Genomic DNA, 144,179 nt, shown 5'->3' with positions numbered 1-144,179 from the left:
TACGAACTGTTCATGCAGGGGGCTGGAAAGGGATTTGCCTGGTCCTGTGGGTGTGTGTGATATAACGTATAATATAGGTTTTATATGTACAGGATGCACCCTAAGGTCAGATGATCTACTGAGCAAGTTCCTGCAACCTTTGTCTATCTCATGGAAGTAGTCTCTTCCAGTGGGATGAAGGAAGAACAGGAAGTAGTCTGTTTTTCATACCTAAGGTCATGCAGGGTAAATAGTGGACTCTGAACACACGCACAGTTCACTATTTATTACTTAGGAAAATTACTTACTTTTTTTGGGTTAAAGTTAACAATGCAATAGAGAAAAGAAAGCTAAAGACTTGGGTTTTTAAAGGTCAAGCAAATGTGAAGAAATGATGTACATCCCAATATTCCTATTGGGATGCTGCCCCCCTCAAGGTACCTACTTCTGTGGGTTCAAGTGTCTCTGCCATTTGAGGCCCTTGGCTTGTTCAGGAAGCTCTGGCATGATTGACAATATTGTTGGCTGTCAAAGAATGTCTACCAGAAGAGGAAAAATTAGGCAGTGTGGGCCAGAGAAAGGGCTGGAAGTAACCTTCTATGTTCCCTGGAGTGATGGCTGTGTCAGGTGATCGTAGCTCAACAATTAAGCATTGATGTTATAACTTTTGGAGAATTGTCTATGTTCTACCTTCTTGCTCTCCAGGAGACTTCTGTGGTCTTTTGGTCAGCATGCTGCTTTCCTGCCCTGACAGCATCTGATCTTAGCAGGTGCATTTCTTGCTGTAAATTAATAGCCCTCCATTGCAGCAAGAATTGGGCAGCAAACACACAGAGGCCATTTGGTGATGTCTGGAGACATTTTTGATTGTCCTGACTGGAGCTGAGGCCTCCAATGGGGAGAGACCACGAAGAGGACGACACACCTTGCAATGCATAATTGCATAGACTCTTCTTTCTCCATGCCTACCAAGGAATTATCCAGTCCCCAATGTCCACTCATAGTGTGAAGGTGGAAGAACTCTGCTGAAGTGACAAACTGATATGCAGCTTGCCCACCAGTCTCCTGTGAGTTGAATTAGTATGAATTTGCTGCTGAGAGACTAAAGTACTCCTGGATAGAATACAGTCAGTTGAGGTGAAGACCAATACCTTGTCTGCTTGACGTGAAAATTCTTCCAATTTTTTGTATTGCAATTTTTCCTTATTTTTTTTTGTTCACCTTAAAAAGTTCAATAAGTGAAACATGAAAATATCCAGTAAATTTCTAGATCACAAAGGATAGGCAACTCTCTATGACTCTGTATTATACACTTGCATTCATATAACACACATAGTCTGTCTTTGTGATACTTGAATCAATAGACCAAGGCAAAGCAAAAAGTTCTGCTTCGTTCTCGGAAACTGCTGAATACTGTATTTCCTAGCATATATGGGTAGTTGATTTCGTCATTTTTTATTGATGGGTTCATTCTTTTTTTAAAATTTTATTTTCTTCTAAAGATGTAAACATAGGGGTTACAGTTACATCAGTAGGGTTGCTTATGATTTTTTTGCTATTGAAAATGACTAGAAGCATCTTGGTCTGCAAGTCCTTGTGCACATGTGTAGCTTGTACTTACAAGAACGAGTTGTGGGCTGAAAGGCCTGCATTTGAACTTCTTGTACATGTTTCCAATAGCTTTACCAAGAGGATAAGCCAATTTATACTCCAACCAACACTGGATTTTCTTCATCTTTAGCAAGTATTGCCAATCTGATGAGTAAAAATTGGAAGTACTAGTACCAGCTACTCAGAAGGCTGAAATCTGATCTGAGGATGAAGTTTCAAAGCCAGCCTGGGAAGGAAAAGTCCATGAAACTCTTATCTCCAAGTAAGCACCAAAAAGAAAAAAAAGCCAGAAATGGGGCTGTGGTTCAAGTGCTAGAACCTAAGCCTTAAGCAATAAAGCTCAGGATCATTGCTCAGGCCCTGAGGTCAAGCCCTAGCTAGGACCATCACCAAAAAAAAAAAAAAAGAGAGAGAGAGAGAGAGAGAGAGAGAGAGAGAGAGAGAGAGAGAGAGAGAAAAGAAGAGGAAGCCTCAGATTGATGTTTTACTGGTTTTAGAGAGATTTCTTTTCTTACTTTTTTTTTTTTTTTTTAGTCCGTTATGGGGCTTGAATTCTGGGCCTGGGCACTGTCCCTCAGCTTTTCAGCTCAAGGCTAGTGCTCTACCACTTGAGCCACAGAGCCATTTCAGGTTTTCTGAGTGGTTTATTGGAGATAAGAGCCTCACGGACTTTCCTGCCTGAGCTGGCTTTGAACCATGATCTTCAGATCTCAGCCTCCTGAGTAGCTAAGATTACAGGTGTGAGCCACCTGAGCCTGGCTGTTAGAGAGATTTTTTACAACTTCTTATAAACAAAGGGCCATTTGTGTGGCATTCTTGTTTTCAAAAGCCATTATTTAATGAAAAAAAAAAATAGGATTCAGCTCAGACTAGAGGGATTTTCTAGAGAGTTCTAGAGTCTAGAAAGACCAGCACTGCTCTCCAGTCCTCTGGCCCCTCAGATAATCCAGCAAGCAAATGCAGGCCCAGAATTTCTCCTTGTGTTTGGCCCCTGGATTCTGCTCTGCTTTGCCTCAATCTGAAAGATGAGGAGCAGCCACCCGGAAGCTTTTGGGTCTCCACTTTTTGGATTCTGTACTTTCAGAGCATTGCTTCTGCCCTCTGCCCTGAGGAAGAGACCACAGCTCACAGCTTACAGCGCTCTTTCTTGAAATAACTGCCCTTTATTTTCATTTTGGCATCTGTATTGAAACGTATCATCATTTCCATTTTGTCCTCATCTTAACCATGGAGTCCATGCATCCTTCACACTGTGTCTCTAGTGCTACTAGCTGTTCAATAAATGTTGGTGTAAGGGAGCATTTGCACTACAGTGGAAGGATCTTTGACTAAAAGTCCCCAGAGTCACTTCTTTCTGGTTACCATCTTCACCATGACCAGGCTTAGGTCAATCCGTAGAAAGCAGATTAAGATGAATTTCTGGTAGCTCAGGTCATTAGATTGAAATTTCCCATTTTCCATCCCTGAACAAATGACAGAAGGACTATATTTTTGGTTTTGATTCACTTTGCTTCCACTCTAGAATATTATCTAACCCTCCCCCCGCCCAAACCTTCTTTACCAAGCTGTTGCATAAAATTCTACCAATAGGCACATATGCTCTTGGCTTAAATAAAATTTCTTTTCATTGAAATAATATAATTTATTTTTGTTGTTCCTGTTCTTGGACTTGGACTCAGGGTTTTCCACTCTCACTTGCTTTTTTTGCTCAAGGCTGGTCATCTACCACTTGAGCCTCACCTTCCCTTCTGGCTTTATGTTTAATTGGAGATAAGAGTTTCTCAGACTTTCCTACCTGGGCCAGCTTTGAAACCTAATCCTTAGATCTCAGCTTCCCGAGTAGCTACAATTTTAGGCATGAGCCACTGGCACCCAATAAAATAATAAACTTTTCTTGACTTAGTTCCTAGAAAGGATTCTGCTCTAATTTCCTCTAGATGGGCTTTTATTGCTTTGTTTAAAAATAAACATTATGAAGGAAAGGGATTATTGATATTTCAAAGACTTTCTAAAAATGTATGATAATGATTAAGTATTGCTTTAGACAATAAGACAGACATTCAAGTTGGAAAACAAGAATAGTGTAGTCCGGTATGAGAAAGGGATACATTTCAGAGAAATTAACATAACTCAACATAATCTCAAGATAATGAGAGTAGAACAGTAATGTGTGTTGAGGGCTGGGGAGAGCAACCTCTCTATGGTCATATAGCTGGAGCTATGAGCTCAAGCAGCATATAGAGTGAAGGGCATATGCCAGAGGCTTTGAGCCAAGCTACCTAGGTTCAAGTCCAGCTCTATGGTTGGTTATTAGCTGTGTGACATTGGCAGGGTATTTATTTAGCTTCTCTGTATCTTCTGCAATTGTGAATATTAAAGGAAACATGAGTTGAGTATAGTGCTTGGCACACAATGAACCATTACTGTTATAAATTGTATTGAGGCAATTAATATCAACCAGCTCTTCTGTACAGCTCAGAACCAGCTGGAGCAGAACTGAGGATTAGTTGAGCTTGGCTTGAGAATCGTTCAGTGACAAGGGTAGTTAAATTACTGACATGAGATTTGTTCTAACGTTTATTATGTTGTTGCAAGAAGGAACTAGGACTAATAAAAAAAAAGGTTGCATTATTTATGGAATAAAAGAGCAACTCTATATTTGGTCAGAAATGGTGCTAATTTGGTGGCAGGATTCACATACTTGAGTTTTTATGTTCCATGTGCTAAAATGTTGGGCCTGTTCACAGATACACCTGTGGCATCTACTCAGGGCTCAGACTGAGTCTGGATGGAATGGGAGAGTCTTGGTAAACCATGGGTTGTCATCTCAGATTCTTTAAGTGGTAAGTGATCTAAACTCATCCATCCTATTCCAGAATTATATGAATGAGTGTCCTATCCATTCAAAGGACAGGTCTAGCTGAGAGAATAGCTCCTTGGAAGAAGCATCACTTATGGATCAAGTGTGAGCAATCCAGACTAGGAGTCTGTGAAGAGAGAGTGGTGAACTTGAGATAAGAGAAAGGGACTAAAGCTATGGAAGAAGGGGGGAATGAATACCTGAGACCAAGAGGAAGCAGAACCTTCCATTCTAGGAGGAGGAAGGTGAAACAAAAGCAATTGGGGAAGAAAGGAGACTGACTTATCCTTGGACGCAGCCAAGAGGTTTGTGAATTCAAACCCAGACATGGCAGTTTCTATGCATACCAGTTTTGGTGATCTAATTTTTTTTTCTTCTTTTTTTTTTTTTTTTGTCGGTCATGGGGCCTGAACTCTGGGCCTGGGCGCTGTCCCTCAGCTCTTCAGCTCAAGGCTAGCGCTCTACCACTTGAGCCACAGCACCACTTCCGGCTTTTTTCTTTTTGTTTATGTGGTGCTGAGGAATCGAACCCAGGGCCTCATGCATGCAAGGCAAGCACTCTACCACTGAGCCACCTTCCCAGCCCTGGTGATCTAATTTTAAGGGCTTGAACTCAGAGCCTGGGTGCTGGCCATGAGCTTTTTTTGCTCAAGACTAGCACTCTACCACTTCAGCCACTGTGCCACTTCTGGCTTTTATTGTGATTAATTGGGAGATAAGACTCACATGGACTTTTCCTGCTCAGGCTGGCTTTGAACTGTGATCCTTAGATCTCAGCCTCCTGAGTAGCTAGGATTACAGGCGTGAGGCACCAGCACCTGGACTAACTTTAGGGTTTTTCCCTCCCTCTCACATTTTTATCATGTTTCCTTTTTGTTGGTCAACAAAGGAATACTGACTCAGTGAAGAAAACTACAGAAAAGTTACACAGGAGAAAATTAAATCCCATAATCTCATCAGGAAGAGCCTCTGTGACAACTTTGTCTGTTTCTTTTCAGCCTTTGTTTTACTATAGGCATTTTAATTTACTTGTTTGAGCTCAGTCTCTATGCAGGTCATTTGTCTTTACTAGGTAGCATGTCACCACATTTTGCTTATAGTTTTTCTGTGAACATTACAGTCACAGAACTTACTCATAAAAGGACAGTGGTGTTTTTCAGTGTTGATGGTATGATGGAGAATCTGGTTTGGTCTACAGCCACGAGAGCCAGACTTCAGTGAAGCACCCATGGACCTCTCCTTGAGCAGCCTGTTGGTTATAACTCATTGCTGGCACCATCTACTAGTTTAGCCACTACCATGCCTGAAGTTTGAATAAGCTCAGAATGAACCTTCCTCTGGCCTTTCTTGCCTTCCTGTTTTAAGGTCTGGATGGAAGCTGTGATTGGGTGGAGTCAGATCATGTGATCATGACTGCAAGGGAGGGTATTTCCAGTTATCTTGGCTACTATAGGAGGAACAAGAGGCCCTAACATTCACAATGCTCACTTACTGGAGGATTTTCCCCAAATAAGAAGGTGGTAATCAAGCTGGTGCTGGTGGCACACGCCTGTAATCCTAGCTACTCAGGAGGCTGAGATTTGAGGATAATGGTTTGAAGCCAGCCTGGGAAGGAAAGTCTGTGAGACTTTTATCTCCAATTAACCAGCAAAACCCAGAAGTGAAGATGTGGCTCAAGTAGCTCAAGTGGTAAGAGAATGAGCCTTGAGGAAAAAAAACTAAGGGAGAGTACCTAGCTCCTAAGTTCAAGCCCCAGGACTGGCAAAAATAAAATAAAAAAAAAGTGGGACTTCCCAATCCCCATAAACATGGGTAAATGTCAACATCTCAGGTCTCTGCCCTGCAGTGACTCATTGTTTAGCTGGAGAAACAGAAAGGTTGCCATCGTTCTTGGATCAGGTGACTCTGATATAAGAATCATGTTTTTTTTCTCATTCCAGGCGAGACAAAGACCACTGGGTGGTAAGAGGCACAAAGAGCAAGAGTTTGAGGACTCCTGGAACAAGGGAGGTGAAGAAGGACAAAGGCTCGGGAGATGGCAGCAAGATTTCAGGCTTGTTTCTCACAAGCTGTGCTGCAGGTGTTAGAGACACACAGAGGGCAAGAGGTGACCTCCCTCCCCTCTTCATGGGGAGACAGCAGGAGAGCTGCTAGCCATGGCTGTCTAGGCTGGGCTCATCCACATGGGGTGCTATCTGGAGGGAGCAGAGGGTTGGAACCTAGGACAGAAGGCTTAAGGAACCAGGAAAGCCAGCAAAGGAGGCTGAGGATGTGTTAGCATATTTTATCTGTGGCCTCTGGAACCTGTTCTGAGATCTGCTTCAGGGGGCGGTAAAGAAGAGCCATATCGCATTTCCTAGGGGATTTAGGGGCCAACGGGTGCAAAGCATGCTTTTCCAATGTGATGTGGGATCTTCCCTGTCTTGCCTCTTTCTCCATCTTCCCCAACACCGGGCCTTCGTCTCTTCTGCAGTAGCTGTTGTTTGGCTCTGAGGAGCAATAGCTCATCACTCATGCCTCAAACCCACCCCTGTCTGTCCTTCGGATAACAGCATTGTCCTGTGTCGAGGAGCTGAGGAAGGCCGGGCAGACCACGGCAAACTGGGTGGAATGCGAAGCTGTCTTCACAACCTCCTATTTTGGATTTCCTCTTGGCTTTGCTCATGCCAGTTTATCTCTCTTCATACAGTCAACAGTACTTGGTGTACCAGTCCTGGAACTGCTGGTATTTATTGCTGTGCTAAAGAGACCCGTTGCACAAGTTCTCCTGAAAGAGGACATTGTCCTGAACATTTTAACATCTCTATGCAAAGAAGCTGTAAGCTGAGGATGAGCCTCACCTCTGCCTCTACTGCCAGCCTCTCCCTGCATCTCAGAACTAGAAAGAATTATGGGAGATTCTCAGGGTTCTCCAGAGAAACAAAACTAAACAGGACTTGTGGGTGTGTACACACACACACACACACACACACACACACACACACACACACACACACACACACACACACACACCCTTTCAGAAGTTGAATCATGTGATTGTGATTCCCATCTGCAGAGTGGGAAATCAGGCTGGAGACTCAAAGAACTGACATTCAAGTTTAACCAGAGATCATCTGCTACAGAGTTCCTTCTTGCTCAGAAAGGTGACGTTTTGGCCCTATTCAGGCCTTCCTCTGATTGGATGAGCCCACATTATACAGGGCCATCTGCTTTACTTTCAATTCACCAATTTCCCTACAAATCTCATTCACAACAGAAACATCCAGAATATTAATTTGACTACATGTCTGGGCATCATGGCCCAGCCTAGTTGACACATAAAGTTAATTATCAGGGGCTATTATGGCCAGACCCCTAGCCCCTTCACTTGTCAGATAAAGGGGGTCCAGAGAGACCCACTGACCCATGTGAAGCTGAGCAGTAATTCAGTAGAGTAAAGGGTAGATGAACATGGAGATCTTTGGCTGCAGCCCTGGACTTTCAGCATGGTACCACTTACTGGGTTGCTCCCATTGGCAGAAATGGAACCCCAGAAGGTGTGCTACCATAGAGTCTTCCGTGGTACTGGATTGGTTTGTTAGCACAGCCACAAGGGCAATTCTATTGCAAGGCATTAAAAAATACTTTCTCCCGGATCAGATGCCTCTCCCGGGATCACAAGGCCCCTGCACAGTGCATATCCCATTGTTTCTTCTGTTTTTCAGGGGAATTTTTCAGGATGGATTGAGCACTTGCCACATACCTCAGTAAATACTTATTAGGTGATGAATAGTATATAAAATTCATCTTGATTTTCAGCTCAGGCTGGGAAGACAGGCTGTGATGCTTTGCCATGACTCACATCCTCAACTGCCGCTTCTTTATGTGACCTGTTCGCTTACCAGAACCCAGTCAGGGAACAATCCAAGTCTGGATTTCTGCTAGTACTGAGGCTTGAACTCAAGGCCTGGACTCTGGCCCTTAGCTAATTTTTTCCTTAAGGCTGGAACTCTATGACTTGAGCCACAGCTCTATTTGTGGTTTTTTGGTGGTTAATTGAGGAAAGAGCTTGATGGGCTTTTCTACCTGGGCTGGCTATGAACTGTGATCCTCAGATTTCAGCCTCTGAGTAGCTAGAATTAGGGGTGTTTGCCACTGATACCCAGCTTCTTTTTCTTTTCTTTTTTTAAAGACAGGCTCTCTTTATGTAGCTTAGGCTGCCTCCTCCTGCCTGAGCCTCCCAAGTCCTAGGATTAAAGGCATGTACTATCATACTTTGCGGGATAATTTTGATGTTACTTCCTGAGTCATGGAGGATATAGGGGCTCAGAAGTACAGGCCTCTCTGTCCCTTTGTAGAGCAGCTGAATTTAGAATGGACAGTAATCTTGTTATATAATGACAATCACCAGGATTGTGAACTTTTTTTTTTTTAACTGAGAAACCAGTAGGTAGCAGCGTCTGTGCTAAGCATTTCCTATGCATTTTCTCTGTCTTCAGACCCCTCCTCTGTCTTCAAGTGCAAGGGTGAACCAGCTTCTCAGAGCAAAGTTTTTCATGAAATCAGGACACAATGCCCAGGACACATTCAGAAAGATGTTAACACAACATATGAAATGTAGGTTGGCCAGGAAGGCTGCAAATATGATATAGAGCTAGAAGCATTTCTGAACAACATTTTTGTGGACCACATGCTGGTTATCCGCTGGAGTCTTTTGTACAGAAAGTAGCAGAGGAGCTCGAGTTTACTATAGGGCTTCAAAGTAATGCCTCTCCAAGACTCCTTCAATTCTCAGTGGTGTTTCTTTGTCATGCATGATAACAGATGATATTAATGAATCTGGGAGTCAGAAGATCTGGTTGATACAGGCTTAACTATTCTGTCATTTATTACTCTACTTAAGAACTCTGAAGTAGGCATTTTGAGGTCAGTTTAGAAGCTTCAGTATACAGGATGGTTCTTCATTTCTGTTTCTCTCTCTTTAGCTTTTGATTATTGCTTTCCTACTTGTCACTTCATGGGTACCAGATGGTTAGGACAGCTCAAGGGAGTGTGTCTTAATTCAAGGAAGCAAGATGAGCAAAAGATCATTCATGTGTGAGCTTGTTGTGGGTGTGCACTATTCATTCCTGTCCCCTTTATAGGAAAGTCTACCAGGTGACTGCAGGTAAACATTTGTTGGCCAGAACAAGGTCAGATAGGCATTCCTAGATGTGAGGGAAGCAGGAAAGTAATGTACAGAGAGGAAGAAGATTGTCATGACCCAAATGAGATCAACATTTTCTCAGATAAGATTTGGGTTCTGATGACAAGGAAGAAGGGTTGCCAGAGCAATGGTTGCTGCTTACTTTTGCATTTCTCAGGCTGGTCCTCACCTGTTATTACCATCTCTGCTTCATCCTGAGGAAGCCAAGAGTTAAGATGGAGACATGACTTGCCGAATGTCGTGACTCTATGGTTGTCCTGATGGGTTGTCCTGTGTACTTAAGAGCTTGACCTCACACGTCCTTTGCAATGTTCTTCGTGCCAATGTACCTTAGCAGCTCCTCACTAAACACTTACTGGTCGAAAAGTAGAATGATGGCATAGCCACTGAAGTCCATGTATCAGGATACTATGCCAGGACTGTGGGATCAATAGGTTTTTCTGGGTAGAGGAATGTTTCCATGGACCTTGTGGAAATGGGAATAACTCTTGATAAATGACCCCTCTTGGTATGGGTTTTCTCATATTTAGAAGATCTGAGAATTGCATAGTGGATTTTGAGGCCATTCAGCATTTGTCTGCCACCACCTTTCCCCACAGTCCCAAATAGGGGAAGGAACTACCTCTCATTCTGATCCTCAGTCCTGGGGAGATTACCAGGAAGCTGTCATGTTTGGCAGTAGTTGACTTCTGTGGGGTCCTCCTGAGACCAGGACTAGAAGAGATGACTAGCTGGATCAGGAAGAAAAGCAGTTCATTGCAAAATCAGCACCAGGAAATGGGTACATGCAGAAAGATGTGGTTTCAAATGCTGTTGTGAAGATTAAGTAAAACAAGACATATCAGGTGTCTACAACAATACCAAGAACACAACTACTTCCAGTTCTGAATCAAGTGAAGATCGTCCAGTTAGTCTAGAGAGCCAAGGAGATTGACCCTCCTTATCACTGAGGTATTCAACCACTTCACACTTTACCAAAGGTGAAATATTGCAATAGCAACACTACCATCAACCACTAAAGAAGGCCAACACCTTTTAAGTACTTACTCAAAGCAACTAGTTATTTGTATTGAGGATTAAGTGGCAGGCACTTTGCTTGAGTGCATATTCTCATTGAATCCTTATGGCCATTCTAGGAGATGGATGTTACTGTTATCTCTTCTGTGAAGATGGGAAGTCTGAGGTTGAAAGGCTGAGAATCTGGTTCTGTGATGATGGAGATGGAGATGCAGGTGGAGGCCACATCTATGTCTTCTTCTCAGCCCATTTTGGGAATCAGCAGAGCTCATCATTTTTCTGAAATGTCCCTTACTTGGGTGAAGTTGCCCAAGACAGTGTTCTCAGGCACTTCGGTATCGTATCAGTTGTCCTATCAAGAAACAGTGGGCTCATTAGGACACTGTTCCCAAGGACTCTCATGCCTTTATGGGCATTAAAATTTTAATTGTAAAAGCAGATAAAATATTAAATCTTTTTGGAGTAAAAAATTTCCTGCTGTAGCTTTAAAATACAAAGTAAAGGAAGAATTACATTTGAGATGAAGATGGTTCACATTGTAGTGAATGAGGAGAAACGCTGTACTTTATTTGATTGTACGCCGCTGCGTTTTCCAAAGTGTCAGAATAAAGGAAATTTGCATAAACAGAGTGAAAGGTACCTTGGGAAGTGCTTTCCTTCTATTAGTTCATAACAGTTTAAGAGTAAGTACTGTTACCATTCCCATTTTGAAGATATGCCAACTGAGTCACAGAGACTAGTGTTAAAAAATCTAGCTTTCGGGCTGGGAAGATGGCTCAGTGGTAGAGCGCTTGCCTCGCATGCCTGAGGCCCTGGGTTCGATTCCCCAGCACCACATAAGCAAAAAGAAAAAAAAGCTGAAAGTGGTGCTATGGCTCAAGTGGTAGAGGACTAGCCTTGGCTGAAGAGCTGAAGGACAGCGCCCCGGCCCAGAGTTCAGGCCCCACAACCGGACCCCCCAAAAAAGAAAATCTAGCTTTTGAAGGGGCTAGAAGTGTGGCTCAGTGGTAGAGTGCTTGCCTAGCAAGCACTAAGCCCTGATTTTGAATTCCACTACTGTCGAGAGAAAGAAAGAAAGAAAGAAATCCAAGCTTTCCAGCTCTAAAATCTGTGCTCCTTGCTACAGTTTTCTGTCTTTCTAATCCTGTGGTGATATCACATATTAGCACTGCTGTGGGATGATGTACAAATGCTGTACCAGGGAGAGATGTGCAGAACGTCCACTCCAAAGAACAAAACACATTTCTCCGAAGCATCCAGGAGATAAACACGGAGACATTTAAAAGCGCACATACAGGGTTCCAGGTGACTCTTCAGTCTCGTAGCTGCAGAAGTTAAAAGCTTAACTGAGAGTAATAGAGATGGTTGGAACTAGACTACTGAAATGGGCACGTAGTGTGAAGGACGGAGTCGCAGTGGTGAGTAGGGGAAACCCCGGGCCTTTCAGGCTGCCCTTGAACATCTCAGGGCAGTCCTTTTAGTCCTTTTGTTAGATTGGCTCTGGCTGATTAAGAATCATTTTTTTATGTCAAAATTTACCAGCTCTATGCCCTTGCCCTCCCAGCCATGCTGTGTGTGTGTGTGTGTGTGTGTGTGTGTGTGTGTGTGTGTGTGTGTGTGTGTGTCCTAAGAGATGCATTTGCTCATTCAATTATTGCTTATGAAATTTAACAGGTATCTGTTATGATGCAGGTACTGTCTGAGCTGCTACAATTGTAAGAATGGATGAGAGGCAGACCCTAGCCACAATGACAAACATGTCATTAGACACTGGTGTGGTAAATGCCACAGCAGAGGTATGCACACAGCATTCTTTGGCTGGAGAAGAAGAGACCAGCAAAGGTTTTCCAAAGGATCTGAAGAGATCTGAAGAGATGATGAGGGTATACTAAAGCAGAAGTGGTGGAAGAGGCAGGCAGGTAGTGAGTGCAAAGGGCAGTCAAGAGTTTATGATCCAAGAAAAGAAATAACCAACCCTTTAGAGGTTGGTGGCATGGCTCAGTTGGTAGTGGGCTAGCCAGTGAGTGAAAGCAGAAGGTACTGAGTTCGAGTCCTGGTCTCAGACCTAAAAAAAAAAAAAAGAAAAGAGTTTAGAACGTGCAGAAACATACTGGTGTGGCTAGATCACTCAAGGCAGACTGCCAAGGCAAGGGATGAAGCTGGGGTGGCAGGAAGAGGACAGATGCCAGCAGGCCTGGCCAATTGGATTAAGAGTCTGGTAGATTGCATGGTAGATTGCAGCTGGCAGGTCATATGCACTAATGAAGCTGTTGGGTATCTGGACCACTGGCTATCTGCTTTGTCTTATTCTTCAGCCCTAATTTACAGGGAATGAGTTGTCCATCCCTAACTTACAGGCCAGACTTGCCCATTCCTCCAGTACTGAAGGAAGCTGGAAAGCCCATGCTTTTGTGAAGTTTCCGTTTTTCATGTTGGCAACAGTTTTTTGTTTTCTGTTTTTGTGGGTTGTTGGGCTTGAACTCTAGGCCTGGGCGCTGTCCCTGAGCTCTTCAGCTCAAGACAAGTGCTCTACCATTTAAGCCACAATACCACTTCCAGGTTTTGAGTGGTTAATTGGAGATAAGTCTCATGGGGACTTGCCTGTCTGGGCTGGCTTTGAACCACAATCCTCAGATCTCAACCTCCTGAGTAGCTAGAATTACAGGTGTGAGCCACCGGCTCCCAGCTAACAGTTTTTGTTTTTTGGGTTTTTTTTTTGATGCATCCCATGTAGGCCAAACATAATACATCTTCTGTCTAGATAAAACCCAAGGTCTTCTTTGCAGTTGGCTAGAGGAAGAAAATCTATGAAGCAGACAGAGATGCCGTGTTTACACAGTAGATGGGGAAGTAGGAGGTTTTAACGTCATGATGGTGGAGGAGCAGAGTTCTTAGAAGGAGAGGATGAACAAGGGTCCAATTTGGGAGAGAGACTTAGTGAAGAATGGCCAGCAAACCTTAAATGTAGGGGGCTGTTGGGGATTGTGGGTAGGGAAGGTTTATTGGTATTTGGCACATTTAGAATACAGATTACAGTTGTATTTGGGGATAAAGAAATGTCAAGTTAGCCATCAAAGTTCTGTACCATCTGGGCATCTGTAATCCTAACTATTGAGGAGGCTGTGACCTGAGGATCATAGTTTGAAGCTAGCCTGGGCAAGATAGTCTGTAAGACTTTTGTTTCCAATTAACCACCAAAAAGCCAGAAGTGGAGCTGTGTCCCAAGTGACAGAGTGCTAGCTTTGAGCACAAAAGCTCAGAGGCAGTGCTCAGGACCTGAGTTCAAGCCTAAGGGCTGACACACGACTGAAAAAAGTTCTGCATTAGGACTCATTTTGGTTATAAATAATGGAAAACTCAATTTAAATGCCTTAAAACGGAGGAAACTTATAACAAAAAGTCCTGACTTTTCTATGTTGGTGAATTCTGTGGCGCTACAATGTCATCATGGATGTGGGGTTTCTTAGAGCTCTGGGTTCTGCCCCCATTAGTGTATCCAGGCCACAAAATGGACACAGGGTTCAGCAGACACATGCATTTACATCCATGTTAGAGGCAGAAAGAGTTTCTTCCTTGTGTTTTTTCCAGAACTAAGAATATTTTCTCTAATGCATTCCATCCTATCAGTCTTCCCACTATTGGCTAGGATGGCATCGTTAGCTCATGCGAAGCCAATATTGGCAAGGAAGTGAGACCCTTAGGAACTACACAGACAAGGCACGACTCTTAATTTCAGAGCTGAGATTGGGTCTGTCCCCCTTTAGTATCAAGATGAGGACCCCTGGGAAGAGAGGAAAGGGAGGGGATATGGCTATTGTGTGGACAGGTCCTCTCAAGAAGAGTGAATGTCATTTTCTAAGGGAGAGATTTTTCTATCTCATTCTAAGCTGGAGGAAAGGTCATTTTGAAGTGGTGTGGTTCGATGGGGGTGGCCTCTTCCATCTTTTCATTTGGTGAATTCAGGGAGCCAAGAGTAAGCACAGAGTCTCATTTCATAAAGAACTGACTTTGAAAGTCCATGCTCACATGTGTTTTCTCTCCTTGGATTGTCTGGATGGTGGTGGTCTGATTACAGTGCTCTTCCTGGTGACTCATCTTGGGTGGGGGGCACGGCCTGTCTACCGCAGAGAAGGTGGGGTCCAGCCAAGTAAGGTTTGTTTGTTCTTTCCAAACTCACAAAGCAAAATGAAAGAGAACAATTATTTTGGGAAATTTAGCCTTTGAATCCTAGTGTAGAAAAGAAAGCTTTTTTGAAAGTTTTTTTTTAAGGGATGGATGGGTCCCAGGTGTTTTTCTAATAGGCGAAGCTCCCTGAAGACTTTGTCACTGACAGAGCTGTGCAGTTGACTTAATAGATTTGCAACTGATCTCTAGTAGGACAGCATTTTCCTTTGTTCTCTTATTGGTAGCAGTTGGTCTCAGCTCATGCTTGCGCACCCAGATCACTGCACTCTGGGTCCACTTTCTGCTTACACAGGAAGTTGAGAAGAATCTCAGGATCAAGTTCTGCTGCAGCTCTTGGCCTTTGTGAATGTTCCTCTCCCTGAAATGTCTTTGCCCTTCTGTGGAAAGCTTAAACACCCATCCTTCCTTCTCCTCCTTATTTCTCAAGGCATTTGTATTTTCTACCCTCTGTCAAGGCGCCAGGTAGAGAGCAAGGAGGGCTGGAATCTAGCCTGTGTATCTCTCACTAAGCCTAGACTGTCCCCAAAGCAGGAACCTTTAGCCATTATTTCCCAAAGGCATCCTTTAGACTAACTGTAGTGCTGTGAGTCTACCCCAATGTGGTTAGCTCCAGTGAGCCTTCTTGGATCTCAGTGAGTGATGACCCTTCCCTTCCATGCTTCTTTTGTGCCCCTGGCTCATTCTTCAGTCCCAGCCTGTGTCTGCTGCCCCATCCATGCTGGCATTTCCAGCTCCTAAAATGTGGTCCAGACAATACAGCATTTGATATCACTAATGCTGGTGTGGACTGAAGTGCTGACTCCCCAAATTTCTCTCTTTTGCTTTTTCCTGACCACAACTCCCTACCTCCGCCTTAGCTCTGTTCAGTTCCAATGAGATTCTAATTGTTGCGAAACTGACATTCACTGAGGACTCAAGCACTCACTCAGACCAGTCCCCTGGCCTCCAGGCATTGAGGATGGAAGGTAGACTTGAGACAGGAAATTCTCACATAGACAAATGACATCAGAGGCTTTCCCTGCATCCTCTCCCCTCTCATCGCTAATGCCCTAATGGATCAGATGCTTCTGGGTTCCAAAGCAGTTGTGTTTGTTACCCCACCAGGCAGGCCACTTGAATGATCCTCTTCTGTATATGAATCTAAGACTGGTGGACACCAGTGGTCCAAAGATAAAAGCATAGCAGGTCACTGCAGTAGAAATCATCTTCCTCCTCAGCACACGATTTCTAAAAGTGATGGGAGAACATACTAGAGTAGTGAGCCAGAACCTTCAGCTTCTCCAGCCTTGAGGATGAAAATTATGCAGCTCTTTCAGGGCAGACGGGAAGGCTGTGAGCAGGGTGATATTAGGGAAGAGGAAACAAGGTCTCTGAGATGAAGCTACCTCAAGGAAATGGGAGTCTAGGTTGGCCTTGGACTCCACACAAGGATCTTAGCATGGAGGGGGGAGGGGCCAGGCTAGCCCCAAACGTTGTTAATGTGGAAAGTGTCTCCAAATGAAGCAACCTAGGTCCAGGACTTAGTCTTTAGAGATTAGTGGGTTAGCAGAAGGGTGGACCCAACAAAGAGATGCCCAATCAGGGCGCAGATAGGTAGTTGGGATCTGGACCCACAAGCTCCAGACCATGTGGACCTCAGGGTCCATAGTGACACTCAGAATAGAAGGGAGGATAAGAACTCCAGCTCTTCTCTGCCTGTGTATGGAAGGAGGATGGCTCTGCCAGCCAGGCCTGGCCCTACTCACACCCCCCTGGTTCAAGTTACCAGAGTTATAATCTAAGGGAGGCAGTGATACATGAAGAAGCAGATTTGGTGATATATAGCTATACCTATATTGTATCTATCTATCTATCTATCTATCTATTTAGTGATCTATATATATATCACACACACACACATATATATATATATATATGGATATACATATGTATATATTATACGTGTGTGTGTGTGTGTGTGTGTGTGTGTGTGTGTGTGTGTGTGAGCAACTAGTGCCCGGCTAATTTTTGTTTGTATTATATTGAGCTGGAAACTGTGAGAAGCTATGGGTCTTCCACAGGGTAAGAAGAGATACATGCTCTCTAAAACGCATGATGATGATTTATAGGGAAGAAGCTTTAATGTCTTAAATGGCATGGATGGGAATTTCATTCTGTGGCCCTGTGTGTGTATGTGTGAATGTGTAAGTGTGTGTGTGTATGTGTGTGAATGTGTGAGTGTGTGTGTGTGTGTGTGTGTGTATAATGGGGAAAGGTGTGAGAAGAGAAGGAATTGCTTAGAGGAGAAGGTAGGGAAGGTGATAAGCTATTGAGCCTGGCTCAGAAGAGATGAGGAACTCAATGTCCTGGCTGGCTAGGGAAATCAGAGAATTCTCAGTGGAGATCATATTCAAAGGCAAGATCTCAGCATGCTAGTCTGTGTGGGGAGCCTTAAAAAGATGCCAATGCCTGGGCCCTATGTAATGACGTTGGTTTGTTTGGGCCAGGCTGAAGATTGGAGAGAGGTGAGTAGCCTGCTCTGCCCCTCCCCCACAGTGATTCTTGGGAGTATTCAGACCAACACTCTCACAGGTGCAAGGACTCTTCCTCTCTGTGGCCTCCCCTGCTCTGAATGCTAGCCACAGATCTTTCAACAGGCTTCTTGGTGCTGGGTCTTCTTGTTCTCTCTTTCGTGTGACCCAAAGGCCAGATGACCACGGCTATGCTTGCTTCCAGAGGCCACCACCTGTTGCTGTAAATCTGCTGCCGTTTCATCATTTCTTTGCCCCAAGTACTTTCAGTGTCTTGGAACTATGTCTGGATGGATGCTCTGTTGTGTTCTGCACGGTAGCAGCGTGCCCATTCAGTCACAGGGGACCTTGTGTGGCACCCCTGGGGTTTGTGCTGGGTAATTCAGGTGGGATGAGTGTCTTAATAGGAAATTTCAATGATCACCTTCTGTGGTTTTCACAGGGTTCATCTTTCTAGTTTGGTGTTGGAAAAGACTTACACAAACCACTTTTGGTAAGCCTAAGTGGATCCTAATGACTTTGGGTCAATTGCCATTATATGGGGGTCTTGGTGAAATCAAATCTGGGAGGAGGAAGAAACAGGAATGTCCCTAAAGCCATCAGAAAGATGGGAAATCTGGAAGCAAAGAGCTTCAGCAAAACAAAACACCAGGAGGGGTAGGGTCAAGGGGAAAGAAAGAGATGAGAGAAGAGAAGAGGGGGAAAATGCAGGTGAGAATCCGATGTATATTCTACAACATTAAGAAGGGGAGGGGAGGGATGGGTGAAAATGTTTAAAGGAGTGACATTGTTCCATATATTGTATCCATAAACTGCTTTGTTAAATGGCAACTCCTTTGTACAACTACTTAAAGATAATAATAATAAAAAGAAAAAAGCCCTGAAAAACAAAAAAAAGACAAAAACACATACACGAAAAAAAAATCCCAGTAACTCCCAGCATGTACCTTGAAACAACTAGATAAATGTCTAGGGCAAAGGAGCCAGCATGGATCGTTTGTGAAGCTTCTCAGATGATGATCCCAATGTCCAGCCAAGGCTAAGAAGTGCTGCATTAAGGGATAAGAGAGGCTTAAAAATAAGAGGACACCCCAATATGTTGCAAGGAAGAAAGGAGAGTGGAGAGGCAAGGTTAGGGAATAGTCACAGACAACAGCTTTGGAAGGTGATGGTGAAGTCCAGCCAGTTCCAAGAACTCAAGCTTAACCTTAAGAAACTGATGGCTGGCTTCTGAACATCCTTGCAGTCTCCAGTCCACGAGTCAGTTGCATCACAAAGTCTGGGGTCCATGTGAGGGCTGCTAATGAGAAAGGCACCTGATGTCTCTGTACCCCTAAGCCCAGGGAGAGAGGAAGAGGGGCTCCAAGATTCATTGTATGGTCGCCAGTCCAAATGGATAACTGCCCCAAAGGATCAGCATGCTGTGGGGGTGGGGAGGGTAGGAGTCATCCTCTGAGAGGCTGAGAGAACACTAGTTCCTGCATGGTGGTTCTTCTGCAAGGCAAGCAGACAGATACAGTCATGCAGACAAGAGAGCCACTTAGTCTTAGGTGAACAGGATGTGAACAATCAAGCTAGGGACACTTGGAAAAAGCCTTTCCATTTTGAAATAATTTCACACTTACAGAAGTATTGCAGGAAGAGCATGAAGACGTCTCATATCATTCATTCAGGTTCATTATTTCCTTGTTCCCACATTTGTTTCTCTCTGTCTCTGTCTCTCTGTCTCTTTGTCTGTCTGTCTGTTTGTCTGTCTCTCTGTCTCTCTCTCTCACACACACACACCTACACACAGACATTCCTTCATCATTTGAGGATGCAGGGCAGACCCTTTCACTTCAGCATATAAGGCCATTCTCTATTCTCTTATATAACTATGATTCTGCCGAAATAAAGGAAGATCCATCAAATGGAAAAGCAAAGGCTATTTATTCTGAGCTGCTACAGCCAGGGAGTCATTTTCACAGAGACTGAGGAAGTCAGGGGAGCAGCAATGTTTCATAGTGGGGAAAGAGAAGGCCTAGATGTTGTCTGAGTGGAAGGCATTGGTGGCCTAGGGAAGCTGTGGGTGGTTACCTAAGAGGCTGGGTATGGGTATCTTAAGGGATTGGTAAGGTGCACATCTGGCCTTCTCTGGTTAGTCCTAAGTTGGAGTCGGGGATAACAATTAGGGAAGTTCTCAGTTATTAATCAAGTCTTGCTCACTTGAGACTTACTATTATAGAAGTTAGTGTTTCATTTTCTGGATTGTCATGAGAGATGCTGATGACTCCTTCCTATGAACTTGTTCCTATGAGTTGGAATTACAACAGGCTGATTTCCAGGGGTAGCTAACAATTCTAATGGGTTGGTTTTCTGGGCAGGTGGTTGCAGGTTATTCCATGTATTTTCTACATTCAGTCTCTTAAGGATCAAATTCTGATTTAATTTTGGTTTAGCATTGTTTTCCACTCTATAGTCCATATTCAAATTTTGCCAGTTACTGTAATTATATTCTACATGGCAATTCTCCTTCCCCATTCTTCAGTCCCAAGTGCACAGTGTCATCATGCCTTGCCATTTGGAGGCCATGGCTCTTCCATCTCCTTTTATCAGCTTCTCAGCCTCTGTCTTGTACATGCACCCCACCCCCTCTCTGTATGCCACAACTGGGGCTTGAACTCATGGCCGCACATTTTTACTTGACTTTTTGTTGTTGTTATTGTTGGCCATGGGGCTTGAACTCAAGGCCTGGATGCTGTCCCTGAGCCTTTCTGCTCAAGGCTATCACTCTACCACAGCTTGACTTCTAGTTGTCTAGTGGTTAATTAGAGATAAGAATCTCACAAACTTTCCTGCCTGAGTTGGCTTTGAACCATGGTTCTCAAATCTTAGCCTCCTGAGTCTCTAGGATTATAGGCGTGAACCACCAGTGCCCAGCTCACTTGGCATTTTTACTCAAGGTTAAGCATTCTACACTTGAGTCACACCTCTACTTCTGGCTTTGTGTGTGTGTGTGTGTGTGTGTGTGTGTGTGTGTGGTTAACTAGAAATAAAAATCTCATAGACTTTTCTGTCCAGGTTGGCTTGGAACTTCAATCCTCAGATCTCAGCCTCTTGAGTAGCTAGGATTATGGGCATGAGCCACCAGTGCCTAGCTCTCACATGAATATTTTTGAAGTTTATAGTTTAGTTGTTTGTGGTGAGGCCATCCCAGCACACACACACACACACACACACACACACACACACACACACATCTGAGTATATTATCTTCTGTGATTATGTATCCAACTGCAGTCTCTACTCCTTAAGTCTTGTCTTAAAGACTCTCAGAACTGTTTGGGTTTATGCAGCCCAGGTAACTGGATAATCAGTTCTCACGGAGGACACAGAAAGTCACGTCTACATGCAGGGCAGAGGGCAAGCTTGTAAACAGAGAGTGGTACCCACAGTCACGCCCCTTAGCAGCTAATCCTTCAGAAGGCCAAGCTAGTTGGTGAAATATGTTTTGGTTCCAGTTTTGGAAATATACTCTTTCATGAGCTTGGCCTCTGTCTGCATTTTTTTAATATACACAGCACTAGGTTTTGCTCCTCTTCTTGCTACCACTTCGTGCTCCACTTTCTGAGCTCTGCAAAGATGCCAGGGACATTTTAGGGCCAGGGTTTTGTTCCTGCAGGGCAGGGTACTGTGACAACCGTGTGTCATGGGACGATTGCAAGAGATGCATGTGAAGAATATTGGAGACTCAGAGAAGGTTTTGATGCAATGATCGGCCAAGTGCAATCCACGATTATCAATTGTGTTTGGGCCAGGGAAGGAAATTAACATGAAGAAAGAAAGTCATTTTGGACATCTGCCTGCTCCTCTAAAAACTTACTCCTCAGCAGGCTCAAGCAGCTGTTAAAGAGCCATTTCTGGGTCTGTCAACAGACAGAGGATTGTAGCTAAAATCTCCTCTATCCTCCTATCCTCCTCTGTCTTAATACACTGAGCAATAACAAGTTTTTATTTATGGACGATTGAACTAAAATAAGTTTGCTGTGTACAGTGGTTGAAGTTCTGGTGTTGGGTGTCAGATTGTCTGGTGTAGGTCTCTGCTACCTTGCCCTGTGTCCCTGGGTGAATTATATAACCTCAGGTTCCTCTGCAGACAATAATAGCTGTTTATGAGGCTGGAGTGAGGATTAAATGTCATGTTAAGTGACAGCATGTTACCCAGTGGTTGATAAATCATAAGCCACCATTGAATGTTAACTGTGATTGTTGCTTTGTTTATCACCAAAATGAAAAGCTAAAACTTAGTTATAGTGGTCATTATAAGAAGAGTACGTGTTTGGTGTCCCTCAGATGTAGATTCAGTCCATCCCTGCAGGGTGACCATGGACAAGTAAACCTTATCAGAGACTTAGTGTTTGCATTGTAAAATGGGAATGACCAAAACCTTGGCAAATTTGTCTTAAGAAGACACAAGGACAGCTGTACAGTGTGCCTAGCACAGTGTCTACCACAGAGTAGATATTGAATAAAATCACTTTCCTTATTAATTTCTTTTTTTTTCTCTCTCTCTCTGCTCTTCCAGAAATCAGTAACTTAAAAAAAAAAAAACAAAACTAAACAGGTTTCGGGGATTAGAATTTCTTAATATTGTATTGATAGCTACTTACCATTTAGCAAATATCTATAAAGATCTAAAAAGCTCCAATTATGACAGACTCTTCCTTGTTAGGGCCCTGACAAGTAAAAAATGTGAATTGGGAGAGACTAGCTTTCTGGGCCTTGTCTACATCTCTTTCCTCATGGTCCCTTGTGCTTTCTCTGGTCTAGCTTGATCTCCTACCAGATTCCTCTTCTCCCCTGGGATACTCTACTCCAGATCTTTCTCTCCTTGTTATTCTGTTCAAATAGCTCATAGCTGATGAGAAGATGGGCAAGCAAAACTAGGAGACTCTTGAGCTATGTTGTAATGAGTGAGAGTTGATTAGCATATCACTCCTTTCAGGGAATTTATTTTATATTTCAGACAGGGCATTTCGCCCCTGGAATCTTAGCTATTTTAGGGTGAAGAGAATTTCCAAATTTGTGCTCCTTATTTTCCTGTTATGGCCAAGACACTCATAGTTAGCAGCAGAACATGAGTTACAGGTGAGTCTTCTGATGGCCAGTCTAGGTGTCAAGTAAGGTGAGTTTGGAAACCAGCTTGGCAGGTAGACTGGCTGAGTGCCGCCTTTTCCTTTAATATGAGCCAATACCCAGGGCTCTAAGATGCCTCGAATGCAAACTTCCCTCAAACTCAAATGTGCCATACTGGAAACAGCTTGAGAAGAAGAGCACCAAGTTGCATTTTTGATTTAAGTTTATGGGTGGTTCTATCAGATTAAAAAAATACGTTAATTTGCTCAGGGGAAAATAAATAGATATTGAATTAAAGGAAGGCCATTCTCATCCAACCTTATCAATTATACTTGCATTAAGAATGAACTCTATCCAGGCAGTGGTGGCTCATATATGTAATCCTAGCTACTTAGGAGACTGAGATTTGAGGATCACAGTTTAAAGCCAGCCAGAGCAAGAAATTCCATGAAATTCTTACCCCCAGTTCACCAGCAGAGTGCCAGAAGTGGAAGTGTGGCTCAAGTGGTAGTGCACAGCCTTCATCAAAAAAAGCTAAGGGCAGCCAGGTACCAGTGGCTCACGCCTGTAATCCCAGCTACTCAGGAGGCTGAGATCTGAAGATCGAGGTTCAAAGCCAGTCCTGGGAAGGAATGTCCGTGAATCTCTTATCTCCAATTAATCACCAGAAAACTGGAAGTGGAGCTGTGGTCAAGTGGTAGAGCATTCACCTTAAGCTGAAGAGCACAGGGACAGTGCCCAGGCCCAGAGTTCAAGCCCCATAACTGACAAAAAAAAGAAATAAAGAAAGGAAGGAAGGAAGGAAGGAAGGAAGGAAGGAAGGAAGGAAGGAAGGAAGAAAAGCTAAGGGTGAGTGCATTAACCTTGAGTTCAAGCCTAGTATCAGCACAAATATACACGCCCATATCACACACAAACACACACACATGTGTACACACACACACAACATGCATACACACACAATGAACTCTTATTTCCTCAGTACATGAATTCTTTGGTACCCCTAGTGGACCTGGAATTCCTCTGGTCCTCTAAGTGTGCCTGCTAAAGAGAGGGGGAGCTGGCTTCCCATCCCAACCTCGCAGCCAGTGTGAATGATGCTTCTACTGTTGCTGACCCCTAGACATCACCTTGAAATTGGCGCTGTGAGATCAGTGCTATGGAAAGGATAAGTCACTCAATGGCTGAGGGGTGGTAGAAGGGCCCAGAAGATATCAACTGGTAAAGGAGAGGGTTGAAGGAAGAAAGGGTGAAGGAAGAGGAGAAAGGGTTTCCAAAACATCTCCCTGAAGAAGCCACAAGCCTGTAATCCTAGCTACTGAAGAGGATGAGATCTGAGGATTATTGTTAAAAAAAACAAAAACAAAAACAGCCCAGGCAGGTGGGATTTTTTTTAAATCTCCAATGAATCAGAAGTGAAGCTGTGGCTCAAGTGGCAGAGTGCTACCCTTGGCCAAAAAGCTCAAGGATAGCGCCCAGGCTCAGAGTTAAAGGCTCAGGATGGGCCCAAAACAAAACAAAAAACAAATACGATGACCATTTGCAGGGAGGGGGATGGAGTAGTGTATGGTTGAAGATAATTCTATATATATATGAAAATACCACAGGAGAACCCACTGTTTTGTACAATTACTATATGAGAATATTAAAAATGTAATAATGTAAAATAAAAACCTGTAGGCTTGTCACTTGAGAGCCATCAAATGCCTCCCGTGGTAATATGGGCCTCTTTGGGCTGACTGTGGGAAGAGGTGAAAAACCCACAAATTAATTCTCAGCCCCTCCTCCCCACTCCTTTTTTCTTGTTCCTAAATAAACATTTCATCAGGAAAGAACACACAGACCTTACCAGATTCATGTCTAGCTAAAGCAAGAAGTGTGGAAGTCCAGGATCTATAAATCAGATTTCTTGCCTGAACTCCTCAAAGAAAACCTTCCCCCAAGGCAATCAGTCCTAGCCAAAGTTCACACACATGGAACAGCCCTTTGAAATTCTGTCTGTAGATAACGGCAAGAGTACCAGCCCACTCTTGTTCCTAGGACAATCATCTTGTCTATGACAGAACCCAGAAGAATCCCCCAGGTGTCTGGTGAGATTTGCCTTCTGGAAAAAAAAATTATGGTGAAGACTAGAACCCATTCCACAGAGAACTTTCATCTTGTCATCCTGGGTATTTTAGGATTCTAATATGAGGAAGATGATAAAATCTTTCCGTTCAACTTAGATTGAACAATGGGTTAATGGAGATTCAGGCTCCACCAACTCCTTGGCTGAGTTTGTATTTATACAGGCTTTCTTAACCCCAAGGTCAAACAGATTTGAGGTTACAAATAGCCAAGAGTGGATTTTTCAGGAGCTCACGTCAAGACCAATTTTAGGATACAGGGTGAGAGAAAGTCTGAGTGTAAGTGTACGTTGGTTCTCTATGCTGAATACAAAATCAGAGTTTTAGTTCATGATTTCAGAATCATATGAGTACTTGTTTAAATTGTGTGCTTAAAATACTGTTGGGCTCTATTTCAATCCTACCGATCAGAGATTTGGGTGGGAGGCAGTCTAGACCTTGACATCTTGTCCTATTTCTTTTAGTTTCTAATGTACAGGAAACAGTTGTTTTTTTTAATGAGTCTCAACAACTGCAATGTCTAAAATCTGTGTGCCTTCAACTAAAAGTCGGAGATTTTTGGGGAGAAAAAGATGAATTGACTTCATGGTTTTATTTTCTATCATTGAATAACAAATGATTCCAAAACTTAGTGGCTTGAAACAATTTTATTTTGTGATTTATGAATTGTACGTTTGGCTCAAATTAGATCCAGGCATTACCGTGGGGTTGCTGATTGTGACTGAAGGACTCACTTCCAAGATGGTGAATTGATATGTCTGGCAGGTTGATGCCCGGCATCAGCTGGGGGCTCAACCTGAGCATCATTGAGAAGACTTCCGTTGTTCCCCATACGGGTCTCTCCATGGGCCTGTTTGGGCTTTCTCATAGTAGAGGAGCTGGCATGAATGTTTTCAGAGACAAAGATCGAAGTGGAAAGGCATTCATTTCCCTTCTTTATAGGAGCACTAGCATATGCAGAGAAGGAGCAAAAGAACTGATGGACATCTTTGACAACTTTGTGTAGTATCCTTCTTGGATTGGATGTATACACGTAGATGAGAACCATCGAGTAGATTTAATACTGCAGACTCATTGGCATACTGAAATGAGCTCTTGTAGATGGGTGAATGTTACTCATCTTGCAGCTACCCAAGAACTGTCTGATGATTTACATAATCTTATAGGACATCTAGGTAGAGCTCTCACTTAAATTAGGAACTGCCCCTTGGGGTATTGTTGATCTCTCCTTTGTGGGAACTTTTCTGACCTTTTCTATAAATTCTATAAATTAGCTGTTGTATTTCTAGAAAATGTGCTGTTGAAATTTGATTCTGGTTCTTTGTGACCCTCAGTCACCAGAGTAAGTCTCAACAATAAGTTGTTTTTCTCCAGACTCTTTTAAGCTCTTAAAGGCTTAAACTATTTAAAGTTCGTAGGGCTTAAGCTCCTGAAGGTGTGTGTGTGTGTGTGTGTGTGTGTGTGTGTGTGTGTGTGTGTGTGTGTGTGTGTGTGTGCCAGTACTGGGACTTGAACTCAAGGCCTTGTACTCTTGGTTGGCCTTTTCATTCAAGGCTGGCACTCTACCACTTGATCAACATTTCCACTTTTGGCTTTTTGCTGATTAATTTGGAAATCACAATGTCTTGAATTGTCTGTCCAGGCTGGTTTCAATCTGAGATCCTCAGATCTCAGCCTGCTGAGTAGCTAGGATGACAGGCATGAGCCACCAGTGCCCAGTGGCCTGTGTGTTTTATGTGGTCAGCATAAGCAAATGGGTGTTGGTTGTTCTTGAAGGAACAAGCACTTTTACTTTGCCTCATCTGCTTGGATGGTGAGGTTGACTTTGATGTAGATATTGAGTACTTATCAAGTAGTTCATTATTGCCATTTTACTGTCCTTAAGACAGAATCACCTGTTAAGACCAATGAACAAGAGGTGGCAGTTGAAGGTAAATCCTTTGAAATCACAGGAGAAATGTCAGCATTTTGGAGCCAGGATTGAAATAATCATAAACAGAAGCATGATGCATTCAGGTATTGTGTTTTGGTTTAAACCACATGAGTAAACAACTGGTCTTTCAAATCCTGCAGGCCAACTGACTTTCTAGATAAAGTTTTATTGGATCTTAACCATGTACTTCCTTATGGCTACTTTTGTCCTGCAGCTGCAGAGGTGAGTAGTTGTATCAGAAGTGAAGTGTCCCTGAAAAGCTTAAGATACCTACTATCTGGCCTTTTAGAGAAAAAGATGGCCAGCTCCTGAGAAAGCACTTAATCTCTTACCTTAGTGAACCCTTTGTTCTTGGTTATTAATGAATTTGAAGTACTCTTATCTACATATTTCTACATTTCAGGACTTTTATCTCAACCACAGAGGGTTCTTCCTCAGCTCCTGGGTGGTAGAAACACCAATCATGCTAACCTTTTTAGGAAAAAAACACAACAAAATAAGCATCTTTTACAATGAACTAGCAGAAAGAAGTAGAGATTTTTTTTTTTGGTCGGTTGTGGGGCCTGAACTCTGAGCCTGGGTGCCATTCCTCAGCTCTTCAGCTCAAGGATAGCACCCTACCACTTGAGCCACAACACCATTTCCATCTTTTTCTGCTTATGTGGTACTGAGGAATTGAACCCAAAGCCTCATGCATGTAAGGCAAGCACTCTACCACTGAGCCACCTTCCCAGCCCCAGAAGGAGAGATTTTTAACTGAACAAAGACAGCATACAAGTTTTGGAACCATGGGTTAAGCCTTGTAATAGACATTTATTTTTCTTGAGCTGTCTAGGACCCATTCCTCCTTTTTGTGCGAATAGTAGTTCATTTACGCGTCCCTCACTAAGTGCTGTCTTGGTTGAAACAAGGCGCTTGCTCTGCCCTGCCCAAATTTAGACGTGTGTTAAAATTGATTCATGCCAGTGATGGCCATCTTTCAGACATTATCCATCACTTCCTGGTGCCTGTAGCCCTAGAGATGCTCTGGTTCAAGCCCATTTTTAAGCCAGATTTTTCAGCCTTCACTTCTATGGATTACCTGATATTATTTCAAAATTTCCTTTGACTGATTCAAATGAATTAATTGGATGACTTCAGACTAGGATGTTTCTTCACAGCAAAGGGAACAATCTATAGAATTAAGAGACTGTACAGAGTTTTGCAAATTATTCATCTGCCAAAGAGTTAATATCCAGGATAAATAAGGAACTAAAAATCCTCAACAACAATAATGAAATAATGCAATGAAAAGGTGGCTTAAGGATCTGAATAGGCATTTCTCAACAGAAGACATAAAAATCCCAGTGTTGCTGATAATTAGGGAAATTCAAGTCAACATCACAATGAGCTATCACCTCACTCCAATTAGAACAGCTATTATGGAAAAGAAAAATCAAAGCTGTTGAGGATGCAGAGAAAAGGGAGCTCAGCACTGTTGGTGGGAGTGTAAATTAGAATAGCCTGTAAGGAAAACAGCATGGAGTCCTTCAAAACAATGGAAAATAAGGGTGCTGTATGATCCAGCAATTCCCCTACTGAGTTTGTGAATGAAATCATTATGCTAAAGAGATCTCTATGCTCATTCATGATAACCAACATATAAAATCAACCAAGGTGTCCATTGATGTGCATAAGTGGGTAAGAAAATATTAAATGTTATATATATATACACAAATATTATTCATATTCATATCCTGTCATCTCCTGCAAAATGGAAGGAGATCAAATCATTATGTTAAGTGAATACTATATGTTTTCACTCATATAGTAGAAATGAAATGTAGAAATGAAATGTAGCTCTCATGGGAGGATGGAATGGAATAGTCGTCACTAAAGATGGGGAAGGGTAGGGAAAAGGGGGGACTAACAGTTCAGATAAGGGACACCAAAATACTATTTAGGAGGAGGAATTAGTTCTGGTTTTCTGTAGCACAATAAGATAACTATTGTCTATTACAGTCCAGGCTACATTTTTAAATAACTAGAAAAGAGCATGAAAGTTCTCGAGTCAGAAATGATAAATGTCTGAGGAGATATCAGTGCTTATTACCCTGATTCAGTCAATATATACTATGGAAATGTATCATTTATCACATTGTACCCACAAGCATGTAAAAACATGTCTCAATACAAAGAGAAAAATGAGTTGCTTCCTCTTGCTTATATCCTAAGACCTGAAATGATATAAATAAATAATGATGACAAGCACATGAAGAAATAGTCCAAGAAAAGCAAATCAAAACAAATATTTCAACCTATAAAAATTGAGAAGAGATTTAAATAATGATGCTACTCATTTGTGTTAAAGATGTAGTGAGACAGACATCTATACAAACTCTAAGCTATTGATATTTTCCTTCTCAAATTATTTTTTTTACAATGTGTGTCAAAACATTAGAAAAGCTAGCTGGTGCTGGTGGCTCATACCTGTAATCCTAGAACTCAGGAGGCTGAGACCTGAGGATTTCCAGGAAAGTCTGTGAGATGCTCATCTCCAATTAGCCATCAAAAAGCAAAAAGTGGAGTTGTAGTTTAAGTAGAGCAAAAGGAGCTCAGAGACAGTACTCAGGCTCTTGAGTTCAAGCTCCAAGGCTGTCCCCCGCCACCCCCCATAAAAAAGAAACATAAGAAAAGTTTGCCAGGCGTTTGTTCTAAGGCAATAGCAGGAGATAGGGATATAGATTTATGTAGAAAATGTTCGCTTCCTATTTATAGTAATAGGAAGGAAGGGAGAAGGCAGGCAGAAAAGAAGGCAGGCAGGGAAGAAGGAAGGAAGGAAGGAAGGAAGGAAGGAAGGAAGGAAGAAAGGAAGGAAGGAAGGGAAGGAAGGAAGGAAAACTCTGTTTAAAAATAATCAGGGCAAAACAGGTTATTTGGAATTGTTGCTCAGCAATAGGACCTTAACCAAGCAAATTTGAGGCCCTGAGTTCAAATTGCAGTACTGTACTTAAAAAAAGAAAAAAAGAAAGAAGAAATAGAAACAAGTACTTGGGAAAAATAATTAGATGCATGAAAATATGGTAGAAAGCCAGAATCAGGAAGGAAGAGCGGGAGGAAGAAGCGTATCATTTAGCAGTGGGCTGGGTGTGCTTTACACGACATCTTGTTCATGTTTCCAGTGAGTCTGAAATGCAGGGATTTTTTTAGGTGCTATGTCCTATTTTAAGTACTTCATATGCATGTGGAAATATTTTAAATTACTTTCTCTGTCTATTTAACCTATTGAATGCACTCGTGTGTGTGTGTGTGTGTGTGTGTGTGTGTGTGTGTGTGTGTATAATCTCTGTATACTTACTTCCCCATTGAGAAAGAGTAGAGGCATAGGAGTCCTAATCATGATGGTATTTCAGCTTCTTCATGGTGCACTGTTGTGTTCATTCTTCTCTGACTCTCATTGGTCCTTAGTCTTGGAGTAATTCCTTTCTAGATGCAGTTTCCAGATAGAATGAGCATCAGTTGGCTTTACTGGGAACATTGACCTTGTCTTGTCTCAGAGAAAATGGGACCTCCAAGTTTGCTAGTAGCAGCAGATCTCTTTCCTAAAGCAGAACTTAGAGGTTCTGTTAAATAAAAGGCAGGGACATAGATAACTAACAGGGAAAAATGGATGTCTCACATATCTAGGTTCTAATTCTAGTTTTTTTTTAAGTTTTGGTGGTGGTATTTGTATTTTGGTGGGATCTTGTACTTACTAGGCTGGTACATTAGTATTTGAGCCATAACTCCAGCCCTGATTTCTGCTAGTTATTTTTAAGCTATGGTTTTGCAACCTTTTCTGTTCAGGCTGGTCTCAAACTGAGATCCTTATACTCTCAGACTCCAGATTAGTTATCATCACAATCACGAGCCACCAGCACCTGCCTGTTGCTCCAGTTTTGGTACTAATTTCTTGTATGAACTTTTCTAAATTCAATTTGCTCATTTTCTAAGTAGTGAACAATGGTGCCTTGCCCTAAAATTTTTTTGCGAAGTTCAAGTTTTGGCAAAGCTCAAGTTTCTTTATCTGAAATCTTAGAAGCAAGGTTTATATTCTAATATTAAGATTTTGTTCCATTTTCATAAAGGTTATGAAACATACAATGTGTTGTCTGGTATGTAACACCCCCTTGGGGCTTGATTCTGATATGATAATCAAAATAACATTTATATATCAAAATGTATATGCATATGAGCTCAAAGAGAGATAAAGATTAGGCTAAATTTAAGCTTTGTTGGTAAGTGCATTTTCTACAAATATACAAAGGAAACATACAAACCCACAACTTGTTTTGTAGTGTTCTTTTTAGATTTCAGGACTGGGATAAAGGATTGTGGATGTATGTCATTCCAGGCTGATTTCTCCCCACACATTACATTCCTTTCTTTCCTAGTTGATTTCTGGTTGTCTTCTCGCTCTTATTTAGATTCATGAGGAAAGGACCAACAGGGCTTCCATGACTCTTTGGAAACCAGCAGTGTAACAGGTTGAGCCATTGGGAAGGCCAGAGTTTGAGTTAAAGGATCTCTCCCTCTCTGAATTTAGTTCTCATTTCTGGGTCAGCACCTGATAGTCATGACCCCAGAGGAATCAGTGAATCATGCAGTCATGGGGTTTGGAAATGATTCAATGAGACCAAAGTGGTGTCAGGAGTGCTTTTGGCTGGCATTCTCTAAGGTACTGATTACATGTCCATTTATGCCACTGGGCCTGAGGCCTGTATTGTGCTACCATCTGATTCGCACCCAAACTAAGCATGTGAGACCAAGCTCTCACCTGGCACAGCATGATTGCTTGGTAGATCTCAGGTTCTTGGAGCCCAGGGAAATATTCCTGCCAAGATGGCTGTCTTTGCTCTCTTCGGGGAATGGCAAGCAGACTGCATGTGAACTACCTTGTCTTGTATTTACTTCCTCACTGTCACCCTCTTCCTCTGAAACAAGGTCAGGCATGATCTGGGGACCCCAAGACAACTCCATTTCCTATCCTTTTGATGTGTTGAGGGGCAACTTCTGAACACCCAGCCTTCAGTCGTTAGAAATGCATTTGTATGGAATGGAATAAGGCTTGTCTTCTGTTCTTGCAGGCAGTGTTGTGTACTAGGATCAAAAATCAGGAGCTGATGTTCAGATTCCTCCTCTGAGGCTGTCCATGAACGGGACCAGGTCACTTTATCTTCCTGAGCATCCTTCTCCTGAGTTAGGAGCACAGCAAAGAGGTCTCTGATAGGCTCATATTCTACAGACATCTTTTCTGTCAATTCATTTATCCAATCAAAAATTGGGTGCACCATTTCAGGCATTGAAAACATATGACCTCTGCTTTATATCATACATTTTTGTATGATAAGTCAGAAAACCAATCTTTTTTTGGAGTACTGGGATTTGAATTTAGGGTCTTACTTGCTAGGAAGACACTATACCACTTGAGTGATTCAGTCATCCTGTTTTTTCTTCTAGTTATTCTTCAGGTAGTAGTATCCCATGTTGTTTTTGCCTAGGGCCAGCCTCATCCATGATCCTCCTATCTACAGCCTCCCATGTAGCTGGAATGACAGACATGAATCACTCTGCCCAGCTTGTTGGTTTAGATGAAGTCTCACATTTTGCTCAGACTACCCTCAAACAGTGAGCTTATTCATCTATATCTCTCAAGTAGCTAGGATTATAGGCATGAGATATCATACCTGTCCAGAAAACAAATTTATGAAAGGAAATAGGAGATCATGGTAGGTGCTCTGAAGTGCTGCCATGGCTGCATGGCTATATCAGTACAGAATATTGAGAGAAGAAAATTCAGGGCAGAGGAAGCAGTAGATTAAAAATACTTAGGAGGGAATGACTTTGCTTATTTGAACACCTGAAAGGAGATCAAATCTGACATATTTCAGCAATATCGTTTTGCAATCTTTCTTATTCACCAGAATGATTAAATTAAAAAGAGATAACACCAAGAGTGGTGAAAAGTATGGAGCCACTGGAACTCTCCCACCTGACTGAGTGTCTGGAAAGCTATATGTATGTCCCAGAGCTTTCATTCCCAGTCATCTGCTCAGAAAATCTGCACATCTATGTTCATCAAAGTTCTGCACAAGAGTGTCCACAAGTTATACTCACAAGTGTGTATAACTCCAAGTTATACTCATAGTTACACTCACTAAAAGTTGAGATGCATCTGTTGGGGTAGTGTAGTTGCATGGCTCAATACTATCAACAGCAAGACTCCATATACTCTAAGCACATAAAACAACACGGGTGAATTTTATAACTTAACATTGCACAAAAAGATGTCAAGCTAAGGCATTCAGACTTCCCAATTCCATGCATATGAGGTTCAAAACCAGTCACAACTCTAAAGGACTGAAAATCAGGACAGGGATTGCTCTTGGAGAGTCTAGTCGCTGAAAAGTAGACAGAAAAACTATAATGTCTGATTTTTTTTTGTTCTAGATGTTGGTTATAAGATGGCGTTGTTTCCAGGGATGGCTTTCTACTAACCATCCCACCCCAAAAGATAGACTGGAGAATACTTAACTCTGGCGAATGCTGCACCCTCTGGGATTAGCATTAGGCAGATGAAATTTACCCACAAAAAAAGGTATCACAGCTTAGGAATCTGCTCAAAGGCCCATCCACGGCCAGGCATCAAATCAAATATAGAGTATCCTAGGATACCCTACCAAGACACACGAGTGTTCCCATTTCTCCACACTGCCTCAGTAGACTGGAACAAGTGGTCTCTCAGACATCCATCTGGTTCCAAGACTCAGAAATGCTACATTTACATTTGAGAATTTCTCTTGAAACGAATCCAAGAACCTATAGTGTTTGGGTCCTTATCTCTTATTTATACAGCCTTATCTTTAATGACGTTAAAAAAACAATGTTTTTGACTAAGGGGACAAAAATGTTATAAGTTAAAACAAAGCCAGGTTGAAAGCCCGTTAGGTTCTGGTGGGGAGAAATGATGGGCTTTTGGTTGAGTTCTCATGGACATATGGAATTGTGTGTGACACATTTTTGCTATAACCACAAAATTTCATGAATCTCCAGTCACTGAATAATGAAATAAATCATCATTCCAGACAAAAATCAAGGAGTGATTTTGAGGGCAAAAGCATGTCCTTGAGAACTTATTGAGAAACAAAGGCCTTGGCCACATCCAGTCTCTGTTTCTGTGGATAGCTGTAGCGAGTAGCTAAGCTTTGTTTGTTAATAGACCAACGAAGGAGTTCTTTTTTTGCTTAGTGAAGAGAGGAGGGACTATAGGACAGCAGGGAAACTGTCAGCCCTCTGCTGCCATTTTCTTTGGAATCAAATCAAGTGGAGCCTTTCTTTTTCTTCTTCCACACATAAAGGAACATGAGAGCCAGGATCTTGAGGTGGGAAACCATGTTGGGGATCTAAATAAGGAAGAGATCTTTAGAAAAGTAAGTAGAAGTGTTGCCTTCCCATCTTCACTAGATTGCTCATCCAATGCTGCTGGCAGGGGAAGGAAATGAGCAGAGGATGGGCAAGGGATGAGAGTCAGCTAAATTCTGTGGGTGAGTGATGGTCCCAGAACTCTCTTTCCCGTTTTTCCTTCCTTCCTTCCTTCCTTCCTTCCTTCCTTCCTTCCTTCCTTCCTTCCTTCCTTCCTTCCTTCCTTCCTTCCTTCCTTCCTTCCTTCCTTCCTCCCTCCCTCCCTGCCTCCCTCCCTCCCTCCCTCTATGCTTGAACCCACCAGGGCCTTCTGTATGCTAAGGCAAGTATTTTACCACTGAGCTACATTCCCAGCATGCCCCCAATTCTTTCTTGATGGGCATTTCATGAATGTTGCTCACCTTGGAGTTTGGGGAAGCTGCTCAGGAGCTATGACTTTTTGTTGTGAATCCATTTAAAAAAATTGCTGTAGCCAGGTACTAGTGGCTCTTGACTGTAATCCTAGATACTCAGGAGTATCTAGGAGTATCTAATCCTAGATCTCAGGAGGCTGAGATCTGAGGATGCTGGTTCAAAGCCAGCCTGGGAAGGGAAGTCTGTGAGCCTTTCATCTCCAGTTAACCAGCAAAAAACCAGAAGTGGAATTGTGACTTCAGTGATAGAGCACTGGCCTTGAGCAAAAGCGTAAAAGGACAGTGCCCAGGCCCAGTACCAGTGTGTGCCCCAGAGCGTAATTGTATAGTTCACATTAAGGAATATTTGCTGAGTACCTCTCTGATGCCATCTCTGAATAGACATCTAGAGATGGAAGACATGGAAGACATCTCCTGATGGATGGGGAGGGATCATCCTGGGGTTCCCGTAGAGACTGAATAGGACAAAGGCCCCATCAGGAAGCCTTTCTTGGAACACAGTGTCTTTAGTGGGGTGAATTATGCCTTCCTCCAAATTCATGTCCACTCAGAAACTCAGAGTGTGGCTTTATTTGGAAGTGAAGTCCTTACAGATGTAATTAAGATAAGGATCCAGATGTGGGGACATGGCTTAGGGTGGGTTTTAATCCAACAACGACAAAGGCTGAGGCTGGAGTGGGGGAGCTGCCACTATCAAGCCCAACTTCTCGGGGAATCTTTTCAGGAGGCTGCAGAGGAAGCAAGCCCTGCTCACACCTCAGTTTCAGAGTGTTTTCTTCTGGGACCATGAGGGAATGCACTGTTGCCATTCTAAGCCGCTCAGTGGTACTCCGCAACAGCAATGTCTTTGTACTTACATGGGTGGAGCGCAGGGCCTTGCACATGCTAGGCAAGCTGTACCTCCTAGCTACAGTATGAGCTGGGATTTGGGTTTTAAGAGATGGACAGGTGGATATTTAAGACTTTGTGTTGTTCACTAGAGAGAATGATGGAGAAGAAGGCAAAGCAGGAGCCTAACTATCAGGAGGGGGAGCCAAGGTTCCAGGATGAGTGGGGCGATCACCTTTGGCATCACCATGGCGTATAGGTCATATGGGGGTAGGCCCAGGCAGGATTCCTGCTGATTTTTATTGTACTGCATACACATCACTCTGTCTGGTGACTGCCCCACGTAGCATCTGGCTGTGTCCTGGCCAGTGAGTGGCCTCATGGTGGCCTAAGGCAGGCAGGCCCTTGTTCCACCGGGAGTCAGGGCTGCGGTGGCATTGCCCAGCGCCAGAGATAGCCACACCTCTGATCCTTTCCCAGGGACCATTGCTCCTTCCTAGGTTTCTTCTCTCCAGTGCTCTGTCCTGGCTGCCTCCTCCTCCCCTTTATGCCCACTGTTTCTGGGTGGGAAGGGGCACTTGATCCTTCATCCCTCCCATCCCCCCTCCCCCCCCCCACATTCCCCTGTTGCTGGTTTTCATGATTAGACAGTTTGAGATTTTTTTTCCTTTTCACTTCAAATGTTTCAGTTTAACTGCTGCTGGCTAAATATATTTTGACCTCCGTTATGGACTATGACTTGGTACTCAGCCAGGGAGGCCGAGGCAGGCTCGTGCCAAAAACGGTCCCTCTTTCAATTTGGATGGAGATTATCCTGCATCAACGGGAAAGGGTCTCTGTGGGCTAAAGCTTGTTTTTAGCGTGAGCTTGGAGTTGGGGTTTAGCCACTGTGTGTTTAGGTGTGTGGACCTACCCTGCCAGAGCTGGCCTGTGGAATTTTTCTTTTGGCTTCTCAGAAGGCAGTGCGCATCATTTTTCTGTCCCACAGGGAGACGTGGAGAGCTCTGAGTAGCCACAAACTCTGGCATTTTATTAACTATCAGACTGGGAGGAAATGAGGCGCTAGCCAGTCTCCCACAGAAGTTTGGGAGGTCACGGAGGGAGTTTACAGATAGCAGGATTCTGGCTTCTCATGCCAGGCATATAAAGCCCTTTGGTAAAGGCCTTCAGCCTCTAGGCTTGGCCTGGACAGACAACCAAATTATACCCCACCCAGACCAACTCAGGCACAGGGCCGAGAACGATAGAATGGTTCTTAGCAGAGGACCTGAAACACTAAAATGGGTGCTTTTATAGGCTTCCTTCAGAGTTTGGGATGAAAAATTTCGGAGACAAGATAGATTTGGCCTCTGTACTTATTTGTCTATCTTTTTTGTTTGTTTGAGACAGGTCCTGGTATTTAGCCCAGGCTGGCCTCAAACTTGGGATCTTCCTGACTCTGTCTCCAAAGTACCTTGATTATAGACATTTGAAAGCAGGCTCAGCCCTTAGTAATTCTTTAATTCCTTCATCACTTGTTTGTCAAGGCTCTATAGTATATGTGGCACCAGAGCTGGCTAGGCAGAGAACAAAGCAGATAGAACCAGTTTGAAGGGAAGATAGTGGTCAAGTTACTATAAAAAGGATAAGCATTTCCTGGGGAAGGGGGGTAATTGTAGCATTTTAATAAGAGAGCTGATCCAAACCAGGGTGGTGGCAGGGAAGATACATGGAAGGCTGCTATTTATCTATCTACCTACCTACGTATGTATGTATGTATGTATATATGTATATATGTGTGTATGTATTTACTTGTTGAGACAGCCTGGGTGCTGTCTCTGAGCTTTGTTGTTGTTGTTGTTGAAGCTGGTATTCTACTAGTTGAGCCACAGCTCTACTTCTGGCTTAACTGGGAATAAGAGTCTTAGGAACTTTCATGTCTGGACTGGCTTTGAACCAAGATCCTCAGATCTCAGCCTCCTAAGCAGCTAGGATGATAGCCCTTAGCCACTGGAGCCTAAAGGAATGTCTCTTTAATGCAGTGCATTTTATTTTATATATAGGGTGAAGGCTGACATGTTAGATGAAGAGTCAGGATGGAGGGTTCTAGCTGGTAGTGGCGATTCTATGTGCTGGTGTAGGGTGCAAATGAGAGGAGGGAATGGGGTAGCAAAACTGAGAGGTGGGTGCTGGATGGTTGAAAGCCCCAGACACTGAAGTTAGCTAAAGGCCTGGGGACGTTACGCTAAGGTCTCTGGGGAACTGTGAAATGTGTGAAGTAATATGGTCAGATATTTTATTAAAAATAGCCATAAAGAAGAATGAACTTGTTGCTGAAAATTGGATGATACTGAGATCATGATGTTAAGCAAAATATGCCAAGATTGAGAAAGACAAATATCACGCTTTTCTCTCATGTGTTTAACCTAGTACTTAAAATGTAAAATATGAGCTGTGTGTTGGTGACTCATACCTGTATTCCTAGTTGAAATCTGAGGACCATGGTTCAAAGCCATCATAGTTAAGAAAGTCTGTGAGACTTTTATTGCCAATTAACTAGCAAAAAGCTAGAAGTAGAGCTGTGGCTCAAGTGGTAAAGCACTAGCCTTGAGCAAAAAAAAAAAACAACAAAACACCCCTCAGCGATGCTCTGGCCCTGAGTTCAAGCCCCAGAATGGGCACTAACAAAACAAAACACAAAACAAGTTCTACTGGGAGGTGGGGGCTTAGATTGGGAGGATTTGGGCCAGGGAGAATGGATGAGGAGGGTGAAGTACTTTATGTAATATATGGAAATAAAACAATAAAACTTGTTGAATTTTTTTAAATTGTCTTTTCTGGGGCTTGAACTCAGGGCCTTGCAATCTTGGCTAGTGTTCCACCACTTGAGCCATGTCTCCATTTTTCAGCTTTTTGCTAAATATTTGGAGATCATAGTCTCATGGATTGTCTGCCCAGGCAGAATGGAGGTCCTCTTATGAACCACCTACAAACAGCCAGCCTTACTGAAACTGTTAGAAGAAGGAGGAAGGTAGGATAGAGGAGATGGATTTGCTCAGAGTACAGTGTATGCTGGTATGAAACTATCATAATAAAACTACTTGGCATGCCATTCACACTTCATATATACTAGTAACTCTGAAAAAAAGATTAGATTGAAATTGGAGTTAATGGAGGAAAAGAGATTGTCCTGACTATTGTTCAAGGAAAGATTGGAGGGGTAGTAAGGAAGGCCCAGGCTCTTCAGGAGGCTGGAGAAAGGCAGGTGGCCTGTCCTAGGAGGCAGCAGGGAAGGCAGGGGGTGGAGGGATTTGCGATCTATTTCAGGGGTGTCACTGACAGGACCTGCTGATAGATGTGGTGAAGGGACCGGGGAGGGGAGGGCACAGCGTGGGAGTGATAGCTGAAGCAGTGTTTCTAAGTGGGCGGGCACAGCAAGTGAGAATGAAGGAAGTGAAGACCTGCTTGGGGTAGACATGGTGGCAATGCTGAGAGAGAAGCATGGTGAAAGATGAGACTCCAACATGAGGTCAGAGAGCCCATAGCAAGGTGGAGGAGTCTTGTGGGCCTCTGGGGAAGGGCATAAGAGGCTTTTAAACACAATGACCTGTTTGATTAGTGTGTGTGTGTGTGTGTGTGTGTGTGTGTGTGTGTGTGTGTTGGTCTTGGTTGAATTCAGGGCCTGGGTACTATTCCTGAGCATTTTTTTTTCCTCTCTGAAGGTTAGCACTCTACCAGTTGAGGCAGAGCTCTGTTTTTAGCCTTTTTTTTTCTGGTGCTGGTCCTGGGGCTTGAACTCAGGGTCTGAGTGCTGTCTCTGAGCTTTCTTTGTGCAAGGCTAGTGTACTACCACTTGAGCCACAGCCTGATTTCTTCTAATTCCAGATTTTTGGGGGTGGTTAATTGGAGATATGAGTCTCATGGATTTTTCTGCCTAGGCTTTGAACCATGATCCTCAGATTTCAGCCTCCTGAGTAGCTAGGATTCATTTCCCAGGTGGCGTGAGCTACCAGTGCCCAGTTACATTTATGGTTTGTTTTTTGTGCTGGTCCTAGGGCTTGAACACAAAGTCTGGGCACAGACTCTGATCTTCTTTTGCTCAAGGCTAGCACTCTACCACTTGAGTCATACCTACACTGCTGGCTTTCTTTGGTAGTTTAGTGGAGATAAGAGTATTACAGACATTCCTGTCTGGGCTGGTTTTGAACCATGATCCTCAGATCTTAGCCACCTGAATAGCAAGGGTTATATAGGTGTGACCCACAGGTGCCCAGCTATATTTATTTTCTTAAAAGATTCCACAGCCTGCTGTGCAAAGAAGAGATCTAAGGGTAAAGGTGCAAGTTGGGAGATCCCAGATAAATCTATTATAAGAGCAGAAATGAGAAAAGATGGCGGCTTTGGTCGGAGTGCATGCTGTGGATGGTGAGATGTAGCTGAGCTCTGGATATATATAGAACCAACAAGAATAGAGTGTGAAATGCTTTCAGAAGCAAGAGGATTCCAAGGCCTTGGGCCTGAGCAACAGAAAGAAAGCTGTGTCCTGTCCTGTCCCGTGCTAGGGTGGGAGGCTTGGGGGGAGCAAGTTTGGTGAGGTAGGAGCTGTGTTGGGTCAGTTAGGCTCAAGATATGTATTTAAGTTCAATGTAGAGATGGAGAGCAAGCAGCTGGTAGAGAAAATGTCAGCAGTGTGTGGGTCGTGTGCAAATTCATGGGCTTTACAGGTTCACCCATCTATGAAGAGAGAGTAGAGACAAAAAGTGTCTAAGGACTGAGTCCTCCTATTCCTATTTGTCGTCAGGAAAATGAGGAGGCAAGATGAACCTCAGGGAGGAGGAGACGTGAGAAGGAGGTAGAGAAACCAACGTGAGAGGTGTCGCAGGGTGGAGAGAGGAAGGGAGCTACAGGGACATGATGGGCAGCCATGTCACCCAACGCGCTGGTCAAGATGGACAGGATATGAACATGGACTGCCGATGCTGGCACCGTTGGGAGAGGTGGGATTGAGAGCCTGGATAGAGAAGGTTCTAATAGGATCAGTGGGACAAAGAAACCAGTGGGCTTCTAAGGGGACTGGTTAGGCAGCCAAGTGGTTTGGGGAGCAGGGTGGAATTTTAGCCCAGCAAGAAACACACTAGGAAGAAAGGAGAAAAGCAGAACAGAACATGGACCTGGATGGGAGGGACACCCCCAAAATCAAGTTCTCTGATGTCAGCAAGACTTGTTCCAAATGTGCCCATTGGTGAAAGGAGAAAGGACTTTGCTTTACCAGGCTGAACTGGGATGGGAATGGCCAGGCCAGGCTGGAAACGGAAGCAGCCACGAACAGCACAGCTGAGTAGGTTTGTGGGTCTCCACACTGACTGCACAATGGGATCATCTAGAAAACCTTAAAACAAAACCAGGCACCTGTGGCGCCTGCCTATAATCCTAGCTACTCAGGAGGCTGAGATCTGAGGATCGCAGTTCAAAGCCAGCCTGGGCAGGAAAGTCTATGTGACTCTTATCTCCAATAAACCACTCAAAACCTGGAAGTGGTGTTGTGGCTCAAGTGATAGAGCACTAACCTTGAGCACAAAGAGGCTCACGAACAGTGCCTAGCCACACAACCAAAAAAAAAAAAAAAATAGAACTCCAGGCCTGTCCATTTGTCCCGAAAGGAAGCTCAACCCTATTCCCAGATTTCCTCCTAGGTGATTGCAATGTGCAGGCAGTGTAAAGCTCTGCTGGTGCATGGTTCAGCTCCTTCTTGGGTCTCACACAGAGCCCGTGTAGGAGGCACTGGACAAGAAGGGAACACAGCGAAGCTCAGCCCTGGCATCTGGAGGGTAATCGTTGTCATAATGACAGGAGGAATTTGCTAGCTTTCCCCAGAACAATTCTCATAATACTTACTGAAATGAAAATCCAGATTAATTTTGCAGGTTTAAAAGTTCCCTGGAGGCTGGAGGGAAAAAAACAAAACAAAAAAAACAAACATTATTTGGCACCAGAAACAAAACTTTATTCTGGTTTTTTTTTTTAAAAAGTATCTTTCAGTACAAGATAAATTTGAAAACCCTAGATATCAAATTGTACATACTTCTTTGGAATTTCAGTGTACTCTGCTTACAGAACACAGAGAAACATAGTCAGGGCAGATTTCTCACACTGCCAATGCAGACCAAGTGCTTGCAGGAGCCCTCTGGGGTTTTTCTCAGCCCCTCTCGCTCTGCATTTCGGAGGTGCTCTGGTTACATCAGCCTGAAATTTCTTCCTTTGGGGAAATGCCTCTGTCCTATTACATGCAGTTCAGATGGACTGTCAATCAAAGTAGTTAATTACTTCTGTCTGGAGAGATGGGATCCAAAACTATCCAGTTTTATAGCACAAACTCTGGCAATAGTGATGGCTCAAGAGGTAGGTATGGAATTTAAAAAGAACCCTTTATCATCTTCCTTCCCTTCCCTTCCCTCCCTTCTTTTCCGTGTGTGTGTGTGTGTGTGTGTGTGTGTGTGTGTGTGTGTGTGTGTGTGTGTGTGTGTGTGTATGTTTTACTGGGGTTTGAAATCACAGCCTCATGCTTGCTACCACTTGAGCTATACCCCCAGTGCTTTTTGCTTTAGTAATTTTTTCAGATAGGGTCTCATGCTTTTACCCAAGGCTTGCCTAAGACCTTGATCCTCCTATCTACGCCTTCCTCATAGCCAGGATTACAGATGTGCACTACCATGCCTGCCCTCAACCTTGTTTTTAGTGAGTTCTGACAATCATATGCCTGGCCTCAGGTCTGTAAGCTCTCCCACATCCTTTTAGGCTTAAACTCTTTGGATCTGGGTTTCTGTGTGTCTCATCTGAAAGCATTTTGACTGATGTGAGTTCTGTGTAGATCTCATGAAAAGGTGGCCATGTGAGGTATGCACTGGAGAGTCAGGCAAGCGTGGTCAAAGAGTTTGTGTGGCAGCTGTCCCTGTGATGTCCAGGTGTCTGTCTCAGGGTCGTAGCAGTCAAAAGAGGCTGAGTCCTCGATGTTGCAGTTCGTGGTCAGGCGCCGCCCGCCCGTCACATACAGCTTGTTCCCTATCACCGTGGCCCCATGGTGCATCCTCCGGTCCTTCATGTCTGCACATTTGACAAATTTGTTGGACTGAGGGTCATAAGCAAGGGTCCTCCTTGTGTAACCTGAAAACCAAATGACAGAGCTGTTTGCTGGGACTGTTGCTCATGCTGTTTCTGGGGCTCTGTCCTCAAGCATGAGATGCTGAGGTTCTCTGGCAAGGTCTGGCAAATGGCAGAGCTGGGTTTGGCATCTGGATCTGTCTGATGCTGGTCCCCACAGCTTTATCCTCAAATCAAGGCAATAATAAGCCATTAGGGGGTTGGGGACTTAGCTCAGTGGGAGAAGGCTTGCCTAGCAATGTCACGAGTTCTGGCTTCAGTACCATAGCTTTCTCTGTCTTTTTGGCATTTTCGTCTCCCCACAATCCAAGGAAGGAGCCTTTTTTGACATCAGAAATGCTCCTCCACAACAGCCCTATCTCTTGGATCCCCATTTTACTGATGGGCAAATGGAGGCATAAAATAATCTGCCAGTTAATGATAGAGCCAGAATTGGAAGCCAAATATTTCTGATTGCATCCTCCCTGCCCCCACCAGCCAGCCCTCCTAACCATCAACATTATGCATCTATGGAGAAGTTGCCAACATTATTAGCAATAGGAAATATCTCTTAGTGATCATAAGTCTGGGATGGTGCTAAGTGCTTTGGATATAATAGTACACTTTGTTATCACAGCTAATTTGAAAAATTACATGGTATTTCATCCCTTGGTTAGAGATGAAGGCAGGCAGAAACTTCTGAATGAGAAAAGGGCCATTCCCCAGGGTGAATGGAAATGGCATCCAAAAGGACTGTCCTACAGAACACTGTCTATCAGTGGCCTTTTTTCCCTGGGAGATGCCATGTTGGTGGCCCACTCAGAACTGCTCTGCTCAGACTCACCTCCCACGATGACAATGCGCTGTCCTAGTACTACCGCAGGAGCACACACGTTTTTGATGATCCTTGTCTCCATTTTGAACCATGTGTTTCTGGAAATGTGATAAACCTAAGGGAGAATACAATCATGGTACTTCCTTTTAAACCTAAGAAAAAGTGGTGGGAGGAGAAGCCAGAAGGCTAGAAATCTGAGGATTGAGATTTGAAGCTGGCCTGAGCAGAAAAGTTCATGAGCTGAGACCTCATCTTCATCTAATCAGTGAAAAAGTTGGACCAAAAGCATGACTGAAGTGGTAATGTGTCAGCCACGGGCAGAAAGGCCAAGCAAGAGCTCAAGGCCCAAGTTCAACCCCTGGTACTGGCTTGTATACACATTAAAAAGGGGACAGAAATAGTCATTTTAAGGACAAACCCTGGAAGTTGAGATGTTTTTCTTTCTGCTTCATTCTAGCTTTTAAATTGTACTTACATTGTCACCAAGAAATAATTTATTACTGAATGACAGAAAGAACATTGTTAGAAATCGGTCCTTGTGTGACCTCAGGATATCTGTGGCTTTATTTCTACAGAAAGGACCAAGTGTTCTGTATTGCGATATGCATTTCCCTTACTTTGTTTGGAACACAAAGAAAAGAACTGGAGCAACTTGAGTGTGTACAAAAATCAGCAGTTCTTCTAATCAATGTTAAACAGTTGCTTAATTTCCTAAATGTTCTGGTATATTCAACCTGGGCATTGGTGGCTTATGCCTATAATACTAGGATTAGGCTGAGACCTAGGATTGAGGTTCAAAGCCAGCCCTGGCAGAAAAGTCCATGTCCATGTGACTTTTATCTCCAATTAACCAGCAAAAAGCCAGATGTAAAGCAGTGGCTCAAGTTGTAGGGTACCAGGCTTGAGTGAAAAAGCTTACTAAGAGTGCAGGGCCCTGAGTTCAATTTTATTAGCACATAAAAAATCTGACCTTCAGGGTCTGAGAAGGTGGCTCAGCGGTAGAGCGCTTGCCTCACATGCATGAGGCCCTGGGTTCAATTCCTCAGCACCATATAAACAGGAAAGGCTGGAAGTGGCACTGTGGCTCAAGTGGTAGAGTGTTTGCCTTGAGCTGAAGAGCTCAGGGACAGTGCCTAGGCCTAGAGTTCTAGCCCCACGACCGACCCTCCCCCCCAAAAAAATTGACCTTCACAACCATCCTGTGGAAAGGATACTATTGGTTCACCCATTATTCAGATCAGATCATTAAGACTCAGATTAAGTGACCTGCCCAAGGTAGTACAGCTAGAGTGAGTGGCTCAGAGGCCAGCCAGACTGTTGACTATCATGTTCAGAACTGTGGCCTTTCTTTTTATAATTTTTAAATTGTTATTATAGAGGTGCTATGCAGAGGGGTTACAATTATGTAAGGTAGTTAAAGAGGACATTTCTTTTTGGATGATGTTACCTCTTCCTCCTCTGCCAGGTTTTTCTTCCCATTCTTACCCACAAGTTCATTCTCAACATAGTGTCTAATGAGTACCACTGCTGCATTTGTTCACACTTAGTCCCTCCTTTTCTGTGCCCCCTTTACCCTCTCAAAGACAGATAAACAAACAAACAAGACAAAAAGAAAAAAAAACAAAAACAACAACAAAGAAGAAAACCTCTTGTTTCCATTTCCTGGAGTTCATTTCAATGAATATGCTTTATGATCAGCGGCACATAGGCATTGCTCCCCTAAGAGTATCCTCCTTTGGTTTTACTGTGTGTGAATGCCTACAGACCTGTATAATTTATCATTTGTCTAGCTTCCACATATGAGAGAAACCATGTGCCATTTGTCTCTCTGAGCTTGGCTTACATCACTTAACATGATTAGTTCTAGATCTATCCATTTCCCTGCAAATGACATAGTCTTATTCTTCTTAATAGCTGTGTAAAATTCCATTGTGTATAGGTACCCGCATTTTTTGGATCCACTCATCTGTTGTAGGGCATCTGGGTTGTTGGTGACCTTTCTGATGGAGGTTTTTGAGAATGAGACCTCTTGAGGTCCTTGTCAGGCCTGCGAGTCTATGAAGCCTGGAAGAGATGAGGGCTAGAGAAAGGGGCGATCGCACTGACCGTGAAAGCTCATTCTTTTATCTGCAAATACATAGGTGGCACATTCTTAGCGAAGTGACCTCCTTGACAGAAAAACAAACATGGATTGCATTTTGCTGGAGAGAGTAATAGCCTCCTGGCCTTCTGCTCTCCCAGTGTTGGGTTTGGTTTCCAAAATAGATTTAACATTTATTCACAATCTTCATAATATCCCAGAGAGAGTAACAAAGGATGGCTGTTGACCAAGGGAGGAGTAGGTATATAGTCCTGAGAAAGGAACTGTTAGCTGCTCTCCAGAAACAGGTAGAAAGAAGGCCAGGTAGGAAGGGACATTTACCCATGCCATCTGCACAGTGACCCCATTGCGTTAAAAGAATGATGCTGCAAGTGAACCATTCTGCTTCCTCAAGTCACCCCAAAGCACTCCATTAAAACTATATTCAATAAGCAAAATTTCCATCTCCAAGCTAATAAGTAAGAAAAGCATCTTGATAAACACTTTTATCTACTTCCAGTGTCCCATGGCTACACTGATAGCTTTAATCATTTTTGGCTGTGCAGAGGATCCTGTTGGGTTGGACTTTGCATTTCTTGATGGATAAGAAATCCTAGCTGAAGTCGTTATGTCGAAAATGAACTTTACAACTTTCGTGCGGGGGGCGGGGGGCCGGGGAAGATTGGGTGGGGGGGCGGGGGGAGGATGGGAGGGGATGGGAAGGGGAAACAAAGGAGGAGGCTACAATGCTTGGTAAGAAATGTACTCATTATCTTGCCCATGTAATTGTAACTCCTCTGTACAGTATTTTCACAATTAAAAAAAAAAAAAAGAAATCCTAGCTGAAGGATTTTTTTTTTGAGCTTGGCATTTTATTCTTAGGAACTCAGTGACAATTTTGCAATGTGAAATCATCACTATAGTTGTTGATTCTATTTTGAAAAAAATGTTCAGTGAAGCAGGAGGGGCTCAGATTTACAAAGAAGCACTGTGGTGGATCTGTTTTGTGGATCAGAGCTGTGTTACAGCTCAAATAAATGAGTGGAACTAGAAACAACAATTGTGGAATAACTAAGAATTAGCCCCAATTGTCTGAGAAAATGTGAGCCAGACAGTGAAGGCAACAAAACATCTCCAGTGACACTGATCAGGTCTAAGTCATCATTACCTGAACTTGGACTTGCCTAAAGTTCTCTAAGAACCTCCCAACTCTCTTCCTTTGATCTCTTCTAACTCCTTCTTTACAAGGCATCTAGAAGAAACTCCTAAAATCAAAATCTGATAACTTGACTCACCCTATAATCTCAGAAACTGGGGCTTGAAGTCAGGGCCTCACGCTTATGCTTGGCTTTTCCGCTCAACGCTGGTCCTCTGCCACTCAAACCACACCTCTGTGTCTGGCTTTTCACTAGTTCACTGGAGATTAAAGTATCAGATTTGTTTTCCCAGGCTGGTTTTGAACTTTGATCCTCATATCTCAGCCTCTTGAGTAGCTAGGATTACAGACATGAGCCACTGGCACTAGGTCTACAATCTCAGTGTCTTGACAAGACCTAGAAAGCCCTGCCAGGCCACTCTTCCCCATGACCATCTCTCAAGAATATTCCAAAATTTTGATACACAGGGAGTCAGAAGTAGCAGTTTGAGTGGAGGAGTTTGCTGGGGTAGCTTGGGAAGGAGTTGATAGAGATGGCATAAACTGAAAAAAAATTCTTGCTGTCAATCCTTCTTCTTCCTTCCCTCCCTCTCTTCTGGCCCTGCAAAATAGAAATGTAAGCACAGGTGTATGCGTGAAATATGATGTGCCTGTTATGTATGCATATACATATGCATATAGGCATTTGCTTCTCTATCTGCATTTTTAGCGTGCATGTGCATTCATGCACCTAAACACACACATGTGTGTGCCCACGTGTGTGTATGCCATAATATATGTATGTGTGCATACATGTGCGTGCATGGGTGCAGGGCCAGCTGGTTACCTGGGTAAGGCGTACTGGGTTCTGCATGACATCCTCTCCCCCGAAAAGGTAGAGCCTTTGGTCCTTCACCGCCACCGCCGGGTGGAGGACTCCCACCGGCATGCTGGCCATGGTCTGCCAGGTGTCACAGATGCTGTCATACCTCTCCATGGAAGTCAGGAACTCCTGCCCTTCTCCAATGCCCCCAATGGAGAAGATGAAGTTCTTGTGGGCGGTGCTTCTGTGGGAGTAGCGGGCTGCCAGCATGGGCTCCCCCAGCCTCCACTGGTTGAGTTTCAGGGAGAAGATATAGACCTTGTGACTAATGAGACTCTGCCCGCCACTGACCACCATGCCCCCCAGCACATAGACGCTGCGGTGCAAGGCGACAGCCGAGGCTTTGTACAGCCGGGTGGGGAGTTTGGCAAGGTTCTGCCATTGGCCGGTCAGTGCGCTGTACAGCAGGACCTCCCTGGTGGTCTGCTGATTGTCCTTGCGTCCACCCAGGAGGAGGAGGAAGTCTTGGTAGGAGTTCCTCGGAGGGACATGCCACGTGGGTCGGCTGTCTTGGGCACTGGTGCCATACAGTGAGAACACCTGCCTCTTGGCCATCTCCAGGATGTCCTGGCAGGCGGGTGAGGACTGCAGGAGCGCATCGTTGGCGATGAAGTGGTGGAAGAAGGCGGGGTGAATATACTGAAGCCGCACCTGCTGCAGTAGTTCCTGCAGGTGCCGCCTGCGGGCCTGGACATCGTGTTTAACCCAGGCCATGAGGGCTTCAAACACCTTTTCCTCCTCCCCACACAGCCCGTCATCTCCCAGGTAGTCTTTCAGTTCCAAGGCCCCCAGCTCGTTCAGGTCACCTGATACAGCCACCTCTGGGAAGTAGGTCAAGGCCACCTCCCTGGCTTTCTTCCTGAGGGTCTCACAGCTTAAGATCTCAGAGAGCCTCACCATGCCCAGGCAGTTGTTGGGGGCCAGCTGGCTCTGCAGGTAGGAGGAGCAGGCCTCAAACAGCCTGGGGTACTGCAGCATGGAGGCTGCCTCCATCAGGGTAAGGACGTTGGCAGTGGTGATGTGCACCTCCCCCGTGTACACGTACCCCACCACCTGCTCCAGAGCCCGGGGATCCACGCCTCGCAGCTGCACCCTGGCCTCCCTGCTCTCCCGGAAGTGGCTGCAGAACATGGCCCGGAAGTAGGGGCTGCTGGAGGCCAGCACATTGCGGTGGCAGGGGACCTCCCAGGCACCGGTGCAGATGCTCACATCAGTCAGGAGCCTGCATTGCCTTAAGTCATTGAGTTGTTTCAGCAATTCGGAGGAGAAGTGATGGTCTTTGAAGAGCAGGCCATCTGGTGACTCCTCATCCATCCTAGAAAGAGAGGAGGAAGCCCCGAGAGGGAGGAAGGATCAAGTCTTTTTTAGCACCATGCACTTGGGGTTAGCTGTGGGCACTCCAAGGTTCAGAGCATCTGTATCCATTCACCAAGTGGCCTCCAGAATCATGAAGAATATGGTGTAGAGAAGACTGGGAAGGAAGGCCATCCCCTCAGACTCAAAAGCAATATCCCTTTCCTTTCCCTTCCCTTCCCTTCCCTTCCCTTCCCTTCCCTTCCCTTCCCTTCCCTTCCCTTCCCTTCCCTTCCCTTCCCTTCCCTTCCCTTCCCTTCCCTTCCCTTCCCTTCCCTTCCCTTCCCTTCCCTTCCCTTCCCTTCCCTTCCCTTCCCTTCCCTTCCCTTCCCTTCCCTTCCTTTCCCTTCCTTTCCTTTCCCTTCCCTTCCTTTCCTTTCCTTTCCCTCTTCCCTTCCTCTTCACCTCCCTCCCTTCCCTTCCTTGGTTTTCTTTGTTTGATTATGGTTCTTCTCAAAGGTAATAGGCAAAAGAAACATCATTAACTAACCTAAAGAAAACTAAATAAACCAAAGTTGGCTGTTTCTTGATTGTCAGGGGCTGAAATGTTAGCCTGACAGGGCACATGCATGTGTGTGTGTCTTTTCTAGAGTCTCAGCACCTGTTGTTTAGTAAACTCATCTGAACATCACTTTCTGGGTATTAGTCATTTCCCAAGGATGACTTTTTGGGGATGTGGTCTTCTGGTAACTAGGCAGAAATGAGGGATGAGAGTGATGTTTATAAAATTTTTCTAGTGATGTTTATAAAATCTATCTATCTATCTATCTATCTATCTATCTATCTATCTATCTATCTATCTATCTATCTACGTACATATGTATGTATGTATGTACGTATGTATGCATGTATGTGTGTATCCATCCATTTATCTAGTCTATCTGCATGACTCCCTAGTGTCTTTCAGTTTTGTTTTAAAGATGGAACCAAGAGAAATCAGAGATGAAACCGTGCGTTAATATAGGTCTCACTGGCAGTCTACCTACAGAGGAGTTTAGCGTTAGGGATGCTTACCTTGTTTTGCTGCAGTGACATCCACCGACGCCTGCCTGCTCTGTCTTGTCTTCTCAGAAAGTCTCCACCTCTAGCTCCGAGTGAAACCATAAACTCCAGGCCTTTCCTTCAGTTGCCAAATGATTTGTGCTGGGAGAGTTCTGGATTTGTTTATGCTGAAGGCACATTCACAGTTTCTAGAGCTTTGTGCAAGGGCCCCTGGGCAGGGAGACAGTGTATACATTCCACCGCTAAGAATAGTTGCATATGTACTTTCCACTGTTATGACATGTGACTTTCCAGTTGCCTTTTGCAGTCACCCAAGGGCCTGCAGAGCTGGCGCATGCTCACATGCCTTGTTTCCTTGGCGAGTGTTTACATCGACATAAATAGACCAAGAGGAATGGATTCTCTGTCCATTTGGACCCAGCCCAAGTCCCCTGTCCTGAGAGTGCCTGGAAACTCTAAATGTCTGTAAACAGATGGCTGTGACCTGTGCAGACTCACTGGAGATTGCTCTAGCCGTGATAAGGTGGCAGGTGGTCCCAAGGGTGACATAGGCCCCTGTGCTTTTCTCTGGGTCTTCATGTCCTGCTATCTGCATAGCAGAATCATGGAATGGATATTTCCTCCTCAAGCCTCCTAGCTGTTGAAATCCAGGATAGAAGTTGCTTTTGAAATGTTGGTCATGCACTTTAGAGTTTCCAGATTTTTGAAAGCCTAGTCTCTGATGGGCCTCCTGTCCCACGAGGTGGCCATGTTCCTCCCCATACACCTGCCTCTCTGCTACGCCTGCTGGCTGCTCTTCAGTCAGCTTCTCTTAGAATCAAGGCTTTTGTTTCCATCTTTACTTTCTATACTTTTTCCTCATCAGATAGGCTTGAACTAGTGGCCAAGAGGCAAGGTACTGCTGCTCTTAGGCAAGAGAGAAAGAAAAAAGAGGAGGAGGAAGAAGAAGAGATGGGGAAGGAGAAGAGGAGGAAGAAGATGGAAAGCAAGATGAGGAGGATGGTGGGAAGAGGGAGAAAGGAGGAAGGAAGAAGCAAATAGAAGGCAGAATGGAAGAGGGTGGAGGGGAAAGAGGAGGAAATGGGAGGAGGTAGAGGAGGTGGAATATGGAAGGTAGGATGGAGGAGGAGGAGAAGGGAGAGAAAGATGCTGGTGGAATATAGGTAGGAGCAGCCTCCAATCACATGAGCCAGAAGCCCACTGAAGAACTTTAGAGCCATGAGGAAGAGTAAAGGGGGCCTCAAATCTACATTGCCTCTGCCTCCAGGGCTCTCCATGATTGTCTATGAGTGGCAGGGAGCCCAACTTTTTCAAGTCTTGCTTAGATTATTGTACCAGCCTGCCGTGCCAGTTTTCTCCCTTGCTCTTCTGTCCTGTTCCCTCTGCATGGTCTCATTTCCTCTGTACCCATCTGACTTGCCTGCCTCAGACCTTCCTGCAAATAGCTCCCTGTGTCTTACTTGGTGGAGCAGAAGCTCTGGACACAGGACTCTTGACTCCACTGTATCGTTCTCCTCCATCCCCAGCACAATGGCTGGTACCTAGTGGGTGAATGATGAATAGCTCCTGAACTGAGCTTCAGGAGAAGGGAAGAGGAGGGAAGAGAGCTCTGTTGGGTGGACTTCACATTCTGTCTGCGATGCGAGAGAAACAGAGTTGCACTGGCAGCGTGGGGTGGAGACTGCACTGCCAAGGATGCTTTGGAGCAGCCCTGGTGGTTCTTACTTTAATCAAATTTGGTAAGCAATGAAGCAGAAAATAAAACCATTGCTTTGGATTACACAACAGAAGTTAAGATTGGGTTGGGGATAGAGCTGAGAGCCTCAGGAGCCAGTACTGAGAAAAGTTGTTTCTTCTTTGTTGTAAAGTGCTTGTATTATTTCTCTTCTAGCCTGTGAGCCAGACAGATGTTCTGAAGATAAGTGGTAAGGATTCCTATAAGTTAATATGACGCCTGCCGTCAGCAGGCATCTAGAATCTAGCCCCTGTCAAGGGCTCAGATGAGCCTCCATGTACAATGTCAGTGTCTCATCCCCTTTAATATTAAAGGTGAAGAAAAGACAAAGTCTTGATGTTTAGCTCACGGCAAAGGTATATAAACACCATCCCTGAAATCTACTCTCAAACCATCTGCCCCACCCACATGCAACTCCAGCCTATTCAGGAGAATCTATTTCTCTCTGACAGTTTTATTACCTTTTTTCTTAACTTTTGTTGAGAAGATAGCTTAGTTTAGGGTTTGAGGAATTGGTGACCTAAATAAATGAAGACATTCAACTCCTTGTTCTGCCTTGTTGTTGTTATTGTTGGTGGTGGTGTTGGTGGTGGTGGTGGTTATGGGGCTTGACTTCAGGGCCTGGACCCTGTCCCTGAGCATTTTTGCTCAAGGCTGGTGCTCTACCTCTTTGAGCCACAGTGCCACTTCTGGTTTTCTGGTGGTTAATTGGAAATAAAAGTCTCATGGCCTGAGTTGGCTTTGAACCAAGATCCTCAGACCTCAGCTTCCTGAGTAGCTAGGATTGCAGGTGTGGGCCACTGGTGCCTGGCTTTGTTCTGCCTTTTGAAGAGTATCAGTCACGATGAATCACGGCCCAGATGTTGGGAGAAGGGACAAAAGAACTAGGGGAACTCTTGGCATTTCCTCTTGGTTTCTGTGTGGTCTTAGGCAAGTTACTTGTATTCTTCCAGCCCTGATTTCTGTCCCTACACGTGTGAAGCATTCAGGTGAGTGGCATGGTCACTACTATGTTATTGCTCTGAAGACAATCTCATTAGATTCTAGTGGGTCTTGGAGTCTGGTTTTCAGTGACTGATTTAGCCTCTGATCGTTAGTTGTTTGTGTTGAGCAATTGCTATGTTGCTCATTGCCTGCTCAACCTTCAGGAATCCTCGATTCTACCTCTCCCATGAACTGTCTGTGTGTCTTCAAAAAAGTCACATAACCTCTCTGGCATTATTTCTTCATCTAGACTTGAAGGTGTCAGGCCCTGCCCTTTTCCTGTGGTTTGTGCCCCAGGTTGTCCTGAGCTCTCTAGGGTTCAGGAGGGACTGTGCGAGTTGAGCCCCAGACTGAGCCTCCTCAGAGCTTGAGCAGGTCTCTGGCCTGAAGCCAGATGCAGAGCAGAAACACTAGCGGAGCTGCCAGCTGGTGACTTGTATTATTTTGCCCTTTTAAGTAAACCCAGGAAGTTTTTGCTTTCCTTGTAGAGTTTGGATTGACTCAGGGGCTTGACAGATAAAGCCAGAAAGCCACAAATCGTGCTCTATCACACATACTGGGGCTCCCTCACACCCTCAGTGCATGCCCCCCCACACCTGCTTTTTCTGCAGCGAGGGGCCTCACTCCAGGTGGGGAACCTTGACCGTGGTGGCTCTGAGGAGTTGTGTCTTGGGAATAGATAGACGCCATGCTCACCAAGGCCCTGTGGCAGTGCTGTGTGGATTCAATCAATTGTGGGCCAAATTTCTCTATTTTAAATACCAGTTTACTGCGAGGCATGGGTGGCACACACCTAGAATCCTAGCTACTCAGGAGGTGGAGATCTGAGGATCATAGTTCAAAGCTAGCCCAGGCAGGAAAGTCCATGAGACCTGTCTCTAATCACCAAAAAAGCATGAAGTGGAGCTGTGGCTCATGTGGTTGAGCCTTCAGTGAGAAAGCTAAAAGATTAGCGTCCAGGCCTTAAGTTCAAGCCCCAGTACTGGCACGACAAACAAACCCAGTTTATTTTAAAAGTCTGAATATATACAGACTTTCTACCTTGTCACTGTTTGTTATTTCCTAAACAACACAATAACTGTTTATATAGAATTTACATGGCATTAGGTATTATAAATTATTTAGGGATGATTTATAGTATGTGGGGAGGGGCTATATGAAAATACTATGTCATTTCACTCAAGGGTCTTGAGCTTTGTGGATTTGGGGGTACATAGAAGGTCCTAGAGCTGATCTCCAATGGATGACCGTATGTATAAGGTCTTCTATCTGTGTCTGTGTCTCTCCTGCTTGAGTTGTCTTTTATCAGCTCATGGCAGGCTGAACAGGGACTTTGTAGTTCAGACAATAGCCAAGAAAGCTGGCTCCTTGGTCCAAGGGTTGCCATGACAACCATCTTCCAGTCACAAAGGCCTGACACTACTGTTACTGTCCAGGCAGGACAAATAATTGCATGCTCAACTTCCTCAACCTCCACCTCATCGCCACTGCCAGGAAATATCTGCATATTTTCCCCCCTCTGTGGAGGGTGAATAGGAACCTGGACCTACAGAGATAACGTCAGGACTGTTAGTAGTTTGTTGATATAACCTGGCTGTCTGGGCCTCTTCTTCCCATGAACTGAAGGCTGACTTCATACATCATTTATGACACAGACCAGCTTTCTGGGCTCCCAATCAAACCAAGGAAGAAGAAGGAATCTAACCAAGGATACTTTCTTACTTTCCTGTTTTAGAACCATGAGTTAGAAAACATAATGCATAGCTTGACCTCTGTTGCCCAACCCAGCTGTATCCTAACAGTTAAGATAGATATTTAGGCATGAGCATCACCTCCTCCCGGCCACTCTGGATGTCCGGGCACTTTGCCCCTATGGAATGGAAGGTGAACCTCCCATAAAGGGAGGACTGATTGGGAGGATGGATTTTACTTCATTACAAATAGTTAGAATCCCTAGAGGAAATGGAAATTGAGGAAGAAGCTGAGGAACTAAGTGTCTATCCATCTTCCCATCTATCATCTATCTGTCTGTCTATTTAGATGCCTGTAAAACAGATGAGGTCTGTGTCCTCATGGAGATTAGATATGATGTGGCAGATATAACACTAATTCAAGGATCTGAAGTGCTATGAAAGGGAACTTCCTTCACTCCCCCATCTTACCTCAAAATCCTCCTGAACCAACTCCCTTCCCCCACCATGTGTTTCCCTCTTAATCTCTTACATTGTTAGATGGGTGTTCCTTGAGGCGCAGGAACATGTTGTGTCCCTGCTTTCCATCAGTAAAGGCTGAGAAGTATGATGGGACTGACAGAGACTGATTGATTTTGTCCTTTTTGGACTATTTATATTTTTATTTATGGTGCTCTTGGATTTTTCCAAAATCATTTTTAAACCCTACATTTTCCTAGTGCTCAAAAGGATAGAAGAATATTTTTGACTTCCTATTAGGAAAGAGAAAGAAGCAGAAGTGTTTACTTTATCTGTTTCTGGGAAGATAATCTGTAGTTTAAAGCTCAGAGTATTGTCATCAAATTGTTTTATGTAACTGTACCTTAGAAAAGTAATATGCATTTAAATAATTTTACGATCATTATACATTGCTCTGTATGTGGCTGATTTAAGTCCTTACTACCAGGTTTATTTTTTTCCCTTCCACATTGGAATTTTGAACTCAGGCTTCATGGTTGCAAGGCAAGCACTGTACCCGTTGAACCAAACACCTTCAACTCTGGTTATTTTTTAGATAGAATCTTGCTTTTGTCTTCCAGGATGATTTGAACCTCAGTCCTCCTATTTTATATTTCCCACTGTAACTAGAACAACAGGCTCTATATCCATATCCATCTTTTTTTTTCTTTCTGCTGCAATGGAATCTTGAGAACTGTTTTATCTGGGCTGGTGATCAACTAGCATAGTTGTGATGACAAACACATACCACTGCATCTAGCTATTGATGGAGATTGTGTCTCAAGAACTTCTTACTCATCCCTCTAGCTGGTCTTGAATCTCAGTCCTCTCAATCTCTATTTCCCAAGTAGCTAGGATTACCTGTACGAGCCACTGGCACCCAGTTTACCATCAATTCTTTTATGCCATACTTTCCCATTCTTAAATACCTAATTCTGATGTGAAAAACAATCATTTTGACTTGTAATTTCTGTCCCCTGTTCTTAAAAACAGCATTGAGAATGGAACTTATGGAATCACTTTCTTTGCAAGTGAGCAACTATTTGAGAAACTACTCTAGTCCTTTTTAGATTTAATTTTTAAAATTGTTATTATAAAAGTGAAGTACAAGGCAGGTGCTGGTGGCTCATGCCTGTAATCCTACTTACTCAGGAGGCTAAGCTCAGAGGATTGTGGTTCAATGCCAGCCTGGGCAGGAAAGTCTGTGAGACTCTTATCTCCAATTAGCCAGTAGAAAACCAGAAGTGGCCCCGTGGCTCAAGTGTTAGAGTGTTAGCCTTGAGCTGAAGAGCTCAGGGACAGTACTAGGCCCAGAGTTCAAGCCATGTGACTGACCAAAAAAAAAGGCGGGGGGAGGATGTACAGAGGGGTTATAGTTACATGAGTAAGGTAATGAGTACATTTCTTTTTGCTCTATCCCAGTTTTTCCCTGCTGTTCCTGCCCACAAGTTGTATAGTTCATTTTCAACATAGCGTCTGGTGAGTACCACTGCTGCATTTGTTCATCCTTTGTTCCTCCATTTTTGACTCCTCTCTTCCCCTCTCAAAGACAGATAAATGAACAAACAAGACAAAAAGAAAAGAAAATGAAAACAGCAACAAAGAAAAAAACTTCTTGTTTCCATTTCCTGGAATTCATTTTGATTATTATAAATTATAATAATAGTTACTATTAGTCAGTTGTGGGGCTTGAACTTAGGGCCTGGTCACTGCCCCTGAACTCTTTTGCTCAAGGCTAGAGCTCTACCACTTTGAGTCACAGCTCTACTTCTAGGTGATTTACCTGGTCCTTTTAACTAAAATTAGGATCTCATGCTTTTGCCTGGGCCAGCCTCTGGTCCTCATCCTTCCTAGCTCCTCGTCCGGAGTGATTGAAGTTATAGCATGCATCACCATGCCTGTTCCTATTTTGATTTGAGATAGGATTTAGTTAGCTTTGCCACAGGTGGCTTTGAACTCAAAATCCTCCTGCATTTGCCTCTTGGGTAGCTGTGATTACAGACCTTGACCTCCAAACTATTGTATCTGTTCCATTTAGGTTCATAAGTATAGGAAACAGAAAGAGAATCTTAGATAAGGATGGATTTATAGCAAATGTCTCTCTCATATTCTTCCATTTTATATATATATATATATATATATGTACGTGTGTGTGTGTGTGTGTGTGTGTGAGAGAGAGAGAGAGAGAGAGAGAGAGAATTTTTCCTGTGGTATTTTTCCCATAGGCTAGTCTTTTTCTTTTCTTTATTCGTCTTTAAATATTATTTAGCTCCAGTGATGGTGATGAGCAGCCAACAAATGTACTGTTGCCTTTGGAACCATCAGTTTTCCCTTTGGAAGGAGGACTGATGGTTCTTTTTCACTTCCAAAATTCATTCCCAGGGATCTAATGGCATGGGCATGAGTGTAGTTTAGACCTGTTAGCTCAGGGTGTGATTTTCTTCTGTCTTCAAATTCACAAGCAACTATAACCCTCAGGCTTTTCTTATTTTTTCCACAGATCTTGAAACGCGCGCGCGCGTGTGTGTGTGTGTGTGTGTGTGTGTGTGTGTGTGTGTGTGTGTGTGTGTGTGTGTGCTGGTCCTGGGGCATGGACTCAGGGTGCTGTCCCTAAGCTTCTTTTAATCAAGGCTAGCACTCTACCATTTGAGTGATAGCTCCACTGTCAGCTTTTGGAACATTTTATTGGGTAGAAGAGCCTCATGAACTTTCCTACAAGGTCTGGCTTTGAACTGAAATCCTTGGATCTCAGCCTCCTGAGTAGCTAGGATTACAGATGTGATCCATGGCATCTGGTTTCAAAACTTTTTTAATGCCAATTTATTCTATCTTCGTAGATAACATGGCTCCCTGGAATGAATACTCCCTACCTTCTTCCACATTTTGCTTTGTTGTTTGCTTGAGGGTTGCAGTCTCAGAAAGCACACAGAAAGATGTGGTAGAAATTGTGTGCGTGTGTTCATAATGCAATACTTTTTACTGTCTCCAAAGATTCCTCTCATATACTAGAAAGTAACTCATTAGTTTTAAGATTGGTCTCTGAGTCATGGAGCAGGCATGTAGAAGAAACAAACTCTCATCGAATTGACTTTTGGAAAAATCGAGTTTCTTCTTTTGGTGAGGCAAAGCATGAATAGGTCACTTACTATTTGTCTGAAGGCAAGTGCACTTTCTTTGTTACTAATCAAAGGATTTCCAGGTTCTGACAATGCGTGTTACAGTTCTACTCCTCTGTTGAGTGGTGAGTAGTCATCGTTCCTTGTAAATAATTTCTGATGAGGTACAGGTGTTAATAGAAAGATACTATTTTGAATTAGGGTGCCGGCTTTATACATTGTTCTTACAGCTCAGTTCCCAGTATTCCCCTGGATGGATAAAGGCCTCTCTTTTCATCTCTTTACTTTCCCTTACACCTGAATAATCAAAGGACAGAAAGAGAGGGGGCAAAGACAAACACAGTTGATTTGGTAACCGTCATTCTTAGAAAAACTTGCCAAAGTGCCCAAGGCTTTGGATAAGGAAGTAGAAAGAATCTTCTTGTGTTTTCCATACCAGTGTGCAGGCTAGTACAGGCTAGGGAGTTTCAGACATGAGCTGGAAGTCAGGGAGTTTGCTATTCAAATGCTGCATAACATCCTGTGCATTCTCAGTTGCTTAGAGTCATTGCACAACACGGGCAGTAATCAGAACGATCAGAAATCTGCCATTATACACGAAGAGGTACCCATTATTCTACTGTCATCTCCAGAATTTTCTTCAACCTATGTGCTTGAAGGGGAACACATTCCCCTAAGAAAAACATTGTACAGCTGGAGAAACTGGGTTAATGGATGATGTAACTGAGCTTTCCAGTCACCAGCGGATAGACTGCTAGAAATGGTAGTGTAGGAATGGTAATAAGGATGATCGTCTCTGAAATTTGGAAACTTAGGATTTCATTTCAACATGGCTGGGTAGGGATAGCTCATGCCTTTAATCCTAGCTACTCAGGAGTTTGAGATCAGAGGATCAAGGTTTCAAGGTAGTCCTTGAAGGAAAGTCGGTGAGACTCTTCAAAAAGCCAAGAAGACAGGAGTGGAGCTGTGGCTCAAGTGGTAGAGTGCCAGCCTTGAGCAAAAAAGGTCAAGGACAATGTTTAGGCCCTGAGTTCAAGCCCCAGGATTGACACATGCTCTCCCCCCGCCCCCTTTCTCTAACAAATCATTTTAAGTGAGGTAAGCCAAGTTCAGAGAGGCAAATAGCACATGTTTTCTCTCATATGCAGAAGCTAGATTTAAAATACACTGGGACATAATAAATTACACAGGACTCTAGGTGTTCACACACAGTGAGACCAAAGAAGGATATTTCTAAGAAAGGAGCAGAGAGGCATAATTCCTGTGTGCATCTGAGCATACAGAGTATTATTTATCAGAATTATCTCCAAGAAATGGAAACATGAATTTTTTTTCTTTTTTGCTGTTTTTCTTTTCTTTTTGCTTTGTTTGTTTGTGTGTATATTTTTGGGAGTGTATAGGGCAGCACAGACATGGAGGGACACAAATGCAGCAATGGTACTTACTGGACACCATATTGAAAATGAACTATAACAACTTGTGGGTGAGGTGGGAGGAAAAACTGGGGAAGAGTGAGGGGAGGGCTGACATTGTCCAAAATGAAATGTCCTCTTTGTCTGACATGTGTAATGGTAACCCTTCTGTTTAATAAAGATCTTTTAAATAAAAATAGAGAAATGAATGTGTCCTAGACATCTCTGATATTCACTGTCCATGGAGAATATTTAAAGAAATAGAGCAAAGATCCTACTTTTGCTTTCTTCTTCTCTTCTACCTGACATGCACTCCCTGCTCCAGGTAGAGTAGTAGTAATGAGTTAGACAACAATGAGGAGAAAATGTAAGGCAGAAGGGAAAGAGTTTGTTCCCAAACGTGGTGTTAGAATAAGAATTATCTCCAGAAGGAGCATCGCAGGCTTGTGAGTAGCTGGTCAGATGAACTAGTTAGAGACTGAGAAGGGAGACCTTGAACAGGCAAACAAAATACCGCCAAACTGGGATTGTTACTTAACAACTTTGGAAAGCCTTTCCCTCCCTCTTACTAGTAAATCATGAAAAGTATCCAGAAGGTCTGAGCTAGGCAGAGCGGACCTTGACATTTCCCCACAAACGTCTGCCCTGTGTTCTCTCCCTAGGTCCGGTTCTCCTCCTACCCTCCACCCCACTCTCTCCCCATCTCAGTTTTCTCTCTTGCTCAGACATGCTATTTTTGCTCACAAACCCATCCTCCTCTTTTATATTACATTGTCACTCCTTATGAGGAACTTTGCAGGACTTGTGTCTTGACCACCATATTCCACTTCTTCCCCCTCTTGTTCCCCCTTGGGTACCCCTAGCTTCTCCTGCTGTTAGCCGAGGCCAGACATCTCAAAGAAGGACTCATGGACTGTCTATGGACAGAAAAGTTCTTTGCGGACAAGGAGAAAGCAGAAAGTACTAAGAATTGAACTCAGGGCTTCACTCTTGCTAGACACTTGATCTGCATCTCTAGTTCAAGGAAGGATTTCTTAAAAGTGAGTGAATATGCTCTGTCTGTCTGCCACCTGCCATTTCGTTGGACATTACCCCCACTGGCAGGCACTTTCTGGTAGCACTTAAACCCAGTAGAGAGCACAGCAATGATCTGATCTTTCTGCTGAATTTTAACTGGAATTTTGTCTTTATTGAAAGGGTCAAAGTGGAAAGCCATGACTGCCTGCCCTAGTCTTGCTACCAATTCAATGCATGATCCAGGTCCTCTCTACATTCTTTTATAAATTTTAGATAGTTTCTTCTTTTTTATTGAAAAATCAAGAATGGGAATACTGACCGCCAGTCTGTGTGAGGTTGTGTCACACAGCTTGGTGCTGTAAGTGATACTAGACCGACCTGGGTTCAAATCTCAGCTCTCCCACTTGCCAGCTGTATGACCCCGGGCAAGATACCTAATCTTGTCTGCACCTTGGTTTCCTCATCTATAAAATGGAGATAACAGCAGGACCAAGTAGAATGAAGGCTGTGTGGCTTTGAGGCAAGCCTTGCTAATTAGTTCTTTCATTCCAAGAAGCTCTTATTGACAAGCTAGTCCAGTCCTTTTGCAAATAGCTCTGTCCAAAAGCTGGGACTGAGTGTCTGGCTCTGTTCTAGGAGAGATTGAGGATTCCAAAGGAACAGAAAACCCGATTTATGCCCTGAGGGACCAACAAACCCAAAGGAGAGAAGACTAGTACCCAGGTGAAACAACAAGACAATAAAATCAAGGGCGTGATGATTCAATGTAAATTCAGAATGTTGCCAAGGAGGTGTGAATAGTGCCAATCACAATCTATGCTTTTATACCCATTGCCATTCACCAGGGCATTCACAGTATTAGAGGTAGAGAACAGTGGACAGAGTGTGGAGGAATTGGTCCTGGGAAGTTTTGGTGGGGGGTAGTTGAGAAAGTTTATGAAGAAGTAGTAGATTTGGATTGGAAGATAGCACCTCTAAGCAGGACAACTCCAAAGGGCCAAGGCAGGGGAGCCAGTGGCACCCAACATGGCCTACTCCATAGAGGCTGAGGTTGAAGGAAGAAGCTGAGGGCTTATTGTACTTGCTGTACAAAGAGGAAGGCAATCAGTCCAGTTCTTGGATGCTTTTCTAGATTTGATAATCCCTTCGCAATCAGCCAATCATTTTTCTACTCTGAGATAGAACCTGCCCTAGCCAGGCCTCAAGTGTCATGTTGATGAACGGTTAGGCTTTGGTTTGGCTGCTGGCAGCCCTGAGCTGGCTTCTGTTCCTCTGGCTCCATTGGTTGGCTCAGGCTCAGACTTCACTTTCACTGGTTTTTGTGGCTGCCACATTAACCAAGTTCTATCGATCCTGACTTGAGCAATGCTGGTATCTGCATTGTGGCCTATGTGGTTATGCTATTTACATGTCATGCAGAAGATGCCCACTTGCCATTGCCAGCAGATCACACATGTCCATTCTCTATCTCTCCTAATGGTGGGCTCTTATGGAAGGCAAGAGACCTTGGGGTTCTGTCTTGGAAAGAGGCCATTACTTTTCTCGGAAGCTCCATTTGAACCCTGTGTGGCTGACTGTCACCCACCCCGTCCTCTACATGACAGTCTCTATGTTAACTCTTTGGGGCTGTAGATGTAATATGACCCCTGATAAAATCGAGCAGCTGGACAGTTACCTGTAGACCTGTTTCTGACTGGTCTCATTGGAATGGATGCAGAGGTGGATTCCTTCTGCCTAGGATCTCAGCTGGCCAACCAAATCCTCTACCAGGTCAGTAATTCAGATGGTGGGTGCCCTGGAGCTGTTCAAGACACATTTTCCCCATTAGCCAACAAGTTTCCCTCTGCCTTAATATTCCTTTCAGAATGTGATTTTCATGAATCATGTTTGGGTGCCTTGTTTTGGAAAACATGAGTAACGACTGAAAACATAGCACTGGCTTTCCCTGCTCTTGGATACCCTGAGATTTATCGTGTTCATGGTGGCTAATCAATGAGCTACCCCTTCATTGAATCAACATGTTGCATGAGTCATTTGTAAACAAGTCTGTAATAAGCACCTATTATGTCTCAGCTAGTCTTCCAGGGAGACGGTGCAGGAAGTCAATAACATGAGCAGAACAAATCAACAAACTGATGGACATGATGTGATTGGACAAGGCATTTGTGGGCTAGTTTGTATCTAGTGGTCAGGAGAGGCAAGGAGGTCAGAGGTCTAGAGAGTGGCATTGGGGCTGGAAGGCTGGGTATAACTTAATCCTCAGAATTCTGAGCCTGCTTAGGGACATGGAGGAGAATGACCAAGAAGAATGCAGTGAACGTTCTGATGGAATTGTGTGAAAGAGATCACACTGAGGGCTGGAACCCACTGCACAGGAGCCAGACAGGGAAGGTTTTCCTTCTGGGATTGTAATAGATGAACTAGCTCTGGGAGGAAGCATGGTAGTCAGGGGATAATGCTGACTCAAGAAAGCGAGGAAGAACACGGTATTAGGTATTCATGTGTCCAAATACATTTCATTGAGTACTACCTGCATGCCTGTTTTTGAATGTTGGGGTTACAGTGGTGGAAACAAGCATCTGGCCTCCTAGAACTCATATTCTAATAGTGGTGTGGGGTAGACAATGGATTAGTGAGATAACTTTAGACAGTGGTTACTGTGAAGATAATACGGACTAATGATAAGGGGAGTGCTTGTGTTCTGAGGGCGGTGAGGGGGTGGGACAGGACAGGCTTGCAGCATGAACCCTGGAGAAAGTGACTGATGTGCTGAGATTAGATTGTGGGGCTGCCTGGGGAGGAAGGTGTTCTAGGCAGAAGGAACTACAAGTTTAGAGGTCCTACGGCAGGAATAGAGATGTCACATTTGAGTAGCAGGAAAAAGCCCAGGATTCTGGTGCCTGGTGAGTAAGGGGAGAGTAGCCATTCCAGAGGGAGAGTAAGTCAAAGTACATGGAGAAGCAGAGAGCCCAGTTATAAAGCTCCTGTGGGGGGTACACTGGCTTTAAGACGTCTCCAAAGGACAGGGATCATCTCTATGATTACAACTACTCTGGAGGAGACGAAACACAGAAACCATAAGATGTTTGGAAGAATGGATACATGGTCATTGGAGACTGAGGGAAGAGAAGAGTCAAAGATGATTCCTAATTACTGATCTAAGCACCTGGGTAGATGATGGGGATGACTGAGATTGGGAAGGCAGGGGGAGAAACTGGTTTTGTGGGTGTGTGTAGGGGGGAATCAAGAGTTTGGTGTTAGGCATGTTTAATGTGGGATGTTGACTGTGCAGCTCTTTCTCATAATGGCTTGAGATCAGAGAGTGGCAAACCCTTCTTTGGAGGCCAGGTGCACAGATAGGCCAAGGAATGTGAAGTGGAAAATAGCCGTGAGGGAGGAGGTGACTGGAGGTGGGCTAGGCCAATCTGGTCTCTCATTTCAGTCCAGGAGGGAAAAAGCGGGGATCTAAATCTATCTCACATCCTCACCTTACGGTTTTCCCCTTCAGACAGTAGATAGGTTCATGATCCCATTTCAGGGTTGACCACCAAGCACAGAGGAATGGGTAACTTGATCAAACTACAGAATAGCTGACTGAATGGATTCAGATTGACATGAGTGAAGCCATCTTGAATCCTGTCATGATTACCTCCTGAGTAACACTAGCTGGGGTTTCATTTTCCATGCATAGTTTCCCAACAAACTATAGATAAAACCATTATGGTCATGGGTAGAGCATTACAACAGGACCCTTTCTCCAAGGATATGCCTAAATTGTCAATGTTGCCTTAAGATAAACAAGGTCAATTTTAGCCAGGATGAAGGTCCCTCTTTCTAACCCAAATTGATGATCCACTGGTCTTGATGCTGTTCAGGAGCAATCAATTGTACCCTGTGCAATCCTAGATTTGTCTACTTCTCTTTCTTTGGTCTCATGGCTCCTTGGGCCCAGTTCCTAATACACCAAGATCAGGTAATTCCAGAATACTAATGCATAGCAAACTCTTGGCCTGTGTTCACATCTGTGCTCCCAGGACTTTTTCCTCACTTAGTCTACACAAGAATCCTACAAGGTAAGGCTAGACTATCTTCCTGCCCATAAATTGGGTTGATCTTACTGGTAAGCTCACAATCTTATGTAAGTGGCTCCTAAAATCACCAGTTGGTAGCTGAGTGAGTTGCCCTCTTTACCCCCTAAATATTATCAATTTCATCTCTGAAGACCCTTTTGCTTTGGATTCTTAAGTTAGGGAGTTCTAGAATGTTATCCTCCCCATTTATGGATGAGGAAGTTACATCTCAGAAGGTCAAGCTCAAGGGAACAGCCAGTGGCAGAGCAGTGGGGCCTTTTTCAGTTTTGGCCTCTGTTTTTATTCATCCCAGTGAGAGCTAGGATAGAAGGAAATGGGAGGCAAAACCAGAACCATGCAAGCCTTTGAACGGAAGAGAAACCTGAGTGGCAATCATAGAATAAAATAGTGTTTTGGAAGGAAGAAGAAAAGTGATCCCAATAGAAACTCTCCTATCTGACCCATGTAGTAGGCCAACCCTGAAGCACAGCATCATTGAAATAAATCAACCATCATTAAATTTAACTTTTATATGTAAATGAACAGCAATTTAATGAGAACTTTTCTTGAAGAGGAAGTTACAAATGAACATTCTTCTTCTTTTCCTAAATGCAACCCAATTTTCTCTAGTATTTCCAAAGCATTCAATTTGGCTTTCACAGAAACATAGTTGTTTGTACTTACAGTTTCTCTGCTTATTGAAGGCTCACTTTATGACGGTTGCAAACACAACCTGCTAAGTGTATGATCCACCAGAAGAGAGGGAAACTCCTTCCTAGTCCCAATCTGAGACCCAACAGGCTTTGCAGGAGAAGCAAGGGAATGCTGGTTAATCTGGGAAATCGATGAGATTCAATCCAGAGAAGTTCTGCTGATACAAATCCAGATATATGGTACATGTTTGTGTGTGCCAGCACTTGAAATGAATAGGATACTTGTATGGAAATGATTTTCTGATTCTTTTCTCTTGGCTCAACATTTTCCAAAGACTGGTTCTAATTTGAACTGGTTCAGTAGAATTTTAAAAACAACAACTTTGATTTTGCTTTCAGGGCAATAAAAAAAGAAAATAATTCTTGGGTTGGGTTCAAAGTTCAGACAATTAGTGTCGTCCACTTTGGTCTGTGAGTCATATTAACCTGGTTGACATTATTCACAGGGAGGAATAGTTCACAACTAGAGCTTTTTTGTCTTCTAGCACAGAGTCTAACATTGCCTCAGGTTTCTTTTGTCCTGAACTGTCCTTGTTCTAAACAATCCCATGATTCCACTTTCTAAGGACCAAGAAAATTCATTAACAGGAACTCCACAAACTCATTCTTAGGAGGCTGAGGATGGTCAACACACTACTGAGGAAGCAGCCAGTGCCAATAAGTAACTTTTCTCACAGGACAGATGATCCCTCCCAACCATGGGTATGTTTGGTGGGGAAGAGGCCTGTCCATCATGCACCCTCCGGGGACTGGCTCCAGTCCCACTGGCTTCCTTGGTTTCTCCAGTTCACACTCATATTTCTCAGATTCTCTTTCCCTTTTCCCTTGCATGGGATCATTGTTACTGAATACATTGTGAACTCACTGGCATGTTGGTGGTTGTAGGAACAGAAGACACCAGTATTGTTGGTTTAGTGTTAAAATAAAAATCCATGAAGCATTCTCTTTAAGCCAAAGGTCAATTTCTTGGGTACCTGGGAGCTGAAGTCCGAAGACCATTCAACAAAGGCCTGCTCTTTCTAGGTACAAATTCTACCATCCACAAAGAAAATAGGACAGATCATAAATAATTTCAAAAGACAAATGAAAGTCTCTGAGTGTGGACATGGTGTGGCTTGGCCCACAACAGCTCATGTATTAGAAGCTTGCCCGCTAGTGTGGCCAGGTAGAGATGGTGGAGCCTTTATCTCATTCTGAGCACATTCTGCCCTTTGTTGTTTCCAGGCCTTTATTTCCCTGAAGAGCTTCTAGGCATTGTTTAAAACTCGGTGTAAAGGCATTGATGTGACACACTCTACAGATTCCTGTAGGCAGAGCTCTCTGCTCCCTCTTCTTGCACATGGGTAGCCCTTCATGTACTCGGTTAGGTTTGGATACAAGATGGACCCAAAGGCTCATATATTGAAGGCTTAGATGCCAGTTGGTGGCATCGTTGAGAAGTGACTGGATCATGAGTGCTAACCTCATTAATAGGTTAGCCAGTTATCAGTTCACAGCAGAATGGGCTATTAGGAAATAGGGACTAGGGGAAAGAAGTAGGTTACTGGAGTGTGTCTATAAAAGAATTTAGGAACTGTAATCTTTCTGTACAGTATTTTTACAATAAAAACACATTAAAAAAGAAAAAAAAAGAATTTAGGCAGGTTACTCAATGTCTCAGTTTTCTCCAACTGATAACTTCATAGAGCTATGGGAATATTAAGTATAAAATTATTCTACTTAGCAGTATCATCTAAAAATACTCCTGCAATAAAAATAGCTATGAACAAGAAATTCTCGTCTTTGTTGTGGTTTTTCTTTTCTTTTTGTCTTGTGGTTCTTCTTCTATTTTGTCTCGTTTGTTCATTTGTCTTTCTCTGGAGAGTATTGGGAGGCGCAGAAATGGAGGGACAAAGGGTGAGCAAATGCTGTGGTGGTACTCACTAGATACTATGTTGAAAGGGAACTATACAGTTCGTGGGCAGGAATGGGAAACTGAGAGAGAGTGAGGGAAGAGATAACATTCACCAAAAAGAAATGCACTCTTTACCTGACTTAAGTAACTTTAACCCCTCTGTATATCACCTCTAAATAACAATAAAAAGTTTTTTTTAAAGATAGCTATGATTACTGAACCAATTTGTCAAGGTTCTTTTAACTCATCCTTCTATGTGTAGCTCCATGTGACTAAGAAACCATTGTCTTGGAATAGAGATTCTATTCGTGCAGAACCAATGCACTTGAAGTAAAAGCATTGATCTTGATCTTATTGGCACTTTGCTCAGACTAATTGTATTTGAAGATCAGATGAAGACTCAAGTAAGTCAAATGTCTATACAAGAAAGCTCAATGAAACCAGGCAGCAGTTAGCAAATTTTACCTCTAGTTACATTCAGCCGGGCAAGTTGACTCTTTGCTGCCAGCTTTGATTACCGTTTTTGGTGATTGGTCATAAATATACCAGTTCACATTCTCCAAGTGCATTTGAATTTCAAAAGTCCTATATTTCCTAGGTGAGAACCTAAACTAACGAAGCCAGTTTTGTGAAGCAGCTGATAGGGGCATAATCCACAACTTTAATTGACATTGATGCCTTGAAATTGAACACACAGAAGAAAAGTTAGCCAACAGGTTTATTTTGTCTTCCCTGTACCTTAATCACTTAAACATTACCAGGATCACACTTACCCTTAGGCAATTCATATTGGTTACAAATGCATAGATTTATTACAAATGCATTGTGCTCTATCTAAGCACAACTTCCTTTGTGCCTAGAAAGCATTCAATTACCATGCTAAAGGAAGGTTGAAAGGGCAGTGCAGGTTCTTGCTAAGCCAGCATTCAAGGTGAGCTGCTCAAGCATCTTGAAGTTGCTGCCTGCAACTTTAACAATCTGGCCTTTCTGTAGCACTTAAGCTGCAACAAAAATAAACCAGGATTCCAAGGGTTTTCACGCTAGAGTGCCATTTGTATGTTTGGTTCTGATTGTGCTCTTGATGAAGGTGGCTTCTTTCTGTGCTCCTGTTGCTCTGGCTTAGCTCAGTGTAAGAGGGCCACCAGCAGTTTCTGGAAATCTCCAGAAGTATCTGCGTGAACCATGTCAGAGAGAGACTTCTGATACTTCTCCTGGAACTTGGCTTTTATGCCTTGCAGGTCCACCTGTAAGGAAGATGACAACAGCATGGATCTTGTGTTCACATTGGACGGCATCCGTGCTTGCCCAAACTGTTGTGCTTATTCACACAGGTATTCCTTTAATGGCCCTTGGAGGCAGGGTTAGCATCGCCTCATTGTGTGGATGAAGAAAAGAAATACAAGCTCATTCTCTTGTGGATGGAAAAATGTGTGTGTGTGTATGTGTGTATTCCACCAAAACTCTACTTACAGAAACTTAAATTCATATGATTTGTATGTGCTACAAAATATTAGTTTTCATATGAGTTTTTAATAGTTATTTTAAAATGAGTCATTCTTGGATAACAGGACTATGTACAAGCCATAGCTTACTAATCCTTGGGAGAAGATTAAGAACGTTATTCCTATGAAAGTCAGAATGTTTTTCCTTTGAACCCCGATCAGCAAGAATATTAGTTCTAATCAACAAAATCATTACTCAGTTGTAAGTTTTATTTTGAATCTAATTCTTTTTTTAATCTAATGCTTTAGAAGCTTAAAAATCTAGGTGCTAGTGGTGGGGTTGGAAAAACAGATGAAAAGATTATTTGTGAGGGAGGGTGATTACACTTGGCACCAGAAAAGATGTAATTTCAGACTGAACAAAATGAATCTTGTAAAAGAAGCAAAGAGTTTGCATTCATTTCATTTTTCTGCCTTTCTTCTCTTTCTTCCTTTTTTTTTGGAATTTTTGTTTAGACCCTACATTGTACTTCAAGTTCAAAAAATTGGGGGCTCAGGTATCTGGCTCTTTCTTCTGCAGTGTCAGTTAGAGGTGGAGGAGGAAAGAGAGGAAAGGACAGAGACAGAGACAGAGAGACAGAGACAGACAGGGGGAGGGGAAGGTCGAGGTGGAAGAGTGGCAGAATGAAGTGGCGAGTGACTGCTAAAAGCAGGTGGTAGGGTCTGCCATCTTGTCCAGTGCTAGGGAAGGAGCAAGATGTGGGTCTCTTGTTCTAGTATGTGTGGCTTAGTGGGACTAAGGGATGCCATATTGTAAGGAAGTTGTTCACGTGTTGGGGGGGGGGGGAGGGGGGATGAGGTCAGCTGGTACAAACAGGGAACTCTGTCAAGCCCGCTGGATAGATCTGATCTACTGAGGTGGGAGGGTCTTTGGAACACTGAGTCCCTCAAGACCTACTGATTGGCGATTTGGGCTGAGAGGTTGTTTGTTCAGAGAGCCAGAGAAGGCAAATATCTAGAGAGAAAGAGGACAGAAATTCAGAGCAGGGAGTAACAGTGAACAGTGAGAGAATTTCAGGAGAGCAGCAGAGAGGCTGCTGGGATAGGTGAGAGGGCCAGGGAGGAGAGAGAGAAATAGGCTTTGAGAGTAAGGGAGAGAGATGAATTGGAGGGGGAGGGGGAGGGGGAGGAGGAGGGGGAGGGGGAGGAGGAGGGGGAGGGGGAGAGGGAGGAGGAGGAGGGGAGGGAGGAGGAGGGGGAGAGGAAGGAGGAGGAGGAGGGGGAGGAGGAGGAGGAGGGGGAGGAGGAGGGGGAGGGGGAGGAGGAGGAGGAGGGGGAGAGGAAGGAGGAGGAGGAGGGGGAGAGGAAGGAGGAGGAGGAGGGGGAGGAGGAGGGGGAGAGGAAGGAGGAGGAGGAGGGGGAGGAGGAGGAGGGGAGGGAGGAGGAGGGGGAGAGGAAGGAGGAGGAGGAGGGGGAGGAGGAGGAGGAGAGGGAGGAGGAGGAGGAGGGGGAGGGGGAGGAGGAGGAGGAGGAGAGGGAAGAGGGGGAGAGGAAGGAGGAGGAGGAGGGGGAGAGGAAGGAGGAGGAGGAGGGGGAGGAGGAGGAGGGGAGGGAGGAGGAGGGGGAGAGGAAGGAGGAGGAGGAGGGGGAGAAGGAGGAGGGGGAGGGGGAGGAGGAGAAGGAGGGGGAGGGGGAGGAGGGGAGGGAGGAGGAGAAGGAGGGGGAGGAGGAGGGGGAGAGGAAGGAGGGGAGGGAGGAGGAGGAGGAGGGGGAGGGGGAGGAGAAGGAGGGGGAGGAGGAGGGGGAGAGGAAGGAGGGGAGGGAGGAGGAGGAGGAGGGGGAGGGGGAGGAGGAGGAGGAGGGGGAGGAGGAGGAGGGGAGGAGGAGGAGGGGGAGGGGGAGGGGGAGGAGGAGGAGGAGGAGAGGGAAGAGGGGGAGAGGAAGGAGGAGGAGGAGGGGGAGAGGAAGGAGGAGGAGGAGGGGGAGGAGGAGGAGGGGAGGGAGGAGGAGGGGGAGAGGAAGGAGGAGGAGGAGGGGGAGGAGGAGGAGGGGAGGGAGGAGGAGGAGGAGGGGGAGGGGGAGGAGAGGGAATTCCAGGAATAGAACTAAAAATGAAAGAACTGTCTTGCTGCGAGGTTCTATTTTAAAGCAATGTCAGATGTGTTTGTCAGAAGGCAAGGATCAGAATGTGGGTTGGTGCCCCTCCCAGCCAATGTTCCTTCCACTTCAGTCTCTAAATCTTTTCCTACTGCAGATGACGCGCCATTTCCCCTCTCTTTTGTGTTTCCTTCTGTAGGTGGCCCTATGTCCCCCAATATTAGCTGGGTTCAAACGTTCAGCTTGTCATTTTTCTTTTCTTTATTTTTTGTGCCAGTCCTGGGGCTTGAACTCAGGGCTTAGACGCTTAGATTTTTTTTTTTTCTCAAAGTTGGCACATTAACCATTAGAACGACAGCTCTATTTCTGGCCATTTGGTTGGTAATTGGAGATAAGAGTCTCATAGACTTTCCTGCCCACGCTGGCTTTGAACTGCAATCCTCAGATCTCAGACTTCTAAGTAGTTAGGGAATACAAGCATGAGCCACCAGCACCATGTTAATTTTTGTCCCCCTTCCTTAGACATACTTTCTCCTCTGTGAAGGGGTGAAAATTTGTTTTGAGGAGGCAAAAATATTCAATCTTTTAATGTACCAAGTGTTGACATTCACAAAGCACATAACTAGCTATGTGGTATAATCTATGGTATTAAGAACTCTTTCTTTGGTGGGTGTGTGACAATTAGTGTGTCTGCAGGCTCCTGGGAGGGGGGAGGGATAATGATAAAAGAAGGTGGAGGCTCATTCTGTTATGCTGATGTGCATCTTGGATGAAACCATGTAAGGTGTGTTCGATTAAATAAAAGCATTGCTCAGGAATGAGGAAGCATTTGCTCCTTGGCCTCTGATGCCAGGCCACCTCTACCAGCATCTCTGGTTTCTCCTGAAATGGAGCTCCAGAACTCCCCCTGAACTCTCCACAAGGTCCCCTCGGCACAGTGCAATCACTTCTCCAAGCATAGCAACCACTAGCGTTATTGTATTTTTCTTAAAGAAAGATAGGTTGAAGCAGAGGTCAAGGTCTTCTACAAATTCTGGGAATCTGTAGGGAAGGCAAAGAAAGGGTCTCTCTGTGTTTTACTTTTTCTGTCAAGAGGCCTTCCACAAAACCTACGTGTCAGTGACATCCGTAGTAGAAAACAAGAGATGTTGGCCACCACTTCGAAGTCCAATGTGTCTTACCTCAGCCCTGGTCACAATGATGCGGATCAATGTCTCCTCATCGGTCCCCATACCCTTCATAGACTTGTACAGACAGTCAGCAAAATAGCCCTGCAGGTCCTGGGCAGATCTCACTGGGCAGGATTTAAAAACAAAAAGGGAAATGTGAAGTCTTCATGGTTTGATGAGTAACACATGACCCCTCCAAAGGCCCACAGGGACCAGAGCGTCACCTGACTACCATGGGAGTGGATGGATTTATACAGCAGAAGTTTGGAAGGAGCTGACTTCACACTGTTGTGGAATATACTCTGGAAGATTCCTTGGATCAGATTCCCCTTGCCCTCTAGATTTGCTCTAGCCACAAACGAACAGGGCCTTGTTTCTACTTAGGAACTGGGCTCATATATACCCACCATGACTAAGGCTTAAGAGGAGTCGATCATTTACTCTTTCATTCAAATGGTTGCCATTTTTTGTTGTTGTTAGGGATTAATAAGTAATACATCCAACCTAAGTATGGAATGTGCAAACTTAGTATGGCCTGCAACAGGATTCCTTTTTCTTTTGTCTTTCTCTAGGTAATTGTCTGTGTGATGGAAGCTTCTAAGCAAAGAAGAGGAGGCAGGAGGGTCAGACTAATTCTTTCATAGGCCACATAGCAGCCACTAGCGTTTTAGTGAAAAAGCCCACATCTGTGTCTGGTCTGTGTGTGTGTGTGTGTGTGTGTGTGTGTGTGTCTTTTTCTGTTTCTCTGGAAGTGTTAGGAATTGTGTGGAGGGCCTTGTGCTGTGCTCTATCACTTACATTTTTAGTTTGTTTCTCATATAGGGTTTTAGGCTTTTCCTATGCCAGTCTTAGACAGAGATCCACCTACCTCTTCCTCTTGAGTAGCTGGGATTACCCACCTCAACAAGCCCTCTGATCTTTTTATCCTGAGAACAATCCCCAAATTCCTAACTTTTGGAGGTGGCCATGTGTGCTACTTGGAGGAATATTTGAGCCTTATTGTAGTCCCCAGACTATTTGACATCTATAAAGATTTCCTGCCCCAGGCAGCACCAATTGATGCCAGAATCATTGCTCAAAGTCAACGTGTTCGTTATATATGATTTTCCTGATACTCCTTCTTCCTGAAGAAAAAGCTCTCCACTTTTCTACTGTTGCTGATCTCTGCCTGGGCACAACCTCTGTAGTTGCAGCAGCAGGAATCTGTCAACAGTAGGGTAGAAATAGCTAGGGGAGATATGAAGATATGGTGAGTAGAAGCTAGGGGTAATCATTGCATGTTCTATCTCCTTCCTCCTTGCCTTCAAAAGATTGGGGTTCTCAAACTTCAGGGAGCACAGGATCATCTTTGGGGAGCTTGTAAAAGTATAGTTTCCTGGGCTCCATTCCATTCCTAGTTTCTCCAGGAGAAATCTGGAGGCGGGGCTCAGGAAACTGTTGTAAACAGAAGATTTTGAAGCAGGTGCTCCATGCACCTCATTAAGTGAGAAGTGCTGCTCATGGTAGAATTTGTTCAGTCTCAGCCTTTCCTTGTAGATGTTAGCTGTGTGGTAACTTAGTGATAGCTTATTGTGAAAGTAACTGGTAAAATTATGAGGTTAATGGGAATGAAAAGATAAATGTCTAGAAAATACAGTTGTAAAATCATATTTTGTTATTGGTAAGGATTATCTTGAGGGGCTTTTCTAATTTTACTTTGGGTACCATGAGTCTACCATCTTCTGTAGTTCACCATGTCTAGCTCTAGCACTTAGCTTTTTCCTTCCTTAATAGCCTCCTTGCTCTATTGTTATTTTCTTCACTGTAGTCTAATCTGTGTGTGTGTGTGTGTGTGTGTGTGTCCTTTGGAAACATTAACTGTAAGAGCAAGAACTTGGTCTTACTTGCCTGTGATCCTATTCCTACATAACCTCTGGGCCAGACAGGTGCTAAACAAATGGTAAATCATCAAATGGCAGGATCACCATCTTCCTACTCTGCTCTAGGATCTTCCTGGTTTTTGGAATGTTGAATGCAGCAAGGATTTGGAGCCTCAGAGGTAGGCCTTGATGAGAGTTCTCCCTCTCTGAAGCCCTGAGTATATCACCCATAGTGAGACTCATGTGGGCCCAAGGGGGTCACAAGTAATGCCCGGGATGTGCAGGCCTCTGTACATAACTTGAATGCAAAATGAAGGTGGATGGAAAAAATATCAAGTTGTGCTGGGTGCTGGTGGCTCACCAAGAAATGGAAGAATTTGGCAACCGACACACATATTTTAACTTCCCAGGCTGCTTATTCAGTTGGGGATGTGTCTCCCCATTCTTGTGCCATTTGGGATGGTGCCCTCAGCACCCACAATGGACAATGCCTTCCTTCCAGGGTTTGCAGAAAAAGAGTCAGCTTGCCAGACATGGCCCAATGCCCATCTCTCTGCTATTTCCTGCCTTTGGGCAACACCTGGAGAGAGGGTTCAAGGGTTCACTTGGCATGGCCAAGATTTAGTCTCTCTCCCTTCCTTTTCTAAACAGATCTCATTCTTGGCAAATATTGAAGAGAATCTAATGGGAAAGGAAACCCTCTGGCCATCAGGCATGCGCCAAGTTTGTTAGGGGTCCTAAATGTGGGTACTGTAGGGCTGTGCCATATGAACTCTATACTGACACCCAAGCTAGGCAATGGGCCCAGGTTATTGACAGTTGCACTCAGTGATTCACAATCTTAGTGGGGTAATAGCGGCACTGGGATGCATCACCCAGACACCTGCTTCAGGATTTAGTCACTCATTATCAGGATTGCTTGCTAAGTGCTCATATCTGGATCCTTCCTCAAGAATCTTCTTTCCAGCAGGACCACTGGCTGCTCACAGTTGCTAGTGGGCAGCTAGCACACATGCCTGGTCAATATGGGATGCAAGGATGCAGTCTTTTGCTCACCTTTGGACATCCCAGTTTCAGAGCTCCTGGGGCAAGAAAAACTATATCACACCCACTGTCTCCCTGCCTGCTGTGGTTAGAAGTGTTTATACTAAAGTACTTTCTGACAATCTTCTGTGACAGGGCTTCATCTCTGAGCATGGTCCCAGGGAGCTGAAACTACCACAGACACTCTCCCCTAATTTTACCAAGAGTTAAATAGGCCTTCTGCAGGTCTCCCGATGTCTCTTCTTCAATGGCTTCTTCCATGTCTTTGCCGATGAGCTGGAGAGACAAGCAAAGTTTAGCCATTACTCTAGGATTTGCTTTGGACCTTGATGTTCTCATGGTTGTTCCTTTAGAAAAAGTGTTTAATTCTTTCAGTCAGTGCTATGGCTATAAGGAACTGGTGGTTGCCATTTTAATTCTTAATTGCTAGTTTAATTCTCAGTTGTTCTAAGTTGACCCCCAATGGAACTGGTGCCAATTAATGGCATTCTCTGGGTTTCAATTTCCTCATCTGTTAATTGAGGGAGTAGAGGAACAATGAATATACACGCCAGCAATAAAAGCATCTTAGTTTCCAAAGTGTTTTTCATGGCTTCCATTCCACATTCTCAGGAGGCTGTAGTTAGTCATCTGCTCTTTGCTTCTCTTGTCTTCCTTGTTTTGAGACAAGGAAGGCACTGTGACACTGAGAGCTGGCCTGAAGTGAGTAGAAGGCAGTGAAGTCCCTGATAAGGACTTGATCTGATGTTTCTGGTAGAGTGGGTAAGGGCTGGAAGCCAAGAGCTGACCACATCAAAATACCTCTTTCCTTCACTCTGAAGTGATGGTGAATAATCTGATATTCACCACCGGCTTACACATCGCTCTGCACAGCATTACACATTAGGTTTCTTTCCAAATATTTACAGAAACTAAAGTTTCAGTAAATTGTGACTATCCTTAACACAAATACTGCTTGGGCTAAACTCGGGGCAGGCAAATAGAGAAAAAAATATTCTGTCAAGATTGAGCACTGTGTGCCCCTTTCTTAGAAATGATTGTTTGAGGATAGGACACAAATGAAGCCTATAAATAACTGGGACAAGAGGAGAAGAGGTGGAGAATGCAGTCAAGAATTAAATGTGGAAGTGGTGCTGTGGCTCAAGTGGTAGAGCACTCGCCTTGAGCTGAAGAGCACAGAGACAATGCTCAGGCCCAGAGTTCAAGCCCCATGACTGATCAAAAAAAATTGGGAAGGGATAGTGGGAGAGCAACAATGGAGTGGGTAACAATATTCAACAAGAAATGTACCTTACTTGAGTAACTGTAACCCTTCTGTACATTAGCTTTACAATAAAATAACATTTAAAAAAGAATTAAATGTATATTTTACAAAAATTAAGAAGAGGGAGGGAATGGGTGAGAATGTTGAAAGGGGTAGCATAGATCAAGATGCATTATATTCATACACTGCTTTAAGTGGCAACTCCTTTGTGCAACTACTTAAAGATAAAATTTAAAAGTAAAAAAAAACCTGGACATTTGCACGCATGCCAGTGGAATTTATCTTTTTTTTAAAGTTTAAAAACACAGGTAAATAGCATGCTTTTTGTGATGTAAGCACCGTGTATGTAGGGGGAGAGGGACCTGCTGCTCTATCCTTAGCCTTTTGTCCACATGTGTCCAGAGGTGTTTTTGTGCAGCCATGCAAACCAGATTAGAAGGGGAAGGAGGCCTACAGTCCTGTGTTGTCCTTAGCTGCCCCCGCCTTTCTGTGGTTTGATGTAGGAGTTTGTATTTTTGGAAGAGACAGGTATCACTTCCCCAGAAACAGGGCCCTTGTTCTACAGGCTGAGATTGTATTTCACGAGGATGTCTGTGTTTACTAGAAAAATCCTCCCATGAAACCACTTTGTTTCTATTGTTAATATTGGGATAAAAGCTAGTTTGCAATTTTCTGTAGACTTCCAGCCTACAAAACAGACAAAGACTGACAAGCAGAGCTGTCTGAAGAGATGGATTTCTTACAGTAGCTCTAGGCATCAGAGCCATATTCTAGCCTCTCAGAGCTTTTCTGTGCACACCTCCAGGGGGCTCTATTCACACAATACAAAGAGATAACAGTGCCTTTTTTTTTGTCCTGCCCCACTCCTTTCCAGTAGCTATCTAAGCTCCCCATAGAATTCATGGACTGTGGTCTAAAAACAATAGCCTGGCCCAAACTATTGCCATTCTCCAAGAACTTTTCAGTTTAGTTACTGGAACACTTAATTCTCATTGAGCTCTTTGAATGGAACCATGTTTACAGATCTCAGGACAAAGCCACACTATTCAAATGGATTCTAAACTAGTCTCAAAGACTGGTTAAATGGGTGGCAATGCTCATAGGGAAATGGCTAGAAAAATGAGGGTGACTTGCTTTTCTTTTAAGATCGGTTCCTTCATTGACAGTGTGCCCTATGCAGCTGGCTTTCCAAGCGGTGAAAGGGCCAGAACTCTTGTATGAGCTTAGAGACACACATAGGGGAGGAGCCAAGTCCTGAGGAGCCAATGCGAAGACAGCAAGACTGGGCTGCGGGTAAGGCACATACTGTTTACAGAGCCCTGCTACGTTTTCATGCGTGGTAAACTTTGAGACTGCCATAATCTTTCAAGAAGTGGCACTTTGGAGAGGCTCTGTTGCTTGGACTGGAAGCCAAATAAAGGGTAAAACCTTAAAGCCAAGAGGACTAAAAATGAAAGTTCAACCCTACACTAGGGCAGCCTAGTGTAGATGTAGAGTCTCAAGCTTGCTTGTGTCTTTGTCCATTTGATCAGAGACCATCCATAGCTTACTGAAAAGGGTAAACTTTTTTTTTTACGTCAACAATGAAGATCAATATAAGTAATAATTGAGCAAGGCTTTTAGAACAGTCCAATAGGTAGCATTTTAGAGCTAATTCTCTTAATCAACGACATGTACATTACCTAATTGTCCATATATACCATTTGCTCTGATTGTTGGCACTTGTTGATTGATGTAGGGAAATTATTAACAGTAACTAATATTTATTGGGTGCCTACTGAATACCAGGTAAGTGCTAACTTCTGTTAATTCATTTAATTCTAATAATCTATTCAAGTAGGTAGTATGAGCCCAGTGGTACAATTGGGAAGCTGAGGCACAGGATCCTTGAAAACCTGCCCAGGCTAAGGGTGAAAATGTAGCAGTGATACTCACTAGACACTATGTTGAAAATGAACTATATGACTTATAAGGAAGAGGAGGGGTCAGAAAGGAAAACCTGGAGAAAATGAGGGAAGAGGTGACACTATTCAAAACAAAATGTATTCATTAACCCCCCCTATATATCACCTTTACAATAACAATTTATAAATCATGCAGCAGCAACAATGACAACAACCAAACAAAAACAAAAACAAAACTTGCCCAAGGTTCTACAGAAAGTTTGAGCTGACTTCTCAAACTTCCACATGCATCAGAATCATCTAGAAGACTTGTTAAGCCTGATAGATGTTAAGAGCTGAACTCCAAGGTATGTGGTTCAGTGGGACAAAGGAAAGAACTAGGAAGTCTCATTTTTAACAGTTTCTTCCAGTGACAATGCTGTTGCTGCTTGAAGATTAACTTTGAATTAATTGGCTGAGAGAGTGTCCTTGCAGGTAATCACTAATTCATGCAGGGATGTGTGTGTGTGTGTTGTGTGTGTGTGTGTGTGTGTGTGTGTGTGTGTGTGTGCGTGTGTGCGTGCGTGTGGTGTTTCTATGGTGATCCCCAATGACAGCCATTTTTAAAACTTCTTCCCTTGGCCCCCATCATGTGGGAAGAGGACCTGGGTCATGGAGAAGTCCTCCAGCTCTGAAGCCATGGACTTCAGGCACAGACCCAGGTCAGCTGCCTTTGATCGTGATGCTGGGCACGATTTGAAAGGAGAGGGCCTGGAGGCTTATGTACAATAATGATAGAATTCCAAAGCTTTGTCTTTTCATCTACTGGCAACACATAGCAAAGCCTATTTGGAGTGAGGACAGGCTGGTTCCAGCCGAGGCAGGAGCTTGGGCTGGGGAGTCTTGGAGTTTTCCTCTACTTCTGCTACCGACTTGCTGTGTGGTCCTGATAAGTTACAGATGGCGCCCTACTCGGCAGGCAGGCTTGCTTTGTCCAGCAGCTGTGAGCCCCGGAGTTGTACCGCCTGCATGAGAGTTAAGACTGTGAAACTGAAATGAGACACACAGGGCATAGAGGTGTTTTGAATAGGTGGAAACACCTGCGAAAATAGGTAAGCACGGAAAAGGAAAATACTTGGTAACACCACTTACGCGTTTTGTTTTTGTTGTCAAATTGTAGATTGCCTTTTGGGAAGAACTTCCCATTAAGTATTTTGAAGTAGCTAACTCACTTGGTTGGCTTAAAATGATCATGAGACTAAAGATAACATGCACGTCTTTTCAGGAGCCTACCTTTGCAAAATAGCTCGCGTGTCTTTAGAGTACCACACACTGCTAGACTGATCATAAACAGGAATTAGAAAAAAGAAGAGCAAACATTTGGATATGTATCGTTTGTCTGATACACCGCTAAACCTTAATCTTATTTAATTCTTTTGTGTGTGTGCTTCTACTTGACTTGAACTCAGGACCTCTCACCACTTCAATCATTCTTCCATTTCTGGCTTTTCTGTTGGTTCATTGAAGACAAGAGTCTCTTGGATTTGTCTGCCTTAGCTGGCTTTGAACCATGATCCTCAGATCTCAGGCTCCTGAGTAGTTAGGATTACAGGCCTGAGCCAGCACTGCTTATTAGAGTCCCTGTTTCACAAGAGAGGATGGAGACATCTCAATACTTGTCGATGATGACAAGCAATCAATCTTGTGATCACAACTTTGTTCTCAAACATGATGCTTTCCCAATTCCCCAGCCTCGCTGTAAACCAGGCATCCGCCTCAATCTCCCAAGTGGACAGTTCTTCACTCTGAGGCTGCCTTGTACACAGTATCATGTCTATAGCCTCTGGCACCTCATCTCCCCACTGAGAACCACTGATATAAGTGATCGCCAGGTCTTGACATGCCAGGTCTTGACTTCCTTTGGCAGCAACAAGACAGTTTTGGGGGTGCACTACTTACAATCTGATAGGCTTGGAAGGTGGCTCGTAACTGCTTGTAGTTCCTCCTGGCAAGAACTTCATTGAAGGCAAGTTCATCAGTGCCCCAGCGGCCTTCCCCTGCCTTGAAGAACAGATGCAAACAATGGGAAATGATTTCCTTTTTAATTTGGGGAAGAAATGGAATATTGATTTAACCAGGCCTCCCTTACAGGAAATTATAAAACAGACACTGAGTAGAAAGAAGTCAAGTGAATTGGCCAAGCACAGTAAGCTTCTAACCCACAAGTCCCATAATCATTTACATTACACATACCCACATACTTATTTGTATTATGCATACCTTCTTGTGCCCCCATATGGATCTGAGGTGGTTAAATCCCAGAATAGAAGAATGGGAACAAGTCTTTCTAGATGGCCTACAACAAATCTAAGCTTCTAGTGATTTCTTAAAGGTCATACTTCTTTCCTAATAACTTCCATTTGTATGAAATAAAGAAACATTTGTTGAAAACAATGCCAATAAATGGGAAAGAAAAGGCTCTGTGGAGACTGGCACATGTGCACACTTACATCATACAAATCTTTGGCATCCTGTCCAGCCAGATCTTTGTCCACTTCGTCTCCTTCATCCCGATTAGCCTAGAAGAGTCAAGACATTGTTATTAGCTCGAGGTCCTGCTTACCACAGAAAACAAAGTCCTGGAAACCCCAGAGATTCCAGAGATGGCCTGAAGCTGTAGAGCCTGGCTGAACTTCAAGACCTGCTCTTTGCTGCCATCTTTTGGGCATGAGCAAACAGTGTAGCTTTGGTGAATTTCTCCTCTCCTCTCCCTTCCTCTCCTTTCCCCTGCTTTTCCCTCTCCTCTCCTCCCCTTCTCTTGCCCCTCTTCCCTCCCCCTTCCCTCTCTCTTGCCCTTCCCTCTCCTCCTCCTCTCCCTGTCTTTCACGCCCTTTCCCCTCTGTCCTCCCCTCTCTCCTCTCCCTTCTTCCTTCCCCTCCCTTATTCCCTCCTCTCCTTTCTTCTCTCTCCTCTCTCCCTCTTCCTGTTTGTCCCTCCCTCTGCCTCTCTCTCCCTCTCCTTCTGTCTCTTTCTTCCTCTCTTCCATTTTCTCCTCCTCCTCTCTCTCTCCTCCTCTCTTCCTCCCACCTTCCCTTCCTCCCTTTCTTCTTCTCTCCCTTCTCTCCCCCCCCCCATCTCCCACTTTTAACATTATTCACAAACCCATTACTGACCTCAGATAGGGACAGCAGCCTGCAACATCTCCTAGGATGAGTCTATTGGGAAGCAAGTGCCTTCCCTTTCAAAATATCTAATTTCACCACTAAGGGACCTAGTGCCAAAGAGCTCAAAAGTTGGTCATGGGTAGTTATGGAGGGCCACTGTACACCCTGGGTGGTAGGCAGAATTCTAAGATGACCCCCTAGTGCACTACATCCTCCAATAATCCCCTTGCCTTGAATGTGAGCGAAAGCAATGAAGATGTCACTCCTGTGTTCATGTGAGGCCAGATGGCAGCCGGGGGATTTTTGTGGGCTGTAATTCTTGTGGGGATGTAATTCAGGTACCTACTCGGGTGAATAAAGTCCAAAGGGATGTATTGTTGGTGGATGTGATCCAATCAGGTGTGAGCTCTTGAAGATCAGAGGTGGAAGAAATCAGAGAGATGCTCTCTGACTTGGTAGAAACTAAACAGCCATGCTGTGTGTTGGGCATGGGGCCACATGGCAACGAACTGCCACTTAGGCTAAATCCTGATGTAGGTGCACAGCTAGGGGTGGACAGGGCCCTACTGGTTTCAGATACTCTGCTTCTTGCTCTGTGTCTCACAGAGTTCAGTCTGTGTATACCTGAGTAGATTATCCATTGGATACCAGATTGTGCTCCTTGGCTAAATGAAACCATTTTGCTTGATGAGTAAGTGCATTCACCAAAGACATCATTAATTGACTCATCTGGGCAGATGGTTAGGAGAAGAGAAATCTTAATCAGATAGTTTCCCAGTTGCTGGGTGGATGGAGTCAGGATTGCTGAGTCCTGAGCACCGTTTTGTTTTTGTGGTGGTGCTGTGAATGGAACTCAGGGCCTTGAGCATGCAAAGCAAGCACTCGACCACTTGCGCCACATCACTCGGCAATTGAAGATGTTGTCTCTAGGGCTCATTTCCTAGGATCATAATGGGGGCTGGGGTCATACTCTCACCTGTAGCAGGGACACCAGGATCCTCCTTAGGTTTCCACTTGTGTCATCTTTGACATCTGCTTCAAGACTCGTGTTAAAGACTTGGGAGAAAGAAAAGGGAGAGGGAAAGTGGACAATTCAGATTCTAGAGGCATTTCCAATGGAACTCACTTTACCCAAAGCCAGAGCCGTAGGTCACTTACGCCTTTGGTAGGCTTCTTTGATGGCGGTGATTTCCTAGGAAGGTAAGCAAAAGAAATCAGTACCCAAGTAGGGCCAATCAGTAGGTGACACAGATGCACAGGGAGAAGGGAGAGAAGTATGTCTCCAGACACGGGATGCTGGTCCTCCTTCTAGGGCAGAGTGCTAGCAGGGGAAGGGGAGGCAAGCCCCTAAATGTGAAGGAACCCTCACAGTGCAGCTATTACCCTTAGAATGCAACCAGCCTATGGGATCCAACACTGGAAGGGTGCATAAACAAAATGTGGTGTATTTTATACAACAGAATACTATTCAGCCATAAAAAAGGATGAAATCTGTCTTTTGTGATGGCATGCTTGAGCCTGGAGGGTATTAAGGTAAGTAAAATGAGCCAGGCACAGGATAAACAAGTCCCTCATGATCTCACTAATTTGTGGACTCTAAACAAGTTCACGGAGTTGAAAATTGAATGGTGGTGGTTAGAGAGCCTGGGGAGAATAGAGGTGGGAGGGGTGGGAAGATGTTGATGTCAGTTAAGATAGGAGGAAGTTCTAGTAGGCGATTTCATAATGGAGTGACCAAAGATAATTAAATGATAATGTATTTTATCTATTTCAAAATAGTTGGAAGGGAAGATTTTTAATTTTTTGTATCCGAAATATACGGTAAATATCTGAGGTGATGGTATGTGCTAGCGATTCAATTTGGATCAGTACACAATGTAAGCTGTAGTCTGTGCATGTGTACAGTTATTACATGCCAGTTAAAAGGAAAAGAAGTGAAAAATCTTACAGCTAAATGAACACCTCTTGCCACCACCTCTTTGGGTCATAGTCCTTTCCCCTATAGCCGTAAGTGTTAGTACCTGGCAGGCATGTTGTTTTGCTTTGTATATGTGTACATTACTGCAAGAAATACAGAGAATTGTTTTGTGCATGTGTCAGGTGTCATCTATATTCATTCCCTACTGTGTTGGAGATCCAGTCAGTCATCTAATGTTTGTTTTTCGGTGGTACTGGGGTTTGAACTCAGGGCCTCATGTTTACTAGGCAAGTGCTTTACCACTTGAGTCATACTCTTAGCCCTTTGGCTTTAGTCATTTCTCAGATAGGGTCTCATGTTTTTTGCCCATGATTCCCTCAGATGGTGAGTCTTCAACCCATACTTCCCTCATAGCCCAAATGACAGGCTGCTGTCATGCACAGTTATGGGTTGAGATCAAGTCTTAGCTAACTTTCTGGCTAGCTGGCCTGGAACCTTGATCCTCTCAATCTTTACCTCCTGAGTGGCTGAGATTAAAGGCACAGATCACTATGTCTGGTCTACCTAGTTTTTTTTTTTTGGGTCCGGTCATGGGGCCTGAACTCTGGGCCTGGGCGCTGTCCCTCAGCTCTTCAGCTCAAGGCTAGCGCTCTATCACTTGAGCCACAGCACCACTTCTGGCTTTTTTCTTTTTGCTTATGTGGTGCTGAGGAATCGAACCCAGGGCCTCATGCATGCAAGGCAAGCGCTCTACCACTGCGCCACCTTCCCAGCCCCCACCCTTTACCCTAAGCTGCAGTTTAGCCAGCTGAGGGGGCTTGGATGATTTCTAGTTTTTCTCTGCTTCAAACAGCTTCATTCAGTAAACAACTTGCTGTGGGCAGGAGAGAAAGTTTCTTTCCAGGACAGGGAATTGTTTTGCATCTTAAGTCTTGTGCCAAGTGGCTCACCTCAAAGCCACCGTAGTTTACCCTTAAGCCCACAGTGTGAAAGACAGATGCTTCCCCCACATCACCCACAAGTAGCTCAAAATGCATGTCAGAGCCAGTGCTTTTCTCTCTTCTCTGTGCCAGCACACCTATCTGATTGATAGGTTGTGATGACATCAGACTTCTTGCTTCTAGGAAGAGGGGGCTAGGGAAAGGAAAAGTAGTGTGATGTCAGCTGGGTCTTAGCTTTAGTGATGTCTCTGGAGTCTGTGCAAACCTTCATCTGAGGCACTATCCTGAGACTGTGTGTGTGTGTGTGTGTGTGTGTGTGTGTGTGTGTGTGTGTGTGTGTGTTATTATTTCATGGGAATGAGATCAGGAATGCTGAGAGCTGGGTTTTCAGTGAGAGCTTGGGTTATGGCAAGACTTTGGCAAAGTAAACTGAGCCCTAGCCTGGGCCAAGCAGGTAGCCAGCACTAAGAGCTTTGCATAACCATTTAACCTCAGAGAGCTGCTTCAGGTTGTCTTTGCTGTCTGTTCTAACCTTTGCTGCTGGTTTTTTTTACTGGGAAGTCTGCAGAATGTTGATTTTATTCTGGCAGTTTCTTTCCCAGACCTCCTCTCTCAGCTGTGATGGGTGGTTATAGAAGAAGGAGGACTTCCTATTGATGAATTGTGGACCCTGTTCACTCTTGTTGAATTCTATGGTCTCCCTGAAGACACATGGGCTTTTACTGGGTCTTAACAGAGCTCTTTTCAGGTTGGCATGTGGCCAAGGAACAAGGGTTTGGAGTCTGCTGATAGAAAGACATATAGTCATGCAGACAGTGCTGGAAGCCACTGGGGTGTTTGCTGGGGTCCCTGGCACCACCTACTTCTCTGCCTCATTATAGACTTTTTGTACTGTATGTTAGGTAATAGCCACCAGTGAGACACTAATACCAACTCCACATGCTTGGGCTACTCGTTACATTATTCATGCAGAAGAGCCACAGAGTCTGGTGAGAGAGGGCAAGTAGAATTACCCTTTCTGCACAGAAAATGGCATCAGTTAGGAAAAAATGCCTAGATTGACAGAGCTCTTCTGGAAGGATCTGAACGTATCAAGCCAGTGGTAGTACAAAGATGGACCTCTGGAAGACACGTCTGTCTTGCATAGGTCAAGGAGGCACATTTCTGCCCAACTTCTGCTCACCATGGGCAGAATGCATGGAGTAGCTTTCTTTCTACTGGGTGAGTGGACTGGACCTCAGGGCCTGGTATGAGGGCTCATGGGGCACTGACCTTATTGCTTCTTGTGCACAGGATCTCAATGAGCACGGCCTCATCTGTGCCCATGCCCTTTATAGCCTTCTGTAGCTGCCGGGCAGCATACTCATTGGGATGGTCCAGAAGAGCCAGGGCTGCCTTCTCAAAGTTTCCACTCAGTTCACTCTTGAGCACATCTTCCAGGTCCTATAGAAAACATGGGAGACTGAGCAGGAGTGACCTAGGAAGAGAGGGACAGGTGTCTGCCAACACTACATGGGCTCAAGGTGGACACACATGGAATGATGCAAGACAGAAGCACCTGTTCTAATGAGCAGTGAGCGCCATGACCTCCCACCATCCCCACGGCTGGCCAAGAGGCAGGGAAACTTTCCTGTTCTGGGTTGGAGTCAGAATATCATTTATAGAACATTTTTGGAGGTCACAGAACTTTTCTCAGTGGATCCTCAAGAAAGCCCTGCAAACCAGGCAAGAGATATTTTGGTATTGTATCCATTTACTGAACCTCTGAAATGCTTGATTTGCCATTCAAACATTTAGCTAGAGAACTCTGAAACACAGGACCAGAGGAATCTGGTCATTTGCTGCATGAATTGGTCTAATCAGATGTAGTCAGTTTGGTTATCTCGATATATCCTGAAAGGACTATGTGTGAGAAAGGACTCACACAAGAAGAAGTTCATGAAATCTCCCTGATTTTAGTAGGGTTTTTCTGCCTTTATCTTTTCTGGGAGCACCCTCTCATTACACCTTTCTCCCTCTGATGAGTTTCTGTAATAGACATCTGCATTATTACTTGCCCAGCTTCAATGGAGGACCTTCGTGTTAATTGAAAGCCAGGGTGGGTCAGATAGGAGACCTGCAGCCTGGCCAGCATCTCAGAGACCCAAATTAAAGCAAGGGCAGGGACTAGCTACTCAGCAACAGGAGACAGAAACTAGGGACATTGAGACCTGGGAAAGTAATTTTACCAATAGTTCATTTTCTTCTCTAGAGAACAGGAAGAACAGGGTTACCTCCTATGGTGATTGGGAGAATTAAATGATAGTATCCATATAAACAATGAGCACACTGTGTGGCATATAAATGCTAACTAGATGCTTTCTATTATATAAGATACATAATATATGCTGGGGTATATATTACATAATATATGTTATATGATATATTATTACATATATTATATGCAATATTTATATATTAATATGTCATGTATAATATTTATATATTATGTAAATCATAATTTGCATATGATTATATTTATGCTATACAATATTAAAATATAAACTATAGATATTTGCATATATTTGTATATTATGCATAGCATATAATTATACAGTATAATAAATACTATTATATACTTATACAAATACACATAATATGATATATTACATATAATATATCTATAATATATTATATATTATATAGTATATAAAACTAATAATATTTATATAAATACATAATATGTAATATGTATAATATATCTACAATATATTATATAATATGTAATACATACTTAGATATTATTATATTTATGTGTGTATTATCTCACACTGCAGGGAATTTTCTTAGAGGAGATAAATCAATTGTTTTTCAGATGAGCCTCTGATCTTGTGCAAGAGCCTGGAACCTGCCATCTTTTTCAAAATATATATATATTTTAATATTCTGGTTCTGGACTTTTTGAACTCAGGCCCTGGGCACTGTCCATGAGACCTATTTGCTCAAGGCTAGCACTCTATCACATGAGCTACAACTCCATTTCTGGCTTTTTGGTAGTTAATTGGAGATAGGAGTTGCATAGAATTTCCTGCCTGGGCTGACTTTGAACTGTGATCCTCAGATCTCATCCTCCTGAGCAGCTATGATTACAGGTGTGAGCTACCAGTACCTGGCTGTTAAAATATAATTGTATTGTTATCATTGAAGTGTTGTACAGAGGGATTGTAATTCCTAAGTCTGGTAATAAGTACATTTCTTATTGCTTTTTAAAATAATGTCACCCCTTCCTTTTCATTCTCCCAGTTTTCCCCTCCCATCCCTGCCCACAAGTTACATATGGGGCCTGGCATCTTAGAAATGTAATAACTGGTCCCAGTAGCTCAAGCCTGTATTGGGAGGTGGAGGCTGAGTGATTGAGGTTTGAGGTAGCCTGGGCAAAATGAAGTTTGTAAGACAGCATCTCAACCAGTGGGTGGATGGTTCCAGCCTGTTATCTCAGCTAAGGGGGAATCAATATGGGTTGGCATGGTAGTACATCGCTATCCTTCCCAGTGACATGGGGAATCACCAGTAGGACGATTGCATCCCAGGTTGGCCTGGGAATAAATAAAAACCCTACCCTAAACTAATGCACAAAGGAGCTGGAGACATGGCTCAAGAGATAGCTCACTTGCCTAGTAAATGCCATAGTCCAAGTGCCCCCCCCCTCAAAAAAAAGAAAGATGTAAAATTTTTCTTCTGTCTCATGGCTTCTGTCTCATGTGATATCACATCCTGTGAAGATAAGGTAAAGTAAGGTAAGATAGGGCATTGCTCAAGACTGTGGTGTAGATCCACCTGAGAATTGGAAATCTATTTTTGCCAAGTCAGATGGGCATTATGTAGACCTGCAGAGAAGAGAAATGCCAGCTGCCTGCTCTTATAATCCACAAGCATGAGAACAAATCTTGGGAGGTTTATGTTCTTCGGGGGGTAAAGGCATGGGCTCAGGTTACCTTGGCTTTCATCCCACTAACTGGCAGTGTTACCTTGAATGGTTCTTATTGGAGTTCATGTCATGGGAACTTAGATTTGATCATCTGTGACATCCTCCAGCTTTAGGAGCAACTCTTTGGTGGTCTTAGCTCTTTGAAGCCCATCTGGGAGCTAGCAAGGCAGGAGGGATCACCATGTATTGTACCAGACTGTGTTGCTTTTCTTTACAGCTGACATACTCAGCCCTGACTTACTGAATTTCAGACTATAATTTAAGATGTCTTGGCATCTAATATTTCCATATTAGTGGAGATAGACATATTAATTGGGGAAGGAGTGGCTAGAGTTAGGTGTGTGGACAGGATGAAAACTCTACTTAGTTCAAGTTCAATGTGGTTGATCTGGAGACTCATTTATTTTCATAAACAATGACATTGACAAGTCTGTTTGTTAGGAGAGAAGAAAAACTCCAAAATCATAGCCATTCAGGCATTTTGTATATAAGGAAATAGCTCCACTGTGGCACTGGGTCCTTTAAGAATGGACACTGCCTTTGGAGACAGACGAGTTCGCTAGGTTCGGTTTTTTTTTTAAAGTACATGTATGATTTTACTTCAGTCATTTATACATATAAGATTTACTTCCTTATCTGTACATTGGAAGCAATCTTAGCTACTATCATTTTCCTCTATGATGTGTTCTTGCATTATTATTTGATCCTAATGACCAAATAGAGGATGTAAGTGACCATCTTCATTCTGTATGTGAAGACACTGAAGCTGAAAGAGGTTTATGGCCAGCTGGGTTCTGGTGGATCATGTCTGTAACCTCTGCTCAGGAGGTTGAGATTTGAGGTTTGCAGTTTGAAACCAGCTCAGGCAGGAAAGTCCGTGAGACTCCTATCTCCAATTAATCATCAAAAATCTGGAGGTAGACCTGTGGCTTAAGTTGTAGAGCACCAGTCTTGAGTGAGAAAGCTAAGAGACAGAGCCTAGATCCTGAGTTCAAGCTTTAGTACATTTATGTATGTGTGTGTGTGTGTGTATGCACACACACACACACACACACACACACACACACGTTGTTAGCTGACCAATGGCAAATAAGTAAGCAACTCTCCCTTCTGTTTATATTTTTATGATCTTTATCTCTCCAAATAGTGATTGAAACCATAAAGGTTTTATAAATATGGATGAGATCCAAGGCATAATGACTAATGTTCACTTTGCATAAGGACCATTCTACTGGCATTAAGAAAAAGTCAACATTGTATTCATTATTATTAATGAAGAACCGAGAACGTACCTGAAGGCTTCCCATAATGACATTATCTAGAGCAAAAAGAATTAAAGAAAAGGAAGGAAATATAAACAAAAATGCAAAGAAATGTAAAGGAAAAATGGGTAATGCTAAAGGAAATAAAAGGTGCTTTGTCAAGTTTCCAATACCAAGAATTTATGAAGAATAAGTGACTTACAATGATGATTGAATAATTTAAAAGTTCCTGTATAAAGCCCTGATTTTTGTACCACTGGGCCATCTATATGTTATTATGGGGAATTAGCCCAAACTGAGTGGAAAAAAATGTCTAAGGGCCATTTTTTAATAGAAACATGCCATCAAAAGAATGACTTAAAGAGTTTTGATTTTATAGGCTATGAAGTTAGCAAAGCAATTTCAGTTTTTTCTGAAGTCAATTCCAAGTTGTAAATGGGGATTTAGGTTTTTCTCCTGGACTAGCTCGGCTCTAGTTTTCAAGATGTTCTCTGCTGTTTGGGGACTGTAGAGGAAGTGAGAAGGCCAAGACCACGGCTTGAGGACCCTGCAATCACCTTGCCATACTTGGCCTTGTACTTCTGCTTTATTTGCTGCCTCTGCTCTGATGTCCTGCTCGATAAGACTTCAATAATGGCTGCTTCATCAGTTCCTAAAGTGAAGGAAAGAAACAAAACTACAGTGAACAAGAGACAAGATGCTGAAGAACAACTCTGAGGAAGCCATATCTCTAGTTTAAAGGAGGTCAGAGGCCCTAGTGGGACCGAATAGACACTCTAGCTTTAGTGTCTTATGTAGAAAACTGTGTGTATGTATATATGTATATATAATATAATATGATATACATACTATATATAACTATAGATACCATATATATTATATAATATGCATATTAATATAATATACATTACATTATATATTACACATAAGTAGTATGTGTATCATATATATTATATACACTATCTACTATACAATAGGAATATATGAGATAGAATACAATACAACATATACACATAATATATGCTATGTATAATTATACCATATACTATTATATGTATGATTATATGTATAATTTAATGTGTAATGTATGTATGATACATGATTATGCATATAATATATAATATAGTGTCTAGTATATATGAATATTATATAATCTGAAATACAGTTATGTGTATATATATATGTATGTATATATTTGGTGATACTGGCATTTGAATTCAGGGCTTCATGTTTGCTAGAAAGGTGCCGTACCTCTTGAGCCACGCCTCAAGCTCTTTTTTCTTTTAGTTATTTTTCAGGTAGGATCACTTGATTTTGCTTTAATATTTTAGCCTGAATAGGACTCTGACCTTAGCCCTCCAAACCATCCTTTGGAAAGACGCAGTGTGGATTTAGGAGAGGCATTGCCCAGGGGTTAGAAAGCTGTGTTCTGGCTCTGGTAGAAACATTAGATTTCTGTCGCACTTCATCTCAAGGATGATTCCTACATCTTTAGTCCAGAGAAGACCCAGTTGTTTGATTCCAATTGGAGAAAGAGAAAATTCTAGGATGAGCTAACTTACAAAGTAGCAAGGGTTAATTGCCCCACTCATTCTGGTTAGATTCCAATGCTGTTGTTTCTCTCCATTCCCTCCACCCTCCTGGGAGCTATGTAACATGAATCCTATTACTTTTTCTGTGCTTGAGTTTTAAGTCTCAGAATGCCAGAAATCTTACCTTAAAAACATTTCCTTTCCTCATTAATATCACTTGAACCTTCCCCTCACAGTTCAACAGAATCTCTTGCCATTGGGCTACCTTGTCCACATCCGGGGACCAAGCACCTCAGGTCTAGGGGTGACACTTACATCCATGCAAGAAGCCTTCCTGCCGCCGTGAGGTACAGTGGCTAGATTGGAATCTGGGATTCATTCTGGCTTCCTGATGTCCTGCACTCCATCTCCATTAGCCTCCTGCTTCCAACCTTTCCACATGGGTTCTTCCAACGTAGCATAGAGTCTTGACTCTTCAGGGGAGCTGATAGGACTTTGCGCAGTACCTTCTAGTTTTCCTCCCTGCACGTCTCTTACAAGTTCCTGTCCATCCATTCCAGAATTGACTTGCCGCTCCTAGAGCAAGTGCACTTCCCTGCTCACCAGCGGGTCTTTGCCACAGCCATTCTTTCTACCCAGGGCACGTTTATCTCTGATCTTCAACTTCTTTTCCATTCCTGATTCAGGACTCAACTAACCAGGCTAGACAACGAGGCCAAAAAGCCCTCCCTCTATATTCCTTAGGTAGTCTGTTCTTGATGGCTCTGCCACAACACACTGCAAGCTCCACAGGAGCAGGTGTTTGTCTGCTGCCACATCTACATAGAAGGCTCCCAATATTTGTTGGGGAATGTATTGAATTAATGAATACACACACATATACATACATATACATAGATATGTGTACAAAGGAATGAACGGAAAGTTTCTATTCCACTATGATGGAATCTCGTCTGCATTCCTGAGTTGGATGTGATACTCAGATGACCTGTATGCAGCAAGGATCAACAGTACACTCTCACTACTCTGATGCAACATGCATCATGCGTTATAATACAATGTGTATTACTCACATCTGGGTAATCAGGGAAACTGAGTTAATTTTTTTTTAAACCAAAACACTGAAAAAGACTTTTCTTTTCTAGACTTTTCTTCCTAGAATGTTTTTAGACAAGAGAGACCAGAGGACCTAGTGGTCTTGGAATGGCTAGTCAGCAACCCGAAAGTGTGGGCAGGATGTGACAATGACACCATGATTTCTCACAAGCCCTTAGAGTGCAGGTCTCAAGTTGACCTTGGGGGTGGTTTCTGCTATCTCATCAAGAAGCCATTTGCTGAAAGGTGACCTCATTCTGCATTTCACAACACATCAGCAGTGCACATCAGCAATGTGTACTGGTGACCAAGTTCCTGTAAACATTTTACAATGGTTTGAGGCACTGGGGCCAGTCCCTAGTGGTTCTGGGAAAGACTCTCAAATGGAGACAAGAAAGACCCTCAAGCCCGGCTGTGCGTTAGAGGCTGGGAAGTAATTACATAGTAGAGGTCAGAGCTGAGTGATCTCCAGCCTGGGAAGTGCTTGGGGCCTCTGTGGTTTGCTTCCCTAGCAATTTTCTAAGAGGCTACCCAGTGGTGATGTTTTCACTGGGCAGAAACCACAGGGCCAAATAAACAGTCTGAGGCAGTGACAGAGGTGTGGCTTGTCCCTCCATAGGCCTGGCTGAACCCAGGAGGCTATGGTCCCCGTTCAAGGGTCATTGTCTAAACCCATACCACTGGCACCCTGTTCCTCATTTCTCCTTGGAAGTAGAGGCACAGAAAATGCCAATGAAGTCACGAGCAGGGAGGATCTTGACTGCCTGTGTCCATCATGGCCTTTCCTTGCTCTCTGGATTCATTTCCTGAGACGGCTGTATCAATGATCACAACCCTGGTGGCTACACACAATAGCTTCTTTTTTCACAGTTCTGAAATCTGAAGTCACAGTATCAGTAAAGCCAAGTTCCCCAGAGGTTCTGAGGCAGAATCTGTGAATGGCAGCTGCCCACAGTCCTAGGTGTGTTTTGGCACAGTCTTAGAGACAAATGTTGCCAACAGTACCATTCTGCATCCATTTGTACTTACCCATAGAGGGTAGGATTCTAGGCCAATCAGCTAAATCAGAGATCTTTGGATGGACCCTAGTTCCCAATGGTTCAACTTTCATGACCTGCAACTCTATGACCTTGGGAGAGATATTTAACCTCTGAAAGACATTTAACCTTGGATTGTCATCTAAGTGTTGTAAGAGGACTAAACAGGATGACGGATATGTGAATCCAGTTTGGCACTGGGAATACAGCAAGCGGTCTATGCAGAAACCAACACTGTTGGGCCAATGCAGGTGGCTCGTGCCTGTAATCCTAGCAATTTAGGGGACTGCTAAGGATCATAATTAACCAACAAAGTTGCACGTGGAGGTGTGGCTCAAGCAATAGAGGGCTAGCCTTGAGTGAAAAAGTTAAAGGACAGTACCAAGCCCCAGTACCAGCACCCAAAACAAACAAATAAACAAACATTAAAAAACAATGACAACAAGAAGAAACCGGTGGCCACTTTGTGGCCACATTAAAAAACTGAAAGGAAAACACTGTGATTCTGATATCCAGAATAGGTTCAACTGGTGTGTTTTTAACTACAGTGCTCTGGAGAGCGGCACAGGAAGTGGCATTGCTGCCACAAAGTTTCCCACTTGGCCTGCTTGGAGAGTCCCTGGGACTCCACAGCTACTGAGCCAAACTCCGTCATAAGCACCCTGTCACTTTAACGAAAAGCCAGCCTCCAACAGCTCACTTCCCAATTCAAGATTAGGCACCAGAGGCTGTGGGCAAGGAGGGGAGACATTTCTGAATGTTCCTCTGATGACCCCTCAAACCAAGCAACTGTTCATTTCCTTTCACTGCCGGTGTGTGCTCCTTCCCAGCCCTTCTCCCTCTAATTTTTCCTCTCCCTTGTCATTTCCTTCCCTTCTCCCTCTCTCTTTCCCTCTCCTCTATATCTGATTTACTCTAGGATATTTAAAATGCAGAAATCCCTCTGCCAGCAGAAAATCTCCTAGCAGATTTAACTCCTTTGGGACTTTGGTTCTTGGTCAAGGCAGACTATTCCTCATATGGAAACAAGATACATCTACTTAGAATTTGCATTGTGGATCTTAGTTTTTCTCTAGAGTCATAATTGATGGGTGTATTTATTTTACTGTAGCATCTGTTCCTAGGAAAGTGAAGCTCTACTAATATCCTTCTAAGTAAAAATCCAATGCTTATTTATGCAGAAACATCATGTCAAGGTAAAAGCAGCCAGATATAAAAGGCCACAAATTGTATGGTTCTGTTTATATGAAGTAAGCAGAGCAGACAAACCCTTAGAGATAGGTAGTGATTACCTGGGGCTGGAGGCAGGAGGGTAGTGGATGGAGGGACTGCTAAAAGGTTTGGGGATTTTTTTTTTTAGAGGTGATGAAAATGTTCTGGAACTCGTAGGGATGGTTGCACCATTCGGTGCATATACTAAAACTCATGGAATTACACACTGTAAAAGGTTGAAATGTGAGGTGTATGAATAATTCCATGAGTTTTTCAATAGAATACCCGGGGGACCCCCAATGGCTTTTCTCAGCTGATAGTGGCAGTGGGCAATACCATCCCAGGCTCATTTCCACCCCTCTGTACAGCAGCTGTGTAGCCCCTAAAGTTGAGGTATTTAGAGTAAGTGACAGGAATGGGATCAATCTGTGTTCTTCATTAACTGACTTTGTGACTTGGAGAAATTAGTTAACTTGTCTGAACCTTAATTTCCATATCTGAAAAATAGGTTTTCATGAGGACAAAAAGAGAATAAGACCTTTGTAAGATTTTACATATAAAGTACCTAAAAACTTGAAAGTTTCTCAATAAATTAAAATAGAAGATCCAGGAAACGTGATTAACCTGTTCCTTGGCCTCCAGGTCCCCTCAATTACCCTCACTTGCTGTTCTCATAGCCTACTTCCAGACTAGGGGATAAAATAAGTGTGTTGCAGCCATGAGAAACCATTGTCTCCCTAACAAAAGGGGCTCTCAGGGGAAGTCAGCATTTTCCTCAATATTTCCCCTTCCACATCAGCTTCATCCCCATTGTCAAACCAATCTCCAGCAGCAACCTCACCTCCCACTCACTGAGCAATGGCAGGCTACCAGGAAGAACACCTTTAAGTTCTTCTCCAGCAACACCTATGGGTCTATCTGTCTGCTCAGCTCGCAATCTGCTTTTTCCCTCCTTCCTCCAGTTCAAGGTAAATTCTTTGACCTGTGGTTTGGGTTCTTCCTCCTTCTGACTCTGAGATTTAGAACCTTACTTCCTCAGTTGTCTCCTTGGATTCCAGGTCCATTTTTCTTTTTCTTTTTCTTTTAAACTTTATTTTATTTTTTATAATGCTCCTAGGGGTTGTGCTTAGGGCCTTATGTGGCCTCATGTTTGCTAGGCAAGTACTCTGCCACTTGATTGTGCTCAAGATCTTTTTGCTATGGCCTGTTGTTTTGTTTTTCCCAAATAATGTCTCTCCTTTTTCCCCAGGGGTGGCCTCAGACTCAGAGATCCTACAAGTATTTGCTACCACATCTGTGTGTGTGTATGTGTGTGTGTGGGGGGGGGGGGGGTTGAAGCTTGAACTCAGGGCCTGAGCTTTTGTGCTAAAGGCCCTCTACCACTTGCGCCACAGCTCTACTTCAGGGTTTTTGGAAGTTAACTGGAGGTCAGAGTCTCACAGACTTTGCTTTTGTCCCAGGATGGCTTCAAACTGTGATCCTCAGATCTCAGCCTCCCGAGAGGCTAGGATTACAGGTGTAAGCTACTAGCACCTGGCATGGTTTTGAAGTAAGATAAAATCTTACTTCCTTTTTGCCTGATCTGGCTTTGAAATGAGATCCTCCAGTGTCCACCTCTCTAGTGTTAGGGACAACAGGCATTGTGCCATACTTGGTCATATATCTGTACATATAATTTTTGTTGTTGTTGTTGGTTTTGGGGCCTGAACTCTGGGCCTGGGCACTGTCCCTCAGATCTTCAGCTCAGATCTTCAGATCTTCTGGCTTTTTCTGCTTATGTGGTGCTGAGGAATCTAACCCAGGGCCTCATGCATGTGAGGCAAGCACTCGACCACTGAGCCACCTTCCCACCTTGGTCCTATATTTGTAATTAAAAGGCACTATCTGCCTTATTCCACCATGGTCCTGATGATCTCTTGCCCAGGGCTCCACTCATGGTCATAGATTATGGTTTTTTTTTTCCAGTTTTGACCTTGGATGACTGACCTTGGCCACTTCTTTGCCCTCATTTGATTTAGTTCTAGATGGAGTTTTCACCCACTCATCATCACCCACCCCCACTCACATCACACTCACTCCCCCACCATCTTTCCTAAAAGGGGTCTGAGAATTTAGATAAGGACAGTAGGAACTGTACTTCTCAGGAAATTTCCCTCACTGCAAAGTCAAATTAAATGTCACAAAAATCTAGCTTCTGTTATGTTATTGCTCCAGATAATAAGATCTGATGATAACTTTGGGACTTGGAATAAAGAGCTCTTGAGTATCAATGGGTCAGACTTGGAATGCATCTAATAAGCTGATCATGAAATCAAGTTTAATCAACTTCAAAAATAACTTAGCAAGTGAAATGTTTTTCCATACCCATTCCTTTGCAGGCTTTATACAGTTTTTTGGCATCTCGATCCGCATCAAAACCCTGATGACTTTTTTCTTTGGCCTGGAAGAAATAATCCAAAAGGTGAATAGATAATACAGTCATGCTTAAATTATCTCTTTCTAATTGGTGGCTAATTGGAAGACTAAGCAGGCAGACCAACAAAGGACTGGCTGTCACTTTGTATGTGGGTGAGTGTGGAAATCAGCTGGGGAGGCTCTGGCCCCAGAGAGATGGCTGGTACTCCTTGGAGCCTGCTGGCCTTGGGTAACCACAGTAGAATAGTTTCTTCTGTTCCCAAGGACAATTGGCCTGGCCAAATCTGTGAAAGGTGATTTTCATGTCATCCCCATCTTTGTGGGTCTATTTCTAAACCAGAGCCTAATACAGTAGGCCAATGTCCTCAAGGGCTGGTTCCCTGCTTTCACAGTGTGACCCTGGCTTGGATCTTTGCCATTCAGACAAGGCAGAAATTTATTTAGCTTGTCAGAGATACTATATGAACCAACCAAAGTGTAGCTGTTGGCTTCCAGTGCTCATAGAGGAGAAACACCCAGTTTACATACTGGCCTATGTCCAGTGCTTTAATCTTTTTTTCTTTCAGTACTTTAGTCTTTGGAATAACACATATGTTAATGTGTCAGTTATTCATATCAATATTATTATTTGTACATTATTTTTCTTTCCATTCGCCTACCTTGTTTTTACTTAAATCATTTCTTTTTTTTTTATTGTGAAAATACTGTACAGAGGGGTTACAATTACATGGGCAAGATAATGAGTACATTTCTTATCAAGCATTGCAGCCTCTCCTTTGTTTACCCTTCCCATCCCTTCCCATCCTCCCCCCGCCCCCCCCCAATCCTCTCCCCCCCACCAAAGTTGTAAAGTTCGTTTTTGACATGACAACTTGTACTTCTCATTGTTGCAACGGGTCCACCTGTATCCTTATATTAAATATTTAAGGATTATGAGATAAATTGCAATCGTGCAGCTAGTAGTTTTGAACATGGTTCAGTTCTTTGCTTTTCCTTACTTCCATGAGGCAACACATATGTAAGTTATGATTTAGTTCCTCCAGGGAAGGCTGGCTTAAGTGATACTACACAAACCACCCTGACTCCATTCTCCCTTCATTCATAATTGTTAATGTCATTGAAAATGAACAGTTAACCACACACAGCTTAGGGGATAGGTAGCTTCAATCCGCCTGGCATTGCTATTCTTTGGGGAAATTGTCTCTTCCCTCATTGATCACCTTGGGCTTGGTAGTCACATTCTCCTGTCTTTGGTCACCAGTGGGGGCACGTGCCCTATCACTGTGGTGATTGTGATTGGTTCAGAAGTGGGGATATAGTCCAAGCAGAATCAGTTAGCCTACCCCTTGCTTAATATCCTGAAAGAAGTATGTTTTCTCTTACTGGTTTTTGGTGACCATTTTGTCTGCCCCTTAAGGGGAGGGAGGAAAGGAGAGAAGAAAAGAAGAAAGGCTAGGAAAGAATATAACATCCTTAGATATAGCCCTGCTGATATCCTTTGTACCTGCCTGTTCATTAACTTACGAAGTTCCCCTTTGGCTGAGTGAATATCATTAGGGCTACAGAAGTCTTCGGGGCCCCTGGTCACTCCTTTGTATTTTGGAGTATGAGGGCATGGCTCATCTTGAAACAAGCTGAGAGAATTAATTGTCTACCTTCCAGGTAAGGAAACCTGGCTTCTTCAGGTGAGAGACTTTGTACAAGGTCTGCAAGGCACAGGATTGCATGCAGCACCAACTAAGGGGCATGCTCTACACAGTGCAGCATCCTGTCTCCCACTCCGGTTGTATCTAGGCCTTCATGTTTTGGAAGAGGGAGGACAGATCCCCTTTGCCTTATCCAAATCATCTGTGGATACGAGAAAGCTTCATAACCTGTTTGGAGGTTTGTTGGCAGGACCAGCCACATCATTCACGGGCTCAGTGCAATGGGAAGTGGAGAACTCCTTGCTCTGTTAGTCTTAACACCATGACTTCAGAGCATTAAGCCAGGCATACGACCCTGCTGAGCATGGAGCCTTATGCACAGACCATGTGTTCATGAAGCCATCCTGCTTTAGGTCCAGTTCTGGGAGAGGTGTTTCTCTGAGAAGCAATCTCAAGAGTGCCTAGTTCTTGTTTTGCATCAGAAGTATTATAGAAACTTGAGAGAGAAGGCTGAGTTGAAGGAGGATGGTAGAAATCTACTAACTAGCTGGTTCTCAAACCATTCTATAAGTCATATTAGTCTCATCAGTGTAGAGAATTTGGAGGGACACATGGACTCTGTTCAACTTCATAACTTCACAGACACAGGGCTCTGAAAATAGCTTAGACTCTGTTCAACTTCACAACTGGTAAGGGGAAACTGAGACACAGGGCTCTGAAAGTGGCTGTGCCTAGGGGTCCTGGAGGTCCAGGGCCACACTCATCAAGCCTACTGCTGATAGAATAGCTTTCTTGTACCTGGGTGGCTTTCCCTCTCTGAACCAAGAAGGTATAAGAGCTTGCAGAGGCTTTGTGGAGATGAACCAGGCCATGAAGGGAGTCAGGCCCAGAACCAGGACTTTCTGACTCTGGCAGATCATTGCATGACACAAATATTACAGTGTTACAGGCTGGGAGAATGGGGAAAAGGCCTTTGGAACTTGGGCAGTTTGCTTATCCAAGGTCAAAAGCTGAGGAGATGAGTGTAATATGGATCAAATCACTCTGTTATCTGGGGAACTCACGGGGAGCGTCCTGGCATGGATAGGACCTTGGGACTTAATTCTTGATAATTTTTTTTTTGCCTGACAAGTAACGTAAATAGCGCCCTGGCTTTTTGTAGGAGCTACCATTAACCATAGTAGTTGACTTCCTAATGCACTTAAGAAGCAAAAGCAGTCTCTGATTTCAGAGCAAAGGAATCAGGGGGTAATGATAACAGGGATGCTGATGAGAAATGAGAGAGAGAGAGAGAGAGAGAGAGAAAGAGAGACAGACAGACAGACAGACAGGCAGACTCTGGAAGCTTTTTCATCTGGGCCACTGGGATTGTATCTACAATTGTCTATATTCACCTGCTACTCACATTTCTGATGCAGGGGTGTCCTGTGGCTCCTACCTAGATGCTGGGAAGAGTCTGCCTTTTCTGGTCTAAGTGGGGACCCAGCAGTCCAGGCGCCTGGTTGATTGTTCCTAGAAGGACAGCTAGCTTTGGGCCTCAGGCCTGTTTACCAATCAGGAAACTGTGCTTTAGAAACCTGAAGCTAAGGAGCAGAACTTGCACGTGAAGCAGATGCTAATTAGATGCAGAGTTGGTGGTAGGGGACTCCTGCATGGGCTCAGGAATGCTGGGGAGGCACTGAGTGACTATCTAGAGACTCCACTTGCTTTCAGCCTCCAGGCTCTGGGGAGGCTGAACAACACACCTTGATTCGTTTTGTGTAAGTAGTGCTCAAAGTGACATTCAGGAAACAAAGATGGCCCTGGAGATTGGGCACCAACAGTAGTAGTTATGAAAGTCTGGACCTGGAGATTGGGCACCAACGGTAGTAGTTATGAAAGTCTGGTCTTTGAGCCCAAGGGAACCCCTGCTTTGAATGCACTTCTGCTCCTTGGCAGCATATGAACTGGGACTATTCATCTATAAGCTATGGTGTCCTCATCTGTGGAAGGGAGACAATGTTTGCTTTGCAAAGGTTGAAAGTCTATGTGAGAGAATACTCCCATTGATGGGTTTATAGGAAGCTGCACCACCTTAGGCTTTCTCTGATTCTTGGGATATCACTTAGCTTCTTGTTGCCTAATGAGAGTTACAAGATTTACAAACTGTTATTTACAAAATGTCATCCCCCAAATTTCATAAAATGTTGTTTATGTAGATTTTAAATACACAGATTTCCACTCAAGTTTAGAAGATATATACACATATATGAAGATATATAAATACACATATGTATACATTATACATATATGTACCTATACATATATATATATACATATATATATATACATATATATATATATATATATATATATATATGGAGGGGCTTTCCATTTTACATATTTAAACCATTTTGAAGCTATTTTTCTAAATGAGCTTATTTTTTGAGGGGCTACTATGGTTTAAATTCAGAGCTTTGAGCTTTCCAAGCAAGTGCTCTACTGCTTGAGCTACACCTTCACCACTGAAGCTATGTAGATAGCTTTCAAAATTTATATATGATATATATTTAGTATATACACATCTATATCTCACAATGCCCCAAACAGTATCAAAATTTATAATAAATAGTCACTGAATACAGAATAAATGCTTCCCAGTCAAGCTAGGTTTGGATCTCAGCTTTAGCTGCATGGCCTTGCGTAAGCTATTCAACCTTCTGTGCTGTGGGGATAATAACAATGCCTACTCAGAAGGCTCTAGGAAAATTTAAATAAAGTCATTTATGCAAAGCTTGAAACAAAGCCAGGAAGAGCATATGCTTAAACAGATGTAAATATTTGTGGAGGGTAGAGAAACAATACATTTGAGGGACTATTTCAAAACCCTTTCCTGCTGGAGAAATTTCCATTTTGCAAATGGCATTTAATTTTCCCAGCTTCATCGACAGCGTGGGTCCAAAGGGCCCGACATCCATTTCACACAAGGAAGTACAGTGGTTAAAAATCCTTGCTGTGGCATTCTAGAGCTGGGATAGAGTCCTAACAACAGTCTCACTTGACAAGCGGGAGAATTCACACTCATGGGAGGAGAGGGTCACAATGAGCTATGTGAGCTCTCATTCCAGCAGGGATGGGGGCAAGTGTCAGCAGTGGGGTCCATGAGAATGGAGGTACTGCCTAGAGCTGGGCAAGCTGGGGGCTTTCCTTTCCAGGCTTCTTCCTTCTGGTCGGCTCACATATCATACATGTTTTTAAACAAGGAAGTGAATGAACCACTGTTCTCACAGGAGGAGGCAGAGAAAATACACAGAGATGCTGGGATCCCCTAGAGGAAGAAAGAACCTTGGGAAGCCCTGCTACAGCACAGTGACCACTACAGGAGTGAAGTGGCCTCTTGGTGAGTCCCTGAGACCTTAGCCAGGGGCCAGAGCCAAAGCAGACACCCCCGTGAAAGGCCTCTGTCCCAGCCAGATTCCCAGATGGAGGAAGTCAGAACCTGGAAATGGAGAGGGAACATTCTAGTAAGATCTTCAGGGTGACAACAGGTTCTGGGGAGGGTCTTTGTGAAGGAGATAGCAAACTGGTTGCTCCATCTGTGATGTGATTACCAAGATTATCCAGGGCACAGCATGAAATTCACACATGCTGAAGTACACTCAGACTTGCCAGTCCTTGGGTCCTGATTTTCTATTTGGATAGCACTGAGATTGGAAAATGAGAATATACTCCTTCACAAGAGGCATGTGAATGAACTAAAAAAAATATATGGCGAGTCAGTCAGGCACTGGTGGCTCATGCCTGTAATCCTAGCTGTGCAGGAGGCTGAGATCTGAGGATTGTAATTTGAAGCCAGTGGGGGCAGGAAAATTGGTGAGATTCCGATCTCTAATTAACTACCACACACCAGAAATGGAGCTGTAGTTTAAGTGGTAGAGAGACACTAGCTTTAAATGAAAAAGCTAAGGGACAGTGCTCAGGCCCTGAATTCAAGCTTCAGTACTCACATATACACACACATACAAATGTACATATATATATGTATATTCCATATACTTATATATATTCAATATACACATATATTCCACATACACATGTATATTACAGATATACATACACACACATGGTAGACAAATTAAACTCTACTCTTAACCACTCTTCCCTCTCATGGCCTTTCCTTTTCTCTCTTGTTTTCCTCAATGTCTTTCCCCTTTCTCCCCCCTCCTCCCTTTCTCCCTGTCTTCCTTCCTTCCACCAAACAGACACCAAAACTCTATGAAACTCTGTGGAGTCGGTAGCCATCTCCCAAGTGAGGGGGACTACAATGAGCCATCAAGGCCAGTCCTGATCCTCTAGGAAAGTAAGCAAGTAAATAGATATAGAGCAATTGCACACAATTAGCACTTTGGGGGCAAAGAGATGAGAAGAGAAAGGACTTTCCATGGAGAACGTGACATCAGTGCTGGTACTTGAAAGACGAGGACAGATCATACAAACCATGAGAAGGGAGAGGTGGAGCTGAGGGAAAGACGTGCTGGGAGAGGTGACAGGTCAATATTGTGTGCACAGCCTTGGCAAGCTGGCCTGCTTTGAGCCTTCTTTGCGTCATCTTTCTGGTGGACGTGCACCTGCTCTTGGTGTTGTGTGATGCTTAGGTGTGGTCGTGCTGGGGATACAGGAGGGCAGTGCAGGCTGGCAGTAAGTACTCAGTTGACAGCACGTAGGGTGACATGAGAATGTGAAGAGACATTTGTAAAGCTGGAGTCTGATCAGAATCTCAGGGGAGTGGCACTTGGGCTATTTAATAGTTCCAGTGAAGTCCTTCATAAAACTTTGGATTGCTTGGTAAATATACTGATTTACTTAGTAAATATTTGAAAGTGGTGATCTGGTGCCCAGGCTTGGAGCCAACAAGGTCCAAGAAGTGGCTGGGAAAAAAGGGCAGAGGGGCTGGCTGTGAACTCATCTATGGAGAGCTGTTATCTGGGCTGGCGAGAAATGAAGAGGTGGAGAGGAGACGATTGGCAAGGACCAGGATTCATAGCAGACAATGGCCTAGGCCTCTTAAGCAAGGCAAAAGGAAGGAGAGGAAGGCTGGGCCTTGAACAGGCCTGCTTCTTCTCAGTGTTAGCAGCTCCCATGGCTACTGCTAGTTGAGGGCTCCTGGAGCCAGTGTTGCTAACTCTGGCTAAATTTACCCTCCATGGCTGTTTAAGAAAATGTGAACAACCTGATTGAGTTGTACTTCATATACATTAAGCTGCACATGTTCAGTGTGTACAATTTGTTGCATGTGGATATAGTCACACACAAAACCATCGCCATGATCAAGGTAATGGATCACTTCCACAACCTTCTTGTGTGTCCCATTGAATGTGTGTGATGAGAGCACTTGACTTGAGACCCACTCCCTTGACAAACTTTTATGTATATAACAGAGTGACCAAGAGGCCACATACTATACAGAGGACATCTAGAACCAACTCACCATGCATAACTGAAACTGCATACCAATTGAACAACTCTCCATTCCTCTTTCCTGTGGTTCCTGGTAGCCCCTGTTCTATGTTCTACCTCTTTTGAGTTTGCTGCCTGTCTCCCTCCCTCACTCCCTTCCTCCCTCCCTTCCTTTCCCTTCCTTTCTTTCTTTCTTCCCTCCCTCCCTTTCTCTCTTTCCTTCCCTCTCCCCCTCCTTCCTTCCCCTTCTCTTTCTCTCTCTCTCTTCCTTTCTTTCTTCCTTCCTTCCTTCCTCCCCTCCTTCCTTCCTTCCCTTCCTTCCCTCCTGTAGCTTCCTGATTCCTCAGAGTAAGAGAAAGTTGGGATTGAATGACAGCTCACACCTCTCCATCTTAAAAAAAAAAAGATTACCATCAAATCCATGTGATAGTGGAGAATGAACCTATGTAGGAAAATGTGCTCAGAACTTCCTCCCATTCCTGACCTCTGGTTGCCCAGGACTGAAGGATTTCCTGGGATTTGGGACTTTCAGTGTTAAGACAGTGATAGTGCTAAGTAGACCAGGATGGTGGGCCACTGTACTACAGCATGCCTACAATAGTCAGGGAAGTCATGCTGGTAATTTGGAAGTATTTACACCATGGTAATTGGCAAACATCATAAACTGGCTTTTATTTTCCTCTGACTGGAAAACATTTTCTAGCAGGCCACTTTTTCTTTTGTGTTTATAATCCACTCCAGACTTAGGAGTGATCCACTTAGGATACATTATTATACTTATTTATGAATCTATATGCTTCTTGGGGACAAGCATCATATCACATTTATTGTCACATCCCCAGTGCCCAGTACAATGCTTAACACATTGCACTTACTTGGTTAATGTTTATGTATTAATGGAGAGGAATGAGGCCCTATGCTTCCTAACTCAACCATAGGAGACTGAATAGACTCTTTTCTGCAAGTATGAAGTATTCCTCTTTTCTTCTGGAAGAGGAATCTTCCTTTGCATGTCATGCAATATGCATCTTAGCCTTGCTCCAGGTTGTATCAGTGAGGAGTGGCAGAGGCAGTAGTGGGACAATGGAAGGAAAGAGCAGCTGTCTTGTTGTGAGAATGAGGTCAGGCCTTTGAGGGTGGTGAAGCAGAGAGAAGGAAAATAGAAACAGTACATTTAACTAGGCTACCTGGGAAGATTGGGTCAGACCTTATCTGGTGGGAGACAAAGGGCTCATGGGGGAAAAGGTGACCTCAGATTTTTAGATGTGGAATAGTTTGAACTACATAGAGCTCGAGGTTCTTAGAATTAATGCCACGGGGAGGAAAAATGGACTTCAACAGCAACGATGACCTCGCTGAGATAGAGATCTGTGGGTTGCAATTCTGGTAGCATATGACAATAATTCTGGATGCCTTAAAATACACAGATGACTGAGTCCCAACTTAGTCTATTCAATGAGAATCTGAGTGGTAGATTTTTATGTGTGTTTTTTTTTTACAAACACTCTTCAGTCTAATGTCCAGCAACTGTTGAGAGCCATTAGTCTGATAAAAATTACAAATATTACCTGCTGGTATCCCAATGAAAGGGAAGTCAACTTCAAAATGCAGTATCTGTTTACATTAGTAAGAAATCATAGACCTTATCTAAGATTCTAACCAAAAAAAGAAGAAGTTCATTGTAGAAATTTAAAGTAGAAGCCGGACCATGGATGGCTCACGCCTGTAAACATAGCTACTCAGGAGGCTGGGATCTGAGGATTGCTTTTTGAGGCTAGCTCAAAAAGTCTGTGAAAATCTGATCTCCAATAAACTACTCAGAAAAAGGCAGAAGTTGATGCCGTGACTCAAGTGGTAGAGTGCTAGCCTTGAGCACAAAAAAGCTTAGGGTCAGAGCCCAGGCTCTGAGTTCAAGCCCCAAAACTGGCAAAAAGAAAAGAAAAAGAAATTTAGAGTGGAAATTCAATCAGGGGGTTGCAAATAGGTAACATGGAACATTTGGGGCACTGAAGGCTATTGGTCCATCTATTTTTTTTTTGTAAATAAAGTTCTATCAGTAAACAGCCAACCCACTCATTTACATTTGGTTCATGGCAATTTGCATATGATGATAAAGTTAAGTACTTACCACAGAGGCTGTGTGAGCATAATGCCTCAAAGTTTTATTTCATAAGCTTGAGGTAAATGAAGTTTTCTATATTTTCTTTTCTATACAAAAGATTGAACTTTTCTCTATCCTTGTTTTGTTCCATGCATATAGATTTAAAAAAAATCTATCAAAGAAGAGGTGACAAAATCTGAGCCTTCAGTTGGTAATGTGAAATTAACTAAGACTATTGGTTTTGGCATTTGAACTCAGGGCTTTGTGTTTGCTAGGCAAGTGCTCTACAACTTGAGCCATGCTTGCAATCTTTTTGGCTTTGGCTGGCCTTCAACTATGACTCTCCTATTCCTGCCCTTAAATAACTGAGATTAGAATAGTGAACCACAACTACTGGCTTTAGATTTCTTCCTTCCTTCCTTCCTTCCTTCCTTCCTTCCTTCCTTCCTTTCTTTCTTCCTTTCTTTCTTTCTTTCTTTCTTTCTTTCTTTCTTTCTTTCTTTCTTTCTTTCTTTCTTTCTTTCTTTCTTCCTTCCTTCCTTCCTTCCTTCCTTCCTTCCTTCCTTCCTTTCTTTCTTTCTTTCTTTCTTTCTTCTTTCTTTCTTTCTTTCTTTCTTTCCCCTCCCTCCCTCTCTCTCCCCCTCCCTCTCTCCCTCTCTCCCTCCCTCCCTTCTTTTCTCCCTCCCTTCCTCCCTCCCTCCCTCCCTCCCTCCCTCCCTCCCTCCCTCCCTTCCTTCCTTCCTTCCTTCCTTCCTTCCTTCCTTCCTTCCTTCCTTCCTTCCTTCCTTCCTTCCTTCCTTCCTTCCTTCCTTCCTTCCTTCTCTCTCCCTCTCTCTTTCTTTTTTGTGTTCTGGTATGGATGCTTGAACTTTGGGCCATTCATCTTGTTTCTGTTATGTTTTTTTTTTGGGGGGGGGGAGGTCTGGTTGTGGGGCCTGAACTCTGGGTCTGGGTGCTGTCCCTCAGCTCTTCAGCTCAAGGCTAGCGCTCTACGTACACTTGAGCCACAGTGCCACTTCCGGCTTTTTTCTTTTTGCTTATGTGGTGCTGAGGAATCAAACCCAGGGCCTCAGGCATGCAAGGCAAGTGCTCTACCACTGAGCCACCTTCCCAGCCCCACTGTTATGTTTTTTATGTTTAGGCTGGCATTCTACCATTTGAGCCACAGCTCTACTTCCTGCTTTTTGATAGTTAATTGCAAATAAGTGTCTCATAGACTTTTCTACTGTGGCTGACTCTAAGCATGATCCTTAGATCTCAGGCTCCTGAGTAACTAGGATTACAGGCCTGAGCCTCTGGCACCTGGTTTAGGATTTAATATATTCTGTTTTTTTTTTCTCATTAACTGATGCTAACATCCCATTTATGGTAGCAATATAAGCTTCTCTTTTAAGAATAAATTGATTTATCTAGAAGTGAATGGATTTAAAGGTAATTATAAATAAAACCACTAGTATAACAAGTGACACATGTATCTGACAACAATCATGAAAGTTGTACTTCAGCCTGAAGTTTGGAAAATATTGAACGCATACCATTCTTCTGTTTTATGGATAAGGAAACAGATCTGGCCATTAGTCATCTGTCGGGTCACGTACTTGTTAATGGAAACCCCAGATTCCTATCTGTCAGGATAGTCTTTCACCTCTAAATGGTTATTTATTTGTACTTTGAAGCCATGCAGGAAGCATACACAGTATTATTCTACTAAAGTTCATAAATTCAGAGCTAGAAAATGCAGATGTCCTGGTGAATTTCCTCAGACATAGCTAATAGAGACTGATGTGGAGTTTGAAACAGTCAAGGGGCCGTTTGCATTTTATACAGCAATCTTGGGGGATGGGTGACATATTGGTTTCATTCACTTAATTGGTTCTTGGGCATGTTTCTTAGGACGATCAATCTAATGAAAAGTCTTGCTTCTTTTGCTTTTAAATCAAAATCTTGCTTGTGTGAGCAAAAAGTAAATCCAATGAATAGAAGTTTTCCCCCAGTATACTCTGTTGGATGTATTTAAACATATATTTGATATTTCACTGCATAGTTATGGCTCTGTTTTTACTAGGACTGTCTATGATCATAATGATTAGGAGCAAAGCTGATCTCTCTACTCTTAGATATTCTCACTTATTAGATTAGAAGTTTACTAATCTTGGGGGTGGATTAGAGAGCTGGGAAAGTGTTTAGGAAACCTGAGCTTTGCACACTTAGCGGGCTGCTGACAATGTTACAGAGCTGTCTGTTGCAAAATTGTCGTTTTAAAGTGACATAGATGGGCCAAGTGCCGGTAACTCACACCTGTAAGCCTAGCTACTCAGGAGGCTGAGATCTGTGGATCATGGTTTGGAACCAACTCAAGCAGGAAAATTATGAGACTTATTTCCAAGTAATCACAAAAGAAGGATAAAAGTGAAGCTGTGACTCAAGTGGTAGAGTACTAGGCTTGAGCAAAAAGCTCAGGGACAAGGCTGGGAAGGTGGCTCAGTGGTAGAGTGTTTGCCTCACATGCATGAGGCCCTGGGTTCGATTCCTCAGCACCACATAAACAGAAAAAGTCAGAGTGGTATTGTGGCTCAAGTGGTAGAGCACTAGCCTTGAGCTAAATTGCTGAGGGACAGCGCCCAGGCCCAGAGTTCAGGCCCCAAGACTGACCAAAAAAAAAAAAAAAGCTCAGGGACAGCATCCAGGCCCTGAGTTCAAGCTCCAGAACACACACACACACACACACACACACACACACACACACACACACACACATACACACAGAATTGGTGGTTTTTTTTTTTTTTTTTTGTAGTGACATGCCTGATTATTAAGGCTTTGGCTGTCACTCTACACAGGTAGAACATTGCTACCTTTTGACAAATAAGGCTGAAGGGAAGAACACATCCATTTGGACCACATGACTTATTTACATATTCTGACCATAGGTTCTGAAAAATGAATGAACTTTTATATCAACCAGTAACCTTTTAAATTCACTCAACATTGCATATATGGCACATGTTAACATTTTTTTTAAAATACAAATCAGTCTAGGTGGGTCACTTTTTAGAATGTGCTGTACTCTGAGCTTTATATATTGAAGTGTCATTTACTTAACACAAGTGACTGGGAAGATGGCCAGGAGCAATTGAGTGGACCTGCACTTCCAGTGGTTAATGGCCTGTGTCTATTGACTAAGGCAAAGCCTCCATCTCCAGGAGCCTATTGGTAAGGTTCCATGAAAGGAAAGATTAGATGTGGGCCATCATGTCTATCTTTTGTGGTGTTTTTTGGTGTGTTTAATTTGCAAAATAACTCAGAGGATAAATATGAAAGATGAGTAGCAAGATCAGGTAAGTAGGAGGGAGAGTTGGAGCTGAGATCAGACCAAGCTGAGAAAGCTGTCATCACCTGCTGCTTCTTCGTCAGTAGTCTGATGGCTGTGGGCTGCACCGCTCACATCAGAGCTCTGTTGACAGCTCTCTGTTGATTCATTTGAGGACCCTTTAGTGCTCTGTTGGACTTGAGAACTTAAGAGTTACTGCTAGGGGCAGAATAACATCCGTTACCTGGAAACAACATTTGTGTCTGAGGAAAGAGGAATGGCTGCTTTGAGGTTGTCCATGGCTTGTTCTGGGAGTTAGAAGCCTCTAAAGAGCATTAAACTTCCAGATATCCGATTACTGCTGTATTGCATTGACAAAAGTGAGCTTGGAGGGTAAGGTGTTTGTTGGGATATGATGGCTATTTTTCAACCATGCTATTAGGGGTTATGAAAAATGAAGCACATTTCTCATTAGAAAAGAATCATCCATTTCCTTCTTACATTGCCAAGGGCTGTTTGTTCTTTTTTTTTTTTGCCAATTCAACTAGAACCCAAAATTGAGACTCTTAATCCTTGAAGGTCTAAGGTAAATGGGCAGATTGAAAAGAAAACCTATTGGGACCAAGGAGGGATATCCTGGTATCCAACCAACAGTGTGCAAACAAGTTCTGATTTGCTGTGAAGGAAACAAGGTAAAATAGCTAAATTCCTTTGAGCAAATTCCTGTCTCAATCAGTATCAAAACAATGAATGTCATTCTTTCTCCTAGAGTGTTTAAGCATTGGCTTAAACCTATTGGCTCTAAACCTATTTAATTCTTTTCTTTATAAATTCATTCTTAACATTTCACTCTTCCTTTTAATGCTCACTCTAACCATCTAAGCCCCTACCACCTGAAAGATGAATTGTTCTACTTCCTTCTTATTTAATCTATAACCATCCAAGCTCCCATCACCTGAAAGATGAATCGTTTTACTTCTTTCTTCTCTAGTCTGGTCTTTATTCTCTCTCAGTAACCAAAAAATTTTTAGTATTAGTCATGGCACTACTGGTAATGTCAATAAAAAGAATAGTTACAAGGTATCACTAATGCTTAGGCAAAAATCCCCACTCCCAAGAACAGGTAAGGTCACCCTTGATCACAGAGCTCATCCAAGGATTAGGTACATGACCCACACCAACTAGAATCCTCTCTGACTTTTTATCTATAGATACTGAGAGAAGGAAGATAAGTTTGTCCTTCACATTTCTGAGCTCTGTTTCTGCAGGTTCAACCAAACACAAAGCACAAAAGTATTTCCCAAATTTTCACAGATATTTGCCTTGTCATTATTTCTGAAACAGTACTACAACTATTTAGATTATGTATAATAAGCAATCTAGAAATGATTTATGCAACATGATGGAATATTCATGTTATGTGCAAATATAACAACATCTTCTATAAGGAAGTCGACCATGTGCAGGTTTCAGTATCTATAAGGGGCTCCATGACACTGAGACATCTGTGTTTTCTTGGGTCGCTAAGTGGAGAATGGACAGTATGTGCAGTGCCTAAACTTTAACCAACTCCCTTTAACCAAGTGCTTTTGCCTTCTGTGCCATTGCAAAGATGAAGTTCATTTTCAGTGGGAGAGAATGAAGTCAACACAGAAAGAAGGTGGAAGAGAAGGAAGGAAAGATGAAGGAGAAGTAGGAAGTAGAGAAAGAAGAGGAGAGAGCCAGGAAGAGGAGGGAACAAGATAATAGTCTCAGTCCTAGAGATAAATTATAACTCTCTATCTTCTTTCCCTTTGCCAGTCTAGGGTTGATCTTTGGACCAGTTCTGGTCAGGGATGTAGAAAGGGAGATTTGCCTGGAGTTTTCCAGAAGGATTTTTTTTCTTGATGATAGGTGACTGATATATGTGCCCGCGGGTGGGGACATGGACCACAGATGAGATGGAGAGACAGACATAGTTTGGGTCCTTAAAGATGTCACTAAAGTGCTTTCAAATTTCCTGTTAGGGCTGATAATGAAATGTCCTTTGTTTTGAAATCCATCTGTAGTCCTTGTCATCAAAACCTACTAATTTTTCAGAACCACATAAAGTTCATGCTTCTGTAATTGCCTCTAGCTCAAACTTCTCTCTTGAGTTTCAAGATGGAGTCATTTGCTGGGTCTTCCACGCAAGTATTCCACTGACATCTCGACTTAGAGGATCCCAACACTCTCCCATTTCATGTTCCTCTGTTTTGTCTTCCATTGCTGGAAGGCATTGCCATGTACCGGGTACACAAGCAACATGCCATTCATTCCTCACTGCTCTTACCCACCAAACTTGATTTCCTGCTATGGAAGGTGGATTGCATGGTCTCGTCTGGTTTTGCTTGGGGTTTGTTGTGGTTCTTTTGAGTTTGAGAATCACAATATAACTTTTTTTTTGGGGGGGGGCGTCGGTCGTGAGGCTTGAACTGTGGGCCTGAGCACTGTCCCTCAGCTCTTCAGCTCAAGGCGAGCAGTCTACCACTTGAGCCACAGCGCCACTTCTGGTTTTCTAGTGGTTTATTGGAGATAAGAGTCTCACAGACTTTCCTGCCTGGGCTGCCTTTGAACCATGATCCTCAGATCTCAGCCTCCTGAATAGCTAGGATTACAGGCATGAGCCACCAGTGCCCGGCCACAAGGTAACTTGATTAATGTCATCCTTGCCTTTCCCCCCAGACTCCCCACCACACATTTATCTGCCTCCAGAGCCTCTCTTCTTTTCTCAAGAATCTGGACCTTGTCCCCACCTGTCACATAGCTTCCACGTGCTCTAGTTCACCTTTACGTAAACTTACCTTGTGTTTACTTGCCACAAGTCCCAAACTGTTTTTCCAGTTTAGACAATATTTATGTTGACTAAATATTAGCACAAGCAATTGGCATGTTCACCAACACTATGGCTGATCGCTGGCCATATGTTGTAGCCTTTACAAATTGATTTTCATTTATGGACACTTACAATGGCATCCATTCTTCTCAGCCATGGTCAGCAGAGCTGGTCTATGAGATTAGTGGTATGCTCCATTTGGGTGTTCCTCAAAGAATCACCTAGGGAGAACCTACAAATTGTGCTGCTCAGGACACTAAACCAATTAACTCAGACCCGTTGCGGGTGGAACTCAGACCTCAGTAGCTGTCAGCACACCCCAGGCAAGTCCAAGGTGAGGCAAGTTGGAGAACTTGTTCCCCAGACCCATGCTTTCAAGGCTTTGCTGTGCAGGAGACTCAAGGCTCTTTGTTAAATGCAGATGGGATTCAAAGGTCTGAGTGTGTCTGAGATTCTGCATCTCTGACAAACAAATGTCCTTGTAATGTGGCTACTTCTCCTAGTCCAAGGAACACATGTTGGATAGCAAAGCTGTAGTCCTTTCAAGAGCCTCTGTATCAGCTTGCAAATAATTTCCTAAAAATTATTAGTTCCTTTTTGTCCCTCCTTATTTTTGGTATCTGACTTTGAACTCATGGCTTTATATTTGCTAGGTTGGCACTTGCACACACCTCCAGCCATTTTAGCTTGTAATTTTGAGAAAGGGTCTCACTTTTTCCCTGCTGACAAGGATATTTATCCTCTTATTTGTGCTTCTTGCGATAGCTAGGATAATAGGCATGTACCACCATGTCCAGCTATTGGTGGAAATTGGGTGTTGTGAATTTTGGGCCTAGACTGACCTTGAACTGTGATCCTCCTGATCTGAACCTCTTGAGTAGCTATGATTACAGGTGTGAGTCACTATGCCTGACTCATTAATTCTTTTGAGTTTGTGATTATTTCCATGGTTTTAATGGCTCCCCTATGTCTTGCTTCCTCCCCATTGTCTTGCCTATATTCTATAGCCATCTGCCCATCATAACATAAACTCATTCTCCATTTCCCTCCAGACACTAATTCTTGTGAAAACAACCCACACACTAAAATAGAAGTAAAGATCCATTTAGCTAAACCTAAGCATATTTTTCTGAAGAACATATTTTTCTGAGATCTTCACTGGGCATTCCTATAGACTAAACACACTCTCTGAATGTTGTGTGATTTAGCAACGGATAATAATCCAATATCTGGGGGCTGGGAAGGTGGCTCAGTGGTAGAGCGCTTGCCTTACATGCATGAGGCCCTGGGTTTGATTCCTTAGCACCACATAAGCAAAAAGAAAAAAGCCGGAAGTGGCGCTGTGGCTCAAGTGGTAGAGCGCTAGCCTTGAGCTGAAGAGCTGAGGGACAGCGCCCAGGCCCAGAGTTCAGGCCCACGACCGGACCCCCCCCAAAAAAAAAAATCCAATATCTTAGTTACTGCAGTTCTAAGTAGATTCATAGATGGGATTACAGGTATCAGCCACTGCCACAAACACTAGATCTTCAGTTCAAAAAAATTATCAATGATCACAAACAAGAAATAGAGAAAGCATCAAGCACAAGATTCGTTTTCAGAATTGCTTAGAATTCTAGATCATAATACCCTGGGAAATGTATTTCTGGGCAATTGTCTAATAGCTTTACAATAGTATTTATCAAATAGTTATCTATGGACTTTAGTCTATGGATATATCCTTGGTACTTAATGCTGATATTAAGTTAAAAATTGATATAAAGCACACTGGCTCATCAATGATGACCAAGAGCTAGCTCACAATTCCTATTCCTGCTTTTATATCTCTATTTATAATTGTATAGATGCCAAATTTCATCTCACTATTGCTGCAGCAAAAGAATAAAGAACAGAGGGAGAGTTCATATAAAAACCATGTGTTTGAACCAAGAGAACATTAAGGGAGTATAATATATAAAAATGTCTCAGTAGGTCAATGTTTGAACCAAGAGAACATTACAGGGAGTATAATATATAAAAATGTCTCAGTAGGTCAAATAGGCAAACCTTTTAGGACTGAAAGGCCATACCACATCCTATTTTAGACTTGTTGAAACTCAAATAGTATAATAAAAACCCATTCACAGAGATAATATTACACATGATAAGAAGCTAGTAAAATGCATTTGATTATCATTGACTTGCATCTTACTGATATTTAATTTATACATTTGTTTTGTTCTGCAGTGGATTCAAAAGTAGCATTCTATAATACTTATGGGAATGAACGCCAGGAAATGGAAATAAGAAGCGATTTATTTGTTGTTGTTTTCATTTTCTTTTCATCTTATTTGTTCATTTATCTGTCTTTGGGAAAGGAGGAAGTGGCACAGAAGTGAGCAAATGGGTGAGCAAAGGGTGAACAAATGCAGCAGTGATACTCACTAAACACTACTGAAAATGAACTGCACAACTTGTGGGTGGGGATGGGAGGGAAAAACTGTCAGAGAATGAGGGAAAGGGTGACATAGCTCAAAAAGAAATGTATTCTTTATCTGACTTAAGTAATTGTAACCCTCTGTATGTCACTTTTACAATAACAATAAAGAAAATAAAAATTTAAAAGTAGCATTGTAGTTTTAGTTTGGCATGTTCAAGCAGCTTTTGTTTGTTGGTACTGGGATTTGAACTCAGGGTCTTGAGCTTGCTAGGAGATGCTCTACCACTTGAGCCATGGACAAAGCCATTTTTCTTTGTTTTTATATAGTGTTTCATGCTTTTGTCTAGAGCTGACTTTAGACCACAATCCTCCTGTCTCCACCTCCTGTGTGGCTACAAGTACGATTTGCACCACCGCACCTGTTTATTATATGTGGAGATGGAATAGCACTAATTTTTTTGCCCAGGCTGTCTCAAGCTACAACCTTCCCAATCTCCACTTCCTGAGTAGCTGATATTATAAATGTGAGTCATGCGCTGGGCCCTCAATGAAATGAAATTAACAACTTAATAAATTTTATATTAAGACATTGCTGGGAAAGTATTTTGTAAGACATTTACTTTATTCCAGTGTTTTCATTCCTCATGTACATGTTCAATGGTCTATTACATCAAACACTTCATTCTAAAGGAATGTTAGCCCAGTGGTGGTGAATCACATCTGTAATCCTAGCAACTCAGGAGGCTGAGATCTGATAATCACAGTTCAAGGCCAGCCCAGATAGAAAATGCAATACATTGGTCAATCAGCGCTCACTCCTGAGAGATCTGTATTGATTACAAGTATTTCAAAAGTAGAGCTGGGGCTGGGAAGGTGGCTCAGTGGTAGAGCACTTGCCTTGAATGCATGAGGCACTGGGTTCAATTCCTCAGCACCACATAAACAGGAAAAAGAAAGCTGGAAGTGGTGCTGTGGCTCAAGTGGTAGAGCGCTAGCCTTGAGCTGAAGAGCTAAGGGACAGCACCCAGGCCCAGAGTTCAGGCTCACCAATGGACCCAAAAAAATTTTTTTAAATAAAAAAAGTAGAGCTGTTTTGGAGAAGCTCATCGTTTTGGCTGCTCTAGTAATGAATGCTGTGTATTCTGGGCACTGATGACTCATGCCTGTAATCCTAGCTACTGAGAGGCTGAGATCTGAGGATCATGGTTTGAAGTTGGCTCAGGGCAGGAAAGACTGTGAGACTCTTATCTCCAATAAACTACTAGGGAGAAAAAAAGCCAGAAGTGAGACTGTGGCTCAAGTTGTAGAGCACTAGTCTTGAACAAAAGACTCTCAGGGACAGTGCCCAGACCCTGGGTTCAAGCCCCAGAATTGGCAAAAAAGAAAAAAAAAGATAAAAAAGAAATGCTATGTATAAAAGAATGATTTCAAAAATAATACCTCATGAAGAAAATATTTGTAAGTTTGTAAGCAACTCAGTGTGGTTTTCCAGTGTAGCAGAGGAACCGCCTTTTAAATAAAATTATAGTTCATAGGTAGTTTCATTCTTTTTCTTTTTAGTAGACATAGAACATATCATTTTGCTGTGAAAAGCTATAGTTGGTTTAAAGGCATTAAAATTCATTTATTTTATTTTTTTATTTTTGTCGGTCATGGGGGCTGAACTCTGGGCCTGGACGCTGTCTCTCAGCTCTTCAGCTCAAGGCTAGCACTCCACCACTTGAGCTACAGCACCACTTTGGCTTTTTTCTTCTTATGTGGTGCTGAGGAATCAAAACCAGGGCTTCATGCATGCGAGGCAAGCACTATACCTCTGGGCCCACCTTCCCAGCCCTAAGTCCTTAAAATTTTTATTGGAATAGCTTGGATATACATAGTTCAGTGTAAAAAAGTCAAGATTCACCTGTTAAGTCTTTTGTACATAGTTGGTTCCAAATAATGATTTAGTCAGTTCTTAGAGATTACAAATTTATACATGGGCTATTCACAAATTGAGACATTTTTAATGAACAATAAAATATTCAACAATGAAATATTCAATAAAATTCAAAATTCAAATATTCTATAGATATTTTCAAATATTTAGATGTTTGATATTATTTAGAAACAATAGTGGGATATTTTCACCCTTCAATGCAAATTATATGGCCTGATAGGGGTATTTTTTTTAATCTAAGTGCAGTTTTCACTTGAATCTGCCTTTGATAGAAACTCTGTTATATACAATGTTGACACACCTAACAGCTTTAGTTATACAGTTCACAAATACAGGTTAACCGTGTGCTATTTTCTGCAAGATGCAGTTTACTATTTCAAATACTTCTCCTGAGCCTTTTCTATGAGACTTTTAGCTAACTGGAAGAAATATATCTCAGATGTAGTTAACAACTGGCATATTGTTGCTAAACACAGCAATAAACAGTAATCAAAGGGATAAATTATGGCACTATCAATCATAATTTTGTAGTTTAAATTCCCCTACAGACTAAGCAAAATTAAAACTCGTCCCAAAGGCAACGAATACTCACATGATGGCTGCCCATGTTGGTGTTCTGTTCTGTGTTTTATTAAGAGAGATCAGTCTTTCAGCTGACCAAGTTTATAATGCCTTTCCGAGAGCTTAATAGCTCTTGTGTTTAATAAGTAACTTTTGGAATTGGATTTCTATACGTTGTTTGGGATGGACAGATAAAGGTGAATTTTATGAATAAGATGAAGGGTTTAAACTGCCTTGGAAAGACAGCTTTTTAAAACAAAATACTAATAAAATTGAAGCTCTTTAGGTTAAATAACTTTTCACAACCAAAAAGCTGTCCCGGCCTCGTTTCTAGATCATTGATTTATTTTTCCATATTGTACGTGTTTAAGGTTTTCTCTTACTCATGAAAGTATTAACTAAATAAGCTGAAAATTTTAAACTATCTTAATGAATATTCCTATTGTTGTTATGGAGAATTTTGTTAAAGAAGTAGGGTTTGAACTCAAGCCCTTGTAATTGCTAGGCAGGTGCTTTACCTTTTGAACCATACCTCTAGACCTTTTTGCTTTGTTACTTTTCCTTTTGCTCAGGTGATCTGGATTTTGATCCTCCTGTTTATGCTTTCCTTGTAAGTAAGATGACAGAGGCATCCCTGAAAGAGGAATAAGAGGGACACTCTACTAAACCCTGCTTTTTGAGATGGGTGTCTTGGGTGTAAGCCTGTGTTCCTGGCTACACAGAAAATGCCATAGCTTCATTGAGTTGCTCTAGACCATCACTTTCACTAGTTGGATTCTGTTTTGTTTTGGCTTGCTTTTGCAATGGGTGAAGATAAAATGCAGAGCCTTATATTTTATAAATTCAAATGATGCTATGTTTACATGGTAATTTTTTTTCTAATAATGAAAAAAGATACTATGAAAAGTAAGGCTACTGACCTCCCAGACTCATCTATCTATATCTGTCTTGGTCTTTTTCTTCTCAACAAGATTTTTTATATTAATTAATTAATTTTTTTACAAGGCATGGTTCCATGCCTTGCATGTTTCCTATACTAAAGATATATCTGATATTGGCACATTTCTTTCCAGCATAAGCATAGTGATCATTATGAGAGTAAACCAAGACTTAATTAATCCACCATTACTATTTGTTTAGGTTGCTTTTGGTGCTTTGCTTGAATATTTTCTACACATGTTTACTTGTGTAAACTGAATAAAATTTTGAAGTGGAATTGCTGACCAAAGAATAGTTGAAATGCCAATAGATATTTCCAGGTTATCATCCACAAAGGAATAAATACGGAGACACAAAAATCTGAACCACTAGACCATTTTTTTTTGGTGCCAGTCCTGGGGCTTGAACTCAGAGCCTGGACACTGTCCCAGAGCTTTTGTGCTCAAGGTTAGCACTCTACGACTTGAACTACAGCTCCACCTTGGAGTTTTGGTGGTCAATTAGACATAAGAGTCTCATGCACTTTGCTGCCTGGGCTGGCTTCAAACCATGATCCTCAGATCTCAGGCTCCTGAGTAGTTAGAATTGCAGGTGTGAACCACTGACTGGTACCCAGATGGACCATACTTTCTATTTTATTTTATTACCTGAAACTAGTTGTACAAGAAGGGTTCGATTAAACATGTCTATTTATATGTACAAATCGTCTTGATCAGTGTTACCCTTTCCCTTCTCCTATCCTCACCCGTCTCCTCGTTTCCATTTTCATGTATGTACATTCAGTATTATGACAGTATTCACCCACAATTCCTCTATCCATTTTTTGCCATCTTTCTTTTAGCTCCCCACCTTTTCCCCAGTCAAGAGATGTTCTAGTTTTCTGGTATTTATTTTATTAAACTGCTTGTTAACTGCTCAAATGAGTTATAACCATGAATCTCACTCTTGCCTGTATCATACCTTAGTCAGTTGGATCATGTATATAGGGATGTTGCCTTGTATGAGTTTACATATATGTTTAGATTTTTAGATCTAACTTCCACATACTAGAGAAAACATGGGCACTTTTTCCTCTCTGAGCATGTCTAACTTTACTCAATATGATTTTTTTCTAGGCCCATCCTTTTCTCTATAAATAACATAATTTGATTTTTTTTCTGATAGATAAACAAAATTCCATTGTATATATTTTTTGATCCATTCTCATCATTCTTGAACACGAACTGATCCATGGCATTTACTTTCAAAAGAAAATAATTCACAGCCCCTACAATCCCATGCTAGTACTCCTTTTCCACACATCATTATCAAAATGTTCTGTGAATTTCAAAGAAGAAAGGTGATTATTTCACGTTGTAATTTCCATCCCTCTTAGTTAATAGCCTTAATATATTTCATTTCTTTTTTTACATTCCTTTTTTTATTGTGAAAATACCATACAGAGGGTTTACAATTACATGGGCAAGGTAATGAGTACATTTCTTCTCCAGCTTTGTTGCCTCCTCCTGTGTTTCCCCTTCCCATCCTATATTTCATTTCTTAGAAGCCACTTTCATAAACTATGGTTTTCTTGTTCAAGACCTTAGTGTTTCCTTTTCTGCTTGTTTTTGTTTTTTGAAATAGAGCCTTACTACATAACCCAGGTTGGCCTTGAATTTATGATCTTCACGCCTCAACTTTCTAAATGTCTGGATTCCAAGAATGTTCCATACTCTCTCTTTCTCTCTTTTCAATAATGCCCTGAGTTCTTGGCTGTCCTTTTGAGTTACTAGTTAATTTTTATTTGTAAAAACCTTTAAGTCAGGGGCTGGGAAGGTGGCTGAGTGGTAGAGCGCTTGCCCTGCATGCCTGTGGCCCTGGGTTCGATTTCTCAGCACCACATAAGCAAAAAGAAAAAGCCGGAAGTGGCATTGTGGCTCAAGTGGTAGAGCGCTATCCTTGAGCTGATGAGCTGAGGGGCAATGCCCAGGCCCAGAGTTCAGGCCCCATGACTGGACCCCCCCCCAAAAAATAAGTAAAAACCTTTAAGTCAATAGGCCCTTTTCAAGTGTAACAATGATTTTCCCTCCGTTGTTTTGTTCACCTTTTGTCTCTGTTTATGTCTTGAGTATGTGTATATGTGTGGAGAGAGGATGTTAGCTTTTATGTATTCAAACACACCAGTATTTTTTTTCACTTGCTTAGAAAAATATTTTTTGTATCAAGATGACTCAATCTTGTACATTTTAATTCTTTAAGGCTTATATCTTTGAACCATTTGGAACTGATTTTTGATACACATTCAGGAAGAAAAGGATTTGACTTAGCTTTTGTTAATTGATCTTCAATAGTTACTACCTAATTCATGGTCATTTCTCCTCTATTGATTCAAGATGTCATCTCTATTTTATGCTAAATTACCTTTAAATATGGAATTAAAATTCCATATAGATTCAGTCTTGATTGTACTTATTCTTTTGTTTTTGTTTTTGGGTCCAGTCGTGGGGCCTGAACTCTGGGCCTGGATGCTGTCCCTCAGCTCTTCAGCTCAAGGCTAGTGCTCTACCACTTGAGCCACAGTGCCACTTCAGGCTTTTTTCTTTTGCTTATGGGGTGCTGAGGAATCAAACCCAGGGCCTCAGGCATGCAAGGCAAGCGCTCTACCACTGAGCCACCTTCCCAGCCCCTTGTTTTTTTTGTTTTGTTTTGCAAGTTCTGGGGCTTGTAAACTTAGGACCTGAGTGATGTCTCTAAGCTTCTTTTTGCTCCAGGCTAGCATTCTCCCACTTGAGCCACAGTGCCACTTCCAGTTTTTTCTGTGTATATGGTACTGGGGAATCAAACCCAGGGCTTCATGCATGCTAGGCAAGCACTCTACCACTGAGCCATATTCCCAGCCCCGTTTTTTTTTGTATTCTTTTAAGTTTTGTCTGTTGAAATCCTTGGATATACCAATTGCTCAGATTACTATAGTAAAGATTAATCCGAATTTTTTTGGTTAGAATTTATAGTTAAACTGATACATAGGACTAGCAGGAGAGGGTTGAACTGTCAGGGAGGGTAAAGAAGGTTGACTATAGTTGAATTAGATTATTTGCAGCTATGAAAACAAAAAAGAAAACCTGTCTTGCCCATGTAATTGTAACTCCTCTGTATGGTATTCTCACAAAAAAATAAAAAAATAAAATAAAACCTGTTGAGGATGCTATTTGGGGGAGAGGGTAGCAGGGAATATGATTAATAGGGAAGGGAGATTGATTAGAATAATAGTTTAAATATGCATGAAGATGTAATAATGAACTTCCTTTCTGTATAACTGAAATAGCTAATAAAAATAAGCAAATTAACAAACAAACAAACAAAAAAGGCCAGGTGGTGGTGGCTCATGCCTATAATCATAGCTACTGAGGAGGCTGAGATCTGAAGATTGTGGTTCAAAGTCAGCCCAGGCAGGAAAGTACAAGAGACTTTTTCTCCAATTAATCACCGAAAAATGGAAGTGGTGCTGTGGCTCAAAGTGATAGAGCACTAACCTTGAGCAAAAGAGCTCAGTGACAGTGCCCAGGCCAGGAGTTCAAGCATCAGGACTAACAAAAAAAGCTTATGTACAAGAAACAATCAAATAAATAACTACAAATGATTACATTTGCTCCAAGGAAGATTAACAGGATGTTATAATGCATGTGTGTGTTTGAGAGACAGACACAGAGAAAGAGCGAGACCAAGACAGAGATCCCTTAAATTTTAACAGGACAGGCTGGGAAGGTGGCTTGCCTTTCATGTGGGAGGCCCTGGGTGTGATTCCTCAGGACCACATAAGCAGAAAAAGCCAGAAGTGGCGCTGTGGTTTAAGTGGTAGAGCGCTAGCCTTGAGCTGAAGAGCTGAGGGACAGCACCCAGGCCCAGAGTTCAGGCCCCATGACAAAAAATAAAAAATAAAAAACAAAAAACTTTCAACAGGACTTTTCAAAAGCTAACATAGATCTATTTTACTTTTTTTTTCTTTTTTGTTGGTCGTGGGGCTTGAACTCTGGGCCTAGGTGTTATTCCTCAGCTCCTCAGCTCTTCAACTCAAGGCAAGCGCTCTACCACATGAGCCACAGCTCCACTTCTGGTTTTCTGGTGGTTAATTGGAGATACGATCACAGACTTTCCTGCCTGGGCTGGTTTCAACCGAGATCCTCAGATCTCAGCCTCCTGAGTAGCTAGGATTATAGGTGTGAGCCATTGGCGCCCAGCTATTTTACTTTTTTTTTTTTTTTTGAGGCAGGATCTTACTTTATAGCACAAGCTGGGCTGGCCTCAAACTCACAATTCTGCCTGAGCCTCTAGAGTGTTGGGATTATAGCTATATACCACCATAACCATCTGGGAACCTTATATTTAAACTACAAATTAAAAGATGAGAAGGAGTTTTCATTAAAGGAGCGGTTTCCATATTAGTTGACTGTTATTATCTTGTGCTCAGGCTCAAAATAAGAAGAAATTTGTGAACTGTAGAAAATACAAGAAGCCTGACAGATGCCAGGAAGTATGCTGTGTGTTGGAGATTCAGGAAAACAAGACAAAGCACCAGAAATTCACAGTGGAATGGAATGGGGAGAAGATCTGAAGGTAGAAGTTAACCACCAATTGGTTATCATTTTATTTTACATTAATATTTTTTCCTTTGTGTCTAATTTTTGCCTTATATATAATCCACTCCCTCCTTTTGGCAGGCCCTAGACTTCTCAGGACCTCATCCTCACTGCTCCACTTCCAGCTGGCTCTGGAATCACTGTCACTGACCCCTCCCGGGAACCTCAGACCAGTGATATCTCCTCCCCTCTCTCTCCTGCCCGTGGGTGGGGAAGCTCAAAGGTCAGGAGGAGTTGATTAACTGCCACTGCAACTCACCTCAGAGATAAGTTCTTTTGAAGGGGGTTGAGTTGTTGAGCACAGGAAATGCCTCACTACATGTTTATGGCTTCAGGGAGGTAAAAGATAGAAAGCTAAGAGGCTCAATAGGAAATGTGTGTGGCTTTTTAATTTTGTGGATCACCACGACTGTGAATACCTCTTGATTGTTTAGATTTGTATTGGACTGAGATAGAACTCTGATGTCATTCCCTCTGTCTCTTTCCTCACTTGGGTTCTTAGGGAAGTGTCTGAGATAGCTACTAGCAGCCACTTTAGGGACCAAAGGGGCATTTCTGTGACCTTAGACAATTTCTAGGAGGATGTGATGGCTGGAGACTCAGAGGTCAGAGAGGAAAGAACTGTCTGAGAAAGAAGGAGAAGCCCGGTGCTGGTGGCTCACACCTGTAATCCTATCTACTGAGGAGGCTGAGATCTGAGGATTCAAAGACAAGCCCGGGCTGGAAAGTCTGTGAGACTCTTATCTCCAATAAACCTCCAGAAAACCAGAAGTGGCGCTGTGGCTCAAGTGGTAGAGCGCTAGCCTTGAGCTGAAGAGCTGAGGGATGGTACCCGGAGTTCAAGCCCCATGACCAACCAATAAAAAAAGTAAAGAAAGAAAGAAAAGAAAGAAGAAGAAGAGGACATGCTCCAAGGGATGAGGGAAAACAAGAAGAGAAATGCAAAACCAGTATACAGTAAAGCCACCAGCACAACCATATTCATTGTAGAACTAACCACTATAGCATGGTAAGGAATCATCCCAGATGCCCCTCAGTGGCTGAATTCATCAAGAAACTATGGTGTTATATACACAATGAAATTTTACACACCCATTCAAAAGGATGATATTGTACCATTTGTAATGAAATGAAAAGACTTGGAAAATATTGTTAAGTAAGTTAGTCCCTGAGAGATCTAAGATGTATGTTTTCCCTAATAGTTGGAAGCTACTTTTAGTTTACAAACTCATAAGTAAATATATTGGGGGATATGCAAGTATATACAAATGTATTAACTTGCTAGAGGGGATGTGGAGGAAGAGGAGCCCTATTACACTGCTGGTGGGAATGTACACTTATATAACCACTTTGGAAAGCAGTCTGGAGGGTCCTCAGAAAGCTAAATATTGGCCTCCCTTATGACCCAGTCATACCACTCCTAGGCATCTATCCTGAACAGAAACCAGGATACAAGGACACACACACCTCCATGTTTATTGCGGGACTGTTCACAATAACCAGCATATGGAAACAACACAGATGCCCCACTACAGATGAATGGACCCCAAAATTTTGGTATCTATATGCAATGGAATATTATTCAGCCATTAGAAAGAACAAAATAATGGCATTTGCCGGGAAATGGATGGAGCTAGAAGAAATCATGTTGAGCAAGGTATGCCAAGAACAAAGAAACAAATGGCACATGGTCTCCCTGATAAGTAGATGTTAAATCCAAAATATAAGGTGATAGAACAAAGTAAACAAGACTCAAAAAACAAAGGTCCTCCACTCATCTGGTCGAATCATTACTAAATGACCCCATGCTGCTGATCACATATATGGCATATATGTGCACATTGGAGGGAAACTAGGAGGACGACACAGAACCAGAGGGAAACAGGGAAAAACATACAACAGTGGGACCCATCAGCTGCACTGGACATTGATCAAAATGAACTAAGCAACTCAATGGCAGTGATGGGAGGGAGGGAATGAGTGGGAAAGAGGGAACAGCTGACACTAAGCAAAAGGAAAGAAATGTACATATCACCTGATATGGAAGAAGTAACTGTATTGTCAAAGCTCATAGAACTCATAAACTTTATAGATCACAACAGAGACAATTTGCCTCACCAAGATTAGAATGCATTTCTGACTTTAACTATCACTATCCCACAATACTGTGAAATTTGTGAAATTTATGGAATCACTTAATCACAATAAAGAAATTGCAAAAAAAAAAAAAAAAGAAGGTAAAAAATGTATTAGCTGAAATATGGTGGATTCAAGGGAGAAGTCAAATAGTGTAATTCCTTAGAAAGCCAAAATCAAAGTTCAGGAAAATAAAACACTGAGAAGCAGGTATTCAAAAGGGATGGAGTCAAGGAGAGAGAGGTAGACAAATGAAGAGGAAAAAAGGGGGAAATGCAGAATCCAATGCATATATTATAAAATTAAGAAGAGTGAAGGAAGGGGTAGAAGGAGAGGGAATGGGTAAGAATGTGAAAGGGGCGACATTGATCAAGATATATTGTAGTCACAGACTGCTTTGTTAAGTGGAAACTCCTTTGTACAACTACTGAAAATAATTTTAAAAAATAAAACAAATGGGAGAGAGGTTTTCTTGTATCATTAACTATTATAAATAATAATAGGTGTGGTATGACAGCTTCCTCTGCTAGCCAGGGTGTGTTTTTAACATCTCTTGGATTGTGATGGTTCTCAGGTTAAGGTGAAAAGGAGTCAGCCTGGCAGAGGAGCATGACAAATGGCATGGCAGTCCCAGACAAAAGCAGCAGCAAAGATACAATGCATAAAACAGCGGATGGACATGGTATCTTTGTAAATGACAACTTCATTGGCTTGACTGCTCAGATGAAAAACCATGCAGGCAACCTTGACTCTTCTCTATGTTCAATTTGTCAGCCAATCTGGCAGCTTTGTTTAAAGAAGATGTACAGAATCTGCCCACTTCTCTCCACCTCCCGAAGTCCAAACACCACCTGGATCATTGCACTGATGGATCTCCCTGCTTCCATCTTTACTCTGGGCACATTTGGGCTGAGCAATGTAAATGATCCTCGTAACATTCTGTTATGCTATTGTCTGATTGTTATCCTTGGATAGCTACCATCACCCTCAGCAAAAAAAACCAAAAAAAAAACACAAACAAAACAAAAAAAAACCAGTGTTTACAATGGAAGATTCACTTCTAAGGTTGCTGATCCCTCTCTGGCACCCTTTCTAAACTTCTTCTTCCCTTAGGACCTTGCTCCAGGTATACAGTTCTCCTTGCTATTACTTATTAAGCACAATGGCTATACTCCTTCTGATCAGTATATATCATTTCAACGTGTTTTGGTTTTACGGTGCTGGTGATTGAACTCAGAGGCAAGTGTTCTACCACTGCACTACAGCCCCAGCTCCTCAGTATAATTTCTTTGTGCATCTTTTTCCTCCTCCCTGGGATATAACCTCTGCTGGAGGGAAGGGGAGAAAATAGGGGGAGGATAAGGGCTTATGTTTTGTTTACTTCTGGCTCAGGTCCCCCCCTGGCTCTTGTAAGTACAGATAGCTCCTGATGTAGGCTATTAAGACCATATTTCAGACTCTTTTATAGTCATCTAGAATTAATATGCAACAAAAGCACAAAAATGCAATTTTCCAAACACTTGCTTGATCTTTTCTTCTGCAGAAAGCCAAAGTAGCATTTCTTTTGATGTCCAGTGGTTTAGATAAAACCCCAAAATGTGAGATGATTTTTGGACTGACATTTTCCTCTATCTGAGTAAAAATACAACATATTCTTTGTGGTTGATTATAGTTTCCTCTTCACACGAGTTCTTAGCTTCCCAAGAGTAGAGTCTGGCCTTCTGCTTGACACATTCCCACGGTGTCAGCATGCAGAGTTCACTTCGTGAAAGTTGTTCCTTCCCAGAGACACAAAGGCTGAAATATGCAGGGAAGGGTGATAGTTGTAGAAAGCAACTGAATTCCAGTGGTGAATATCCTAAAAGTCACACATTCACATTCATCTGACAGGTCTTTGTCAAATATTTATTATATGTTTGCCACATGCAAGGCGTTGTTAAACTATGGGATTTATGACAGATTCAGGACTCAACTCCCTCCGTAGCCCTTGCCAATCTTTATGATCTTACAGGAGAAATAAACATCAACATCAAGAAGCACATCTTAATTTAATAGGCATTTTGTGGCAGAAAAATATACTGACAAAGCAAATCCCTGGTTTTAGTTCTGCTATGTAGGGTTGTAATTACATGAAAGACACGCACTCTTCCCTTCTCAGGTATCTGCTTTGGAAATTTAAGAGTTGGACTTCATCTCTCCATTTCTTCCAGACTTAAATTACTATAAGCAATTTATGTTTTATAGTAGATATTTCAAGCCAAGCACTGCTAGCTCACGTCTGTAATCTTAGCTACTCAGGAGGCTGAGATCTGAGGATCACAGTTCAAAACCAGCTGGGGCAGGAAAGTCCATGAGACTTAACTCCAATTAACCACCAGAAAACTGGAAGTGGCGCTGTGGCTTTAAAGTGGTAGAATGCTAGCCTTCAGCAAAAAAAGCTTAGGGACAGTACCCAGGGCTCAGGTTCAAGCTCCATGCTTGACAAAAACCAACAACAAAAAAAACAACTCACCAAAAACCCATATGTCAGATAGGATATGTGATTGCTTTGCCAGTGACTGCAAATCTAACTCTCAAATAATGTAAGCAAACAGGGATGTTTTATCTGCTCATAAAATTCAGAAAGGTTGTCTTTTTGTGATTTTGTGATTTTTCTCTGTTATCTTTTTGCTCTTTTTTATTTGCTCTTTTTGTATCAAATATCATATGGTAGGAGAAAAACAGGTAACAAAGAGAGAGCTTGCCCATAAGAACTCCAGATCCCTTGTAAGAGTATAGGGTATTACAGTGTGCAAGTAATCCTGAAGCCAAGATACAATAAAGCCACAAATGACTGTTACAGAGCAGGATGTTACTGAAGTTGGAAGAGGAAAAATGGTTGCCAGGTAAGTGGAATGGCAAGAATGGGAAGCATTGGACGTGGTGGTTGCCACTGAAATGATTGGCAGCTGGTCAGATGAACCCAGGGTCTAGAGGAGAAAAAGAGTCAGAGACTTGACAATGGTCTTGAGAAGTTCTTCTAGATGAGACCATTTTATTTGGATGATGGCAAAATGGATGAGAACCCAAGAAGAATCAAGGATGCCCCTCCCAGAATGGGGCTCAGGTACCTGGACAGAAGTTGGTACCATTAGCTGAGGTCAGGAAGATGCAGTGCAGGGAAGAGAATACAGAGTGGGAAGGATAGAGATTTTTAACTTTGTTAAGTTAGAGATTTTTTATTAGATAACCAGGTGGGGATATCAAATTGGCAAGTGGTTGTGAATGATGCCTGGATTGGAGGGGGGAGGGGGTCACTCACATATGCATATATACACCAAAATCCAGAAGGAAAGTCATTTTGGAAAGTGGGAAGAAAGAGGGTACCTGGACATCAGGGAGGAGAGGGGAGGAAGGAAGAGATGGCCCTGAAATGAAACTTGGGTGTGCCAACATTTATCGGTTGGAAGAGGAAGTGAAAGGGTTAGAAAAGGGGTGGAGGTGAGGAGGATCGATTAAGAGCAGAAGAAGATAAGAAGAAGGTAGGGTGCAGAAGATAAGATAGGAACACTTGTAGAGGGAAAGTATTCAACTGGGTGAACCAAAACGTCCAAAATGCATTTTATTTGATTTGTTACAGCTCATGTTTCATAATTTCTGGGATATGTGTCATGTGAACAGAGCAACCTTTTCTCAAGAGCTTGTTATTTTTAAGTTAATATGAATGATTTAATTTTTAAAAACTAATTAAACTTGATTTGGGAGAATTTGCCTCTGCCTGATGGGAAGGAGAGCAAGCAGGAATCGGTGCACGAGGCCTCTAGGGAACACAGTGCCCTTGCTGGGTACCTCATCACCTGCTCGGTAATCACCTGCATGATTGAAGGATCCCACACATCCATCCCAGGGGACCATGCAGAGGCAGGCAGACAGGCACAGGAGAAAGATTATTACAAGGTTTATTAGAGGAGCCGTATTTCCTCCACGAGGGAGCACGTGGCACCTGTCCCTGTCCAGGTAGCAGCAGGGTCTGAAGGTCGGAAGTGAGGTGGATGGGAGCCCAGGTGGATCTGGGCGGAGAGAGGGAGGGGCCAGGTGTATGGTGGGAACTCCAGGGCTGGGAGGGGCCCAGGTCTGGGTGGAGCTGAGGACCAAAGGTGAGCATAATGCTAACAATGATGACCCTGGCATCCATGTTTGTAACTCTAAACTGAAGGAACAAACCAGAGGGATTGTGAATCTCCTATCTGAAGACTACTTAGACACTATGATCCTTAATAGAAGCATCTATCTACCCTTTTCTTGTGAAAATGTATTCACACCAATTAAAACAATAACAAGAACAAAGACTTCATTTTTGGTTCCAAAAACTTGCTTCAGGTAAGCATCACCTGCGGAAATGAATATTTTGATTACTGGCCTTTTTATTTCGTGATTCTAGGCAAAAGCGTGTGCACAACCAGAGGCAAGATTCTCATTTTCAAGCTCACATTGCTTTTGTGGCATTTTAAAGCCTGGGCTATGTTAGAAATTAATTTTACTTTATGAGGGACGCGGTGACTAAGATGCCTGAGATAAGAGCTTTTGTCTTTTGAACTTCCCCATATTTTCACATTCTGTTGTTGGCTGACTTGAGCTCTGAAATTTATAAAGAAGGCCCAGCTGAGGCTTTCTTGCTGGGAGGCCCTTTGCTTTCCCCAGGACTACAGCCTGTGTGGGCTCCACTCTGGAGTCTGACAAAAGTTTGATTATCTCCACAAGGCAGAAGCAAAGACCAAGCAATACAACTCCATTAAAAAAAAATGTTAAAAGCCCTTTTCCCATCCTTTCTTGGAGTCTATGAGATTTCCCAAGTGATCTTAAATAAAGGCTGTTAAAAAAAAAAGTAGTATTATCAGTCATGTGGAGTGATAATGGATAAATGATTAATAGAACAGGAAGCTAATAAGTTACCTGCTGACTGCTGGGTGGGTGGAAAATGTCATTGCTAAACCAAGATTGTATGTCATTTTTCCACACATGACTAAGGCTCCTTGCCCTTTCCTGATAGGCAAGGCTGCTTTTAGAGACAGAATTCTTAAAGCAACAAATGGCCTGGTGCCTCACTAGGAATTTAATTAATTTAGCCATGATGAATCATTTTAGTTTCCAGATCTTGCCTTTGAAAAGCCGCTCTTTTTTATCTGCTCATCAGTTAGATATCTTCAGCCATCAGTGAAGGAAGATACTAGCAGGCTCCCAGAGGCCAAGTAGAAGTTTAGCTAAATATTTCCTATTATTTTGTTGTTTTTGTAATGTTTCAACTCAGAACCATTTTTTTTCTTTTCTTTTATTATCTTTAAGGAGTTGTTCTAAGGAGTTGACATTTACCAAAGCAATTTGTGAATACAATATATCTTCATCAATATTCTCACCTATTCTTCCCCTACTTATCCTCTCCCTCACTCTTCCAAATTTTGTAGGATATACATTGAATTCTTGACTGCATTTTCCACCTCTTCTCCTCTTCATTCCTCTCTCCTTTCCCTTTGCCCCACCCCTTTTGAGTACCTGCTTCCTAGTATTTTATTTTGCTGAGCTTTGATTTTGGCTTTCTAAGGAATGACACTATTTGAGTTCTCCCTAGAATCTACTATATTTCATTTAATACATTTGTATACAAGATATTCACTTACAAGTTTCTAAGCTGAATTTAGCTTTCACATATAAGGGAGACATGAATCCTTTGTGTCTCTGGGACTGACTTTCTTCACTTAACATAATTTTTTCCAGCTTTTTCCATTTCTTCACAAATGGTATAATACCATTCTTTCTAATGGATGAGTAAAATTTCATTATACACACACACACACACACACACACACACACACACACACACACATTTTCTTCATCCATTCATCCATTGAGGTGTATTTGGGCTGATTCTACACCTTGGCTATCTTTCCCATATTTTCATGATTGCATTTATCTTCCTCTACTGTGTATCAGATTCCTTAAGTGTCTTTTGCAATGTTGGCTTAATGGTCATGAATACCTGTTGTTAGAGTAAATTAGACTTTGCCAGAAAGCCATGAGACATCCAGGTACAAAGAACAAAGAAAGGTTTATTGCCAGCAAAGGGACTGGCAAGACCCCTTCTCACAAAGGAGAAGTGAAAAGTGCTGGCTATTGTTTGAGGTGACTTATATATACTTAGGCGAGGAGGGGCTAGGAAGCAGAGACTCTGGTGTGAACATGTGGACCAGGGGCTTCATCATGGTGGACTAGGATTTATGGCTTCTGCCCCAGCAATAGATAAGGGGCCTGCAGCTGCCTAGACCTGAAGGTCACTCTGAGGGGCTCTTGCTGCCTTATTTGGTGGCAGCTGCCCCAGAGGAGTGCTGTCTCAAGGTAAAGAGGTTTGGAGGCTGATTCTTTACTGCCTTTACTATATGGGCCTCGTGTTGCCTAGGAAGGGAGCATGCTAAGCTGTGGAGAGGGGAAGGAGCATGCTAAGCTATGGGAAGGGAGCTCCTTGGGCTGACACCTGTAGTTTTTATTTGTCATAGAAGTTTAAAAAATTCTCCTACAGGTTTGAGGAATGGCATTGCTCGATACAATAATCTAGGTTGGAAGTTTATTTTAGGGCTTGAAATACATCATTCCATGCTCACTTTGAATTTAAAGCTCCTGTTGAGAAACCTCTTGTTATTCTGATGAGTTGGTCTGTATCTGTGACTTGGTGCCTCTCTTGAAGCTTTCAATATTATTTCCTTGTTCTAGAAAATACATTCTTTTAACTATAATATTCCAGGGACAGGTTCTTTTCTGGTCTTACCTGTTTCTGATCCTAGAAGTCTCCTGTACATGACTGTCTCTTTTTCAAGTTTTGGGAAACCATCTCTTATTATCTTATCAAACATGTCTCGTATGTCTTTAGCTTACATCACTTCTTAAGGATGACCCAAAGCGCTTGCATGTTCTAGTCATACATTCTTTTTTTTTTTTATCCTTAAAAATAAAAATGGACCACCGTCTACTTACTATACCTTTTACTGCAGAAGCATCTTGCTGCTTAAACTTCTCAACAGGTTCACTTGAGACCCTCCCCCTTTCTATAACTGCCTCTCATGATTTTCTTCTCCCAGTCACTGTCTAGAGTGTTCTAAGACTTCCTGAGTTGTAGTAGTTCCTTGTTTTGAAGTCTCCAGATTAGCTATCTCAAATAAATAGGCCCTCTCTCAAGAAGGTGCCTTGCTGTAACTCGCTGAGATAGGCACTGTTAATCCCACTTGGGATTAGTTCAACGGTCTGGGTTTAAGGCTTGTGTGATGCGCAGGTTTGTCTTGCAGCTAGGTTCGCCAGTGTGTCATCAAGGCTGCTTGTGGTAGAGGCATTGTTGGTCTTCCCTACCAGGGAGCTGGAGCTGCATTCAGTTTTCTAATTTACTCCACCTGTATGTTTCTCTGTGTTTTTTTCTGCTGTCCTGTCCCTCTTTCATGTTTCTTAGTGTCCTTCTTCTCTGTCTCTCTGTCTTTTTCTATGTCTCTGTTCTGTCTCTGTCTCTCTCTCAGATATAGTCTCTTCCTTAGTTACACTGGCTCTTCTCATTTACAAAGTTAAGAGAGAAAGATTCTGCTCTGCCATCAGGTCCCACTCTGCCATTTATGATTGGTTCAGCTTCAAGAGGGGAAATACTAGGCTTGGTGCCCCATTGTGGCAAGTCTGTTTGCCATGGCATGCAGAACAAAGACTGTTAAAAGGAATGTCTTCATTTGGTTGAAAAGATACAGACCTTTTTGTAGAAAGTTCAGTTGCATGCAAACACTCCTCAACATACCCCACAGTAAACTATATATGCTTGATTATCAATATTATATATATTTGTTGAATTATTAATTTGGTGAAATTTATTCTAAAGCAACCACCCAAGATAAGATTGTCTTGTGATAGATAATGAGAACTAAGGTGCCAGACAAGCCAGAGTACAGTTGGAACACAGCAGAATACCAGATGCCAGTGTTTTGGGGGTTCGTTCATGGAAGGTGTGGCACTGATTTGAAAGACAGGTTTTGTATTTCAACATTTTAAACCTGCTTGTGCAATTCATCCCACTGACAAACTGTAGATGTCCAATAAATGGTTGTTGAACCACAAAGCAAATTCCCTACCTCCCAACTGTGTGCAGGGTGTTAGCTAAGTGCTACAAATATGCATAACAAACAGGCTGGTATCATTAATTGAATAATGGTTGAAAAAGCATCATTTTATGCAATATGGCAGGGACTGTGATGGAAGAAGTTCTGATATGAGGCCTGGTTTACCAGGTTCTCATCAAAAAAGAGAATCACTATCCCAGGGCTTGAGTTTAGACCAATGGGAGACTAAAGACAGGAAAGAGCCAACTCTTCTTCCTCTCCCCAGTAATTGCTGTGAGGGGAAGTCGTTTCAAAACGGCTCTCATGAGGTGTTGCACAGGACTAAGCAGATGGCCTACAAAAAGCTGTTCTCCTCCCGGTAACAAGAGCATCTTATGTTTGCTTTGGTCCTTTCCTGCCTCATATTTTTCCTTCCACTCTTGCTGCCATGTGATCATATCACTGATTGCATATAAGTTTATTGATCTGTTTCCTAGATGTGGGTTAAGATGTGGGTTAAGACTTGTTTTTTAAATGTTTGGAATATCACTTCTGGGTGTTATGGGGTAGCTAGCCAAAAGAGAATAAAGGGGAGGGAGATAAAAATCAAGAAAAGACTTTCAGATGGAGGTGACTCAAGAAAAGGGTGTAGAAGGACAAGTAGAAGGTAGTCAGGCAAAGAACCCAAGCAAAACTCTAGTGTAAGCTTTATAAAGCTTACACTTGGAAAGCTAATGCAAGAGTTGGAGCTCTTAAGTCTAACTAGTGTTACCATGGGGACAGATAGAAGTCTGTCTTATCTTCTCTTTCAAATGAGCCTTCCAGTGAGAAGAAGGTGAAATGAGAGCAGGTTTCAGAAGATCCTGGATTTTGAGGACGGAGTCTCCCTTGTGTTGGCCCACACTGTGGATTTCTTGGTTTCCCTGGTGCCATCAATGCTATTCAAAAAAAAAAAAATCAGAAATCCTGTTTGTGTTGCAAATCTGTGTGGCTGTTTCTCTGTGAGGATAAATGACAGGCGCTGAGCAGCAGCCAGTCACCCCCCTGAGCCCCCTGAGCCCAAGTGCTCAGTGTGGGAGTCCCTGGCACTCCTTCAGTGGTACCTGCTAATCACCCACTTCTATTGTTCCTCTAGCATTTGAGTTTTCAATTCTGGGAATTCACCCAGTATGAGGCTCTCTTGAAAGCCTCTCCATCTACACTATAAAGATGGGAGTATTGATAGTCACCAGATTCAGTTTACTTTGCTAATAAAGCCTTTGGTGCCAACTTTGGCAAGAGTTTGGCTTAGCAAAACCCAGCTAGAAATTCAATAAGTGTGGTTGAAAAGGCAGGAGTTTGAGTTTGAACCCTGACTTGGTCTCACAGTTGTGTTGTGCAGAGTACAGTTCTGTGGGTCTCATCTGTTGGGTTTTAGTTTTCCACAACAAGAGCTGACACTGGTTGGATTAAGGATTTTTTTTTTTTAAAGGACTTATTAAGCAGAAGTGGGCTACTTACAGAAAGGGCACAGTAATTCTGGGAAGGCGGTAAGGAATGTTAGAGTTGAGAATACCAAAAAGCAGATAACAAAACTGTATAAGAAATCACTGCCACTTCAGCTGCATGGGCCTGGAATGTCCCTGCAGATCTGGGAGCTTATTGAGTTGCAAATGAGATGCACACTGTCCTTGCTGCTTTGTGTCACCAGCTCCTGATTGAGACTCAGGCATGAGCACTGATTAGGGAAGCTGGAAAGGCCACCCTTTGAAAAGAAAACAATGGCATATGGAGCTTCTTTGATGGGAAGTAGGCTCAGCAAAGTGAATAGCTAACGTCCATTAAGAAGGGGTTGAATATCCAAGTTTCTTTCCAAATCGGAGGCTGTAAATGCCAGTGGTACTCAGTAATTGATTCCTGTCCATTATGGACATGAACAGCTGTGTGATGATTTTCGGTGGAACACAGCTTCATATTATGTGTCTTAGGAAAATACCATATATTACATCCATGAAGCTTTTGTTTAGACATTTCAGATCCATTTGATTCTGCACTAAAAATTTATGCACACTGCCACGATTTAAAGAATCTTGAGAAAGCAATAGTTTTAGAGATATTCAGAAAGTTTACTATTATTCAAATGACTGCAGTTTTGAAAATGGATCCAAATAAATGCAAGTCTTTTTATCTCTTGGAAGACTGATCATTTATTTTCACAAGAAATAGTACATTTTCAAATGCAAGCATCTTGAGAGAGTGATTTCTAAAACATGCTAAGCTAAATGCAAGTCTTTAGTTTTTGTGCTAATAGTAAAAATGATGGTAGTAATAGTAAATAAAATTTACACTCTTTGGTGTTATGGGCCAGAATCTCTGCTAAGCACTTTAGATGAATGTGTTTGTTTAAATATCATATTACACTCGTGAGGTAGTTGCTGTTATTATCTTCATTTTACAGAAAGGATCATGAGGCAAATAATGAGAGGCTTCTTGGTAAATAGTCAGATGAGGACTTGAACTTAGGCTATTTTTCTCTTTCCATCTGACAGCCACTTAAGGGGGAACTTGGGTTCCTGTGAAGTGCTTGTACCTGGCACGTTCAGGACTGCTTTGAGGTTAGGTGTCATAGTATGGGGTGTATGCTTTCAGAGGACTCATTTTCATCCCAATTACATAGGCTTTGTAGTGTAGAGCAGGATCAGTTGTGTACTGTTGACAATAAAGGTCAATGATCCTTTGCTGAACATAGCTGTCGTGTGCTGGTATGTACCATCCTGGCTTCTGTCCACTAACTACCAGTAAGTTTCACCTCATCTGGTTTGAACGGCAGAAAATATCTTCAGACATTGTCAAATAAATTCTGGGAACAAATTGCCTTTTGTGGAGAAATATAGGCTTAGAGAATTCTGTGTTCATGAGTATGTGTAGTATTTTAGAGAGGATGTCATTAATAATAAATTGTTATAATGACAATTGCCATCATGATGACATGATATGACTAATGAGCTCTAGTATGTGTGATACTGTGAGTATCATGTCGTTACCTGCTCATAGCAGGTGTGTCTTATTTCTCATATCAGCTATAAGTAGATGGTACCAGCACGTACCAGCTACTGTTTCTTAGTTTAATATATGTGGTTAATCTTTATCTTTCTAGCTCATAACCTGATCAACTCCTTACTCTTCCATAATTCAGTGGTCATGTGAGAAGTTAGACTATTTGGTATTTATAGCCGGGCAAGAAACTATAGGTATCTTTGATCACTTTTGGTATTTAAGGTAGACCATATTTATTTCTTGACTAGGTGTTTGAGTACATCAAGATTTTCCCTTGGTTCTATGTAGAAGTAGAACAGATTATTAATCCATTCTGTATATTCGAATATGTTGACTAGGGGCTGGGGGTTTAGCCCAGCGGAAGGGCGCCCGCCTGGCGTGCACAAGGCCCTGGGTTCGGTTCTCAGCCCTGGAAAAAAAAGGAAAAAAAAGACATATAAAGCTACAAAAGACCCCCAAAAAATAAATAAAAACAAGGCAATGAATATGTTGACTAGTTCTTTAAAGGTAAAATCAATATTATGATCATAATATATAAACTATTGTAGAGTTTTTTTTTTTCTTTGCCATTCCTGGGGCTTGAGCTATGGGCCTGGGTGCTGTCCCCAAGCTTCTTTTGCTCAAGGCTAGCGCTCTACCACTTGAACCACAGTAGTTCCATAGTTTATTGGAGATAAGAGTCTCATGGACTTTCCTGCCTGGGCTGGCCTTGAACTGTGATCACCAGGTCTCAGCCTCCTGAGTAGCTAGGATTACAGGAATGAACCACTGGTGCTGGCTGAAGAGTTTTTTTTAAAGGCACAAGTTATCTCTCAGCTAACTTCTGGTCTTTAAATCATCAACCTGAGAATCTAGCAGGAATATTACTCTTTTCTTTTTTGTCTTTTTCCCTTCCCTTTGTCTCTCTCTCTTTCCTCCCTCCTGTCCTCCTTCCCTCCCTCCCTTCTTTTTTCCCTCCCTTCCTCCCTCCCTTCCTTCTTTCCTTTTCTTTCTGACAAGGTTTTTTGAAGTAGGCCAGGCTGACCTTAAACTTGTCATCCTCCTGCCTTAGTTTTCTGTGTGAATGGGTTACAAATATGCACCACACACCCAGGTATTGTTTTCATTTTAGTGTAGTCTTTTCTTCCAAGATACCTCCTACATAATTTCTCTGGCCGCCAAAATTCTTCTTCCTGGTGCTTCAGGTCTCTCTCAGCATTAACCCTCAGCAGAAAAGCCACATACTTCATGAACCCTTCCAGAACTCTTAATGAGAAGGTCCACGAGCATCTTATACCCATCTCTGAATTTCACTTTATATCCTATTTAATTATTTATGTGGATTCTCATCGCTACTTGGGTGTAAATCATTTATGGGAAGAACCATACTTTAATTCAAGTTGGTGTCTTTAAATACTTCCTTACACACAGAAACCACTTTTTTGCATGTTTGTTGAAAGAATGTATCCTTTTGTTAAATTAATCCTTCTCAGATTAATATCAGAATCCCCAAATCAGTATTTGGCAACAAGTCAGTATTTGGCAACAACAACAACAACAATAAAAATCCCAAACCACAGTACTAACACTGTTGTTGGGCTCTAATGATGCAGGCTGGGGCAGGATCTTGGTGTGACATTTTTCTATTTTCTTCTTCTATTTATATCTATTTTCTCTCTCTATTTATAGGGTGAGAGATTTTTTTCCCCTCTGCATTTTCCTTTAGTTCCAAATATAACAAACGTGGTTCTCTTGTATTTGGAAATTAGTTATGATCTTTCATATTAATATCACCAGTGAAACACACTTGATCTCTAGCCTTTTTGTAGGTTTGGCCAGTTATCCTACTTAAAGAATCCCAGGCTAAAAAAAAAACCCCAAACCCAAAATGTTTTAGGCTTTAAAAGATTTATAGTTTCTATCAGATGCAGACTCTTAAAAAAGTCACACCATGGGTCCTCTGAGTTATTCATGTCTCCCAGGGCCCATGAAAACATGCCTTGTCCTCCTCTTTGCTCCTCATCTGTGAATGCGAATGCTGTCTCAGTAGGCAGAGGTAAGGGACTATCATTTCAGTCTTGCCTCTTACTTTATAGGCCTTAGTTAAGATGAAAGTAGTTTCTTGGGGAGTTAAAAATGTTCACAGTTGAGTATTCACATACACAAGAAAATTCCACTGCTGCACTGACTATAGCAGACATTTTTTTTCAAACTCTTACCCCACTGGGTAGGATGCAGGGTAGCAAAAGTGGCAAAAACGGACCAATGTAAAGATGGAATTTGACCCCTTCCCCTTAAAACAGCCCTCTCAACGGGGCAGTGTTTTCAGCTTAGGCAGGGTTCTGTCATTGAAGGTCCTATATTCATTCCTTCCTTGTTTCTCCTCAAGATCTGCCAGTAGGTGCTAAGACTGACCCCAAAGCCCTTTCTTAACAGAGCTTGCCTTTGACTGTCTGGACTAAATCCTATTTTGTATTCCTCATTTGTGTGTGTGTGTGTGTGCGTGTGTGTGTGTGTGCGCATGTGCGTGCACGCACGTGCACGTACATGCGCGTATATACACATACACCAGTACTAGAACTTGAATTTAGGGTCTGAGCACTGTCGCTGAGCTTCATTTGCTCAAGGCTTAGTGCGCTAGCGTTTCAACCACATGCCTACTTCTGACTTTTTTGAGTATTTTATTGGAAATGAGAGTTTCACGGACTTTCCTGCCCAGGCCTCAGCCTTCTGAATAGCTAGAATTACACATGTGAGTCGCCAGCGCCTGACCCTATTTTGCATTTTGACTTTTTTTTTTTGCCTTTCTGTGAATAATCCATATCTTCTCAAAGGCCAATAGCTATCCCTGGCTCCCTGATTGGGTTTTACATGGCTTTTGCTTCATCAGGCCTACTTTTCCTAGGTACATGATTTAGTTGGCTTTCTATATTGCTCATGCTTCTACAAAAAGGAAAGGAAAATGGGGACAAATTACTATGTGTTTATTATATAATTTATTAAAAGATGTGCTCATCAACTAAACACAAAAGAAAGAATTCTACATTCTGGGAAGTGAGGAACAAAAGCTTTCATTAATACAGCCAAGAATGAGCCAATTAACATTTTCCCAGAATCAGTTGTAACTATAGCTAAGGAAGTGCCCTATCTCTGTCATCTCTCAGACACAGAGATCACAAAACCATCCTACTGTACTTGAACCTAATCCCTCATCACAGGGTAACATTAGTAGACAAACTTGTATTTCTTGTTAGACTGATGAGAGAATACATGTCGTATAAGGTATAAAGTCTGAATGACATAATATAGGAGGAAACAAAAAATTTCAGTTCAGCCAAGTTTCAAGGCACTGTGATAATACGGCTTAAATCAAGTTTTTAAAATTGAGATGCATTAATGCCATATGTATAACATGAACTCAAATAAATTCTATATTTGTCTCATGGCTCTACCAATTACTACCAAGGGTTAGAAAAATTATTTCCCTAGTTTTCATGAATGTTGAATAGTAAATAGTGTACAGCAAAAAACAAAAAGGCCTAGAAGGGGGGAAGATTATTTTGCATATACAAAATAATTGTTATGTTTAATCCTGGAATTATTGACTAAGAATTGGACATTAGAATAGATTTTTGTTCCATTTCATCATTTTACAGATTCATTTCAACAAAGATTCCTGATAAATGGGTCAACCCTTACTGTTCACTCTAGTTACCTAGGGTTAGTTGGGCTCCAACCCCAGGAACTCAGATACACTTGATCAGGTGTGAGGCCTGGGCATTACTGATTTAAATAAACAAACATGGAAAAAATGGCACTAGTGTTTTTCATTCTGTGTCTTATCCCTTCAAGATTGCCTACATCCTTAAACTAAGTTGATGAAGGAATGGGAAAGGCTAAAGGATCTATGGGGCTCTTCACTTTCATTGGCTTTTATTAATTAATTCATCTTTTTGCCTCTATTTTTCCAATAGAACTAATTCAACCTCATTAGTTAAAAAATAAAATCGAGAACTAACACAGAATACTTGCTTGCTCACTTGCTCACTATGTTATTCATCATCCTAGTTACTGTAGAAATGTTTCCAGTTAATGATAAACCCAGCTTTGGAGTTAGGCAACTTAACTTGCTGACTTGAACTACCAAGAGGCTCAAATAGTGACCCTGAGATTGGATGGACAAGCTTTAGCTGGAAGGCTGTCCAGTGCCAAATTTCAAAGGCAAAATCAACAGTATGTTATTACCTATAACAGGTGTTATTAGCTATTGGAGACAAGTTAGAGAAAGACTTTCAAGGACTGTAAGGCCAGAGAGAAGGGTTTGGGAAGAGTCAATTGTTCAGAAAGGAGGAAGGGAACTGACAGGTTTGAGAAGCAAAATTGTTGTGTGAGATCAGCCCCTGGTGGTCACCTTAACTACTACAATTGTCCGGTGTTTGAGTGGTGGTGACTTGGCCTAATACACACCCATTTCCATTTTACAAAACAAATGTTTGCAACACAAACTGCCTGCAGATGGCAGGCATACAACATTCACTATTTATACATAGATACATAACATTAATCTTCAAAGGCTCTGTGGCAGAACACCTCTCTGCTTCACTATACAGCAGGCTTCTCTTTCTCTAACTGTTCACCCATAGTTGCAGAAGAAAATCCCAGAAATCCCTCAAGGTAAAGAAAAATAGTCTGCTGTTATCTTACTCCATGTAGCACCCCATCCTTACATTTTGTATCTGTGGAATTCCATTCACAGTGACAAGATGTGAACTTTCCTCGATGAAGCAATAGGGATAAATATTGCAGAACTGGGTATTCTATGTGCCAAGATCCAAAGGGATTCAACAGCAAGGCATGTTTAAGGAGTTGCAAATATGTTAGTACTTTTGAAGTGAGCAAGGAAGGAGAGAATGGACAATAGAGCTTTCTTATCTATACTACCTTTCCTGTACCTTGATACAGAAAGAGAAAAAAGTATTTCTACCCCCAAATAAAGTATAAGTGTGATGATTTTCATATTGAACAGCCTCCATAGGAGGGAGGCAGTGGGGAGGGTGGAGACTGTGGCTGGGGGGAAAGCCCAGGCTCTGCCTTTGTAACACAACCTCTCCTCAGCTCCATGGACTGGGATAGGAAAGGGAGCCCAATGAGATAGGTCTTTCCAAGACTTGGAAAAAATTATATTAAGTGAAGTAAGCCAGGCCCAAAGAAACATAGGTCCCATGGTTTCCCTTATTTGCAATATCTAGTGTATGTCTGAGTCAAGCAGAAAAGGTCAGATAAGGTGATGTTAGGGAAATGAACCCTAAGACATGTATTCAAATGCTTTTTTTTCTTTCATGTGATTGTTTCTAACACATTTATAAGATTATTTCTTTGTTGCTTTGTATGTCCCTCCCCCACAGTATAACCCCTGCTTTCACTGTATTTGATGTCGGTATAATTTGTGGAGGGGAAGGGGAAAAACAAATCCTTTAAATAGGGATACAGATGGACCTATTGCAACAATGAGATGTACAAGTCGTTATGTCAAAAACTTTACAACTTTGGTGGTGGTGGGGAGGGGCAGCGGGGAGGATTGGGTGAGGGGGGCAAGGGGGGGAGGATGGGAAGGGATGGGAGGGGGAAACAAAGGAGGAGGCTACAATGCTTGATAAGAAATGTTCTCATTATCTTGCCGATGTAATTGTAACCCCTCTGTACAGTATTTTCACAATAAAAAAAAAAGAGATAGGTCTTTCCAAATTTTTCCAGATCTAGATTTTAGTGAGAATGCTGCTTAAGTTACATTTGTTTATCCATTCAATTTTAAGAACGACGTCCCGCTGGGTACTGGTGGCTCACACCCGTAATCCTAGCTGCTCAGGAGGCTGACATCTGAGGATTGCAGTTCAAAGGCAGCCTGAGCAGCAAAGTCCATGAAACTCTTATCTCCAATTAACCACCAGGAAACTGGAAGTGGCACTGTGGCTCAAGTGGTAGAGTGCTCACCTTGAGCTGAAGAGCTGAGGGACAATACCCAGGACCAGATTTCAAGCCCCATGACAAAAAAAATGACATATTAAATATATAACATTAGTATATATAAATATATATTAAATATATCAGATGGTAATATGTGCCATCTCCATTTATGGAGGAAAACAATGCAGTGGTTGGGAAGCAAAGACGTGCTACAATCTTCAATAAGGCCAGGGAAGGCTTAAATGAAGAGTGGTGTTTTGTAAAATCAGACATCACACCAATAGTTTATTGAATACATTCACTGTTGAGCACTTATTATGTGCAGTGCATGATTCAAAGTACTGGAGACAGATTCAAGAAGGAGACAGAGTCCTTCCTTCCCTGGAGAGATTAACAAGAAATTAAATAGGGTGATAGTGGTTGCTTGCAATGAAATGTATTAGAAGGAGGAAAGATGTGGCTAAACTGGACACGGTGGCTGGAGAAGCCCACTGTAAGAGACATGGAGGCTGGTATGCAAGAGCCTGGGGAAATACATCCAAGACAGCAGAGTCCATAAAGGGCAAAAGCTGTAAAATAGGACCAAGCAACCCCAAGAATTGAGAATCTGTGGAGATGAACTAGTTCATGGAATACAGCAAAGCATATCTAGTATGGAGACCCATGGCCAAACTCAGGCTCAGCAAAGCTGTGAAATGTATACAGTGCTGGATAATGGTGACTCATGTCACCTAAACTATTTGAGAGGCTGAGATTGGGAAGACTGGGGTTTGAGACCAGGCTGATCATACATAAGAGATATCTCAACCAGTAATGCAGCTACTGCACGGGAGACTTCTCAGTCTGCTGCATGGGAGGCTGAAATTGGGAGGACTGCAGTTCCAGGCCAGCATGGCACAGGGAAGTCTAGGAGTTTCCATTTCAACAGAAAGAAGCTGGGTGCAGTGATAGGTGATCGCCATCTCAGCCATGACAGGCACTTGTCAGGGTTGGAAGCAAGACTTTCAAAAACTTTCACAGTTTCCTTGTGAAGGTTAAAATGTGTTTGCGACTTTAAGTATCACTATCTCACAATAATGTGAAATTTGTGAGATGTATGTAATCACTTGATCTCAATAAAAGATTATTTAAAAAACCAACCAGGACAAAAGAACTGGTGGCTTGGTTCAGTGGTAGAGTGCCTATCTAGCAAGCCTGAGGCTCTGAGTCCAAATTCCAAGAGTGCAAAAGAAAAAAAAAATTTTTTTTTTACAGTGATTTCCCTTTCCTTTTCTTAGAAACCATTTTCCTGATCTCATTTAGTACCCCAGCTCGTTCTTCTTTAAACTTGCTCTTAGAAAAAGATGTGAAAATTCATGTATACAAAAAATTCCTAAGGCTTTAGAGGTTATTCTCCCAAAATATTTATATTTGGATTATAATGATTTAATTATAAAATTAAAAATTTCCTGGGAGGAGTAAAATAAGCGACTCAGCACTTTAATTAGTACTCTTTGTTATTTCTGTTCTTCCTGTCCACATAGCTTTGACCCATGGCCATTTCCTCTTTCAAATTTCTGCTTTTTTAGCTATTTGCTGGGTTAGAATATTTTTCTATTCATCAGGGTCAAACTCACAAAGGTCTGTGTCATTGATTTTACAGGCATAAGTTCACCCTTACTATCTCCTATTTACTTGTCTGGATTAATGTATTCAAGTTAGATTTAACGTGTTTTTTTCTTTTTTGGGGTGGGAGGTGGAGGGCTTGGACTCAGGATATGGGTACTTGTCCCTTAGCTTTTTGCTCAAGGCTGATGCACTTGATCCAACTATTCCTTCAGGTTTTAGGGTGGTTATTTGGAGATCAGATTCTCGCTGACTTAGTCATTCAGGCTGGCTTCAAACTGCCATCCTCAAATCTTAGCTTTCTGAGTAGCTAGAATTACAGGAATGAGCCATTGGCACCTGGCTAGATTTAACATTCTTGATGAACAGAACAATGAGTTTAACATGTACAGTGCAGCTCAACTGCTATCACTAGTTAAAATAATGGCTTACAAGAATTTTCTGTTATACTTTTCATTGTTACATTAGCTAATGGTTACACTCCATACTTAGAATCATAAAAAGTACATACAGGCTGAGATCTGAGGACTGTGGTTCAAAGCCAGCCCTGGCAGGGAAATCCATGAGATTCTTTATAGTTAACCACAGAAAACTGGAAGTAGTGCTGTGGCTCAAAGTGGTGGAGCACTAGCCTTGAGTGAAAAAGCTCAGGGACAGTACCCAGGCCCTGAGTTTAAGCCCCTGGGGATAGGATGGGGGATGGAATTAGGACTTTTAGGGGGTTTCATATCATTAACTTTAAATTATATTTTAAATACTGGATTGGTGAAAACCAGACTTGGGGAATTAAAAGGAGTGTCTCCAGAGTAAGATGACTATGGGCTCTGTCACTGCGTGAGGGGATCTTGTGAACCAGTCATGGAATCTTGACAGGCCTCATTTTACTTTTCTGTTAATAGATCTAGTAACAATAGGACTCTTTCCTATGGTTTAAAGGAATGAAAAAGGCTAAATACATGGTAGCAGGTAATCAATATTTGTTGAATAATGTTTCATGGTTGGAGTTCAATTAACTTCAGTTCTGCTAATGAGGGTCTGAAAACATAAGACTTAAAGCTACTATCCTTGGATAGTGGAGATAAACTTAGGCAAGGGGCAGTGTTTAGCACGTTGGTTTCAATGAATTACATGTGGCAGGGTTGTGGCTTGTTCTCTATGCCTTAGATTTATGTATTGTTGAGTTTTGGGCTAAGCATCTTGTTAAAGTTCTAAGGGGATATCTGTCATGCTATAATGAAACATTATTTAAAACAAAAAAAGTGGCAAAACTGCTGAAGGTATTTTCAGTTGTTATCAATTATAATGTCTAGGTAATTGCTAAGGCAGTATAACAAATTCTGAAAGAAAGTTTCCAAAGACTTTCTCCTAAGAGCAAAAATGAAGAAACAGGCTGGATTTCTGTCTTTAAAAAGTTAAGAAAGCAGAAAGTGAGCGGCCACATGCCCAAGGTAGACAAGGCCATGGTCCTCTAGATTCTTTCTCCTGGGCGCTCGACACTGTTGGCACCAGCT

At 42.7% G+C, this 144,179-nt stretch overlaps 2 protein-coding genes across 2 annotated transcripts; both read right to left on the bottom strand.

Moving 5' to 3' along the window:
• Positions 1-42,052: 42,052 nt before the first annotated feature.
• Positions 42,053-48,565, bottom strand: Klhl38 (kelch like family member 38). Its single transcript, XM_042673240.1, has 3 exons — positions 47,216-48,565; positions 43,163-43,268; positions 42,053-42,342 (listed from the first exon to the last, which is right to left on the bottom strand). The coding sequence occupies exons 1-3, from the start codon at positions 48,563-48,565 to the stop codon at positions 42,053-42,055; spliced, it is 1,746 nt and encodes a 581-aa protein (XP_042529174.1).
• Positions 48,566-67,504: 18,939 nt separating this feature from the next.
• On the bottom strand, positions 67,505-116,344 carry Anxa13 (annexin A13). The gene is made up of 11 exons (XM_042673114.1): positions 116,329-116,344; positions 95,987-96,062; positions 89,304-89,398; positions 84,790-84,960; positions 81,817-81,850; positions 81,635-81,714; positions 80,005-80,073; positions 79,454-79,555; positions 74,548-74,623; positions 71,457-71,569; positions 67,505-67,980 (listed from the first exon to the last, which is right to left on the bottom strand). Exons 1-11 carry the CDS (start codon positions 116,341-116,343, stop codon positions 67,861-67,863), a joined length of 951 nt encoding a protein of 316 aa, XP_042529048.1. The 5' UTR covers position 116,344; the 3' UTR covers positions 67,505-67,860.
• Between the last annotated feature and the right edge of the window lie 27,835 nt (positions 116,345-144,179).

This window comes from Dipodomys spectabilis, unplaced genomic scaffold, assembly GCF_019054845.1.
Source record: "Dipodomys spectabilis isolate Male_0828 unplaced genomic scaffold, ASM1905484v1 ptg000783l, whole genome shotgun sequence".
Lineage (NCBI taxonomy): Eukaryota > Metazoa > Chordata > Mammalia > Rodentia > Heteromyidae > Dipodomys > Dipodomys spectabilis.
Note: the sequence above shows the minus strand (reverse complement) of the source record. Positions and strands in the feature narration are given on the sequence as shown.

Bases quoted from the DNA above. Each gene is read 5' to 3' on its own strand.
- Klhl38 (XM_042673240.1), bottom strand. From the start codon at position 48,565: ATGGATGAGGAGTCACCAGATGGCCTGCTCTTCAAAGACCATCACTTC. The intron at 43,269-47,215 runs GTAACCAGCTGG...ATTCTCCCTTAG, and splicing joins ACCCAGTACGCCTTACCCAG to GTTTATCACATTTCCAGAAA. The intron at 42,343-43,162 runs GTGAGTCTGAGC...TTTGGTTTTCAG, and splicing joins GCGCATTGTCATCGTGGGAG to GTTACACAAGGAGGACCCTT.
- Anxa13 (XM_042673114.1), bottom strand. The intron at 81,715-81,816 runs GTAAGTGACCTA...CTTTCTCCCAAG, and splicing joins CAAAGAAGCCTACCAAAGGC to TCTTTAACACGAGTCTTGAA. The intron at 80,074-81,634 runs GTGAGAGTATGA...TGACTCTTCTAG, and splicing joins TCCTGGTGTCCCTGCTACAG to GCTAATCGGGATGAAGGAGA.